Source organism: Tasmannia lanceolata, unplaced genomic scaffold (assembly GCF_043159265.1).
Source record: "Tasmannia lanceolata isolate RefF3 unplaced genomic scaffold, GAP_Taslan_0.1 ptg000018l, whole genome shotgun sequence".
In the NCBI taxonomy this organism is placed as follows: Eukaryota; Viridiplantae; Streptophyta; class Magnoliopsida; order Canellales; family Winteraceae; genus Tasmannia; species Tasmannia lanceolata.
In genome coordinates, this window is record NW_027518695.1 from 27555194 (window position 1) to 27699372 (window position 144179).

Sequence of the window (144179 nt, forward strand, 5' to 3'; positions counted from 1 at the left end):
ATCTTCAAGGATTTCCACTAAGTGAGACCTCCACGATGCTAGGCTCCGAGGCGATTACACTCCTAAGGGGTATTAAATGAGGATGCCCTTGACACCTTTACACCGACTCTCCTTCTTCGCCGAGTTCTAAGCATTACTCCGTAGGGTATTAAAAATATGATGCCCTAGCCACCTTTAAAATGAATAGAAGATGAAGATTGCTTGGCTTCTCTTGAAAGCTTGATGCACAATGAAGTCCCCTTGAGTGCTCTCCACAATAAGTTGCAAATGAAAGCCCTAAATCCAAACTCTAATGATTTGCAAGTGCAAGGCAAGTTTGGTGGAGAAGAAAAACAAAGGCTCAAGCTAAAAGGGGTTTGCAAGTTCTTTGAATGCTTAAGGATGTTTTTCAAATCATTCAAGAGAGGAGATGGTCCTCTTGAATGTGTATTTATAGCCCTTTGAGAAGATATGACCGTTTGGGGGGTGTGAGTATCAAAAGACACTAAAAAACGATTTTTAATTTGAAACCCAACGGCCTTTTTTTGTGCTGTCGCGACGTTCTCGGAGTTCCGAGAACCATTCTCGGAGTTCCGAGAGAATGGCCAGAATTTGGAAAATACTACTGAACCATTTCTCGGAGTTCCGAAAAAAATTCTCGAAGTTCCGAGAAATTGTTCAGAGTATGAAATATACTCCTTGGACACTTTCTCGGAGTTCCGAGCTCCGAGCTCTGAGAAAATCTCAGAGTTCTGAGAAGCCTAAAATCATCAGACTTTTCTATTTTTGTTGCTATTTGACTTTGGACTTTTGGAACTCAAATCTTATGATAATTTGGAATGTTATGAGGGTCCCAACATGTTGGTCCACCACATAACCATTCACTTAACCAATTAATTTTAATACGGGGAGTGTGGTTAGTTTTAAAAAATACATTTGAAAGATTTTGCCTTGACTTAGAAATCAAAGAGAGAGGATGCACAACAAGTCTAAATATGGTTACGCTCCTCTTTGGTCTTGGTCTTCATAGATCTTCTATGGTGTGCTTGCATTGCTTGAGTGTGTTGATGTGAGCTCCACATTGATTGTTCTTCCAAGGTGAGTTGTCTCATGTGGTCTCTAGCTCCTTTGACTCTTGTGTGGTACATCTTCAAACATGACCAACTGATGTGATGGTTCCTTCTATGACCACCCTATCTTATCACAACACTTCAAGGAAAATTGATTAGTATTCAAGAACATAATCAATTATGTTTAGAATCATCAAAACAAGATAGGAGAGTAGACCCTTGGGCTTACAATCTCCCCATTTTTTATGATGACAAACAAAATTGATTATGAGGCGTGTGTGGAGTGACATAATAGGCAAGTGCATGCAGGAACTCCCCCTCATTATATGCACAATGATAAAGGATAACAAGTAAAAGCAGATAGTGCATATAGAACATGAATAGATAATCAATTTTCAAACTTCTCCCCCTTTTGTCATCGACAAAAAAAGGTGAACTTAATCAAGGTTTAAGCGCATACATGAACAAAGTTATATTCAAGAAGTAGTTCATGTTGATTAGCTATAAAACTCCCCTTAAACTTTCAAATAAGGCAAACTACGATGTGTAGCAAATATGAGTGAATGTAGCCTCAAAAACCCCTTTTTTCTTTTTTTCTAAAAAAAATAGAATGAGATAGAGTGTGAAGCTAACATGATGAGCAGGAGTAAATGATGATTGAGTTAGGTACTCCCTCTAAATCAATGCTTATGGTATAAAATATGTAGCCAAGTAATGCACATATACCTGTTCATGATCGAGATGTTGACATACTGCCAAATTATTAGGTATTTTAATTAAGGTGAAGGTACCTCTCCATCTTAGAGAACTAAGAAGGCTAAGAGTACCAATTGAGTGATTTTTAAGATTAAGGTTTGACATCTCATTCATGCAGATACTACCAAACAGGGATGATATATATATACTATATAGATAAGCTGGTGAAAGGCACAAAGTATTTATCTGGTAATTTCTTTGACTTGATCCGCACTCCAAATGTTCAAGGCACTTCGGGTATAACATATTCTATCATCACTAAGGGGTTTTGTAAAGATATAAGCCAATTGTTCCTCAATGTTGATATATTTTAAGCAAATGTTCCTTTTTGTGAGTGATCTCTAATGAAGTGGTGCATAATCTCAATATGTTTGGTTCTAGAGTGTTGTATGGGGTTCTTTGTCAAGTTTATAGCACTAGTATTGTCACACTAGATGGGAATATTTTTTAATTTAATTCCATAGTCCATCAATGTGCTTTTCATCCATAGGACTTGTGCACAGCAAGCTCCAGCCGCCACATATTCTGCTTCTATTGTGGATAGAGCTACTGAATTTTGTTTCTTGCTAAACCATGAAACAAGTGATTTGCCCAAGAATTGACAAGTCCCACTAGTGCTTTTCCTATCCACTCTACATCCAACAAAGTCTGCATCTGAATATCCAGTGAGAGTGAAGGCAGTAGATCTTTCATACCATAGTCCCAGACTTTGGGTTCCTCTTAAGTACTTGAAGATCTTCTTGACTGCAGATAGGTGAGACTCCTTTGGATCCGATTGAAATCGAGCACAGAGACAGACAGTAAACATAATGTCTGGTCTGCTGGTTGTCAAATAGAGTAGGCTACCTATCATACCCCTATACATCTTTTGGTCCACAGATTTGCCAAATTCATCCTTTTCTAACTTAGCAGTTGTACTCATGGAAATTCTTGATGTCTTTCTACTGTCCATACCATACTTCTTTAATAACTCCTTTGTATATTTTCAAATTTCGTTCCATGGTCACTCCTAATGTAAGATATGGCAATATCTTTCTCATTTTGGACTTGATTACATAACTTAAGAAAATTTTCATAGGTTTCATCTTTATATGCTAAAAATATGACCCAAGTAAATAGTGAGTAGTCATCCACAACAACAAACACGTACCTCTTTCCACCTAGGCTACTTGTCTTCATTAGTCCAAAAAGATCCATATGAAGTAGTTGCAAGGGGTAAGTGGTTTCATATTTTTAGGAGTAAATGAGCTCTTCAATTGTTTGCCTAATTGGCAAGTTCTACAAATGTGATCTTTGGTGTACTTGAACTTAGGCAACCCTCTAACAATGTCTTTTGAGGAGATGGTTGAAATGAGATTCATTCCGGCATGACCTAACCTCCTATGCCATAACCAAGAATCTTCACTAATAGCATTAAGACAAGTTACATTTTGGAGTCTAAGATCATCTAGCCAATAGTGTAAATGTTATTGTCTCTAGAACCTATGTATTGCACTTTTTCATCTATCTTATTATTAACAATGCATTTGTCGGGGTTGAAGGCTACTTCAAAACCATTGTCACACAATTGACTAATGCTAATAAGATTATGAGATAAGTCATCAACATAAAGTACATCATGTATGGGAGAGGTAGAGTTACCTATGGTGCCTTCTCCTTTAACTTTTTCTTTCTTATCATCTCCAAAGGTAACATCTACACCATCCTTGAGTGATAGGGATGCAAATTGAGTGAGGTCTCCAGTCATGTGTCTAGAGCATCTACTATCGAGGTACCATGTGTTCTTCTTGTTGTGGCTTTTAAGGCATACCTACATATGAATAGGCAAGTGAGATCCCTTAGGTACCCAAATCTTCCTAATTTTGCTAAGTTCATTTGTTTTTACTTTAGCGTTTAATTTGATTTTATCTTGTTTAGCATACATGCAAGCAACCTTATAATGTCCTTCTATATCACAATAAAAACAAGTTTTAGTACCACTAGAAGAAGCCTTCACAAATTTGTTCTTATAGTTTGACATTGGAGTATCTCATTTATGTCCAAGTCCACTCTTATCATGTGACAATCTTTGAATATTAACAAGCCTATCTAATTTTAGTGAACCATTTTCAAATCTTTCAAAAAGTTTCTTTAACTCATCATATTCATGAGATAGTTTACTATTTTCATGCTTTAGTTTGTTGTTTTCAATAGATAGTTCTTGTCGATTTTCATTTAAAATCTTGATGGTAGCATTTAAATCATGAATTTCAACTTTACATTTTTTATTTTCATCATCTAAAAACTCATGATCTTTCTTTAACCAACCAAATTCTTTTGTCATGCTAGAAAGAGAATTTTCAAGAGATGCATTTTTATCTAGTTCAATTTTAAGTTCATCATGTGCACTTTACAAGGAATCAAGAACTTCTTTTAAAATAATAACATCATTTAAAGTACTTACCTCTTTATTGTCATTTGTTGAAGCCATGAAGCATACATTTTTTTGCTATCAAGCAATCTTCTCCATCATCCGGCTCACCTTCACTTTCATTGTCCTCATCCCATGTGGCGGTCATTCCTTTCTTACCTTCTCTCCTCTTGAAACGATTGTTTGGAGTAGGTTCATTGTTGAGTGAACAATCCGGGCGAATGTATCCAAGTTTCTTGCATCTGTAGCATCGGGGTTGAGATGATCCGTCACTGAGCTATTCTTTCTTCTTTAATGGAGGATTGGCCCTTCTATTTCTCATGCCTCCCATATTCCTTTGCAAGAACTTGATCCTTCTTGTTAGGAGAGCTACCTCATCTTCCATGTCTCCCTTTGCCTCTTCATCATCACCTATATTGCAAGCAAAAGTAACACATTTTCCTTTTTCAATTTTATTTTCAATTTCGGGTGCTTTTGTTTTGAAAATCATCTCATGGGTTATCAAGGACCCTATTAGTTCATCTAGGTTTAATGTGTTCATGTCCTTGGCTTCGGTGATTGCGGAGGTTTTGGATTCCCATGATAAAGGTAGGGATCTAAGGATTTTGGTCACTAAATCTCTATTTGAAAATTATTTTCCAAGTCCCCTTAGTCCATTTACTAGGTTAGTAAATCTAGTGTACATGTCGGTAATGGTTCCATCGGGTGTCATTTGAAAAAGTTCATATTATCTAAATAGATGATTCATTTTAGATTCCTTAACTTGGTTAGTTCCCTCATGGGTAACTTCTAAGGTGTCCCAAATTTCTTTAGCCGAATTCAAGTTTGAAACTCTATTGAATTCTCCAGGTGACAAAGCACAAATTAAAGAATTCATGGCTTTGGCATTGTAGTTTGAGGCTTGTTGTTCGGCTTCGGTCCATTCATTTAGATTTCTAGTGGGCAAGGTATATTCATTATAAATGGCTCTCCACATTTGGTAATCTTGAGTTACAAAGATCTTCATTTTGATTTTCCAAAATCCAAAATTTGTTCAATCAAAATAAGGTGGCCTAGTGTTTGAGTATCCTTTATGGTGTTGAGGGTAGTTTGCCATTTTTAGAATCTTTTCTCTAGACCGGTTAGGGTTTCAAACAAAGTAGAGAAGAGGCTCTGATACCAATTGAAATAAGGGTCTATAGAACCAAGATGAGGTGAATTGGTTTTATCAAAAATTTATACCATTTTAAAATTCAAGTATTAAACCTAATTTGATTTTTTCTTCTCTTGATTAGATTTTGGTTAGTTCAAATAATATCAAATCAAAAGGAAATGCCAAACCAAACAAAAATGAAAGTGCAAGACAAGGAAGGAACACATCGATGTATAGTGGTTCGGGCAAAGCCCTACTCCACTCTTCTTGAGATCGTCCTCAAGGATTTCCACTATGTGAGACCTCCACGATGCCCGGCTCCGAGGCGATTACACTCCCAAGGGGTATTAAATGAGGATGCCCTTAACACCTTTACACCGACTCTCCTTCTTCGCCGAGTTCTATGCGTTACTCCTTAGGGTATTAAAAATATGATGCCCTAGCTACCTTTACAATGAATAGAAGATGAAGATTGCTTGGCTTCTCTTGAAAGCTTGATGCACAATGAAGTCCCCTTGAGTGCTCTCCACAATAGGTTGCAAATGAAAGCTCTAAATCCAAACTCTAATGATTTGCAAATGCAAGGCAAGTTTGGTGGAGAAGAAAAACAAAGGCTCAAGCTAAAAGGAGTTTGCAAGTTTTTTGAATGCTTAAGGATGTTTTTCAAATCATTCAAGAGAGGTAGATGATCCTCTTGAATGTGTATTTATTGCCCTTTGAGAAGATATGACCATTTGGGGGGTGTGAGTATCAAAAGACACTAAAATTAATTTTTAATTTGAAACCCAACGGCTCTTTTTTGTGTTGTCGCGATGTTCTCGGAGTTCCGAGAGAATGGCCAGAAGTTGGAAAATACTACTTGACCATTTCTCGAAGTTCCGAGAAATTATCCAGAGTATGAAATATACTCCCTGGACACTTTCTCGGAGTTCGGAGAAAAATCTCGGAGTTCCGAGAAGCCTAAAATCAGCAGACTTTTCTGTTTTTGTTGCTATTTGACTTTGGACTTTTGGAACTCAAATCTTATGATAATTTGGAATGTTATGAGGGTCCCAACATGTTGGTCCACCACATAACCATTCACTTAACCAATTAATTTTAATACGGGGAGTGTGGTTAGTTTTGAAAAATACATTTGAAAGATTTTGCCTTGACTTAGAAATCAAAGAGAGAGGATGCACAACAAGTCTAAATATGGTTACGCTCCTCTTTGGTCTTGGTCTTCATAGATATTCTATGGTGTGCTTGCATTGCTTGAGTGTGTTGAGGTGAGCTCCACATTGATTGTTCTTCCAAGGTGAGTTGTCTCATATGGTCTCTAGCTCCTTTGACTCTTGTGTGGTACATTTTCAAGCATGACCAAGTGATGTGATGGTTCCTTCTATGATCACCCTATCTTATCACAACACTTCAAGGCAAATTGATTAGTATTCAAGAACATAATCAATTATGTTTAGAATCATCAAAACAAGATAGGAGAGTAGACCCTTGGGCTTATACATATCCCTTTGCTCCCTAGGATCTATGAATCCATGAGCATGGGTTTTCTACTTTGCTACCTAAGGACAAATACGTGTCAATAACAAGTATTATATCACACATATTTAACATTTTGTACCCATTAATTATCATGAAAAGAAACTTTTATTGATTAACATGAGAAATACACTGAGTTTTATGGCACCTACTCTAACAATCTCCCACTTGCCCTCAAAGCCAGCTATGCGTATATCTCATACCCATCCCCTCAACATGCCTGTCAAACACCTTTTGACCAAGGGGTTTGGTAAAATGGTCCGCCATGTTATTCGCTGAAGCAACCTTTGTAATAGCCACATCTCCTCTGTCAATGATTTCCGTATCACATGATACTTTCAAAGTATATGCTTGGACTTCTGATGAGACCTCGGTTCCTTTCCCTGAGCAATCGCTCCGCTGTTATCATAGTACAACGTAATGGGTCTCTCAACAGAGGGCACGACTCCTAGGTCGTCCAAAAACTTTCGCAGCCATACCGCCTCTTTCGATGCTTAACTTGCAGCGATGTACTCAGCCTCAGTCGTGGAATCTACCGTAGTGTCTTGCTTGCAACTTCTCCAAAACAGTGCCCCATTCGGTAAGGTGAACACAAAACCCGATGATGATTTCATGTCATCAATTCAGACTGAAAGTCTATGTCGGTAAAACAGGAAACGACTAGCTCGTCTGCACCGTAAACTAAACAATAATATTTAGTTCTCTTAAGATACTTGAAAATATGTTTAACTGCTGTCCAATGCTCTAAACCTGGGTCCGACTGATATTTGCTTACCACATTTACAGAGTGACAAATATCTGGTCTTATAGATAACATAGCATACATAAGACTTCACACAGCCGAAGCGCAGGGAATGTTGTTCATAACCCGCTTATCCTCAGGTGTCTTGGGAGACATCTTCTTGGATAACGTAATTCCATGCCTGAAAGGAACTAATCCCTTCTTAGAATCTTCCATGTTGTACCTTGCCAATATCTTATCTATGAAAGTTTCTTGTGATAGCCCAAGCTTCTTATTCTTACTGTCCCTAAACAATTTAAGTCCTAAAATGTATGAAGCTTCTCCCAGATCTTTCATAGCAAACGTGCTTGAAAGCCATAACTTTGTACTTGATAATATTCCTACATCATTCCCAATGAGTAGGATGTCATCCACATAAAGAACCAAGAATGTTACCGAGCTCTCATTGACCTTCTTGTAAACACAAGCCTCATCCATGTTTTGAATGAAGCCAAACTCTTTGACTGCTTGATCAAAATGAAGGCTCCAACTACATAAAGAATCACAGCGTCCTTCCATTTCCCGCATCGATGTCTAACATCGCCTCTTTTTAGTTAAGGGGATCTGTATCTTCTGTGTTTGCTTCACCCAAGTAGACAAGTCTATCGGGTTGTCTGACCTCCCTAGTACTACGTCAGAGTGTTGGAATAGGTTTAGTGGGTACTTGCTCAACTTCCTCATATCTCTCCACTGGATTTTGGGGTTGCTCTTCTAAGGCAATCATATCCTTTCCGCTTGCATCTTGAATGAACTCTTCTTTTAAGAATGCGGCATTCCGGCTTACAAAACAGTTTTGTTCGCCATGGTTATAAAACATATAACCCTTCATTTCTTTAGGATATCCAATAAAGAGACACATATTGGTTCGTGCCTCCAACTTTTCAACACCTAGGCTTTTAACATAGGCAGGACAACCCCATATTCTCATATGATTCAATGTGGGTTTTCTGCCCGTCCATATCTCATATGGAGTCCTTGGTAATGATTTAGTTGAGACTCGATTAGGGATGTAGAGCGTCATTTTTATGGCAAATCCCCATAGAAACAGAGGTGCTTGTGCAAAGCTCATCATAGATCGAACCATGCCTAACAGTATTCGATTTCTCCTCTCTGACACACTATTTAACTCTGGTGTTGCAGGTGGAGTCCATTGAGAAACTATTCCATTTCCTTTTAAGTAGTCCTTAAACTCATCTGAGAGAGGTACTCTCCACCCCTGTTGGAGTCAAGTGTCTTAATTTTCTTGTTTAACTGGTTTTCTACTTCACTATTGAACTCTTTGAACTTTTCAAAGGTTTCAGACTTACGTCGCATTAGGTAAAGGTAACCATACCTTGAATGGTCATCCGTGAAAGTCACGAAGTAAACAAACCCTCCTCTAGCAGGATGAGAAAGATGACCACATACATCCGTATGTATCAATTCCAATACACTGTCGCTTCTTCCACTCTTGCCCTTGAAGGGAATTTTAGTCATTTTGGCTTGAAGACACGGCTCACAAGTTGGAAAGGGTTCCACCTGGATTGAATCCAATGGACCATCTTTCACTAACCTTGTGATCCGCTCTAGGCAAATGTGACCTAATCAAAGATGACAAAGGTGTGTTGGAATTACCGTGTCCCTTGCCCTTTTGAGATTTGGAACATCAACACTAGAAATATTCTTAATATTACTTATGTTCTTTAAGGCGTTAATTAAGTATAGGCCATGACTCATTAACCTTCCACAATTAAGGAATTTCCCTCTTTATTAAAAATGAAACTTTTATTAAAACTAGCAGAACATCCATCTTCAAATAATTTTGAAACCGAAATTAAATTCCTCCTTATTGAAGGTACATAGAGACAATCCTTTAATATTAGATAATCGCCAAAGAACGTCAAAACATAATCTTCTACAGCTTGGACCACAAATGTTGCTTCAGCTCCGACCTGTAGGGTGAGCTCGCCCTCAGTCAACCTTTTGATTTTCATGAACCGCTGCAAAGTATTGCAGATGTGTGAGGTCGCACCCGTGTTAACACACCAGGAAAATACAAGACTAATCATATTGGTTTCACCAACAAACGCTTGCAACATGCATGAGGTAGGCTTGTTGCCCTGCTTGGTAGTTAGATAGCTCCCGCAGTTCCGCTTCCAATGTCCAGTCTTTCCACAATGGAAGTAATCGGCACTGCCCTTGGTTGACTTCTTCTTTTTAAAGTTCTTGTTATTTACCACTGCCATGTTCTTCTTAGAGCCATGGCCTTTTGCTCTTTCTTTTTCTTTACCTTTCGGCTTAGGTGCTGAGGTACATTACCCTCTGCTAGGAAGACACTTTTCTTATTTAGCACTATATCCGAGGCCGCTACCATCCTAATATGTTGCTGCTGCAACACATTGGACATAGAGCCAAGGATGTAACACTTTGCCATCTCATTGTCCTCAAGCCACTTAGACTTTCTATCGTGGTCTACTTGAGGTGCATCGGGACCAAGTAGTTCTGGCTCCTCAGGATAAGAACCCAATAAACTTTAATAGATGTGAGCACTAACATTACACTCCTATTCCAATCGAGGTAATTTGGACCAGTTAACTTATTTTCGTCTATGATCTTAGCTAATGGGTTGAATGAAGCCATGGTATCTATCCGTAAATGAAAGAGGCATAATTAGCTAAACTATCATTTTTGTTAATTTCATGACATATCCATCAGATCTGGGATTTTGATCTACGATGGAACCGCTCATTGCGCGTCTCATTCACGGGCCTCTCAACCGTGTGAATGAAGAGAAATTGTATAATTTCTCCAATGGGCATCGGAAACTTATTCAACAACTTTGAATAAATGAGATCCGATTTATGTTCGGCCTCCAAGCATCGCAGTATGTATTTTCTTTAAGCGTCAATACCCTTTGCTTGGTTAAGTTATACCCAATGCCTGGGAAAACTATGCAATCTACAATGGTTTTTGCTTTGGCATGTGACCAACGTATCATGCACATTCTCCTTATCCTAGTAGGAATCTAACAGTTACTCTAATCAAGAAACATGATCAGCTTCTGCTTTGGCATGTGACCGTCCTATTTCCTAGACTAGCCAACGATTAGATGGCTATGGAAGGCCACAAGGTCTTGTCCTTTCGACTTAACCCCATTTATCAACTTAATATTATTAAGAGGGTTATTTAATGTGGGAGTTACAATCATCATTGTGTATGTTTGATTAGACAAACATTGCATAAAAGTAAAACATACATATCAAACAAAGCCATGCCATCCATCACATGAAAAATAAACAAACAAACCATGAAAATAAAAACCATACCATCCATGAAACCCAATTTGGCATCTTGGATCATATGGATTCTCCCACTAACCTTATTTATATAAGGGAATCCCTACAACACCATATTGCCAAATTGAAGGTGAATTATGGGCAATTTTGAGCAACGACATAAGGGAAACTTCGCTGGCCACAAAGCGAATTCCCAAAGGAGTGTAATCTGATTTGCCTCATTATATGAAGCATATTATCTAGGGGTGTCCATTCAGTTTTAACTGAATCGAAATAACCGACCCTAATTCGGTTAGTTAAAATTGTGAACTGAAACCGAAACCGAATTTGCTTCCAACCGAAATAACCGAAATACCCAAAATCGAATAAATATTTCGGTTTTTCCTGTTAGTTCGGTAAAAAATGAATAGTGATTTAGATAAAGGTATCAGGCTATCAGCACTGCTATATTTTTTATGATGGCACTCCTCACTTGAGTCACTTCCTCAATTTATTAAAAAGTACTTTATGGCCCATACCACAGGATGATCCAAGCCGTCCATTAGATGGGCCACAGCCTAAATAGGTTGTGCCCCAAGAATTATTTCCATAGGTTGATCCTAACCCTCTGATCTATAGACGGTTAGGATCAACCCTCTACATTTAGATCGGAGGATTAGGATTAACCTATGGGAATGATTTTTGAGGCACAACCTATTTAGGCTGTGGCCCATCTAATGGACAGTTTGGATCATCCTATGGTACGGTCCATACTGTACTTTTAATAAAGTGAGGAGTGAAACTCATGGCCTCATAAAAAGATAGTAGTGCTGATAAGTGATAACATTTCCCTAGATAAATTTTCAACACAAAGACCCAGTAGTGCCGGAGTCCCTTGTGGTACCACTACCTGCAACACATGCCCAAATGATCTAATACTATTATACTAATCTCCAACAGAAAGCTTAGAAGCAAGAACTACATAACATATTAACATATCATCATTCATGATTCATCCAACCATCAGCCAAGGGGATAACATATCCATGATCTATTTGAACACAAGCAAGGGCAGATAATTCCACATTTCTACGCCATAAACAGATCATACCTAACTTCTTGCATTAATAAATAGAACAAGCAATTTCTTGATCAAGAGCATGAGAGAACAAAAAATTCCCTCTCAAAAAATTTGTCAGGGTCATGGGGGAACTGCAAAAGTGCAAAAGGCAACAGGAAGGTGTTGTTGCTGTAATAACAAACATTAGAGAGGAAAATTCATCAGTCATGCCAACACTTAGATGTGAAACATGCTTGGGACACCAAAAGGATTCACAAAGTGCAATCCAACTCAAAACTTAAAAGAGCCCAATGCCTTAGCAACACAAGTGTTGGATCCACACATGACACATGATATTCATACAGAAATAGAATCACTGAGTCAGTAGAAATTTAAAGCTGCAGAAGTACAATGTCTTGCAAAGATGAATGTCACAATGAATAGAAAGAGAAACATAAAGATGTGGCAATAAATTTTTTAAGACTAATGATGGTTTGAGAACCATAGTTTAATCTTATTGGATTAACAAATGATGGTACGCATCATCATTCTCCTCACTCATGCCCTCCCTGGCTGAGAAAAACAACAGGGAAAACAAAAACTCTTCTCAAAATAGACTTTTTGTTTTCCTTATTTGTCAGACACGCATCATCATTCTCCTCACTCATGCCCTCCCTGGCTCCCTCTCCCTCTCCTACTCTCCCTTCCCCTTTGCATCATCTCTCCATCTCCTCACTCATGCTCTCTTATTTTTCAGACTCCTTTCTCAACACCCTGTAATCTAAGGCACTGTTCGTTTGAGATTATGACAACCAATTGTGAGCACTCAAGCCAATTTTGGTCTCAAAATTACACTAAATTTTGAGTGCGATAATTAGATTGGCCCTCACAATCGGTTATGACAATCTGAAACGAACAGGGGCCTAAATGAGTATGAAGAAACTCAAGAATCTGAAAATAGTATGTCACTGCTACCACTATTCACATAGAATTCAACACCATCATAATAAAGAGTGCTTCCATGTCAATCTTTCACTTTCAGATACATATCAATAACATTATAACAACTAAAAAGAAGCACAGAGTGCAAGACAGCAGCAACTAGAGTACAAGACAGATGCTAGTAATCTAGTAAATATACATTGGATATCAAGAAAAAAAGTAATAAACATAATATAAGACCAAACCTAAAAGTCAAAAACCTTAGGCTTCAAAGATCTTTAGTTGAAGAAACATCCCCAAGGACCCCAACGACCCCAATGTTTGAAAATTCTGCAAATAAGAAACAAATATATATATATATATATATATATATATATATATATATATATAAAGTTCCAAGTCAAAATAAATAAATAAATAGAACACAGTGAAAATTTAGAAATAAAGAAAACAAATTTACCATTTTCAATTGTTTCAAGATCCTCTAAAGCTTCTTCAACATTAACCGAAGATGAAGATGATCGGAGCCAATCTTGACAACATATAAGAGCTTGTACAATCTTAGGAGTCAAAGAACTCCTAAATGTATCAAGAACACGTCCTCCTGTACTAAATGCAGACTCCGAGGCAACAATAGAGATGGGAACCGCCAACACACTTCGAGCTACTTGTGATAAAATAAGAAATCTAGGACTATGAACCTTCCACCACCCTAAAATATCAAAATCATCACTATATTCTTCGGCGCCTTCACTTAAATATCTATCCAACTTTGATTTGTTATCCCCAACACCCCATTCAATCTTGTGCTTCTTATACATTTCTTGCAACATCTTCTTCACACATTGTTGAGATTGTGAGTTTTGAGAATTCTCACTTGAACTTGATTGCCCCAAGTGAAGTTGAGGTGTATTGACGGTGTTGATATTGCCCTTGTTGAAGTCATTAAACAATTCATATATGGCATCAAACATTCCCCCCCCCCCCCAACTCTTTTCCTTTTTCATCTCCATATATTGCAGTAACTGCAAACTTCACAAATTCCAATTTATGTCAGGGGTCAAGAACAACCGCTATATAAATTATCTTATTCATCTAAAGACCTTTTTTTCCTTCCTTATTTCTATTTATAGTTTTGTATAAGTGTGGTGATGGTGACACATGGCAACCTAAAGTGACACTTGTCAATCTCATATGCTGCAACCAAACAAGTAGTTTTGCTAATGTGCCCCGGTTTCCTAGTTAAATTCCAGGTTTAAAAAAAAGTAGTAACATCCTTGGGACTAGATAAATACCTGTTTGGACTGCAAAACAAGCAAAAAAAAAAAAAAAAAAAACAATAAGCCATCGTGCAACCAAACACATGTGACGAGATAAATCACTGTTTGGATGGCAGGAAAAACATTTCCCGAGAAAAAAAAAACTTTCCTAAGAAAATTTTCCTTTTTTCTGATGATGAGGTAAATGATATAATGAGCGAACATCCAGAAGAAAAAAATGGAAAAGCAAACAATGACTCCGGAAAGAAGAAAATCTCTCATCCTCTTCTCCTTCTTCCTCTTCTCTTTCTTCTCTCTAATCGAACCCACAAAATCTTCAAACCCCCACTTTTTCTCCCAATCAGCCCCCCGTTTTCTCGGTCGTTTCGCCCATCAAAAACCCGAAACTCCCTTACCGAAACCGTTACGATATGACACCCGATACTTCACTCAAGTCCTCGACCATTTCAGTTTCTCTGACCTGCCAACTTTCCAACAACGTTATCTTATCAGCCTTGACCACTGGCAAGGACCCATGTCCCCAATCTTCTTCTATTGTGGTAATGAAGGCGATATCGCGTGGTTCTCCGAAAATACCGGTTTCGTTTGGGAGATTGCCCCTCGTTTCGGAGCCATGGTTGTCTTTGCTGAAGTAAGTCACTCTACTCTAATCCCCATTTTTTTTTTCAGAATTTTTTGGGGTTTGTTCTTTGAATTTTGTTACATAGACTATACACATCAGAAAGAGAATTCGTGTAGTACCCAGTCCCACTGGTAAGTGGTGTTACCATAAGAGCTCTACTCTAATTCTGTTACATGATGGTCCCACTTAGGTAGAATGCATTAGTTTACATTTTGGGGTATTTTCTATCTACTTTTTTTTGGTACAGATAAGAGTCTTAGTTGGGTTGGGACTGATCCTTCCCTAAAACTGGGTGAAGAGGCTGATCTTCACTCTAAGAAGATTGATGGCGTCTGAATCCGGGTTTGCGATTGCGCAGTCGGTAGAGGGCCTCCGCGGGGTCTGCAATCACAAACAAAGGGGGTTAGGGGTCCGGGGTGGGTCCCGGACGACCACTTCGACACCCAAGTCAGATCCTTCGACCAATCAATATAAAGAACAGCGAGAGGGCGAAGGGGTTTCGATCAGGGTTACCAGGGGCAGCGTGCGGAATCTTTTCTGGGTGCGTGAGTGAGTGGGTCGGAGGGGACTAGCAGGGAGAGTAGGATTGAGTTCCTAGCCTCCTCTGTTGTTGCCTCGCCTCTTTTCCCGGTGTCTGGAGTGGAGAATGGGTGAAGTCCTTTTTTCAGAGAAAGGGCCCCCCTCTCTTCTTCCTTTTCCTCCATTTTAAAGGGAGTCGCGCGGCCCTTTTCATCATTACGGAGAGAAAACCTTCTTTTGCAGGATGGGGCCGTCCCCCTGCTTCGCCAGCGCGCATGGCTTTGGCGGCCATTTCCTTCCATAATTTGTGATGATGAGGCCTGGGCGGCGAGAGGGTGACACGTGTCATGATTGTGTGGTCTTTGCCGTTTTCCAACGCCCTTCCTCATGATGATTGGGCTCTGCTCGTGCATGGATGACACGTGGCGATATCTGGGAACACAGCCGTATTTGTGTCCCATCAAAGATCAATCACGTTGCGAACTGATTTGGGTTCGTAACAAATCCCCCATTTTTCACTTCAGAATTTCTGGGAGTTGTTCTCGGAATTTTGGTATGTAGACTATACACATCAGGGTGGAGAATATGGTTTTTGGGTTATACTCATGGTTTTAAATTTCGACTGAAACCGAAATTTTCCGAAATTCAAATTTTCGCCATTTACCAAATTTCGGTAATTTCGGTCCTAAATTTCGATTTAATGACATTATTTATTAAAAAAAAAAAGTGTTACAAAATTTCGGCCGAAATTTCGAAATTTGGGTCCGGAATTTGGAACCAAATTTCGGCGAAATCCGAGATTTCGTTTTTTGGTGGGGTCCGAAACGGGTACCGAAACCGAAATTTTAAACCATGGTTATACTGACCAGGGAAGCTGGTATTGCTAACCACTTGTTCTGGCCTTTGCAACCCATCTCTTTCAGGTAGATTTTTTTGGTTTGGACAAGTAACAATGGGTTCCATGTGCCCAACGAAAAAAATTCTAATTAAAAAAATGGGTGGCAAGTACAAAACATTTAATTAGCATCCCAGATTATCTACCAAAAAAAAACTCGTGGGTAGTAATCATACATTCCCATTTCTTTTGTTTTCTGTAGGGTAAATGAGTCATGTGTTTGAAACTGAATTTGATATCAAATGGTAGAACTTTAATGTCTGATAAATTGTTATCGGATGACTGCAGAACTGATATGAATTTATGGGTTTGTTCACAGAATTTCTGTATTTAAACTATGCACAGCAGGGTAGAGTGTAAGATTAATTTATTCCACTGACTATAAGAGCTGGTTTTGCTGCCCACTTGTTCTGTTCTTATCAACCCATCTATTTTATGTACTCTTTTGAGAAGTCACTGTCGGGATCCATGGTAAAAGGCAATTTTTAGGTGCCACAGGGGCTCATTGATCTTGTAGAACATCATGAGCCTACGCACGTGATCTTGGTCCCATCCCAAATCAACATCCCTTGCTTAAGATAAAGGACTAGAAAAATCTACTGTTTACCTTTTCTTGTCGGAACTTAAATTGTTGGCCCAGATTTAATGGATTGATTATGCAGCGTTGTAATGCATTAGAGTAAGGTAAGGGAGCTAGGGAGTTACACGACCAAAGAGGCCCGTGTAGAGCTCCACCAAAAATACAATGAAAAGCAAAATATAAACTTTTATATATCAAAACACTTACAACAAACTTATTGTTCTTCTCCCTTCTAAATCTCTACAACTTCTTATTCTTCTCTCTTCCTTCATCCTTCTTTCGCTAACCTTATAATCTCTGCGAAAATGACTACTCACTTATAGAAAGAAAACACTCCTAAAATAGCTAACCACATTAAAAACATTGTTGTACTCTCCATGATTCTTTTAGGAAGCCTAAGAAACATCATAGAAATTCCCAAGAGACTCTTGGATAATCTAGCCTAAACATAAATGACCCTAGAAAACATATGACTCTTCAATTTTCAATACGTAATAACTACCCTAGAACACCACAATGAATTTTCACAAAACAAGGAACATTGATTTTGATTTATAAATTCCAACGTTGATGGATCAAAGTTCTCAGTAGCATTTGGTTGGAGTTATGCTTGCTGTCAGGATCAACGATTTTATCACATATACATACAAGGCACAAGTGAGCCCAAGTAAGTGTCGTTTGGTAAAGGGCATCACAGTGCCTGTGATTTTGTCATTTCCTTTATTTCATTGGTTTCCACAATTTACACCGAGTTGTATGGACCCACTGGAAAAAAATCTAAATAAAAGAAATGGGTGGCATATTAAAAAACAAGTGGTTAGCAATCACATATTTCCTTTTTTGTTTTCTGTAGAGTTTGAGTTGTGGCTTTAACAAGGAAATTGAAATCGAATGATGGAATCTTAATATGTGATAGATTGTTACTAGATGATTTCAAAACTGATATGAAACCAAATGTGAATTGGGTGTGCATTGAACTGTTTTAGTTTTTCTGATTTAGTGGTCTTGGCTTATATTTGGCAGCATCGCTACTATGGAGAGTCGATGCCGTATGGTAATAAGGAAAATGCATACCAAAATGCTAATTCGTTATCGCATCTCACGACCGAACAAGCACTTGCTGACTTTTCGGTGTTGCTTACTGACCTGAAACGGAATTTATCGGCGCAGGATTGCCCTGTTGTGTTGTTTGGTGGCTCCTATGGTGGAAGTAAGACTGTTCCTGTTCCTATTGTGCTGAGGAATGATACTATGAGAAGCACTTGTTTTAACAAGCAAATGAGAAGCCTATAATCCGTGTGTTCAACCCACATTATGTTAGCATGACCTGGACCCTTTGCTCCTGGGGCCCTGTCATGTATAGATGCCATAGCTTGAAAATCGCTCTGATCGAACATTCCAGATCATTCGTTTGGAGGACTGGAATGCGGGGTTATGGAAAGTTGCTCAATTTCTATGCTCAATTTCTACTGAATCATCATTATTGAAATCGTTAGGACTGTCCAATTAGGGTGACTTTTGGCTATGGCATCTTCTATGAAGCGGGACCCCTCATATGAAGGGTCCTGATTATGCTGACATCATATGTAGGTGAAACTGGTTTATACTTCTCACTCTTCTTTGTTTATTTATTTTTATCATGTTGTCACAATTCCTTGTGCACACTATATCCTCCATTGTTGTGTTATCCTGATAAGCTTAACAATTGACGAGTTCCATTTTTCATTTGAATTGTTTCTTTTGTTTTGAATGCTGAGACAGTGTTGGCTGCATGGATGAGGCTAAAATATCCGCATATTGCCATCGGCGCTCTTGCTTCTTCAGCACCGATTCTGCAATTTGAAAATATTGTTCCATGGCAAACATTTTACAACATCGTCTCCAATGATTTCAGAGTATGTTTTACCTTACCCTACTATCAACTTGGCTATACTATACCCCCTATGTTCTATGTTTTTTGTTTCTTTTTTCTTTTTTGTGATCGTGGTGGTATATTGATGTCCAAACACTGAGCTGACTCATATATTGGCTCTGCAGCGTGAGAGTGTGAGCTGCTTTGAAGCTATTAAAGATTCATGGGATGCAATAGAAACTCAAGGTCTGAGAGACGATGGGTTGACGCTTTTGAGCAAGAAATTTCACCTATGCCAGTAAGAGAAACTGTGCACTGTCAATATGGTGACTTTGCTTTGTTTTATCTCTGTCTCTCTCTAATCTCTTGCTGCGTTCATTTCCATTTTTTGGTTTCTAAAACTGATCTATCATCAATTGCAGGAGTCTGAATAGCACCCAAGAACTTTCAGATTGGTTAGACGATGCTTATAGCTATTTGGCGATGGTGGATTACCCATATCCTTCCAGCTTTATGATGCCTTTGCCAGGAAACCCAATAAAAGAGGTCAGTTGGGGCTTGAGAATGACGTTAGAGCAATGTAAGAAACTGCAATGGCTTAGCAGCTTCTGAGCATGGCTTCTTTATATTTTCTTTCTTTCTTGTTGCTTCAAACAATGGAATTTCTACGTTCCGAGGGATAGAAACTGTTTGGAACGTTCAATGTATCATTCGGTTCATGATTCTTGAGAGAGAAGCATCCTTTTGCTATGCATTGAAACCAGCAGAAAGTTCAACCTATATTTATTCTTTAGACCCCCATTTTGTTCTCTGGACCCCCATTTTGAGGTGTATACATCAAAATCATTTTCGATTCTCATATATCATATATGATTTATTTCATTATTATGGAGTTTCCTGTACATACTTAATCTACTGTTATTATGGAGTGTCCTGTAAATGATGTTTATACATCGAAATCATTTATGATACAATTGAAGCCCATGAATTGTTGGATTCTTTCCTCTTTTCTACAGATTGTGATGACTTTTACAACTTGGACATCAGATCTATGATTGGAATTATGGTAATGATACAAAGTTGATGCAATAAATAGAGAAATTTCATTCATGTGTAACATAGCATGAGAAAGACAAGGCGGGGCTCCGGTTTCACAATGGATACAACCCTTGTCTTGACTATTGAGTAAGCACCCAGTTCCCCGTTGGGTATATCTTCATTGTACTTTCAGACATAAGGTAATATGGCTTGACATGCTTCATAGATTAGGCAACAGAAGAAGGCAAAGTTGGTGTCCATTAAGCTGTCTCTAAAATGAACTATTCTACAATAATACGATGTCAATTTTGACTATCTCATCATCCACCCTCAAACTTCACATCATTTGTGATTTTGAACCCTTGTTTTGCATGTGGGATCCATATTAGGCGGAGCTTCAAAATGGATAAGCGATGGTAATAAGGGAATAAGTTGTGACTTATGATTTCATGGAAAATGAACAAGCTTGAAGTAGGACGGAACAAGAATACAACTATATTTAACTCTAATACCAATTGATGTAGGACAACCAACTGATGAAAAACTTTATCTATGATTGAGCTTAAATCATGGTAATTAGGTCAGATGAGCAGGGATAAAGGAGACAGTCTTGGATATGATTTGATAAAGGAATTTAGAGACTGTTAAAGGCTGCAAAAGTGGACAGTTAAAAGATTGATGCTGGAAAATTACAACAGAAGTTGGCAAGGTTTTATAATAGGGTTGGAATGTTGGTAAGGTTTCGGGAGCTTTTGAAAGCTTATTGTCGACTGATTATGGCTTTCTAGGATGGATTATTGTCAACTGGTTACGGGGTTTATGGGGGAACAGTCCACGAAAGCGAACTGTGATGATATGGTATGGCTGCAGGGACTGAAAATTGGTGCTGTGTTGGAACAAACTTAAGAAAAGAGGGATTTGAGAATATCCTCAGGTCTGTAATATGTCTGGACTATGATTCGGTGTAGATTATTGGGCCTGATCTGGATTCTGGACTGTGTATACAGGTGCAAAGGTTGAGAGATAATGATTTCGGCCTTAATAGTTTGGGAAAATGGTGTTGTTGGGGGGGGGGGGGGGGGGGGGTGGGGGAGTCTGACCGATGGATGCGATATCGTGTTATGACCACATGACTTATTAGATTTTGTTAGAAAACTGAACATAAACACCATTCTTTCACTTTTTGAGATTTTTTCCATTTCCTCTTAGAGGAAGGGTCCCTTGACCAAATTTTGGTAATTGTTACACAAATTGAGGATAAAAAACATGAATAAACAAACCCAAAGTCAAATCAATTAATATTGGGATTTCTGGGGTGGAGATGAATGATGCCCCCCCTCTTCATAGGTAAATAATAGCTTAGCCGAATATTACTTTTCTTGTACATACAGTGGGTTAATTCGTGCATAATCCTATTGTTGATCATTGGAAGTAGTTCAATGTGTTCCGAGGTTTTTAAAAGGAGCATCAGGTAGAGGACTTTCTTCTAGAAGAATAGTCACTTGCGATTGAAGAGTATATTAGAAGAAAATTGGGGGGTCTCCTCCTGATAGACAATCAACAGATATTGTACCCTTCTTCGATGTAATCTAGTCACCTATCGCAATCAGAAGCAAATTGCGGTTGCACGATCTAGTGCAGAAATAGGGTATCATGCAATGAATCACACAATTTTTGAATTAATGTGAGTGAAAACTCGTGTGAAGAGTTAGGTTTTGTGGCTTACAAGTCGATGAAGATATTCTGCGACAATCAAGCAGCCATTTTGATTGTGTGTAATCGTATGTTTCATGAGAGGACCAAGCGTATTGAAATATATTATCACTTTATTCGAGAAAAGATCACTGTCTCCAAAAATTAAATGCTAAGGCAGAAAGAACTCGAATTTTGTTCCCAAATGTAGGTTTTGTGCTAGAATATCATGGGACTTGGAGACCCTACGAAAAAGACCCATGGTAAGGATGTGGTCGTACATGACTAGTCAGATAGTTTTTTTATTCAAAAGACTAAATTTTAGTCCTTCTCTGTGGTTGATAGGAGGAATTTGGGGTATGAGAATCGATTTCAGTGCACTTTTCTTGTCTTGTAAGGCACCTCTGAGGGAATCTTGGTGGCTTGGAGGAGGAACTGATCCGTGTCGGTCAGACTCCGTCTAATATCATATAATTCTTTATGGATTTTTCCTGCTGTGTACAAGACAAATCTTTGGGGTCTTAGATCGACTTTTTGGCAGAGCTTTATCTCATGTGAGCCCCGTGGCAGCATTCTTAGTGCATTGGGGAGGCTTTTAACGTCCTAGATTCTTGGGTGAACGGATAGACAGAGGCTGCACTTTTCAGCTTGATGGAGGATTTCTCCAACTTTGTGGGAAGACAGTCCCCGGTGGATCAACAACTCTCTGATGCCCTTTTCACTTGGGTGGAAGGTCACTGTCACCAGAAATGCAGATTAGATCTGTTTCTGTTGTGTCCTCCGTGGTGTTCGTCTCCACCAGATTCTTTTCAATCCTGCTTAAACCCATATTTGAACATTGACCCATCCTTTTAGACCCTAGGGTGGTATCATGGGGCCCTACTCCTTTTTGTTTAGAGCTTTCTTGATTGAAAAGCAGTAGGTCTGTGAGCTTATCAAAGTTTGGTGGTCGGAAGCTGTGGTTTTGAGTTGGGCGGATATTGCTCAAAAGTTTAGATACGATAACTCTCTAAGTGAAACTAGTGGGTGAGGTCAAAGCTTCGTGTTATTGAGACCTACAAGGTTATGCCGTCGTGTTAAATTCAGGTTTTGGTTTCTTTAAAAGAGATTGCCCCTCTTAGTTTTATGGACTTGGTTGGGAGCGCTTCACTGAAGTTGGAGCTCGATAGATTAGTGTTGCATGAGGAAATCAAGTAGTGACAAGGCTCCAGGTGCAAGTGGTTGAAAGAGGGGTCAGAACACGACCTACTTCAATGGTATATCTAGTGCTAGAAGAAGGTCAAACCGTATTCAGTCTTTGCTAATTGAGGGTGACCAATTCTCTCTAAGATGGTTAGATGTTACCAGTCTCTGTACAACTCCGATGTTAGACAATTGCCTTTTTCGAAAGGAATCGAGTTTGAATCTTTGGACTCTGATGATCTTTCCAGGATTGAGGAGCCTTTTAGGGTAGAAGAGATCAAGAAAATTATGTTTGCTTTGAAGGGTGATCAGGCACCGTGTTTGTATGGCTTCTATTTGACATTTTTCTAGTTTTATTGGAAGGTGGTACGCAGAAACCTGACTTTCTTTAGTAATTTCTATGGTGGTTTTTGAGCTCGAGCAGGATTATTTGGGCTACTCAATCACTCTTTTCCCTAAGAGGGATGGTGCTGAGACTGAGACAGATTTTTGACTAACCGTGTGTCGTGTGTACAAGTTTCTTGTAAATGTGTTAGCTAATTGTTTCTGTTTGGTTTTGAGTTCTCTAATTTCCAAGACTCAGTTCACTTTCATCCTTGGGATGCAGATCCTGAACGGGGCTCTGATTGCTAATATTTTTGGATTACTATTACCGGAGTGGCATCAGTGGCATCCTTTGCAAACTGGACATAGAGAAAGCTTATGATCGTGTTGAGTGGAGATGTCTTGATTACTTCTTTGGGAAGATGGGTTTTGGTATTCAATGGCGTGGTTGGATGCAAACTTGTGTTTCCTCTGTATGGCACTTGTGTTTTGGTGAATGGATCTGCCAGGGGATTTCTTTAAAAGCATTGGAGGATTGAGTCAAGGGTATCCTCTATCCTCATTTCTATTCTCCATTGTTGCTGAGTTGCTTAGTCTGATGATTGGCAAGGCTAGGGGTTTGGGCTTGATAGCCAATTTTAGAGTATGAACCCCGAGAGTCTAGATCTCTCACAAGACGCTAACAATACCTTGCTTGTTAGCATCTTGGGTGATCAGAAGGTAATGGACCTCTTGGCTGTTTTGAGGTCTTATGAGTTGTCTTCAAGGTTTTAAAGTTCGCTTTCGGTGGAAATTTAGGCGGAAATCTTACCATTCAAAGAAAAAAAAAGGAGGAAATCTTGTAACATCGCGGAAACGTATAGAAACATATTCTAATGATACAATTTTAGGTTTAAACTTCAGGAAATGCTACAATAAGCACAAATACACACGTAGAAACCATCACATAAGCAAGAAAGCTATCCATAATAGTTTAACAATGTCAACATCTTGTGATATGCGCTATCGCTCATGTTTGGAACAATAAAGTGAAATATAAACTCAAAGCATGAAAGCCATCCATAATAGTTTTCCAATTGATTAATGTTCTTTTTATAATTTTTTTATTTTTTATATTTTTTAACTAATAAGTCCAACTTCCCTACAAACAAATAAGGTGCACTGGTAAAATTTTTAGAATAATATTTAAAACATTTCTAAAAGTACATTTGCTTGATATTATCTTCTATATGTTTTCTCTCTATATTATTTTTTGAATGGCTAAAATTTCATTCAAAGAGAAGGACCGAGATGGTCAAATACAAGCACTAAAGAAGAAAACAAGAAAGATACACGAAAAGATTAAAATTCATGACAATAAAGGATTGAAAAAACTCAAGGCGGTAAAAAATCAAACTACTCAAGGGCCACCAAACGAACCAATCCCTGGCAAGCCTATCTGCCATCCCATTGGCAGATCTCCTGATAGGGCGGAAGGAGACACTCGAATTACCCAAAATATCTTTGATCTCCTCAAATAGCTCTACAAATCTCCATGAGAAAACATGTGATCTGCTTAGCTAACAGATTACATTGAGCGGGTCCCCTTCTACCACCACTCTATCAAAATCTTTTCCCACTAAAAACTTGGTGCCTTGATGGACCACACCTCCGCCTCACTTGAGTTGGTGATGTAGATATTATGATTTATTTACATGTTATTTAGTTTCTAGGATTTTATTTTCCATGTTATTTTTAGGGCTTTTATTTTCCATGGATTTTTATTACATTGCTTATATATATATATATATATATATATATATATATATATATATATATATATATGAGAAAACGGTTCCTACACATATGTGTAGATAAGTTATCTACACACTAGCTTAAAATACAGTGGGGGCCACATTATTTGGGTGATCCAAACCATTCATTTTTAAGGCCCTCGCATAGATAGGGTGTCCACAAAAAATCAGATCCATAGAATCATCCTAACCATTCGAACTGTGGAGGCAAAAAATGGACTAATTTGTGAAGGTTTAAAGACATCCATTTTACCTCCACAAATCGTAGGGTTGGGATGATCCTATGGATCTGATTTTTTGTAGACACCCTATCTATGTGAGGGCCTTTAAACGGCTTGGATCACCCAAACAATGTGGGCCCCCACTGTATTTTAAGCTAGTGTGTAGAGAACTCTCTACACATATGTGTAGGAACCGTTTTCTCTCTCTCTCTCTCTCTCTATATATATATATATATATATATATATATATATATATATGACTCATTGTATTAGAAATCATAAGTTTGGATAAATAAATATTGATTGGCTTCTCCCTCTACAGGTTTCTTCTCCTTCCTCTAGTTCTCTTCTCTTCTTTCTTCTACTTCTAGTTCTCCTCTAATTCCCTCTCTTCTTCTCGCTCAAGACTTCTTCTCATTCTTTTCTTCCCTTATTCTTTCTCCTCTTTCTCGTCTATTATCTCTCTCCTCTTCTTCCCCTATTCTTCTTCTATTCTTTTCTCTCTTCTCTTTGTCTACTCTTTTTCTCCCCTTTCTCCTATTTATCTTCCTAATCCTACATCAGTTGGCCACTCCAATGGGGCCTGCGATTGCCCACTTCACTGATCCCTCATCATCTCTTAGGACTCCCCCTATGCCAGCCGTACCCGGATTTCCAAGACTACAGCCATCAGAATTAAGCTTCAGGAACGCAGAAGCTGGCGCCTCCCACTCCTGCACAATCAAAGGTCTCTGCTCCGAATTCTCTCTCGAAAATGTTTTCTTGAAATCCAAACTAGTCTTTACCAACTTTGGCTCTGTTTGGATTGAAGGAAAAACTTTTCTAATTAATTTTTTTCCTTTCAAGAGCCTAAATCATGGAAAAAAATGGTTTTCTTACCATCCAAACAGGCCTTAGGAACTTTTTTGGAAAAGTTTTTCAAACTTCTGAAATCCAAATAGGGCCTTTAGAAATATTTTTCCTTTCCAAACTTTCCAGAAAATTCCAACAACCGAAACAAAGAGGCTTTTTTCGTCAAACAGTACCCTTACCAAACATTACTCTTTTTTGCAAAAAAAACCTATCTCATGATGTTTCTGTTTTTTATTAATTAATGGATTTTTTGCCATACTAAAATGTAAAACCTATAAAGTAAAACCTAAAGAGGTGATTAATCAACAAACTTTCCAGAAAAAATTCAGCTTTTTTTTTCGAACAGTACCCTTACGAACACAACACTTTTTTCCAAAAAACCCATTTCATGATGTTTCTGTTCTTAGGGATTTTTGCCATACTATAAAATATAAACCTAAAAAGGTCTTTGATCGACAAACATTACAGAAAAATCCTGCAGCTTTTTCATCAAACAGTACGCTTACCAAACTCCTTTTTTACCAAAAAACCTGTTTCTAAATGCTTCAACTCAACTCAACTCAACTCAACTCAACAAAGCCTTTGTCCCAAAGTAGTTGGGGTCGAGTAAATGAATCCTTTAGAAAAAATTCATGAAGAAGGTAAAAGGAATCTACCCGGCTCTAATCCTGGTTCTAGTTGGGTTCTTCTACGTGGATCATTTTCTTCCATTCTACCCTATCCAAGGTCAAGTTCTCTGTTATGTTCCTAGCTATCAAGTCTTTCCTCAATGTTTCTACCCAAGTTGTTTTTGGTCTGCCTCTACCTCTTTTACTCCATCAATTTGGCACGAGTCGCCTCTTCTAAATGCTTCTCTTTCTTAATTCCTTTGGGCTTTTTTCATCATATAATAGCTACAAAATAAAGAAAAAATAAATGCACATTTAATCGAGTTACCTATGGACTGTTTGGAAGAGGCTAGAATCTCCGAGAACACTCGAAGTTTACTGTTGTTGTGGGAAGACATGAGAACAGACGGATATTGTCGATGTTGGGAAGATGCGAACAGGGCTGAATCTCTGGGAACACGCTAAGCTGTAGTTGAAGCTCCAGGAAGAGGAAATACTTGCCGATTCTCTGAAATACCTGCGACTTTTGGGATTCTTCCGAAGAGGAAGCTGTGGGAAGCTTGCGGCTGAAACTTGCAGCTAGGGCTGCAACTTGGGTCGGGTTTTACCCGACCCGCATCAACCCGACCCAAAAATAATGTTGGTCAGGTTTAGAAATCATGGGCAAGGTTTTAAATTTCGGTGTCGGTGTCAGTTTCGGTCACCGTTTCGGTTTCGGGCTGAAATTTTGGCCGAAATCATGTAAAGAGATGATTATGATTTCGTTTTTTTTTTAAATTTCGACCGAAATGTCTAAAATTTCGGTGTAAATTTCGGCGATTTCAGTGGAAATTTTGGCTATTTTGGTGAATATTTCATAAATTTTGGTGGGAATTATAACATTTTGGTGGAAATTTTGTAAACAAGGCTAAAAACGAAATTGTGGTGAAATTTCGCTGAAATCTTGTAAAGAAACGACTTCATGTAAATTTTGTTTCGGTCGGGTTGAAACCGAAATATTTCGGCCGAAACGTTTAAAACCATGATCATGGGTCTTGGGTAGGGTCGGGTTTTAAATTGGAAAACCCGACTCAATCTTGGGTAGGTCCGGGTTTAAAGAAAAAAATCCGAAACCCGAAACCCATCCCGACTCATATGGGTGTACTGTGACTTTCTTAAATATCTCTTGAATAACATAGCAAATTATTTTCCGATATATTGATACAATTGTTTTCATTGAGGTGATCATGTCTGTTATGTGAAAATATATTGTCCTTAAATTTATACAGTTGATGATATAAATTAAGAGTTTTTTGGGGTGAAGATTTGTTTTTTTCTACAATCTTTAAAATTAGTCACTATCCTACGCTAAAAAATGAAAACCCGACTCGACCCAAGAAATTATCTTGGGTAGGGTCGGGTTTACGAATCTCGGGCTTTCCTGTAAAAAATTAGACCCGACCAGAGATAATTCTCGGGTAGGGTAGGGTTTCGGAAAACCCGACCCGTCCGACCCGAGTTGCACCCCCACTTGTAGCCCATTAGACGATGAAGAATCTGTGAATCTCTGAAAAAGCAGCAACCTCGGGGATTGCTGGATGAAGAAATGAAGATGAAGACAGCTAGCGATGGAAATCACCAGCGAATCCAGGTAAGATTCCCTAAATCTTCCCCCTTTTCACTTTTTTTTGGCGCTTGGATGTCGACATTAACACCGAAATTTTGATGAAATCTTGTGATTTTCCGAATCAATATTGATTTTGCTTCTGTTTGAACCGAAACAGACATATTTTGGCCGAAATGACATATTTCGGCCGAAAATTAAAATTATGGCAGTCTCCTGGGCAACTGGCGAACTATTCCATGTCTCTAGTGATGGGTGTGAGATTGGAAGAGGTTGAGGTTAGAAGGGTAGCGGGAATTTTGGGTTATCGTTTTGGTTCTCTCCCAATTCTTAGTTGAGGTATCCTCTATGTGTTGGGCGGCCTTCCAAAGGTCTTTCGGACCCTGTATTTGAGAGAGTTGAGAAGAAGCTCTCCCCTTGGAAGAAAAGCACGCTTTCCTTTTGTTTTTTGTTTTGGATTGGGGCGGGGGGACCTGCTTATCAAGGCTAGTTTTGGCTATTTCACCTCTTTACTTACATGTCTCTTTTTCAGTCCCCCTTTAGTGTCATTCAGTGCCTTGAACATCTTCAGAAGAGGTTCCTATGGAGTGATTAATATTGGGGTTGAAAATACCACTTGGTCAACTAAGAGTGAGTCTGTTTACAAACCAAAAGCAATTAGCAGATTGGATAGTTGTATTCTCAAGGTTACGAATGGAGTTCTTTTGGCTATGTGGTTGCAAAGATTTGGGGAAGAATTGGATCATCTTCGGAGGGGAGTGTTTGCTAAGAAGTATGGTGCTAGCCTGAGTGGATGGAAGCACTTGGACAGGTACATCATTCAGGGCTCACAATTTGGAGGGATCTCGTTCCCTCCATTGATATCTTCGAAGCTGGTCTAAGATATAGATTCCATTCGGGGCCTCATGTGCCCTTCTGGAAAGACCTCTGATTTGGGGATGGACCTTTGAGATTTGACTGACATGACTTGTTTAGGTTGTAATCAATATAAGGCTAGTGTGTGATTTGTTCCATCGGACTGATGGCAGGGTGGGAGGGACTATTCCTTTTTTGCAGTCCGCTCTTTGAGAGGGAGGTTGTGGACTGGATGTTGTAGCCTTAATTTCTCGATTGGAGTTGGCATCTCTTAGATGCATAAGGTCCGGTTACAGAGTTTGGGTTTGAAATACAAGATGTTGTGTTCACATTTGGATCGTCCCCTTGTCATTATCTCTGGCTAGGTGTGCCTATTCATCCTCTATGTCTCCTAGGGTGTCGCTCCGCCCCCTTGCCATTATCTTCATCCCGGCGCGCCTAATCATCCTCTATGCCTCCTAGGGTGTCTGCTTTTTGCTGGATTCTTTGCCTGGACAAGATTTTGAGAGTGGAACATCTTAGTAATCCGAGTAGGTGTAACGACTCCGTTCCATAACCAAGGTCGATACCGGCAAAAGAATAATAAAAGCCAAAATTCACATAATTTTTTTTTCAAACATATGAGAAAATAAATGAGCACTCTTATTCCTAATTTAAGTGTCCGTTACCAATTTGAAATTTAATTTTAAAATAAAAGAACTACAACTGAAAACAAACCATATTAATAGTCAAAGTCCACTAAACAGAAAATAAACAACTAATGGACATGACATAACCGTCATCCTCAAACAAAAATCCTATGAGTGCTCTCCCCATCCTATGTGCCACCTAGCTCTGTTCATCGATGAAGGTTCCTTCACCTTCCTTACCTACAAAGTCTGAAAAATAGTCTAAGTTAATAGCAAGGTCATTTGACTGGAAAATGTAATAAAAGTACAACACAGATAATTACATTTGAAAGATAAAATTTCTTGGGACTTCCACTTAATGAAGAGTAACTATATAAAGAATAACAACATATGAAGATGCCAAATTTTAGATACGGTAACATGAAGATGTCTCAGGAAAGTATAAGCTACCTAGGGATCTAGAAGTACAATGATAATCATGTCATCTCAGTAAGTCGTATAGGTCCACTAGCTCCTCATAATTTTGTACACGATGGGGAATCCTCAAGTACCTGTCCGTAGATGGCCACACGTAGTTCTATGACCTTCCCGTACTTTAGTACGAGGCCAATATAAAAACATCATGTATATAAATTATGGACTAAAAATAAAAAGTCCTACAACAAGAATTTCTATGGGAATAATTATTGAATTCAATGCTCTAAGTAAAATAAGCATATGCACAAGCTAAGAAGCACGGGTACTCTCCGGAGGCCAACGTACCCGTGTCAGGTGCGTATCGGGTGCGGGTGCTCTTGGGTACTCTTTGGGTGCGTACCGGATACGCACCCGGGTTTGTGTACGTATCGGGTGCGCACCCGGTTCAAATTAAATCGAAAATTACAGATTTACAATAGAGGGGTTGTCCCAATTAACAAAAGGGGGGTTGGATACATCAAAATATCTATAATATATATAGATATATATATATATATATATATATATATATATATATCCCATAAATAAAAACCTAACAACTTAGAAGTAATATTAGATTTTGGTGATGTTATCGTTATTTGATTGTTCTCCAATTAAATTGTTTGAATTTTTTAACAAAATATTTATTTTTATAAATATATAATAAAATATAAAAATATATTATATTCAGCGTACCCCCAACGTACCCGTATCCTTTTTATTTTTATTTTTAAATCACGTATCCAAGTACCCGTATCGTGTCGTACCCGCACCCCGTACCCGTATCCGTGCTTCATTGCACACAAGCAATGGAGGTGAGACATGAAACAATCATAAGAAATAAAATCCTCAAAACAATATCATATTTATAACTAAGATTACAAGTTTCAGTCATCACTTGCCTTGGGTTCATGAATTTGGAGATGTTCAAGTGTCTCAAAGTGAGAATAGGGAGAGATCAACCTGAAAGTGAGACCACATACAAGTATACTAAGTTTCTTACAAAGTTCTATTTTATTCCAAGATTATTCGAGGCGTCGTTAAGTCATAGAAATATCTTATTAGGTTGCCCTGTCTGGTATGCATTAAATTTTCTTTTTCCAATAAATTGGGTTTACATAGCAGCCTCAACACTGATTATTATTACAACCATAATAGTGTTGAAATCAGCAGCTTGCCGCATTTAACAAGAAAAGACAAGCTGAGTTTGTGCAGCGATCAAAGCATTTGAGTGTTAAAATCAATAGCCTTATTACACTAAATAAGAAAAGACTACCTAAGTTGGTGTAGTTATCAAAATTGGGTAGTGCATCATCATTAGCATTTATCTTCCTCTATTCAAGGTGTTTTACTTATTGAATAATATCAACTTAACCATGTTTTGATATCTATGCTAACTCATTCCGTCTCTTATTATTTAAGGAGTTACCAAAGGTTCTTACCATTCTCAAAAGTCCTCTCTCAAACTATTTAATAAAGAAAGATAATCTAGGGCCATGCAATTACAAAAGGAGGAATGATTTCAGCATGAGCATGTTTTGATAGTTGTACTAACTCACTTTGTCTTTTCTTATTTGTGGGAAAAACTGTTGATTTTAGCACAATTATATTTTTTAATAAGTGCACAAAACTTAACTTGTCTTTTCCTTCTTAATGGGCTTGTAAGAGCTTTTCGAGAATGATAATATCCTTTCGACATCACTTAAACGAATAAAAAGTGGGTTGTCGGGTAAAGAATATGATTCGAAAGAGGGTCATCGGCCCTAGCATTTGAGGAAAGGTGGATTGGTAGGTTTCGGGTTCAGAAGCTAAACGGGTAACTCAAGGACTCTGATAAGAGGCAATCAATCGAATGCGTTATTATCGGGAATTGGCCATTCCAGATCGAAGTACTACGGCGTCGTCATCACCTGACACGTGCTAGCCCGCCTTTGGTCTTACTTAAGGCAACGAAGGAGCCCCTACCCATCTTGTCGAGACTAGACGGACCCAGATAATCAATGTACTCATCGTACCCCGCCCCTTGATTTGACTTTGAATGAGCCCCAGACCTCGCTTTGTTTGACCATGAACAAATGATCGATGCCCTGCCCTCAATCTGCAGGGGCCTCTCCGTATGATGAGATGCGGCTGTCACGTCAATATCACAGGCTTTTAGTAAAGCAATGCACCTGGCTCACACTGTTATATTTTTTAATAACTGGACAAAACTTTGCTTGTCTTTTCCTTCTTAATGGGCTTGTAAGAGCTTTTCGAGAATGGTAATATCCTTTCGACAGCACTTAAACTAATAAAAAGACAAAGTTAGTTAATACAACTATCAAAACATGCTCATGTTGAAATCATTCTTCCTTTTGTAATTGCATGGCCCTAGATTATCTTTCTTTATTAAATGGTTTGAGAGAGAGCTTTTGAGAACGGTAAGAACCTTTGGCAGCTTCTTAAATAATAAGAGAAACGGAATGAGTTAGTGTAGATATCAAAACATGGTTAAGTTGATATTACTTAGTAAGTAAAACACTTGAATAGAGGAAGATAAATGCTAATGATGATGCACTACCCAATTTTGATAACTACACCAACTTAGGTTGTCTTTTCTTATTTAGTGTAACAAGGCTATTGATTTTAACACTCCAATGGTTTCATAACTGCACAAACTCAGCTTGTCTTTTCTTGTTAAATGCGGCAAGCTGCTGATTTCAACACTATTATGGTTGTAATAATAATCAGTGTTGAGGTTGTTATATAAACCCAATTTGTTAGAAAAAGAAAATTTAATGCACACCAGACAGGGTAACCTAATAAGATATTTCTGTGAATTAACGACGCCTCGAATAATCTTGGAATAAAATATAATCTTGTAAGAAACTTAGTATACCTGTATGTGGTCTCGCTTTTAGGTTGATCTCTCCCTATTCTCACTTTGAGACACTTGAACTTCTCCAAATTCAAGAACCCAAGGCAAGTGATGACTGAAACTTGTAATCTTAGTTATAAATATGATATTGTTTTGAGGATTTTATTTCTTATGATTGTTTCATGTCTCACCTCTATTGCTTGTGCGTATGCTTATTTTACTTAGACAATTGAATTTAATGATTATTCCCATAGAAATTCTTGTGGTAGGACTTTTTATTTTTAGGCCATAATTTATATACACGATGTTTTTATATTGGCCTCGTACTAAAGTACGGGTAGGTCATAGAAATACGTGTGGCCATCTATGGACTGGTACTTGAGGATTCCCTATCGTGTACATAATTATGAGGAGTTGAGGAGCTAGTGGACCTATATGACTTACTGACATGACATGACATGATTATCATTGTACTTCTAGATCCCTAGGTAGCTTATGCTTTGTTAAGACATCTTTTATTGGACTGTACTTCATGTTATCGTATCTAAAATTTGGCATCTTCATATGTTCTTGTTATTCTTTATTTAGTTACTCTTCATTAAGTGGAAGTCATAAGAAATTTTATCTTTCAATTGCAATTATCTGTGTTGTACTTTTATTACACTTTCCAGTCAAATGACCTTGCTATTAACTTAGACTATTTTTCAGACTTTGTCGGTGAGGAAGGTGAATGAGAGTTCGTCGATGAACAGATCTAGGTGGCACATAGGATGGGGAGAGCACTCATAGAATTTTTGTTTGGGGATGACAGTTATGTCATGTCCATTAGTTGTTTATTTTCTGTTTAATGGACTTTGACTATTAATATGGTTTGTTTTCAGTTGTAGTTTTTTTATTTTAAAGTTAAATTTCAAATTGGTAACAGACAATTAAATTTGGAATAAGAGTGCTCATTTATTTTCTCATATGTTTGAAAAAAAAATTTATGTGAATTTTGGCTTTTCTTATTCTTTTGCTAGTATCGACCTTGGTTATGGAACTGGGTCGTTACAGTAGGTATTGTAGATTTATTAGAGGCCTAATCTTTTGCCCCTTGGCCCACAAAAGTGCAAAGGCTATGGCATCTTGCTCTCCCTGCGGTATTGTGAGTGATCTAGAAGGAAAGGAATTGTAGGATCTATAGGGCTTCTAGCGTGAATGTTGGGCGCATTCAGCAACAGATCATTTCTACCATTATTCAGTGATCTGCAACCAGCTCGAGCTTGCGATAGTCGTTGGATGAGATTAGGCAGAGTGCCTTTCACTCCTCTGATAGACCTCTCCCCCTTGGGATTTGTTGCTGTCGAGATTATTCAAACACAATTTTGACGGTTTAAATTTTGGGAACACTGGCCTTACTGGTACTGGTTGTCTCTTGGGCAATGCTAAGCCCGTGGTGTTGGTGACGTCGTCCTATTCTAGGCCTGCCTGACTCCAATAAGGCGGAAATCTTCGCTTTGCTGCATGCCATTCGTGTTTTGGCCTTCTATTGATTCCTTGGTTGTGGAATGTAATTTTCTCAATGTTATCATGTGGATTAAGGATTGGAAGGGTTACTAGTGGCAGTTCATGGATGGGGGTCACTCCAAATAGTGAGGAAGATACTTTGGCTTGTAGTGGTATTTGGAGATCTGGCCTCTTGGGTTTTGACTTTCCTTGAGGCTGGCAGGCTGCCTTGTATTTGTTTTTTGTCTTTTCCTTTCGGAACCATCTTAGTCTAGAGCTCTGTTTTTTTATCTGGTTTTAATACATTTTCACCATTTAAAAAATAAGGGTTTTGCTAACGAGTGCCTTAAGGGCACCGGTGCACCTGGGAAAGAAAATTTACACATGTTTTTATAAAGAAATCTCAAAACGGGTGTAAAAGTGTGAAAGTAGGTGTAAAATGATTGGAAAATTTCTTTTCCAATGCACCTTAACCGGTGACCTTAGAGCACTCGTATAAGATTAGTCGTTAGCAAACCCCAAAAAAGAAATAGCCTCTCTCTCTCTCTCTACACACACACACACGCATGATTGAGTAGATCACTTATCTACTCCGTCGGCTAGAAACACGGTGGGCCCACATTGTTTGGATGATCCAAAGCACTCATTTCATAGGCCCTCACATAGATAAGGTGTGCCCAAAAAATCAGCTCCTTAGGATCATCCTAACCCCTTTGAACTGTGGAGGTAAAAAATGGACAAATTTGTGAAGGTTTATACCAAGGAAGCAGGATTCTTCCCTGGGAGCCTTCGATTCCCGCTCTGGCAACCTTGGTTTATACCCGTCCATTTTAACCTCCGCAAATCGAAGGGTTAGGATGATCCTATGGAGCTGATTTTTTGGGCACGCCCTATCTATGTGAGGGCCCATCAAATGAATGGTTTGCATCACCCAAACAATGAGGGCCCCCAATGTATTTTAAGCCGACGGAGTAGATAAGTTATCTACTCGATCAAGTAGATACACCTCTCTCTCTCTCTCTATATATATATATATATATATATATATATATATATAGAGAGAGAGAGAGAGAGAGAGAGAGAGAGAGAGAGAGAGAGAGAAAATCTCTTGCTTGCAGCCAATTTGGGAGCATTTCTTTTCAACTTCGGTGTTGATGACTTCTATGCCCCAGCTTAAGGTGGAGTGCTGAGAGTTTAAGTTAAATGAATGTTATTACTTATGTTAATTTGATAGGGCTCATCTTAAATGGCCCTAAGGGCACATATTGTAATTCTGATGAAGTGAAGATAATAAATACATCAGTTCGTTGGGTTGGGGTACATTTTCACCATTTAAAAAAGAAGGGTTTTGCTAACGAGTGCCTTAAGGGCACCAGTTAAGGTGCACTGGGAAAGAAAATTTACACATGTTTTTATAAAGAAATCTCAAAACGGGTGTAAAAGTGTGAAAGTATGTGTAAAATGATTGGAAAATTTATTTTCCAATGCACCTTAACCGGTGACCTTAGAGCACTCGTATAAGGTTAGTCGTTAGCAAACCCCAAAAAAGAAATAGCCTCTCTCTCTCTCTCTCTCTACACACACACACACACACATGATTGAGTAGATAACTTATCTACTCCGTCGGCTAGAAACACAGTGGCCCCACATTGTTTGGATGATCCAAAGCACTCATTTGATAGGCCCTCACATAGATAAGGTGTGCCCAAAAAATCAGCTCCTTAGGATCATCCTAACCCCTTCGAACTGTGAAGGTAAAAAATGACAAATTTGTGAAGGTTTATACCCGTCCATTTTAACCTCCGCAAATCGAAGGGTTAGGATGATCCTATGGAGCTGATCTTTTGAGCACGCCCTATCTATGTGAGGGCCCATCAAATGAATGGTTTGCATCACCCAAACAATGAGGGCCCCCAATGTATTTTAAGCCGACGGAGTAGATAAGTTATCTACTCGATCAAGTAGATACACCTCTCTCTCTCTCTCTCTATATATATATATATATATATATATATATATAGAGAGAGAGAGAGAGAGAGAGAGAGAGAGAGAGAGAGAGAGAGAGAGAGAGAGAGAATCTCTTGCTTGCAGCCAATTTGGAAGCATTTTGTTTCAAGTTCGGTGTTGATGACTTTTATGCCCTAGCTTAAGGTGGAGTGCTGAGAGTTTAAGTTAAACGAATGTTATTACTTATGTTGATTTGACAGGGTTCATCTTAAATGGCCCTAATGGCACATATTGTAATTTTGATTAAGTAAAGATAATAAATACATCAGTTCGTTGGGTTGGGGATTCAACCCACACAAAATTCTTCTTCTCTCGTTTTGCTTTTTCTTCTCTTCTCTATCTTCCTTCAACTCTTCTCCTATTTTCTTTACATGAAGAAGATAGTGATGGCTCTTTACTTCAAAAACTTAATTGCTTTTGTCGAATAATGTATTAGGGTAGTTTAGACATTACTTGTAGTAGTTAGGGGTATTGTCGCCATTGTACATTGTTGCCCTAGTTTAGGCCTATATATACATCATATTCATGAGGAGCTCCCTAGTGGAGACTCTCCATCCTTCACTCCTCTTCGTCTTCCTCTCTTCCAACCCTAACTCCATTTCTAACATGGTATCAAAGCAAGATCCCAGGGAAGGAAAAGAAGAAGAGTTCTCTCCTATCCAAGTTTCCCTTCTCTCTCTCTCTCGTATTTTTCTTTTGCCTTTGGTTTTAATAGCAAAACCCTAAAATATCTCTCGGATTTTTCTTTCTATCTCTCTATCTCGCCTCTGTCTCATATTTCTCTCTCCCCTCTTGTGTGCGCACCTCCTAAAACCCTCGTTTCTCTCTCTCTCTATCTCTCTGTCCAAGAGAGGTGTGGTGCCTTGAAAGTCTTCTTTTGTGGTAATTGGTGTTGTTTATTTTCTTTTGTTGCCTTATGGTTATCTTCTTGTCACCTCTTATCCCTTTATTTCCATTGTCTTCTATGCCTTTCGTGTTGATGTCAAAGGTGCACACTGGGTGTTTGATAAAATGTCTAACAGAGGTGTGGTGCCTTGATTGTCTTCATTTCGTTGCAAGTTGAAGGTATTTGAGGAGGAGTGTTGTCATGTAGTTCTTCTCTTCTGTTGTCTTTTCTTTTGAGGGAGGGTTGTCCTCTTTGTTGTTTTTTCTTGGGGGGAGTGTTGTTAGTGTTGTCTTTATCTTCTTGAGGAAGTGTTGTCTTGTTTTCATGTTTCTTCATGTTGTCTTCGCCTTCATGCCTTCTCTTGGCATAGTTTTACGCATTCATCTTTCTTTCCGGCTTTATGCCTTATCTTCACCGGGCGATGATTTCCCCATCGTTGGTCGGCTATCTTCTTCCTTTTCCTCTTCTTATCTTCAGGCGACGGTTTCCCCATCGACATCTCATTAGGCGACGATGTGCATGCCGTTGACCTTGTCTTCAAACGATGGTTTCCCCATCGTTGGTTGGTTATCTTCTCCCTCCTTTTCCGAGCGATGGCATCCATATCCATCGTTGGCCGACTCTTACAGGTGACGGTCTTTTCCCGTCGGCCTCTTTTTTCTGGGCGATGGCTTGCATATCTATCGTTGGTCGACTCTCTTATAGGCAAAGATCTTTTTCCAACGACCTCTCTTTTTTGGGCGATGGTGTTCCCATCGTTGGTCGGCTCCTTTTCATGCGACATTGTCTCCAGACGATGGTTTCCGCATCGTTGATTGTTTATCTTTTCCCTCATTTTCCAGGCGATGGCTTCTATATCTATTCATTGGTCGGCTCTATTACAGGTGACAATCTTTTCCTGTCGACCTCTCTTTTCCGGGCGATGGTTTCCCCATCGTTGGTCTGCTCTTTTCAGGCGACGATGTCATGCCGTCGACCTAGTCTCCAGACGATGGTGTCCCCATTGTTGGTTGGTTTATCTTTTCCCTCATTTTCTTCTTGTCTTCAGGCGACGATGTTCATGTCGTCGACCTTGTCACCAGACGATGGTTTCCCCATCGTTGGTTGGTTATCTCTCTCTCCTCTCCAGGCGACGGTTTCCCCATCGACCTTGTCTCCGATGGTTTTCCTATCGGTGGTTATGTTCTATTGGCGTGGTGCTGCTTAGCTGGTGTTCCTGCTTGTGGTGTTTTACCGTTGCTCACATGCGCACCTTTGGTGTGCCTTTTTGCTCGATGGATCATTGCTATTCCCTTGCCGAGGTGCACAGTTCGATCCTTCGTAGTTCCAGACTTATATGCAGGGTTCTCGTTCAGGAGGAGACCCGGTTGTGACTGCTCTTGCCGTAGTGATACTTCAGGGGGAGCTGTTCCTTTTTGGTGGTCGCTGATCTTGACGACCGTACTTTCATGGTGGTCGTTATCTTTTGTTATGCTTTCGTTATGTATTCCCCACACCAGCATGAGGAGTGTTATACCAAGCTGGATGTGTGTATGACATTATGTACTTTTTTTTATTTTAGTTGTTTGTTGTAGTTTTCCTTGTACCAAGCTGGAGGTCCATAGCATATCTACTCCAGCTTGAGGGGGAGTGTCGAATAATGTATTAGAGTAGTTTAGACATTACTTGTAGTAGTTAGGGGTATTGCAGTCATTGTACAATGTTGTCCTACTTTGGGCCTATATATACATCATAGTCATGAGAAGCTCCCTAGTGGAGACTCTCCATCCTTCACTCCTCTTCTTCTTCCTCTCTTATAACCCTAACCCCATTCCTAACAGCTTTTATTGTTTCATGCTTTTACATGTTTCTAAGGCTAGATCCACGTGTCTATGTATCTATTTGGTCATTGTTTCTTCATTTTATTCACATTTTGTGCAATCCTTTTTCATTATTTCGTGCTTAATTTGCATTCTTTTTTCAAATAAGTTGATGTTCATCTTTCATATATTTTAGATCCATGCATGCTTCTATGGGTTTATGTACCCATTTTTGCTACACCTTTTTTTCTTTAGAATTTTTTCATATTTTCTTCCATCTCATTTTTTATGACATTCTTTGACCCATGCCTATGTGTGGGGCTTTAAATTTCCACCGAAACTGATACGAACGACCGGCGTGTTTTCATTTCCATCCCCACCGAAATTGAAACGTATACCAAAACTAAAACTGTAAGTTTTTTAATATATATGAATTGCATGTGAGAAATTTGGTATCTATTGAATTGTCAGGCATGTGTGGCAACACATGTCACTGGGTGTCTGTGTCTGATGTTGTTGGACCATTATTGATGTCTATCTTGCCTATGTGATTCATATTCCAGCATTTTCTGAAGTTTCATCCTAAAATTCTACCATTTGCATATATTTCCATGCGTTTCCGTGATTTTACAGAATTTCCACCAAAATTTCCAACTGAAACTGAAACGTTTCCATTTCCATGGCAATCGAAACCAAAATCGAAATTTAAAGCCTTGCCTACGAGTGTATTGTACTTATAATGCTAATTATTAACTTGTTTCTAGACTTCTATTTCTTGTAGTAGATACAGTTGGACAAAAGAGAATAGATGGACATGTAGACAATTGATGTTTTGACTGTTATGATGGGTTCACCAGGACACTAGGACATTATAACTTACATTTAAATGATAAAAATAGATTGGAAATATATAAAGGAATCATTAAAATAAAGGTACATACGAATCTATGCTTGGAAACAGTAAGGGGCCGTTTGGATACTCGGATTTTAGAATCTAGGTTTTAGCTTGAAAACAGTGTAAAAGAGGGTTCATGATCAAGCTGCTGCATGCTGTCCTAACAGCATTTCTTGGATTTTAAGTAAGAAATCCAGGTTTTAGAAATCTCTCCCCTATCCTGAGATTTCTAAAACCTGGAAACATGGGACGATCTCCTGCTCTCTTGCTGTCAGAAAGAAGGGCGAGAAATCAGAAAACGATGGCTGCTCTGTTCTCTCGTCTCCCATCTACAATTTTGAGGAAATCGAAGATTCTAAAATCCGCGTATCCAAACGGACCCTAAATGTCATTTTATTTTCTGGAACATGTGAGTAAAAGATGAAATTCAATCATATCGTTTGGTCTCTGGACGATACTCAATCTTCTAAGGATATGAAACCTGTAGTGGACAGTGACCTTACACGAATACTTGAGTATTCTCATGCTGATTTAGTAGGATTTATTCTGCCTCGTTTATGTATTTGGTGTGAAATTATTTTCATGAATTGAAATTTCGGTTTCGTGGTAAAAAAAAACAAATTTAAGCAATTTACGAAATTTCGGCCGAATTTTTGGAATTTTCAGCTGAAATTTCGGCAAAAATGGAAATTTTGTGAAAAAAGTTAAATTAAATTTGGCCAAAATATCCAAAATTTCGGAAATTTCGGCCGAAATCTTGTCCGACACTGAATTAATGTACTTTCGGTGTCGGCCCTGGTCGAAATTTCGGATTTCGGCCAAAATTTAAAACCTTGATTATTTTAAACTTGTAGAGTGAGTAATATATTAAATAGAATAAGCATATACCTCACTGATTATTTTTTTGTTTGCTTTTTTAGGTCTGCCGAGTCATTGATGGCTATCCTAGTGGGACTAATGTTCTGGACCGTATTTTTGGAGGGGTAAGCATCTACTACAATTATACTGGAGCTGTCGATTGCTTTGACCTGGGTTATGATCCTCATGGACTGAGTGGATGGAATTGGCAGGTATGTTTTGCCATTCAACTTTTGAGTGGTAGCATCCTCGTAAGTCCCATTCAAAGACTTCCTAGGAATGATTTTTGAGAAAATGTCATTCCTAGGAATGATAGTGAAATTGATTTGAATATTTCTTGGTTCTTTTTTTATTTGATAGGCTTGCACTGAGATGGTTATGCCAATGTCCAGTAGTCAAGAGAGTAGTATGTTTCCGGCGTATACTTTTGATTACGCTTCTTATCAAAACCAGTGCATTCAGACCTATGGTGTCAGGCCGAGACCACGATGGATAACCACGGAATTTGGAGGCCATGTAAGACAGATGTGCAATATTTTTGATATAAATTGTCTCATTGAAAGTAACTAACTACATTCTTTGTTTTCATTAATCTTCACGTAGCTGAGATTGGTTCTTCCTGTTTCTGGATTTAGTGGGTGACCTATGTTTCCATCTATAAGTAGTACTTTTACTTCTATGTGAACTTTTAGATAACTTGTTTAACCATGTTTATTATAGCAAATAGAGAATCTTAGAAAGGTGATACTAAAGAGATGCCACATCCAAATCCCTTTTCTATTGATAAACACTGGCTTATCTACTGGTTTTCCTTATTGATAAAAAGCAAGGTTTAAGGTTGCGATTTTGGTATGCGTTTCGGTCATGACGGAAATGGAAATACGTCGATTTTGGATGAAAATTCCTGTGGGAATCCTATAAAATTACAGAAACGCATGAAATATATGCAAATATTTGGCATTTAATACCATTAAAAAAACGTAATGGATATTTAATACGAAACTTCAGGAGGTGCTAGAATAAGCATGAATACATCCTGAAAAGCCATCACACAAGGGGAAAAAAACCCATCCATAATGATTTAACATCGAACACCTAGTTGACATGTGCAGTCATGCATGCCCGATAATTCAGTGTATACCACATTTCACCAGTAATTCATATAAATATTTACCCATAAAACATGTACCTATCACATGCAATTCATATAAATATACCATACCAGTCTCGTATATCACTAATACACTTATTGTAGCGCCCCCACCCGAAAACAATTGCTTTGATGCCAATTGTCGCGGCCTGAGAGCGCTGATCCGGAATAATCACAGAGATACTGTAGAGACAACATGATCACAAAGAAAGATCCTAATATAAATCGAATATCAAGGGGTCCTTAACGAAAAGACATAACTGAAATAATTAAAGTCTTTCTCTGACAAACAAATCACATAATATCTGAACACAACTAAAGACGACTAAAAGCAAAGCATGGTAAATCTTCTAGGAACCAACGATTTTCTAAGACTCTGCTAAGCCGACTATGAACGTCTTGGACTCGAACATCAACCTTATTTAACCTGAAATGTTTAAGGTAAAGGGGTGAGCAACCGTAGTTGAGTAAGTTCATACACATGCACTCCAAGAATCGAAAATAGGCATACCATAAAACAATAACCGGATCAAGGACGGATCTAATATTAGAATACAGATCAATAGTTCTAATTAGACAACAGTAGAAATTTCAGAAGAGAAGTGCGGAAATGAACTGATCAGCCATGGCATGTAAGTCTAAATCAAATATATCAGAATACAGAAGTATCAAATAAATCGGAATATAGAAATATCATATCAATGTGAACACAAAAATAACATGATCACATAAGCGGACTAATGACCCAGATCGAGCACTGCCCGAAGGCTAGATAAATTAGAACAAAAATACTCCGGAGCGAGAAATACCAGCATCTCTCATGGTATAACCCTTAGAAGCAGGAATCTTCCCTCGTGGGTGCCGCTCCCGCCCCGGAACAGCGATTCGGTGTTCCTTAGGAAGGAGCTCCCAGGGAGTGCGACTCTGAAGAGACGGAAACTGTACATGACGCTCCCAACCTGCTCCTATTACTCCATCAGTCCCACCACCAACTTTCTTGCATCAAACTCCACAAAGTACTTCATTGAAGCAAACACAAATGCATCTTTAGAAGGCACAAGGAAAGATGGCACGAAAATGAAGATGGTTAGAACTTACTTCTTTTTTGACGTACTTAAATTTTGAAAGATATATATGAAGATGGTTAGAAATTGCTATTTTTTTTAATTGAATTTTGAAAGATATATAAAGAAAATATTACATACACATTCCCATGGCGCTCTCAAACTTACTCTTTTAGACCCCCACACTTCCTCGCCTCCACCCGCGTACCCACACCCGCTTCGTGCTTCTAAGGTATAACCACTTTTAACCTACCCATGTGGACAAGGCCAGACAATTTAACGCTGCCCTCGTTACGGGTTGTTCATATTTAATGATAATGATATAAAAATCCTAACACTCCCTAATGTGAAAAATACAAACAATAACCAGAAGCTCAGATATATGCATTGAATCAAAGTATTTCCACCCATACGAGACAACAATATTTGTAGGGGTTATAACAAGGTTTTAAATTTCGGTTTCGGTACCGGTTTCGGACCCCACTGAAATTGACGAAATTTCGACCGAAATCCGGCGAAACAAAGAATACACTATTTTATTCTATACAAAATGTCAAAATTTTGGTAAAATATTACAAAGTTTTCAGATTACAACCCACTTTCTTCTTTTATAACTTGATTGTGACATCTGTCAGACCTCAACAGCTACGTGTACAACACTCCTTTCTTTATGAGAATTACAACTCTCTCTTTTATTTTGATAGTGACACCTCAAGACTTAGTCACGTGGAGATGGGTTCTTTATGAGAAATTACAACTCTCTTTTATTTTGATGGTGACACCTCAGGACTTAGGTCACGTGGAGATGGGTAACGTCAGGTGGACTTACATTACGTGAGAAATTACAACTCTCTCTTTGTCTCTAGAAAACGGGCCGGGACAAATAGAGCAAGCCGCCAGAGATGGGAAAAAATGGCCTGAAAAAACGAGATTTCGACCGAAATTCCGAAATTTCGGACTAAATAAAATACCATTTCCGGTTTATGTGATTTCGGTGTCGGTCTCCACCGAAATCCGATGACCGAAATTTAAAACCATGGTTATAACTACTAGAGATTGTTTTCAAATCATTCTGAAATCATTTTTAATAGAAAATAAACCATCTAATGTTTTCAAAATGCACAAGAACGTCAAAATCCGATAAGAAATGAGGGAGATATGATTTTTCGAAGTTGACAGAAAACAGGGTTACAAGGCATACGAGATTCATAAAGGATTTTCACAATACCTAGAGAACTATTTCAAACTACATTTAACAGCAAATATTCTACAAAAAGCTTGAAATCGAAGGGATCAAGAAAACCCTAATACATCCTAACAGATTTCCAAAGCAAAACAGATGAAAGGAAGCCAAAAAAAGGACAAGGGGAAAAATGAGTAATCTCTTAATCTGATTCTTCAGAAATCCATTCGAGCTTTGCTAACCTTCTTCCTCCAAACTTCGGTTTTCATTTGGAACAGCCATAAGAGAAAACCCTAATAATTATCTCACATCTTACATAAAGCTTAATATTTACTGTGACTCACTACAGGGGAAAAATTGTCCAAAACGACCAAAACCGATTTCTCTAGGGCAGACTATTCAGTAAAAATAGTTTCTCTAGGCCCACATTGATTTATTTAAATCCAATTTAATTATAGTAATTCGTGTTAATAAGTTGATAATTAGCTAGAACACAAATCTGCTATGTCTTATTTTAATTTTTACCCCATAAAAGCTTATGTTTAATTTCTCAAAGTTTTATCCATATGGGTAAAAAAATGCGGGGCATTACACTTACGATTTTGGTTTTGCTATATGTTTCGTTTTTTTCATTTGCTTCGGTGGGGATGGACGTTGTGTCGGTTTTAGTGGGAATTTAAAACTATGATAATAGGGAAGTTACCATAAAAAATGATAAAATGGAAGTATTGTGGGTGTAAAAGAACATAAATTTTGGGAAAATATGTAGAAATTAAAATCCCTGAAAACTCTTGAAAATCCCTAAAACTTCTAAAGCAATTTTTATTCCATGTTTTGTGAAAAGATAGATATCTTGCGTTTCTTTATGTAGGCATTTGTGTTCAACCATGATTTAGCTTACACTTTGAATTTATTGCCAATACACTTGTCGTGTCATGTTCGACACGGCACGCATGTCCACATGTGTCAACACTGCTTTCAACACCTTTCAATATACCGCCAGAAGTGTCAGACGTAATGTTGGCGTGTCGACACGTTTTTATCCCATGTGTAGAGTGACATTCTTTTTTATTATTGCATATTGTGTTTACTTCTTTTATTATTAACTCTTCTTTTATTATAAACTCATCTTTTAGTTCTTCTTTAACTAATATTTGTTGTTACATCCCCTCACCTAATCCGAAAACCGTAAACAGACTCCTATTCCAATACTATATTCATTGTATTATATTGGTCTTCCTTTCTCGTTGCATTTTGAGATTAAATTGATGAATGCATCGTTACTTGATTATCTCATTTTTGTTTTAGATTATAAATGATTAATTCTAATATTATTAGTTTATTAAATGAAAGTTGTATGGGTTGTTATGTCAAACGCTTTGTATCAGTGTCTAAACTCAACACACGAATCTCTATCCACAAATCATGATTATATAAACTTTATGTTTTAGCCGTGCCCCCATTTCAAAATTTTGAGGGTTTGCCGTGTTCGACACTCCCTGTCTGTGTCGACATGAGACACTCGTGTCCGTGTCCACAAATCATTGGTGTTCAATCAAGCATTCAATTTCCACTCTTTTTATTTGGGGTTTGTTGTATCTTGGAGTCGAACTTTCCAGAACCCTTTTGCAACCCGGAGCATTGACCCCATAGGGGGCAGATGTTGCCTTAAAGAAAACAACGACCGCAATGAACCTCAAGCATTACTATCCATATTTCCTACCAACCTATTTCAACAGATTTTTGCATTGGAGTTGAATTATCTTTGCTCACATATTTTGAAAGAGGTGAATGAGATTCTTTTGCTTGTGAAGGGTATTGTGTGTTCCCCTTCTGTAGTTTTCTTTCCTTCTGCAAATAAATTTTTGTGATCACGTAAAAAAAAATTGCTGCAATATATTGTTTTGGATTGTCTAATAATTCTCTTTGAAGAAAATTTTCTTGATTAATTTAGTACAGGTATGTGGTGGTTTGCTTGTCTCCATACCACTGACACAAGTTTGAAAACTTCCATCACTTGGTTCATCATCTCCTTTCTTAGGAGTTACTTTGGCAAGACAAGGTATTCAAGTCAAAAATTGTTTCTCAAGCTATCCAGGACACTGCTAATTTTAGAAGTATTGCTACTTGTGATCTCTTTGTGAACAATGTAGAAACGTGTGCTGACTAATCCAGAATTTGCCTTTCCCCCAGGAAAGAATGACCAACCTGATTGTCCATTAGACGATCATTCGCAAGGGATTTGCTAGGGCATCACAGAAGGCATTTCACGGAGCAGCTGTTGCCTGAGAGAACAGCCACATAGGCTCACTTTTTGTCTTATTCATTTAATTGATCCTGGTTGCTCTCATGCAACAGACGCTCCACCAAATGCCTCGTGTGATGGTCCCTAGCAAATCCCCATTCACTATGTAGCGTTGAATCTCTCAAACCAGGCTTCGACCTTTTTAACCAATAGACCAGAATTCCTTGGGCAGGTGGGAAACTCGTTCCCCTAAAACGCGTTTCGGAACGGTGGGAAACTCGTTTCCGAAACGCATGAGAAACATATAAGAAACTTATATGAACCATGTGAGAAACATATGGAAACCTGTAGAAAACCTATGTGAAACGTGTGGGAAATGTGTGAAACTTACGAAAATTATTTAAGAAAGAAACACAAAAAAAAATTATGGAATAGATATTAAAAAGGAAAACAACAGCGTATACCGTAATAAAAACTAAAAGTAAGAAATATCCAAATAGAAATTTGAACTTAGTAAAATTTAAATCTACAAGACCATATATTTTATGTTTTCCTTGTGTTTCACATGCATTTTCATTAACATTTCTGTTGTTTCTAAAACATTTCTAATGTATTTCCTAAGACGTTTCTCATAGAATTTTTTATTGTTTTCCCATTTCTCATTTCTCCTCTTTTTTTTTTCTTGTGTTTGCAATAGACAACCTTCATGTTCCATACATATCCAATTTTGTATTTGTCCTCTTATCCAGATAGTTACTCATACAGTTCCAAAACAGTTATAACTTTTGTTTTTAATGGTTCGAATTTTAAAATATTGAGAATCATCTAGTTTCTTGTTATCTAAATTATAGTTTTAAAACTCCCCCGCATCCGCATCAACTCTCCCGAGTTGACTCCCTTTTACCTTGGCCGTGTTCCGCATTGCACCGCATCCGCATTCCGCATGTTGCCCTACAGGTTAGTAAAAACTCCTTTGACTCTCCCGAATTATGACCACTACTCAGCACCGTCAACCGAGTACTCGACCGCGTCGTGCCGAGTCGACTAAGATTTTCTTCGGCCGCGTTCCGTGCCGCATCCGTATTTTAAAACATTGGCAGTGACCATAGTTTTGTCCCACACATGAAGGGGGATTCCAAGAAACCACACCCAAACCGACCTTGCCCCCAGTTCGGTAAGTTCTGTTCCAGGGTTCCAATCTCTGGAAACATGCCCCTGTCGCTTGTCCTCTTCTGAATTGAACTCGAATAGCGCCTCGTTCTCCCCTAGCCATCTTCGCCCCCCAAAACCACCTCGCCTTATCATGGAGCTCTTCCAGCTTGCACCCTTTCTTCTTTATATACCTCATTTTTTTTGAATGGATTCTTGATATACCTCATTAAACAGGTTTTCAAAATGTTTGCGCTGTCTTCCACTATCACTGCACATTGATTACCCTCCTTTGCGACTGCGGTTTGACCCCCTTCTGGCCCTTGCGATAGGGCATCTCTTACTGTGTTCTTGTCTATTTTCTTGATCTGGACATGGGGGTTAAGCTTGGTCCCGCATCACCTACATTCTTTCCTCCTTTTAAAGTTGTGATATCCACATGCCTTGCACAGCCAGTCTCCCGGCAGGACCTGTAAGTTAGATGTTGGTGGTTTCTGCTTCCTTGTTTTAGGTCGATGATTCTCTTTTCATGCGCTTCTCTCACCATTCTCGAATTTGTTGTCTGAACCTGTCACCCCTCTCTTAGCCTTCTTCCCATCTTCCGTGTGCCCTTCCTCTACTGAAGTTGGGTTTTTTGAACCATTCTTCCTGATATATTGCCCCCTTCCGATCAGGCGATCAGTATTAGGTTCCTTCGGCCGCAATCCTTTTCCGGCTCCAAAGTATCCAGTGCATCTTTCGCGTTATATTTGGCTTGAATCAAATCCAGATAAAAATCCTTTTAAACTTTCAATGGTGTTACCGCAAAAGCAAGTGTCCGGGTCTATCGATTTCCCAACTCCAAGATCTCCACTTTTAATGTGCACTAACCTCGAAGCAAATGTTCTACATCAATTACGCATCTATAACCACTGTAACCATCACATGGACTTCCCCCAGATGTCAAAATGAATAAAAAGAGAAGGGGTTGAGGAAGGATGACTTTTGCTAATATTGTTTGGAAAAATGGTGTTCTATGCTACGATTCTCAGATATGGATACGGACAAGGGAACGGAGTTGTAAATGGAGATACAACTCGGCATTTTCCCAAAGTCTAGGACATGTATACGGAATTATGGATATGAGTATATCATGCTATGAGATAACACATGAGACAAGTGCATATTATTATAGAACTTAACTAGATTTAACTTCACAGATAAATTTCATAATAAATTTAAATTGGCATCCATGAGTATCACATACTCAAAATTATAATTTCAAATACGCAACATTAACAAGCAAAAAGTTTGATAGCTAATTTGAAGAGAGATATATTTTTGAAGCATGATATTTATTCTGACCAATGGAAGTATCCATGAAGCGGAAGCAGGCCGGGATGGTCTCTGGCTGCAAGCCCTGCATGTGGGTCAGTCCACCTTCACAGTCTGGCCCCACATGCACAGCCAAAGGCTGTCCTGGCCTGGCATCCCCCCTGTGGCGTCTGTCAAAGAGATTTCTTTCCCCGTTCACGTACTCTATGGGTAGTCCCAAATGATAGTGATTATTACATGATATAATATAGCCTCTATTGATGCGTAGGATTTCCGGTAATGTCATGTCTCAGTCTTATAATCCCCTCCTTCCTTGCCAAAATTCAGTTTATAATGGTATTAGGAAGATTAAGTTATCGTGCTTTCCTTGTTATCTTTCTACCCAGTGCTTTAATTAGCATATCCAGTAGCCTTTAGACGACGACCTTGAACACATTTGGCAGTAACATCATATTCTCAAATTCAGTTTATAATGGTATTATGAAGATTAAGTTATCGTGCTTTCCTTGTTATCTTTCTACCCAGTGCTTTAATTAGCATATCCAGTAGCCTTTAGACACTAATAACCATCAAGGCATGTGAAGGAAGATATTATCATATGGCTCAATTTGTGTGTGGTGAAGGATTTGTTGACGACCTTGAAGATGTTTGGCAGTAACATCATATTCTCAAATGGTCTGTTGGATCCTTGGAGCGGTGGGAGGTGAGCTATGTTCTAGTTAATTATATTTTGTAGTCTAAGTTTTCAATTCAATCACTCCCAGTAAAATTTATCATTTCATTACTTAGCTATTTGAGTTTGATGGATTTTGCCATTGTCTATTTTAGTGTTCTGCAGAACGTGTCTGAAAGCATTATTGCACTCGTTACAGAAGAAGGTATTGTCCTGGAAATATACCCCCAATTTCTGTCTCCACTAATACATGCTTTTTTTTTTTTCTAAGATGAATCATTATTTGTTCTTGCATTACAAATCTCTTGTTGAAAAACGGGATTTCATAATGATATTTGTCGCAACTAGGGGTGCAACTCGGGCCGGGTTGGGTTAGGTTGAGGCCAAACCTAGCCTAACCTGAGATAGCATTCCCTCAACCCTAACCTGGTCCAACCCGAGCCTCAGGTCGACAATGGTCAACCCTAACCCAACCCGCCTCTAAATCTCTCCGCCAGAACCCTGGTTAGATTTGGGTTAGCCTAGCTCAAAAACAGAAAAGTACAGATAAAAAACCTTAACCATAAGATTTTGAAAACCAGGATAAAATTAGAGGATGGAGGTCAGGTTTGGTTAGGGTCGGGTTCCCCAATGCCTCAGCCCTAATCCAACCCGAAATTAAATCCTGTTGGCTTTTCCCAGCATGAGGAAATGCCAACCTAACGCACGCTCTCGGGTTGAACCCATGGGGTTTGGGTTGAGCTGGACCCAAGTTGCTCTTAGTCATAACCTACACCTTTCCAAATGGTCTCCTCATGCAAGCCCCTTTGCTTAAATCCCATGTTAACCAAATACTACCATTATTGCAATGCCCACATCTGATGCTTGTAATGTTAAAGTGTAAAAGATGCTCTTGTGAAGTAATATGCTGCACCTAGGTAGTGTAGTTCTACCTACATGAATCTTATGGCTGTTGTGGGAGCCCGTGTTTAAAAACTCAGGCTTCGACGAGAACTCGGACAAGGTAAAACTGACTCAACTCGTGTGTCAATGATTGACATGGTTTTTTTTTTTTTCATTAACTTAGACTAGTTGAAAGAGTTTCCAATTGACTCGGTAGGGAAAAACTTGGACGAAGACGAAAGCTCAGTTTAGGTAAAACCGAATTCTAGTTGGCTTTGGGGAGTTTATAAATGGTGGTGGTGGCAGTATGTGTTGGTCATTTTCTTTCTTTTGATACAACTATGTTTAGATGTTGACTCCATTGCCAATTAGTAAACCAAAATTTGGATTTTGTTTTTTTTTTTCAGGCGCACATCACATAGATTTGCGTGCTTCAACTGATGAAGATCCTGATTGGTTAATAGATCAGAGGAACTCAGAAATCAACTTGATCCATGGCTGGATACGCAACTACTACGACGAAAAGAAAGGGTCTTTTGAAATTTAGAGATGGAGATTGTTAAGCCCCACTCTCCGCATTAAAATCTGAACTTTGCTTTTGTTCGAGAAGCAAACAATCATATTATTCCTGGTAAACATCCATCCCAAGTGATCTCCTGTGTGTTGTAAATATAACATGATCATCATTAAAAGGACATTTCATGTTATGCTAGTGATAATAATACTTGGAATCATTTCCTAGTTCTCTTTTTTTCCTTTTTTGTGTGGATAACCCGCACCTGTGATGACATATCATGGAGGATGCACGGTTACGATATAGCCAGCTTGGCGACTCACTGATCTAGCTATGTCCGGTTCTTGAGGGTGTGTTTCCCTCTCTAAGTGTGTTTGTGCGGCCTGGTAGGTCTTGGTAGTTTCTGCATCTTTTTGTTTTTTTGATGTAGTTTTGTTTGCTCTTTGTTCTCTGTTTTTGCTGTGTTATTTGTCCCCTGACCCTACGGATAGGGTTTTGCTTTGTGCTCTTCATGTATTCTCTCCTCTTTTTAATATATCTGGTAGGGGTCCTGCCTAACCCCAGCGTACCCATCAAAAAAAAAAAAAGCCAGTTGGGCTGAACTGAAATCATGAAGCAATTGAAGGTGAAGAAAAAAAATGAAAGAAAATGAAAAGCTTTAAAACCCATATCCTGGTTTTTGCAGTGAATCTAGAGTGTTAATTTGTATCCAGTGGATTCCAATGTGGGATGGTGCATGGCCCTAAAATGATCCAACTTCTCTTTTCAATTTTTGTTTCCACCATATACTTTGATGTGGGCTAGCAGAATTTATTTTATTTATTAGTTATAAGGAACCCCAATGTTTTGTTTACAAGGATATATGACCACGACTCGTCCCCATTTTTTATCATTCTCGTCAAGGCAAAAATGAGAGAAACCTTGCGGAGAATGGTTGCCCACGACGCCCTCAGTTGCCCATTTCATCCATGAATTTGCAAAGGTTGCCAGTTAAATTTTTGTCCCAGGAAGAGTTAGTTAAATTTTGGTCCCTCCCATGTTTGGTTGCCTTTTAGCACTAGGTTTTTTTTAATCTTACTGTAATATTGCTTGTGTGGTGAATTTTTTAATCTCACTTTTGTAATGATTGCCTTTTCATCCCATCCCAAAATAACCCCAGGAACAAAAATAAACTCAGGAACCAAAATTAAGCTTGAGAAGAATTTTTTTCTACCCAACAGTTCAAGCAACCAAACAAAGGTTTTTTTTTTTCCCACCATAATCCGGTCAACCAAACATGGGATTTTTATTTTACCATGATATTTCTAGGACTTTTTTTTTCCCACCTATCTCTCAGGGTATTTTTTTCTCCCACATAACTCCCAGGAACAAAAAAAAACCCGGCAACCAAACAGAGGGATTTTGTGCTAAAGTCCAATATGAGTTCTTGTTCCACAACAATTCCCAAGAAACACAGCAAGAAACAATCAGAAGTGAGGCTGCAAGAAGCAATCAGACAACGAAACAAAATACCTGTTGCTGCAAGAGCCAATTAAAAAGGATAAAATTAGGAGTGCAACTTGGGCCTGGCACAACCCGGACCCGATTTGGGCTCGGGTTGGGTTGCCAGTTCCTCGGATTGGGTCGGGTTAGGGTAGGAGAAGCCCCCCGATGGGTTCGACCTGATCTGGGCTCGGGTTGGGTAGTTGGTTCCTAGGATTGGGTCGAGTCAGGGTTAGTAAAAGCCCGGCCCTCCCCACCCAAATTTTTACTGCAAATTCTTTTTATTTTTTGAAAGGTAACTTCATTAATAAAAGTAGTGCATATACAAAGGCTGGGACAAGATGTCCCCCAAACAAATACAGGAGAGGCCACAAGAGGCCGCACTAGCTGGGAACCTGGGAACCCTTTACAGTGGACCCTTCTCTTGGATGCTGCAACCATGTGCTACCATCCCATGTGGTGAATCTTGGGGTTGATCAAAGCCACTAAGTCCCAAATTTGTACAATTATTTGAGTTCTAAAAGGGAGAGTCCCCTTTTAGTTATGAATTTTTACTCACCTGATCTCCTAGAGTACCACCAGAAGGACTCCCCCTCCACTAAGAAAATTCGAAATATCTAATCTCTCCCTCGCCCTATCTTTAAGTTCTAGTACTAGAATTTTCTTGTTGAAGCAGCTACATTGTTTACCTTGGGATGACTCTTGAGAAGATCAGCCTGTGCAAGGAGCAGATCGAATAGTAAAGGAAGACTTATTTTATTTTTATATTTTTTGGATGATTAAGCGGGGGTTAGGCAGGACCCCAAACCAGATACAAAAGAAAGAAAAAATAAAGAAAAGAAGACAAATTACAAGGAGTAAATCCGTAGGAAGAATTTCACCCCCTTTACAAGGCATGATCTTTTACATAGGTAATCTGCTGGAGCATTTCCTTCTCTCCAGATATGGGTAATCTTCCATGATTCCATGATATCAAGCTTACGTTGAATGTCCTTTACTAGGCTGTAGCTTTTCCAAGGAATGTTTGATTTCTTATTCAAGATGTTTACAGCAAATAGTGAATCTGACTAAAGCTAAACAATTGCTGCTTTGTCCTTCACTGTGAGCTGGACTCCCTGGTGGATGGCCTTTAACTCGAGGTTAAAGATTTCATCCTTTTCTCAGTCCTCAAAAAACATAAGCTATAAACCACTATTACACTCTCGGAACCACTATTTAGTGGTCTGACGTATAAATAGTGGTTCCAAGTGTTTAAATAGTAATTATGAGTGTTTAAACTACTATTGATACAATCATGATCACTTTTAGAACCAATGAAATACTATTAGAATGTATGAACCACTATTTAATCTATCGGAACCACTAAATTGTGATTCCGATGTCTAAATAAAGGTTCCAAGTGTATACATGGATGTGCTGAGTGTTTAAATAGTGCATCTGATTTTTTATAATGTTTACTATTAGAATGTATGAACCACTATTTACACTATTGAAACCATAATTTAGTGGTTCAGAGGTCTAAATAATGGTTCAAACTGTATAAATAGATGTTCTGAATGTTTAAATAATGCCTCTTATTTTTTATATACTCAGAACAACTATGTATACTCTAGGAACCACTATTGATTGGTTTCGAAGAATAAACAGTGGTGCCGTGGTATAAATAGTGGTTCTGAGGTTTAAAAACTAGTTTTGAGCCCTTCTAATCATTGTATAGATAAGAGTTCCATTTGGGTTTTCCTCTAGAGAGACTGAGAGAGGTCAAACGAAACATATAAGCAAAGAAAGAGACCATTGTAAAGAGGATGAAAATAACCATATCATTGTAAACAGAAAACATGCAAAGAACATGTAAAACCTACGCTTAGGTTTATTACCCAAAGCAAAATAAAGAGAAACCATGGAGTTTTTCTCTAATGGCAATGGCAGTGGAGTTTTACCGTGTGGAAATGGTTGGCTTGGTGAAGAAGAAGAAAAAAGGTGGCGGGAAAAGATAGAGAAGGGTAATGACAATGGCAATGGCAATGGCTTGGGGAAGAAGAAGATAAAAAGGTGAAAAGGGTTGGTGAAGTGCACTGGGATCCTTTCCTAAAAGGTGGAGGGAAAAGAAAGAGAAGGGTATTCTTGTCCTAAAACACCTCTGACCATACCTGACACCGCTTTCTCATGATTTTGAGAACTTTGCCCTTGATTCATAATTTCAGCAAATGTTCACATTTTTTTAATAATTTTTCCAACAAATATTTACGGGATAGATATTTAGTCCTATATGATCAAAAATAAGAAAAAAACAAAAAACCTTAAAAATGGGCAAGAATGAGAAAAATTAAAAACAAAAAAATCATAAAATTCATGCAAGAAGAAAAAGAAAAGAGGCAAGAAAAAAAGGAAAAAAATGGTGAATTACGAAAAAGATCCCAAGATTCGAGAACAAAGAAGTAGGAAAAAACCAAATAAAATAGAATAAAAATTACTAAAATTCATGCAAGAAGAAGAAGAAGAAGAAGTAGAAACACAAAAAGACATGCAAAAAAAAAGAAAAAAAGAAAAAAAGAAAGAAAAGAAAATGCCCCAAAATCCGGGCAAGAAGAAGTAGAGGAAGCAAAAGGAAAATGAAAATATGTAAACGGAGATGTTTCCAGTTTAGTTGCAGAGAGGAAGGGGGGTTTAGGATTTTAGACTTTTATTATTTTTAATTTTTTAAGAGTGAACCTTGGCGCAATGGTAATGTTGCTCCAATGTGACCCGGTGGTCACGGGTTCGAGTCACGGAAACAGCCTCTCTGCAAAGCATGGGTAATGCTGCATACATCAGCCCTCCCCATACCTTGCAATGGCAGGAGCCTCGTGCACTGGGCCACCCTTTTTTATTATTTTTAATTCTTTAGAAAGGGGCACTTTATTTTGTTTAAAACAATGAATTTTTAACGACTAAAAATAAGAGATATTTTAGTCTTCATGGTAATGAGGGTTTGTTGATCAAAACCCATGCCATTCTAGTTTCATTCACCAACTTGACACCAAGTGAGGCGGAGATCAGAGCAGTCCATCAAGGAAATAGGATAATTGACCCCAACATTCTTGACCAAGTTATATTGCAGGGTGACTTCATGAATATTATTAGATGGTTGAAGGGAAGTCTCTCCCATAAGTTGATGTTTGATCATTAGATAGATGAGATCTTGGATCGTGGCAGGAATATCCATCTCTTTTCATCATATAAGATCAGCGAATGAGGCTGATAGACTAACTAGGGAGAGAGCCTCTAGGGTGGCCTTGGAAATCTTAGATTTCATGCCCCCTTGACGGGTCTGTCTTTTTACTGTTTTCATTTCCCTTTGTGTGTTGTCGTGTTTTGATCTTCTCAATCGTCAGGCTGCTTCCGTGATCCTTTCTCCTGTTAATTAAATTCTTTACCATTAAAAAAAAAGTGGCCTTTTGACATCAAATTGCAAATAATGGTCTTTCCTATATCCTCAAAGTAGAGGTGGTTATTTATATAATTTATCACTTATGAATACCCCATACTATTGTTAGTCTTTTGTAAAAACATAGGGTCTGTGCCTACCCTGGCAATGGGTGTAGTCTCTGCATTAACTACGTGCATGTGGTCTGTGCCTACATTTTCCACTAAAGTCCTTAGCTTTCCTTTTCCCTAGCAACAAACATAGACTAACAGACACTTCGATTGTGATTGAAGAAACAGTCATCAACACATGTTAGCATACACCGAAATGTTGTGTTTATAGTCTTCTATTGTCTTAAGACTGTCAATGTCATTTATCAAGTGATATTTTAGACTCCTAAGTGTTTTGTGGAGTGTTTGTTGGGTGCATTGAATCCATCTTTTTTCTTCAATTCAAAGTTGGGTTATGTCAAGACCAACAAATGAAAGCCTCGATGAAAGTTTGGTTTTAGCTGTATAAAGTAGAAGATTGTGGAAAATGTACTTTCAAACATGTAGGCCCATGGTGTGGTGGAGAGAGAGAGAGAGAGAGAGAGAGTTGAAAATAACATGGGTGATCGAGATCTGATTGACGAGGCCTACCTAAGAAGACCATTTCCTTCTTTCCGTGTTGAAAACGCCTTGTAACCTTTTTACGTTACAGTTATATATTTAGGTGAAATGATATTGTCTCTCCCTTGTTTTAATAATAATATTCTAAGTCCTCACCTTATTCACTTTCCTAATCAGTTGGTAAAATCTGTTATAATTTTCAATAAATTATCACCATCCAATTAAAGAAGTTTTTAATAAATTCAGAAGTGTCATTATCAAAATAAGGATATGTGAATATCATTTCCCTATATCTATATATAAACACGAGGAATGATAGAATAAAGGGCGCCCTTGCAAAAATCAGCTACAAGTACGCTTCCATTGGTCAGTTTCAGCAAATCACCCTTATCTCTAAAAGTAGATAAAATAAAACCTCCCTCCATCTCTTCCTCTCTCAAGACACTTGTAATAATCCCAATGTGACAGCTGGATTTGCGGCTTCTATCACTCCTGTGTTTTGTATGTGAACAGCAGGAGAGTTTCCACCCATGACCAATGCAACTAGTCTGAAGGGAAGGGTGGAAAGAGATTAAACTTTAGATTTTAAGAATTCAAGAAAATTTAAAACTATTTTACTTTAAACGCGCCTTGTACGTGACAATTGACAATATCCAACTATAGGATAAGATATTAAATTTTGGTCACAGGCAGAGTATTTTATTACCCATTAATAAAGTTTCTAATATGTCGGTTCGGTTGGTTCGGGGTGAAACCCATCTTTGTATCTCATCCGTACAGGAACCACTAGAACAACTAACCACATTAGTTCAGGTTTCAAAACTTTCATGCAAATTGTTCTTATTAGTCTGGGCTTCTTTAATTTATTTCTACTTAATTGTTTAATAAATTCTTAAATGAATCAAATTCATATCAAATCCCTATATACATGTAAGGTGAGAGGTATATTATGGGAGAGGAGGTGGAAAATATGTTCTAGAGCTGAAAATATGGAAGTTGGGGGTCAAAATTAGGTATAGTTCGGCATATCTTTCATGAAGGTTTGTAATTCGCTAGTTCTGGCAACCTACTCACAATAAGATGTGATACTTGAGTGTACTAGGTAACATATGTTTAAATGCTCAGACTCGGATTAAGGTTTAGCCAATTGCTGATTGATGACTGACATGGTCAATATTTAATTAACTCGGGCTAGTAAAAGGAGTTCTAGATTTGGAAGATATTATACGATGAATGGGCGTACAAACACGTACTCATCGACCCATCCTTGATATTTGATCCAACAGCAGCTCACTTTTTGAAAAGCCGCAGTTGGATCAAATATCAGGGTGGTTCTTCCATCGTGTTCATACCACCTTTACATGTTTGTACACCCATTCATAATATAATTTCTCTTTCATTTGGTTCTATATGGCGAAACTCTAGCTCAAACTAAAACCTAGTCCATCAGGGTTTCCATGATTGATTTGGATAGTTTCAGAACAGCTGTTTCGAACAATGATTTAGTTAATAATTGATGGAGTCTATTTTTTTATTAATGAGTCAAAAGTGTTTTTCATTGACTAATTAATGAAGACAACACAGAGTCAGGCAAATTTTGTAGTTACTAATAACTTTTTACTAACGGACCAAAATACCTCTATTGAACAAACAACTACAGCGGTGGAAGTGCTCCTTTGTAGATTGGACGGTCCGGATCGCGTGCATATGTACTCTGGGTCTTTTATTAAATTCCCATTGGCCATTAGGTTTGGCCATTCGGTGATCTAACAAAAAGAAATTGACATTTTCTTCAACATACAGGGTATTTTTTTTTATTTTTTTTTTGAAAGGCAAAGAAATCTATTAAAATAAAATGAGGATGGAAAAGGGCCCTGATCGAGACGATGAAGATAACTTCGACATGAAGGTTTTATTTTTATGGTTTTGAGAGATGGGTTATATGACCAATAGCAGTGCAACTTGGGTCGGGTTCAACCCAAACCCGATGGGTTCAACTTGATTTCGGCTCGTGCTAGGTTGCGTTCGGGTTGGGAAAAGCCAACCAATTTAACTTTGGGTTGGGCTAGGATTGAGTCCTTGGGCAACTGGACCCAAACCAACTCAAAGTGACCTGAGTTGGAAAAAACTGGTTAGATGGGTCGGGTTAGGATCGAGAGATTTAGAGACAGGTTGGGTAATAGGGTTGACCATCCTCAACCCCAAGACTCGGGTTAGGTCTAGTTAGGGTTGAGGGAATTCTGTTGGGCTAGGGTTGGCTTCAACCCCACCCAACACAGCCAGACTTTGCACCCCTAGAAAGCAAGCTGCCTTTCTAGTCACGTTAATGCTTTCGGAATTTGAATTTGAATATATATTTCTAATTAAGAACAAAAGAAAGTGGTGGGTCCACTTGCTGATGGATGCATGAAATGGATACTTATTTAAGAAAGACAAGAAGAAAAACCCGTCTCCTCTTCTGAAATTTCTAAGTCCTTTCATTTTTTTATGCAAGGGATTATCTTTACGCCACACCCATTTTAAATATTTTAGATTTTGATTGTTCGAGGGTCTGTGCATCGCATCTCTCTCTCTCTCTCACTGATACATATAACAAGAATCCCACGGTAGAAAGAGATAGAAAAGCAGCTCAAACCTTGGCAAAGACGCCCAAAAAATCATGGGAAGAGCTCCTTGTTGTGACAAAGCTAACGTTAAGAAAGGACCATGGTCACCTGAAGAAGATGCCACGCTCAAGGGCTATATAGAGGAACATGGTACCGGGGGCAACTGGATCACTCTGCCGCAGAAGATTGGTAGGAAGAATTAACTTATTACAAGCTTTGCCTTCTTTTTTTTCTCATTGTGTCTATTTTCACTAAGTATATATGTGTGTCAATTCAAATAAATTGATGTATGCTACTTATATGGGTCTTTGGGGATTAAGGCCTTAAGCGATGCGGAAAGAGTTGTCGCCTCCGATGGCTAAACTATCTTCGTCCGAATATTAAACATGGTGGATTCTCTGAAGAAGAAGATAACATCATCTGCTGCCTCTATGTAAGCATTGGAAGCAGGTAATTATCGATTCTAAATTTAATTTGATTTTAAAATGAGAAACTGAGGCCATGTTTGGCACCCATGAAATTATTTTTCCATAGAGTATTAGTTTATCACTTTATCCAGTGATCCTCACTGAGAGTGTGTCAAGGAAGGTGGGAGAGGGATAGAATTGAGAGGTCATCCGCGAAGCAAGGGAGAGAAGTGACTGAAAAAACAATTACTCTACTCAAAAGAGTGTTATATATTATTCCTATTTTTGCCACTTTGCAGCATCTACTCACTCCAGCCCTCAGAATTCTGTCCCTCTCCCACCTTTTATACCCACCTCTCACCACTTGACGAACTAATATGAAAAAAATTTCACAGTTGCCAAACAGGGCTTAAGGCTATTAACCATTATTTGCAAATAATCATATTTAACTTCAGAATATTTTCATATAAGATTATATGCATAAAACAATAGAGTTATCCAAAAAAGCCATATATCTACCTGGGATTTTTTAGGTCATGTAGAATTTAGGGGTGCAACTTGGGTGGGCTCAACCCGAACCTGACGGGTTCAACCAGGGAAAAAGTCGGGTAGGGTTGAGTTTGGGTCGGGTTCGAGTTGAGGGCTTGGGCAACCTGACCCTAGTGAACCCGACATTTTTAATATTTTAAAAAAAAATTTAAGCTAAAAATATCGGTTGGGGTCAGGTCGGGTCGGGTTGGCAAAAAGGGTTCCTCGGGTCGGGTTGAACCTTGTCGGGTTGGAACTCGGGTCGGGTTCGGGTTCGGGTTCGGATTGACCAAATGGTTGCTCGGGTCGGGTTTGGGTTGGCCTCAACCCGACCCGAGTTGCACCCCTATGTAGAATGTTTTGATCTTTCATGATTTATGGGCTTCCTCTTTTGCTTTGTATGAATAGGTGGTCTATAATCGCAGCACAATTACCAGGACGAACCGATAACGACATAAAGAACTACTGGAACACTAGATTGAAGAAGAAGCTCTTTGGTAAGCAGCGAAAGGAACAACAAGCAAGGAGAGCTTGTGGTGTAAAGCAAGAGATAAATAAAGGGGATGGAGAGTTCATGGTGGCTGGATATGGGAACCAAAACCCATGCTGGCCCCAGCCACCAATTCCAATTTCAGTACAGCACCCAAACGAAGAACCTCGTCTCAACGATCTCAATTCGATAAGGAAATTGCTAATTAAGCTTGGCGGAAGGTTCTCAAACAATCCTCAGGAACCAAATGATGATGGGCTAAATCTTCAGTTCCCAATTGATATTTCCACTACCCAAAATCTCTATGAACATTCTAGCAATTCAATCACCGCTTCCGCCTCCATCAATTCTTTCACAGAAAATTGTTCATCTTTTCTAGTCAACCAATACAAGGGTTTTCCTGTCAAACTTGATGAGGCTGCCTATTGCGAGACACAGAGATTACAAGGATTGGATTGCTTCTATGGATTGGTAAGGGCTAGTGAAAGCAGTGGTAGTATTTCAGCTGAGACCATAAGTTGGGATGATATGAGCTCACTAGTTTATCCTCCTTTAGTCTCCAACTATGAAGCGTTTCAACAAGGGATGTTCCAAGAATGCATTCTCGAGGAGTCGAGGTACCTTGGATTGCGCTAATTTCACTGTATTCATGGATGTTGTAAATTTGTACCACTAGGTGTTGGATGCTGAGAACGATAATAAATGCACGTCGGAGATTTGTTGGGATTGTTTTTCCATTCTATCTTACTTTATTTCTCTAATTTCGATGTGTTGGATTTATTTATTTCCATTTGGCATCCTTTCTTTCCTTCTTGTTATAAGGGTGCTACTTGGGATGGGTTCGAATCTACCCGGACAAGCTCGACCCGATACTGATGGGTTCAACGCGATTCAGCTCGGGTTGGATTGGTGTTTCCTCGTGTTGGGTTAGGGTTCCCTCTCCCGATTTAATTTCGGGTTGGGTTTTGGTGTTGATGCATTGGGCAACTCGACCCGACCTGAATCCGACCCGATTTCCACTAATTTTATTGTGATTTTCAAAATCTTAGGTTCATGGTTTCTCTTATATATTTTTTCCCTTTTTTACCCCGATCTAGCTCGAACTCAACCATAACCAAACCGTCCCAATTTTGAAAATCAGGTTTGAAAGGTTGGGTTAGGGTTGCGAGATTTAATGTGGATTGGGTTAGGGTGGACCCTCCTCGACCTGAGGGTTGAGGAAGTGCCACCTTGGGTTGGGCTAGGGTTGCACCATCTTGTTATGTACTTGATGTTTTTATTAATTCCCAGTTCAAAATTTCTGGTGTTTGGTGTCACTTTGATTGAGATAAACAAAGGAAGAGGGAAAAAATGTAGTAGCGAATTCTAGAAATTTGAATCCCTAAATGCATTTCCATTTCCTGGCATAGTTGGTCAGGATATTCATGTTTTTTTGGGTGACGATAAATTCGCTCCCTTGTAGGGTAATTCACACCCTTTAACATGAATTGACTCAAAAACGTTAGGAAAAATTTCCATGTGACGTCGGAAAAATAGGAAAATGTTCGATTGAAGTCACCGAATTTGCACATGTCTAATTGGTGTTGAGGCCCAATTCCCACCTGAAAAATGGACCAAAATGCCCCTTGTCAAATCAAAACTTTTTACTTACTTCCCTTGCAAGTAAACCATGTTTTCATTTTCTTCTTTACTCGAAGCCATTTTTACAAGAAGAAAGAAGAAAACCTCAACTGTATAATTACAATGTTTTCATCTTCTTCTTCACTCTAAGCCATTTTTAGAAGAAGAAAGAAGAAAACTTCAACTGTATAATTACCATGTTTTCATCTTCTTCTTCACTCCAAGCCATTTTTACAAGAAGAAAGAAGAAAACCTCAACTGTCTAATCACCATATTTTCATCTTCTTCTTCACTCCAAGCCATTTTTACAAGAAGAAAGAAGAAAACCTCAATTGTATTCTTTCAAATCATGGAGAGTTCGAATTCCTTTTACTCTCTCTCCTCCTAAATAGGTAAGTGGAAGTTTTTTTTCAGTTTTTTTATGTCACTAGTTTTTCCGGCTTACTTTCTGGGGAAGATGTTGGGTTACATTGACAATCCATCGTTTAGGCTTGATACCCCCTATAAATATTGGATAACACCCATTTATATTTGGAAATGTTGTTTTTCTTATGATCTGAAACCTATTTTAAAACTAATAACTGATATTTGAATTTTTTAGTTTCATTTTGTCGGTGTGTTCTGAAGAAGTTGGTATGGTATAAATTGATAACCTCAGTAAAGAATTGGATAACCCTTGTATCTAAATTGATAACCTCAGTAAAAATTGGATAACCTCTGTATAGAATTGGATAACCTCAGTATAGAATAAACCTCAGTATAGAGTTGGATAATCTTAGTATAAATTGAAAACCTTTGTATAATAGGATAACCCTTGTTTATATTTAATAATCAGTTGATAAGCCCTACTTAAAGTTAATTAGCAGATGATAGGCCCTCTTTGAACTTGGCATACCATATGTATAAATTGGCATTCCATATGTTTAACTTGGCATCCCGTATGTATAATTGGATAACCATTGTCTACAATACGATAACCCCTCTGTATGATAGGAAAACCCTTGTTTATACTTAATACCAGATGATAGGCCCTCTTTGAGCTTGGCATACCATATGTATAACTTGGCATCCCATATGTTTAACTTGGCATCCCTTATGTATAATTGGATAACCCTTGTCTATAACAGGATAACCCCTTTGTATGATAGGATAACGCTTGTTTGTAGAATTTAAAATTTTGATATGTGATTCATAAATAGAAGATAGGCCTAGTATCCAATACATAATCCCTATCTATACATTATAATCCTTGCTTACATGTTCAAACTTGACTTGAAATTGTAATATTTTTACATATGTGTTTCAAAACTACCTTGTACACAATTCATAGTTGCTATCTCAATGATATATAGCAGATATACCTTGTATCCAATAGATAACACCTTTGTGTATTTCATAACCCCTTGGTTAGAGCTGCCAATCTGCTTGCAATTGTGATATTTGTAATGTATAGTCTTTATAATTTGTTCTAGACTTGACATAAGGGATCCTTTTTGAAATTGTTAATATTTTAGGCCATGTATGCAATAGGTAAGCCCTATTTGTCCCTTATAACCCCTCTTTATAACTGACAATCCTTTTTGAATTTTTGATCTTTACACATGATTGAAATTGTGTTCATTTCGTGTCATTGCAGGTATTCGTAAATGCCTGAGTTTCTTTTACACTATGATGGTTATTTGAAGGATGAAGTTTCTTGGAAATATGTCGGAGGGAGGAAGTCATTGATTTTGGTGAGCCGTCGGATTAGCTTGCTAGATTTTGAAGATCTTATCCGCAAAACAAAGGGGAGTATAAGTAAGGAGGTGTTACTATCGATACAATATCGATACGTTGTTGATCCGTACATAACCACTTTAGTTGATGTTGGTAATGACGATATCCTTGGGGACCCCGATCCAAGGATGATGAGGAAGTGAGTCCCTACATCCTCTGGATCATCCACATGAAAGAGAGCTCTACCAAGAAACTCTCGAAACGGTGCCACCCTCATAGCATAGCTCGAGTGGCGATATAAAAAGAAAGAGATACCTCTTAATCCGAAGCCAAGGCTCGAAACCAAGACGCACCTAAAATAACTCAAAGTCGCCATCCATGGATAGGCCATGGAACCCCAAAACAAATCCTCTGTGCAATGGATAACCAGAAATATATATATGGGCTCGTGCCTGATTACGAATGGGGAAGGTCCAAAGAGCACCCCCAATTCGTCCGAGTGCAAGCACTTGGTCTCTTATGCCATTTGTCATTAACTTTAAAGAGTTTTGGGTGAAAATCAAGTAAAATGGGAGCAAATATCCCCAAGTGGACGTCTACCTAAACATGCATGGCTCGGGGATGGAATAATAAGCGCACACAAAATAATGAAAGAAGTATCACCTAAGCATAGCTAGGTTACGAGTATCATGCCTAATTGGTGTCTAACTTCTGGTGGACAAAACACATGCATGCTATAGCTAAAGGTATAAGGTCTGTACAGGAAAGTAAGAAAACACAACAAAATATACAACACAACTCGACATTACATATGATACAACACAACAAATCCTAAACTCTAAACGATTTAACCCGAGTCATTGGATGGTCTGATGTTCATCCAAAGAAGCCTACGTATCCCCACCTCCCTAAGAATCAGAGTCACATAGTTCTTCGCACCTATTTTAAACTATGATGCCTAAGACATCTAGACCTATATCCTAGACTTGATCTAAAAGACCGGACTAGTTATTAAAGTTTCTTGTGCAATTATTTAAATTCCAATGGATTGTGGATTTTAGGACACCCTATATGCCCTAACTAAATGCAGGTTAGCCCTAAGCTAATGCAGGTGGTTCCTACAACTTATGTGTAACTAGGCTGTATTTTCTAAGGAAAACAAAGGGTGGACTAACGCATCCTATTCTAGTCATCAGTCGGCGATGTGGATCGCCAACTGACCGGACGGAGGCTTTCCTATAACTCTAGGACAAACCCCTAACTCTAAAACAAGCACACAACAAACAAACAATACATCAAGGACAAACCCCTAACTCTAAAAAAAACTCTCTACCTAGGATAAAGTCCTAACTCCAGAGGAAGATCTTTTCGAAAATAAAGTTTAGAAAATTTTTATGCTTTCAAAAGGTTTGAAAAGCTTTTTATTTACAAACTTTGGCTGGACTTGGGATAAAGATCCCAAGCTGCACTACGTACCTCGTGAAAGAGGATCAAGCCAACGTAGTTCGGAAAGAAACTCTCCTAACTACCACTAAAAGTAAACACTCCAAATGATTTAAGGCTTTTAATGTTTTCAAATGTTTTTGATGTTTTAAATTTTTGATGTTTTTTGAGATTTTAAAATATTCAATTGTTTTTGGGTTTTAAAATATTCAAATATTTTTTATGTTTTAAATTTTTGATGTTTTCACCCTTTTGGTCAAAGACCTAAGGGAATACACAAAGCAACACCCTAGGGCCAAACCCTAGGGCTAATAGGGAAAACTCCTAAACCAGGTAAGCTAATGTCAAAGATAAGGAAATGATTTAAAAACCCAAAAGGCAAAGCTCTAATGAGACCGTGTTAGTCTCTAACAAAGAAGAGTGATGACAACACTAAGGAGAAACTCCTAACTGATAACAGTAAGGAGATGAACAAACAAGTCAAAGATTATCTAATAATACCACCTAAAGGACGAGTGAGTCAAAGACTCTCTAATAAAACCACCAAAAGGACAAACGAGTCAAAAACTCTCTAAGAATACTACAAAAAGGACAAATGAGTCAAAGACTCTCTAATAAACCACTAAAATGACAAATGAGTTAAAGACTCTCTATAAAAAACCACCAACATAGGGGGTTTCTATAAATGAGGCAAGGCATGCCTCCTATGGGTAAACTCTCTACCAAACTAAAGCAAACTCCCAAAGAGGGAGGCTCTAAACGACAAGGCTTGTTTCTAAGGGAATTGTCTTAATAAGACATAGTGTGTCTCGTAATATAAATCCCTAATGAGAACACAATGGTCTCCTAAATGGAGAGTTTTATATGACCCTTTTACTGCCCTTGCAATGAAGGAAAAAATCTATCTAAAGGTATCTAAAAGACTTGGGGAAGTCTCTAAATAAAAGAGGGGAAACTCTACTAGGATTGAGCAAGTCCCCTACAGATGGGCTTGGGCTAGCGCCTTCATCGCCCTTGCAATGCATAAGAAGGGTACACGCGACTAACAGACCAAGTCGGTCTCCAACTAATAGGGAGTACAAGCAACTAAGTGTGAGACTCGAGTAGTCTCCTAGTATAACTTCTAAGGAGACCACAATGGTCTCCTGAATGGGCCTTTCGATGACTCTATGAGAGAAGGATAGACTCCTATGACTCTATGACGGACCCTAAAGAGGAAGAAATCCCTTAACCTGTGAAAACCCTAAGGCAGGAAGGGAATGGTTGGCTCGAGAAACATTCCGTCATAGCCTAAACTAAGAGGACATATTCCTAGATTAATCAATGAGTAGACAAACCTTAATGATAATCCTAGACAACCATAAAGATTGCAAGATTGGAAGAGACTCTAGCACAATAGTTCAACTCGAATCTCGATATCATTCAGATGTCCACATTACAACCTCTAAAGAAAATCCGGAATTGATAATTTGGGAACTGAAAGAATATATGAACTTGTGGAAAGATGCGACATTCTGAGGCAAGGCATTTAGTCCTCATGTACTTGACTAATCTATCATATTTTGAGGTCCGCATTGGGCCATATTCCTCTGCATATTAAAAAAACAGGTATGTAACCCGAATTTTTAAGGTGACCATTTCCACAATCAGCATAGCTTCCTTAACCTTTTGTAAGGGAATCAATGAACTACAAGGAGTCGATCAATTAATTAGAAAATGTTTGACAACCCATCTTGCATCATCCGTAAGTTAACATATTGTTTTAATGCTGACTTTCACTTTTAAAAATTATATTCTGCATGATAGGATCTCTATTTGTTAGAATAGGTTGACATGATTTGAAACAGGTAGATGCTTTTCCAATTTATTCATTTGTTTGTGCGTTGGTTGAGAAAAACCAACACTCAAATTAGTTTAGTAATAGGTTACCGATAATATATCACACCATTTTATTTCTTTCTTTCTTGTGTATGTTGAAATGGAAGCCTATTGTTATCATGGGTTGTTTGAATTTTTCCTTCCTTGAAAATGATAAATTCATTCTATATGTAGAGAAAAGTATGATAAGGGGCAAAATGTCAAGCCCTTTAATAATAAAAGACCATCTGATCTTATATGAGATTTTGAAATGAGAGTCCCTAACATAGTAACAAAGTTCTGACTTGGAATTAATTCGGTTGAGGCAAATTTGTTGAAAAATTTGGTAAATGTGAAGAGTTTGGAATTTTTTTTCTTCGAAAAACATATTTTTTTCTATTTACAACCTTAGGAAATTCATATCTCGCTTGTTTCTTATCCGATTTTGATGATCTTGTGCTCTCCGGAAAGATAAGGAAGGAAGTCTACTTCCTGTTAAAAAAATAACTAGAAAACTAGCTAAGAATTTCTTAGATATATTAACCATAAGATACTGACCTTTGGTCAACCGAACAAGTGCCAAGTTGGTCCATTTTCCATTAAGCTCTCTTTAGCTCATGGGCTTTGCTCCACTTGATTTCTTTCATATATCTAACATGTTTTTGTCTCTTTTAAGTGCCCTTGAAGGCCTCTGAGTGATATCTAATTGAGGGATTAGTTTTTACACTCTAAAGAAAAAGACCTGACTATTGATCTTCAAGTTCAATCTTCTATTTTTCAAGCCTTCTCTTCTTCATGGATCTCAATCTTTTCTTCTTTAGCTATCTCGATCTTCAAGTATGATTCAATTCCTTGATCCATGGCTCCTTGACTTTGAACGTTAGAAAAAAATTTCAACTTAAAATACAACAATTCAATAGTATTACAAAAGAAATCAACTTTTGCTTGGAATCATCAAAACAAGACTAGAAGATTGCCAAGAGTTGAACCATTGGACTTACACCACACATGCCATGCATGGCCATCAAAACATGAGGTGTAAAAAAGTGTCTTGGAAAATAATTTTTCATGGAAAAATATCCGGTGTTTATAATTTTCCTTAATTTCTTTTCTCATTGACGAACTAGGAGCCATTAACTAGGGAGAATTTTCAATAGTGAAAATAATTCCCATATAAAATGATTTTAGAAAATTTATTTCTATAGAAAAAAATTCCAATAAGTTTTTTTCATGAAAAAAATTTTCCACGGAAAAAGTTTTGTATTACAATTTTTCATGAAAAGAATGAATGACAATGAAAAGTTTCAGGTTTGGACTTATATGTGCAAGTAAAACGATGTAATCCAAATGTACTAAGTTAAGGAAGTTGTTTTAATTGGCACAAAGTCATGATGTGTAGAAAAGTAAAAGGAACATTTCTTTCTACATAGATGACGTTTAAGGGAGAAAAGAAGAATATTTACTTGTTTCTCTCATCATTTGATGTTCTAACAGTAATGGTTTTCGTAGTTCGGAAGAACAATGAGAATTTCCTCTTCCTCACCATCATGTCTTGAGAAACTTAGGTAAAAGACAACCTATTTAAAAAAAGACCTAGGTGATCGAACACGGATGATGTATAAAAACACCCACTTGGCCATGACATCAAAACTCCGAACCCTTATCTAAACCAAGAAACATGTATGCAAAACGTTATTATTTACAATGGATTGTGTTGGCACTGACTACAATAGGAAAAGTAGAAAAGTATGGATGCGGGCACATGTTTCGAGGAATTACTGATTTTGGGAACCTTTTAAAACAAGAATGAAACACGGGCGATTTTTCTAAATCAGGTGGTAAAAAGACTCTAATACCCTTCTGACATCGACAGAAATCGCCTTTTTCATTACTGCCCATTAAATTGGCGCGCTTCACCATGCTTGTTTTTGTTCGTCTGAATGTGTATTTGAACCGACAGAACCTTGGGTTCGTTTCTATCTTGGCCGTTGGAAATAGCTAGAGACGGATGGATGCTTTACACGTGTTGGAAAACTTTTTAGAATGCTGGCGCCTTTATATGGAACTGTGGCGTCTTCTAATAATACCACCTCTCTACATGAGATTCCGCCAGCGTACCCATTATTTCTGCTTACACCCTATTTCCGCCGGCGTACGTCTTGATATTCCGGCCGCGTACTTCTTAATCCGGCGGCGTACTGCATACATTTGGGACACATGTTTGAACCCAAAAATTCCGGCAGCGTACTCAATATTCCGGCGGTGTACTCTAGAATCCGCCGGCATACCCATTATTTTCGCCGGCGTACACCCTATTTCCGTTTGCGTACACTATTATTTCCGCCGGCGTACCCCTGAATTTTGCCGGCGTACACCCTAAGCTTACACCCTATTTTTGCCGGCGTACCCCTTAATATTCCGGCGGCATACTCTAGAATCCGGCGGCGTACTCGATACATTTGAAACACATGTTTGAACCCAGAAAAGCTGGCGGCGTGCTCTATATTCCGGTGGCATACTTGATATCTTTGAACGATGGGTGTTTCGCGTACTTGATATTCCGATGGTATTCTCAGCCAAAACAGACGTGAGAAAAAATTAATTATTCAATAACGTCGCCGTTTTAAGCCAAAAGAGACGTATTCAATAATGTTACCGTTATAAACCAAAGAGAAGTGAAAAAATTCTAAGCCAAAGGAGACGTATTCAATAACGTTACCGTTATAAGCCAAAGGAGAAGTGAGGACCAAAAGAGAAGTGAAAAGATTCTAAGCCAAAAGAGACGTATTCAATAATGTTACCGTTCTAAGCCAAAAGAGACGTATTCAATAACGTTACCGTTCTAAGCCAAAAGAGAAGTGAGGACCAAAAGAGAAGTGAAAGGATTCTAAGCCAAAAGAGACATATTCAATAATGTTACCGTTCTAAGCCAAAAGAGAAGTGAGAAAAGATAATGATTGACTTTGGGTTGTCAGCGTTCCAAAAAGTTTTCCAACACGTGTCAAGCATCCATCCGTCTCTAGTTATTTCCGAAAGCCAAGATAGAAACGAACCCAATGTTCTGTCGGTTCAAATACACATTCAAATGAACCAAAAGAAGCCTCGTGAAGTACGCCAATTTAATAGGCAATAATGAAAAAGGATGACTCTGTCGATGTCAGAAGGGTACCAGGGTCTTTTTACCACCCGATTTTGAAGAATCGCCCGTGTTTCATTCTTGTTTTAAAAGGTACCCGAAATCCGTAATTCCTTGAAACATGTGCGCTCATTCCGTACTTTTCTATAGAAAAAGAATAGCAAAATAACTAGTTCTCTCATCTCAACACACCCACAATTAGAAAGAGACAAGAAAAAGTTGGGGCTCTATTATTGATGAATAAGGCTCAATGCAAGATGTCAAAAGTTATACAATTAATAAATCAGAGGCATCCATTATCAATTATTGAATTAACATTCCTCCAAAATAAACTAAAAGCTCATCTCACGGATCAGATTGATCGACTTGTGCATTGACTGAATGATTAGAGACTGTTTCAACTTCCAAACTAGGATCACCATCATAATCATGTTAAAATTTGAAAAAGAAGAAGAAGCACCATTATCTATTATTTAATTGTTAAAGTTCAAAGGATTAAATAGCACCTATAACAAGTTTGGAGTAGTTGGTTGCTTCACATGATGTCAGATCAGCTATTGCCTCATGGCCTAGGAGTAATTGTTTGTTTCACATTAATCTATCAAGAGAAAAGTACGGAATGCGGGCTGATGTTTAGAGAAATTACGAATTGCGGGCACCTTTTAAAATGATAATAAAAAACGGGCTAATCTTCAAAATTGGGTTGGAAAAAGACCCCAATACCCTTCTGACACCATCGGGACCATGATGGAGTCTCGTATGTTGGTCCTTCTAAAATGATGTCAATCATCCTTGTATGTTGGTCCATGGTACTTGGACCATTCTGTTTGCAAATTCATTCTTCTTGTATCTATATTGTGCCGGTGGCGTATCTGCATTATACCGGTGGCGTATATATCTTGTACCGGTGACGTACCTTTTGGAAAGGGCGCCGTCATTATGAGGCACCGTTCCAGGAGGCGGTAAAACCTAACCGTCACCTTACGTCTATTTATTTGTGCCTTGGGTTCATCTCTGGCATCCCATTCGAACCGTCCCCAACTCTCTTCTCTCAACAATGGCGCAAGACCTCGATCTTTCTACACCAGGGCTCTTTAAGGCTTTAATAGTGGACGTGGACTCGTTGCCGGAGGTTGAACTCCCAGTCCTTCCACCTCCGGTGAGCATAAAGAAGCCGGAGAAAGGTTCCTCGAAATCTCTCGCTCCATCCCCGGATACGTGTGAGATGTACTGCAAGAAGCGCCTCAGAGCCTTTGCTGGGAAATTCCAACCATCGGTGAGACGCGCCAAGACTCGGGGTCTGGAGTTCGCCACCGAGTTCCTCCAACTGGAGGATGATGTATGTGACCTCTAGATGAAGATCGCGCTCCTGGAGGAAGAGAACGCGGTTCTGAAGGCCTAGCTCGAAGCCTCATCAGTGGGTGGTGGTCCTTCACAGGCGGAGGTTCCTCCCGAGGCAGACCTTGCCGAGTGATTTCCTTCACTCGGATTCGTCTGACCCGGATCTCGTTAACAAGGAGGCGAGAAGTTCTTCTTTGCAATTCTTCCCTAAGGATCCAGATCTCGTTATCAAGGAGCCGAGAAGTCCTTCTTTGCAACTCTTAAGGATGCGGAAAAACCTTTTTGCCAGTTGTATATAAGTTTCAGTCGCTACACTACCAACCTTCTGTTTTCTGTTTACTTTTATTTTTGTTTAATAGAATTTGGCCTTGAAGCCCCAGTATGTAATTAAGTCCCATTATATATGATTGATTAATTAATACAAATCTTAAATTGTTATGTTCATGTCATCTAGCCCAATCCATCTGATATGAACTTGTGGTTACATTATATCAATACAAATCTTAAATTGTTATGTTCATGTCCACGATTATCCACCGAATAATTATTGGGTAAAAAACCAAACCAGATTCAATACCTGGATACATGTAGATAGATATCAGAAGAAATTGATTAACTGGGTAAATTTAAAAAAACGGTACGCCGCCGGAATTTATGTTACGCCACTGTTATTTATGGTACGCCACCGGAATTTTTGGTGCACCACCTAAACATATGGTACGCCACCGGAATATACTGTACGCCACCGTTATTTATGGTACGCCACCAGAATATACGGTAGAGATGATATGAAAGAGTTCAAATGAATAAAGTGGTGGATAACACTAAAAGACGTGACCGTTCTAATTCGATGTCCAAGTGTCGTGTATCCAACCAGAAATGCATATTGGCGACGGCCAAGATTTCAACGAACCCAAGTGAGTCTGGGTTCAAAGGGAAATTTGAAATGCAAACCAAACCAGCTGTCAAGAAAGGCGCCACCGTTCTATCGGTTCAATCAACAATCAATCAGTTGAACCAAAAGAATCCTCGTGCAGTGCGCCAACGGATGTATTTATGGCGCCCACATAGCGTACCGGTGGCATATATACCTTGTATCGGTAGAGTACCTATGGAGAATTAATGACCTGATTGGAAAGGGCACCATCATTATGATGCGCTGCTCCAGGAGGCGGTAAGCTCGAACCGTCGCCAACTTATTTATGTCTATAGATGTAAGTTGGGTTCTTCTCTCCCATCCCACTCGAACTGTCTGCAACTACTGTAAGCTTGCAACTCCCTTCTCTCAACAATGGATGGAGAACCATCCGAAAGAAATTACCACCTCTCATTCGCGCCAAGATTCCCTTTAGTTAATGTGGAAGCTTTACCAGACAGTAAATACCTCCGGCAGTACTTTGGACCGCTGGTGGCGAAGAGGACATGCCAGTCGAAACCTCTCCTCAAGGAATCCAGTTCCAATCCCCCTCCCCCTCCTCCCCCTCGCCGTTGCCCCCCTCCCCCTCCTCCGATGACCAGGGTCGCCACCCTCGAGGATGGCTCCCAGGTTCATCCCAAGGCGGAGGAGGTTTAGATTGTATATGAACATTTTATAAATATGAACTTTTGTTTGTTTGAATTTTGAATATAAATATGAACTTTTTGGTAAATTATTCCATGTGTGTTGGTATTTCATGTGTGTTGTTTGAATATAAATATGAACTGTTATTCCATGTGTGTTGGTATTTCATGTGTGTTGTTTGAATATAAATATGAACTGTTATTCCATGTGTGTTGGTATGACGATAGAGATGTCTGTCTGGTGAATTATTCCATGAGTGTTAGGATTATAGAAAATGTGTGGGCAAATTCCATAAGTGTTAGTATTGTAGTGAATGTGTGGGTGAATTAAATCAGAATGTGTGTGGGTAAATTCGTGCGGTGTCTAGGGTCGTAATCCTCGGTTGGAATACACCGGCGCTATTTAAAAGACGGCGGTGTTTTATAAATAACGCCGACGTTTTATAAATAATGCCGGTATTTTCAAAATTACATTGACGTTGTCAAAATAACTCCGTCGTCTTTAAATAGCACCAGCCTCTTTTAAATAGCGCCGTGTTTTCAACAGAGCGCCGTTTCATTTGGCCCGCCACGTTAGAAATTAAAAAATGCCGGCGACTTGATAATTTTAATATTTGAATTAATTACGGTGGTGGTAAAATAGGGATTCCAGTCTCATATTTGAATCAAAGGTTGTTCTGTTTTTTCTTCTTTTCATTATATTAACTCTTCACATGCTCGGTTAAGAATTGGTACCGGTTAGTGAACTCCCTTCATGTAATAGCAAAATATTGACTACATTCGACAATGTACGATGAATGATCAGTGGTAGAAATAAGCATGCACATTAACAATGTTGGGTGATCCGTTTCTCTTAATTACAATAGGAGGCGAGAAAATCTCTAGCGGAAGTTGAATACATACAGATAAATCATCCTTGATTCATCATCCTATATCCTACATTTTCCGTAAACCCCGGCCAAAAATTGATTGCATAGGGTGCGTCTTATAGCGGGTATGTCGTCGGCCATGGGGGAAAAGTCACAGTCGTTCAGTAGGCACTCCATGTACTTCATCACAAATACCCCAAAATCAAATCTGCACGCAAAGATGTGGTACGCATAAATAATTTTCAGTAGGGGAGATCATATCATAGAGAGAATCCTTTTAAATACACTCACTGGTTGCTCTACAATGGTTGGTTTGTTGCAATCATAATTGGCCATTCTGCGGGATTTTTTCCGCAGTTTGTCGAGTATACCTTAAAAAAATTTAGCTGTGCCGACATTGATTATATATATACTGTTAGTACGGTTTTTTCCAACTAAAATGATAAGCATATGATTAATCATAGGAAACACTTACAACACTCTCCACAGGTTGGGTGCCTTCTAAGCCTAACAAGTCGAACTTTACGAATGCATTGCATTCCATATCTACCATAAGAAGAACCCAATGTACTCCGTCGCCTATCGGAAGAAGTATTCGTTTGATGTCATTAATGGGAATGCGGTCTAAGCCCCTGAAGTATGGTGCTAGAGATGGCATGGTCGGGAGGTTGGCTTGATTTAACTTTGCCTGCATTTACAAGGTAGTCATTATAATAAGCATGGAATGGATAATCATATAACTAGTTAGAAGGCAATCCATGGTGGCTTTCACCTACCACTAGGCGGCACTGAAGGGTAATGCACCGACTCTTATCCTGTGCTTCGCTTTCATCCATTCGATCAAGGTGCTCACCATAAACATCAATGACCTACACAGAAAATCGGTTAGCATAAGTCAAGGATCAAGCACCACATTGTAAGGAAGGTGTTGAATAATGCTCACCGAATCTATAACAAGCCCGTCTAATTTATAGAGTCATAAGATAGCTCTTCGTTAGAAAATCATTTTCTACATCTACTATTGTTTTCCTATAAAAGTCAAGAAGGCAGCTCAATCGAAGTACATACATTACCAATATCTCATTCAAAGATTAACAACAATAAAATAGAAAAAGACATGGGATTTTTAGTTCATCCTTACGCTTCTCCTAGTGAGAAAAAGGCGTCCAACTTCTCGTCTCGACTGGACTCATGGATCTGCAGACGCTCAACCACTATTGTTCTATCAGATTGATCAATAGCATCTGCTTCCCTTTGTACTCTTTCGACACGGTTAAGTTGGGCTTGCCCCTTCTTAAGCACATTTACTTCTCCGGCTAGCTCACTTAGCTTCCGATCGTATTCCTGATATTTTGACTTGATTGCATGTAGCTCTCCCTTCATCGCCAAAGTCTCTACCTCCACAGTTTTCCTTAGCAACCTCTCATGTAACATCTCTTCGTGAAGGTCATACACACTGTCTGCCGCTGGTTCTATTGGACGAAACTATCATTAAGTTCATCCGTAGTATCGCCGCCTTCATGTGCAACGGAAGCAAGGGTCATAAGATTGTCAGCATTTGTTATAGGGTTCGACTGATTCGCTTCGCCATGGTTATCTTCAAGAACTCGTACGTGGTCTGTCACAACAAGGGATGTGTGTTACAAATCTCGATGTACCGAAGGATGAAATGTATATAATATCGGTGACGATGATACATTACCGGGTCCATGGGAGGCATAAACCTAACCTCATCCGGAGTCGGTGCTAGAACCTTGATGGCCTAGACATTGATTGCAAGCAATTGCTGAGACGAAATAAAACATGCAGATTACATGCACATTAAATTAACTAAGTATTGTGATGCCTCACCTGGGAGTCACCCTACTGCATCTCCTTCACCAATGTAAACATTCGTTTATGCTCAGACCTCCTGCCGTGTACAGTACCTTTCCATTTAAATATTCGTGGGGTCACTCCAGCGTGATTGCAATGCCACATATTAGTATGCTCAAACAACCAAACCTGAAGTAATGCGCATATACATTTTAAGGTTTTCATGTAAGATCGTACAATTGTACTGTTCGATTCGCCATAATGTAATGGCTTACCTGAAGGACAATCGACCATCTGGCGAGATGACCTTTGCCAGTTGCACTTTTATTTATAGATTGAAGAAGGTAGTCGTAGACAGCATATGCCCATGCAAATTTTGATATGTTTTGAAGATTGTCTATAAAAGGGAAAAACAACGCATCCACCTTGTGGTCAGTCTGATTAAAGATAAATGTACTGAACAGTAGCAACAACAAAAGTTTAACAACCAACTCAATATTGTCCTCCTTATCGCTGCCTACTAAACTTTTGATTTTCTCACATATTTTGTCCGCTTTTACAAACGGTTTGGTAAACATCCACCAAGGCACATTTGCACTGCGGCTCCGTCTCATCGGTATTCTTTTGCCACTGATATGTAGGCCTAATACTAATGCAACATCCGATACATGAAACAGAATTAACTGACCACCTAATCTAATCGAATTACTCTGACAATCCCACAAACCTAGCGGCATTGTCAGTATAAATTTATGTAATACAAGGCCTTCGAGATGGAATATATGTCCAAATGGAGTTCTACACAGTGCATCATAGTGAACATCCCTAAGCTCTAATTGTAGACCCTTAAGATGCGAGAGAAAATTCCTTGGAGAGCATCTAGTCATCACGTACTTAACTTTTCCTTTTCCCTGCATTATCAAAGTGGTCCAAGAATGTGTGGATTAGTAAGGTTTCCATGGGATATATATTCCATATACGAAAAGGCACCAAACCACCTGTACTCCTGCCCCGGTGGCTGCATCGTCTGTCTGTTTCCGTTTCATAGCTTCACTCGGTTTTACGAGCAAGATGGTCCTCAGCTCACCCTACCAACAATGAAAGATCAGGGAATAGTATCTTACAGCTTGAAGAACGCAATATTGGCTGTACGAATTCCACTCTTCATACGGTTTGGAAGATAGAACCCACGAACCTTTAAAACCCTAAAGTGGGTTCGTCTCTTAAAGGACGATAGCTTACATTAGGTACACCATCGTTGTCAATTCAAACCCTAATGACAACAATTTCAAATTTACGAAATGGGCACCACCGTTTCAACAGGTACGCCACTGTCACAGTAGACACGCCACCGTTCTACAATTGGTACGCCACCGTTTGTGTATCAGATGAAAATTCCCCTACTGACTGAATAGGTACACCGCCGGCAAAAATAATGCTGCCGGAAGTTGTCATTTCTAATTTCTACATTAGGTACGCCACCGGATAATAATAACGCCACCGTATATAACCTAATGCCGCCGGTTAGAAAAGGTACGCCAGCAGAATTTTCAATTCTTAACGGTACGCCGCTGGAAGTTGTCAGTTTACCGACGCCGTTATCAACTACTCGAACCATCGATAAAGGGTTTAGAACTCGACTTTTACATATTCAAATCCTAATACTCCTCCGAGCCGCAAGAAGCCAGAAACCCTAATACACAGACATTGTTGGAGATCTATGTGTAGAGACGGAGAGAACTCCCTCTTCAGGTGCTCCAACATTGTTTACAAATTTGTAAGGCTTTCCTTTCCTGCTTTTCGTTCTTTGGTTGGTCTGCGGGTTAATGTCAACTTGGATTGGATGGTCTCTTTCAAGTATTCTAGACAAAGAAATGAAGAATGTCATTTGCTGAGGGAAGGAGGAAAAGGTCAACTAAGGTCGATGCATCAATAGATCCTCCGTCCGTAAAGTCACGATGCTCCACCAATAAATTGCAAGATGGGGTAGTGGAGGCAAACCTTGGAGCGCCGGCCCAGGTTGCACTTAACAAAAACCCCTTTGCACACATGTTTACATTTCCTACTCTTCATAGGAGAGTAATGGCTGCTATGCTTTCCTTGTGGGACAAAGAGACTACGGCCTTTAAATTAGGGGAGAGATATGTTCCATTCAGCGCAGAAGATATTAGCGTAATATTAGGGTTGAGTAACGTCGGAGAAGAAGTTTCTTTAGAGACCCAGCTCGTGCAATCTCCACTACATACCCATTTTTTTAGTAAGACTGAACACATAACTAGTGTAGATATATTGAACTCAATAAAGAATACTAGAGACCGTGAGCCAGAAACCGCAGCGAAGTTATTAATTTTATATCTGTTCTCATCGTTCCTATTTCCCGACATAGCCTACGCTGTAAACCACAAATTCGTTAGATATGTTAATGATTTGACTACTTTAGGTAACTATGCATGGGGATCTCGTGCAGTGGAGGATCCAAAAATGAGGTTTACCTCCCTGGCTGCAACTACTGTATGCAGGTAAGAGTGGAAACCATAGGGGTAAAATGCATATCTACTGTTATACCCTCTCTCTCACTTGTTTATTTCTTATTAAAAGGTCTGACTATACGAGCACCTCACGACCTATACCAGTGCTAACAACAAATATCCCAGATTCCTCAGATGAGAAGAGACAAAATCTAAACGCAAAGCAGCCAATCTAGTGGAGATGGTGAGAGGGCTACAGGATGACGAGGTATAATAATCAAACACTGTTATTTATTATCTTATTTCCTTAAGCGGGCTACATAATTTTTAATTCTGAGTAATTGTCTCTCTATTAGGTGCGATTGGAGATAATTCCAGATGATTGTGAGCTCCATCTACTTACAACTCCCGATGAGTAGGTAAGCATAAAATGAAAGATAATGTATGTTGTTCATTCTGTCGTCCTATATTTAAGCAATGAAGACTACATTCTCGATGAAAGGGAAGATGGCCAACAGTCGGTTGAGATGTAGATGGAATTGTCTGAGGGCGGCCAACTTGTGGTTGAGCCGGAAATGAAAATTTTGGAACACGGGGAAGAGGCCGTTCACTTACAAATGGAATCATCGGAAGAGGGGGATGTCAGTACAAAATTTACGATCCAATACAGAACATCGTGGGCGGAGAAGAAATTGACATATGACCTCTCGATCCCCACACTCAGGAGAAAGTTACCTCCGATTACTTCAGCAACGACTTCGAGTATGTAAATTAGAACCATAACATAATTCATTTACTCTGTTCCATAGTGTGTACACTAAATAATTTGATTCTTTCTTCAGTAATACTCTACAAATTACCAGTAGAAGTCACTGCTCAAAGGAGGAGATGAGGACACTGTATCATCCGGAGGGTCTAGTCCACAGCTCGGGAAGTTCCCAAGTCTATATATATATATATATATATATATATATATATATATATATAGCTAATGCATATTTCAAGTAATTTATCTCATTTAGCGTTCCACTATAAATCTCATTCCCTTGAAGGTCATAAATGTGTATGGCAATCTTTCCATGTCCAAGGCAGCGGACAAACAATGCGTATGCCTCGCTACCTATGTCACAGTAGGTTCTGCACCTGAATGCTTTACCATTACCATAGCCTCTGTTTGTATCCCATGCTTATGCGTTGCCCTTCAATTGCCATGGTTCTTAGGAGCTTGTAAAGCATGGTAAGGAAGATGCGACCATCATCAATTCCTTCCGAAGCGATATGAATAGGGTGGACAGAATCCTGGCCCCAATAGGCGATGGGAAACGCTGGATATTATTAATGGTCAGTATGAACGAAGGAAAATATATAATGTATGATTCACTGACAAGAGCTCACAATAGGAAGCTTGCAAGGGGAATGGTAGGTTTCCTGCATAGTGATATTCCATAGTTAAGTATGTTTGGATAGATTTTCAATAATCTCAGCGTGTAGATTACTTTCTTTAGGTGGGCTCTAAAAGATTTCAACCTGTGGCGGATACGTGGGAAGATACCGTCGAAACAAGTAGACCAACACAAGAAAACGCGTGAGTACTCCTCCTGCACTGTTAAGACAATTTACTCTTCATCTATTTCTAGGTGCAGGTTACATAATATCAACTGCTACAATTTGTATTGGTAGGGTCGACTGTGGGGTGTTCGTCATCGAGTTCATAAAAGCTCTATGCCACTACAAACAATTCGAGTTCACAAAGGTACTAATTCTTAGAAGCATATAAAGAAGTTACTCATTAGCAGAGTACTTACAGTTGTATCTTATGACAGGAGGATATACGTCCCCTACGCGTGGAGAGAACATTCGAGATGAATTGGGAATGCAGCCACATGTAGCTTCTCTTCTTCAGTACTGCAGATTCCGCGGGGATTATAAGATGCAGGGAGTAGAGATGTTCATTACAAATGTTTGGAAGGCTGACTGTTAGAAGATGTGTAGTAGTAGATGACTGATTGTCCAAACCCATTTTTCTATAGATAATTGATTAATCATACCATTCTTCCTTCTTCCGTTCATGTCGTCAAGGCCAAATCCATTTGATATTAAGTTTTGCTTACATCACACATCAAGTATATTTCTCTCACCATAACATAATTTACTGGGTAAACTCCACTAAGTACCAAATTGGTTCTCTAGATAATTTAATGGGTAAAAAAACCAAACCAGATTCATTACCTGGATAAAGGCGGATAGAAATCAGAAGATAGTGATTAACTGGGTAAATTTCACCTACGCCACCAAAACAACTGGTAAGGCGGCCTTAAGACTGGGTACGCCACCGTATCATATTTGGTACGCCGGCATGAATTTAGGTAGGCCAGCGTACATAATGGGTACGCCGGCGTTAATATTAGTTACGCCGATGTGAATATTAGTTATGCCGGCGTGAATATTAGATAAGCCGGTATAAAGGCTCTGGACACCTCACCAAAATGTTTTGTTCATCACTATGTAAGGGTTGGGACACAGGGACATAACGGCACCAGAAATTTTAGGCAAGGTTCAACATAGTGGTATTAGTAAAGGATGCCACCGTTCCATGTCGATGTTCATGTGTCGTTGATCCGTCCATCTATGCATATTAGCGACGACCAAGATTTAAACGAACCCAAGGGACTATGGCTTCAAAGGGAAATTTCGATTCCAAACCAAACGAGGTATCAACAAAGGCGCCACCGTTTGAAAAAGTTTATTTACGAAGTGTAAAGCATCCTTCCGTCTGCACTTATTTCCAACGGCCAGGATCCAAACGAACCCAATCTTCTGTCGGTTCAAATATACATTCAAACGAACCCAACGAAACCTCGTGCAGTGCGCCAAACGTAAATGGGGTGAGATTTATTAAATACAGGGGGGTTTCCCTCCGAAGAAGCTAGTAAAATAATGAAAAAGAGAATGATGAGGACCAACATATGAGGACCTCTGATGGTGTCAGAAGGGTATTGGGGTCTTTTTCCAACCCGATTTTGAAGATTAGCCCGTATTTAGTTATTGTTTTAAAAGGTGCCCCCAATCCGTAATTTCTCTAAACATGAGCCCCATTCCGTACTTTTCTCATATATCAAACTTTCTCCGACGAAGAAAAAGGCCTATCTAATAGTTATGATTGATTGACCCGTTCATCAATTGAACGATAGACACTCGCTTTCCGTAAGATCACCCACATTATGTTGCATTAATGTATACATGTAACCACAAAATGTGATTTAGATGTCAGTGGATATAGAAAAATATACCCAATTCTGACATTTGGTGATTAAAATTTTTAAGGGGCTGAGATTGTAAGTAATATCTTAAACTGGGTAGAGAATAACCCCTAACAAGGACATAATCACAGAAAGAGCCTCAAGCAAAGAACCAAAACTCCACATTCTGTCAACTCAATGACGATAATCAGAAAGAGGCCGTGATTGAGGGTGGCCTAAACATGACTTGACAGAAGGAAGCGACGACCATCAAACACCACTTTTTCATCAGGGTATTTTTTATAATCGCACACCCATTTCTTTATTTAATGACATGGACACTCACTACGGTAGGAATTATTTTTATATCAATTGTCTACATTCAACTATATCATTAGTATATCATATTTAAATAATATTGTATTGGTCTTAAACGCAAGTAGGGGTGTAAACGAGCCGGCTAGGCTCGGCTCGGCTCGTTAAGCTCAAAAGCTCGGCTCGGCTCGGTCAGGCTCGGCCAGGCTCGCGAGCCTTATCGAGCTCGAATTATATTAATTTTATACCCCTCATCATCCCTGGACAGCCCTATCTAGTGTTTTTTTACTACTCTTTTTACACTAGGGGGTGGTCCAAGTAACAAATGGGGTTCCAAAAAAGAAGTGACATATTTTGCCTCCCCCTTTCACTCCCTAGACAACCCTTTTAATGTATATATTAATATATAATATATATATTTAAATATATTAAATTCTTAACGAGCCGAGCCGAGCCGAGCCTGGCCTAACTCGGGCTCGGCTCGTTAAGCTTAACGAGCCAGCTCGGCTCGGCTCGTTAAGGATTCAAGCCGAGCTTTTTTCAAGCCGAGCTCGAGCGAGCTTCCGAGCCTGAGCCAAAATTGATACCCTTAAACGCAAGGGAGTCTACAAATGCATTTGTTATTTATTCTTTCCAAGAAGAAGATGTTGTCATACTGTAGTTTAAATTGGGTTGTCAAAAGAAAAAAGCATAAAGGGATTAAGATGATTCATGGAATATCATCTTATTCTCACCATTGTCGTTTGCTTGATGAAATAGATTATTGTTGTTTTAGTTAATTAATTGTAATTTTAATTTCTCGAAGACGGGCACACCCTATCACATCATGACAATCAAGCTTGTATCAATAAAGTAATGGGGGATGACAGGATGATTAATCTTTTCAAGACTTGCATTGTTTTCAAAAGAATAAATGACTTTCGGTTCCTCTTCCTTTTGTCAAACAACCAATTACTCCAAAATCTTATTCTGTTGGAGATGGGGTTAATTATTCAATCTTTTATACTGTTAAGACTCCCCTCACGTGTGGCCCCTCTTTTTTGGGTTAGCCTACACATGGCACATGTGGCCCCTTTTAAGTTGGCCATTGCATGTGGATTTTTAATATAAGGAGTTTTAAATTCAGGAACTTTGCTCTGTTACCATGTGAAACAACTAATTACTATAAAAGCTCATGCTGTTGGAGACAGCTTATTTAATATGTTATACTTTAACACCTTTTGTTGTTGCTTTTTAGGGTTTCACCTCCTTTTGGCCCTTATGGCTGGCGTTTTGCCTTCTTCTATGTAATTTTGCTTGAGATTTTATATGGTGCAAGCCCTTATAGTCCTGTATTTTTCAAGGAGCACAGTACGAACATCATAGGATGATCCAAACCGTCCACAAGATGGAACATAGCGTAAATTGGTTGTTCCCCGAAAATCATTTCCATAGGATGATCCTAGCCCTTCGATCTATAAAGGTTTCCATAATATGATGTTCCTCTATAGATCTGAGGGTTGGGATCATCCTATGGAAATGATTTTCGGGGAACAACGTTGTTTTCCATCTGACGGAAGGTTTGGATCATCCTACAATGTTGTCCCTACAGTACTTTTTGAAAATTATGCGACTATAAGGGCTTACACCATATAAAAACTCATTTTGCTTTATCTTTTAGGCTCTGTTCACTTGCCTTCTTGAGAAAGGGAAGGAGAAGAAAGTAAGCCAAATATTGCCGTGATTGGACATGACTTGACATTTTCCGTTGTTCACTCGTTTCTCTGGAAAGCGGAATTACACAGGTGGAAAATATAAATAATGATGTGGAAAACCAACTTTCTTGCACTTTCCCTCTAAATTTTCTCACAAAAAAGATGAGAAAATCACTTTCTTGAGAAAACCACTTTGCCTGCGTACTTTCTTTTCCTTTCTCGGCCAAGTGAACAACGGAATTTTCTCACAGTTTCTTTTCCTTTCTTTTCAAGTTTTCCATGTCAGATTCTTTTCCTTTTTTTTATTTTCCTGCAGTTAGAAAACAAGTGAACAGAGCCTTATATAAAATTTGTGGTCTGCCCATGGGCCGCATTCTTTTCGGGCTAAAAAAACAATCAATGACTTGCATCGTTTTCAGTCCCTCAACCCAATTGTTGCAAAGTTATGGTGATAGATTCAATCTGTAGTATTAAAACTGAAAAACTTCGAATCAAATCGATAGGGAGTTAGGCTAACTCAACTAAATCACTAAACACTTGATAAGAACTCGGGGTTTTGTTTTTAAATTTCAACAATGAAACATGAACTCAATAAATGATTCGTCGGGTTTTTGAGTTGCAGCTTGCAGTTGAGAGACATTTGGCTTCCCTATACCATAAGAGGGTTAAAGAGAAACCTTCAGATAAATTTTCAGCCAAGTCAATCAAAGAGGTGAATGATCCTTATGGATGAAGGGGTGTGGGAAGTAAATCTAATCCCTATGGATGAAGTAGGGTGCGAGGCATACCAATCCAATATGCTGTGTCAGCTAAGCTCAGGGGAATAACCTATGAAACTGGTCATCTGTTGCAAACCTAATTGGCCGTAACATAAATAAACAATGAAAAGATAGAAAAGATGAGGAAAGAGGTTGATTTGAGGCAACCGGACCTCCTAAGGGTCAATTCAAGAAGAACCACGACTCTCCTAAAGCAAAGTTTCCTTTGTTGCTGTAATATTTTCTCTTCCTTTCCATTTTAATAAAACCATTTAAATACAATGACAAGGTAGCTACACTTCAACCATCAATTTCCCCACTTACAAGACATATCCTTGTAGACACCCTCATTTTGCTACACTTTAACCAACAATACCTAATATATTGATCCGTGGAATTTCACTGGTAAAATATGCATCCTCACATTCCCTGAAAACCAAAATGATAAAGAGATGTACCTAGTAAGATGATTAGATCCGAAAAATTGAAAAAATACCCTGATTTGTGACTTTAGTCTGTTAAATCCATGTGAGAGTCCCTCTATCATGGATTTATATGTTTTAGGTCATTAATATCTTGATCTGACTATACGGATCATCAATTAGGACAAAAGAAGCTAGGGTCACTTCACAACCCGGGCTCTGATTCCATTCCGAGACCTGATTTCCGTAAATCGTTAGATCGAGGGCAGATCTTGACCTGAGTTTATTTCTTTACCAAGAATTTGTGATCATTTAGTCAAATAATATCAATCAACATTAATCTGAAATCCGAGTTAAACATTGGGTTACTTAACTGAGCCAAAAACTAGTGAAAAGTCACGGATCAAGGCAGGATGAATGAAATCCATCGAAATCGTTCTATTAAATAATTGATAACAGAACTTTTTAATATCTCAATTATTGTAAATATCATGGTTTAATGGTTTTAATTGTTGACCCAAAGTTGATCGAATCGGTTGGTTCGTTTGGATCGCCGATTTACTTGATTTTTGAAAAAATGATCTACAGACGGAAATCGGGGGCCCTTACTGGTCGAAAATTTCAAAATCTGTATTTCTATGGAAATATTGGACTTAAATGAAAGAGGAAAAAGCAACGATTCCAACGGCGAAAGAATTATAGAAATAGGATGCCAAAATCTCCCAGAAACGACGTTTTCGTGTTTCCGCAAGGTTACTCTTTCCCCCCACATTCTCTCTCCTCTTCCACATGTTTTTCCCACTTGGAAAAAAGTGTAAATACATGGGGTGAGCGATTTTTGTATGCTAAATATTTGGAAATTTTTTTTTGAAGATTCCGGGATATTTGGAAATCTCATCTCGTCCATTCTTTCGATCTCCTAAAGATTACAGGCAATCTAAGCCATCCAAGTTGTTGCCATTCTTAACAAAGGCAACCAATTTGGACGTTTCTCTTGTCTTGAAATTTGCTTCCAAATCCACAAAGATTCCAAGGATAAATGGCATCATCCTGAACCTTGAATTGATTCAGAATCTTTAGTGCTAGATCCTGGCCGCACAAATGTTTGTCATTTTTTTTACATGGCCATGTCCAAATGAGAAACTGCTAAAAAAGGGAGAGAATATTCTAGAAGGATTCGATCTTGGCCATTCTTTTCCCTTCCTTTTTCCCTCACTCAATCTCTACCCTACACCTCTTGGCCCTAAAGATGGCATCTTAGCCCATCCCTCACCTATAAATACCCCCTCCCCCCTTTCATTCTGGACATTACATTATTTTTCAGCCCTCTCTCCCCTACTTGGCCAATCATTCCCGTCACCAATTTTGCCGAAAGATCAAGCCGCATGGGATCATCACTTGAAGCGAGGATCGACACCAAACAACAGAGAGGTAAGCCAAAACCTATGATCAACCGAATGAACCCAACCTAAATTGCTAGACCATTTTACTGCCATTTAACCCGAACCCGCAACCTTGTCAGGGTCTATCACATAAGGTATTTTACAGTTGGTCCGTTGCATGGGAGTGTAACCATCTTGTGAATAATGACAAAATATGTTGAAACGTCAGCCCATGTGGCTGCTCTCTCTTGAAGCAAATGTTCCATGAAATGCCTTTTTGTGATGAGTCTTAGCAAATCCCTTAAAAAAAAAAAAAAAAGGGGGTAGCAACTGACATTAACACCATCATCCGTTGATGATTCCTCTTTAATAACAAAGGGTTTGCTAGCATCCGTCAAATAAGGCATTTCACAGATGATTGTGTCATGTGTGAGCAGCCATCTCGTAATGAAGACAAAATCTGATGAAAGGTAGGCTTTAGTGGCTGCTATTACTTGCAACAGACCCTCTAGAAATATGCTTGCTGTGATGGACATTAGCAAAACCCTTACGATAAGGATGTCAAAACCCCAAGCAACTAACCCACCCCTGGCCAGACCCAATGCACCCGATTCCCCCTTTCTCACCCCTGAACCCACGCCATTAAACCCTGCACTCAACCCAACCGCCCCTACCCAGCCCCATTTAACTACCCTATACGCATCCAACTCAGCCCAATTACCCCTGACTCACTCCCAACTCACCCAATCCAACTGATTTGACCCAACCCCTACAACACCTAGGATCACCGAGTTAACCTGGGTCTAAGATGGATCTAACCCAACCTATCTAACTCAAACCGGACCCATTCGGTCCAACCCAACTCAACCCACCCCAACCTGAGTCAACTCGACTCAGCCCACACGTAACCCGACCCACCAACTCAACCCATTCCATGACTCGACCCAACTTACAACCGACCCTACCCACTTAATTCTATAGTAGATAACCCATACCACATTAAAACATTCACATCCCACACCCCTACACCTACTTACCCTCACCATATATCCACCATACATACACCATCCCCATACCATTATACTCAATAGGCCCCGCAACTCATGCAACTGCCCAACCCAACCTAACCCACGCCCCTAGCTCGCACCCTAACCCGCGCCCTAAAGCCGCACCCCCAATCCGCGCCCCTAAGCCGCACCCTAAAACCAGTACCCTAAGCCGCACCCTAAAGCTGCACCGCAATCCGTGCCCCTAGGCCGCACCCCAATCCGCGCCCTAAAGTTGCGCCCTAAGCCGCACCCTAAAGCCGCACCCCAATCTGCGCCCCTAAGCCGTGCCCTAAAGCCACACCCTAACCCGACCCCGAGCCGAAACCCTTGACTCAACCCGGTCTAACCCAACGTTACTTGACCCGGTCTAACCCGAAGCCAACACAACTCAAACCCGAACCAACTCGCGTCCAACCCGACCCTACCTGACTCAACCCGAGTCAAGCCCGATTCAACCCAATTCAATGTGACTCGCTTCCAACCAACTCGGCTTAACCCAACCCGTCTCAACCAACCCGACCCAACCCAACCCAACTCGGGTTGCACCACCCTGCTGCTCCCTTTGGTACCCTCCAACTCGCACCAACTCAGCCCAACCCAAACCCATGCACTGTACATGAATAAGAGTAGATTCTCAAATCATGTGAATCATGTATGTTACGCATTGCAAATTATCCAACTACCAAGTGAATTTTGTGCACTGTACATACATGAGAGAAAATAAATTCTCAAAACATGTGAATCATGTATGTTGTGCATGCATGCAAGTCATCTAATTCTAAATTTGTATGCCGAGCCATTCCTATACAAGTGGACCCACCCGGTCCAATCTGCATACATCCAATCCAAACCCAATCTGACCTGTCCCTACTTAACTTGACCTTAATCCAAGCCACACCTAACAGGGTCCTACCCGGACCCGGTTCAACCCATACCTCACATCGGTTCAGCCCCACCCAACCGAAGTCACTCTACTTGACCCAATCGGTTCACCCTCACCTACCCATGACCCATCATCACACTTTAGTCAGATTCATTGACCACATGCCCATCCCCATAGCTTATACTCACCCATCTATCAATAATTAATCCAAACAACACTCAGGAACTATTTTCAGCAACCCAAACAATACTCGGAAGCCATTCCCTACAACCAAACAGCAATCCGAAACTCTTTCCCTGCATCCAAAAGACATCCATAACCCCACATTCCCTATTTGGAACTACGACGGCTTGATCCCCACCACTGGGGTAGGTAGGCAACTTGGCACCACCAAGTGCAGCCATATCCTCCCCATCTTTCCCTTTCCCTCACACTCTCCCATCTTCCCCATTCCCCCCATTCTTCTAATCTTTTCACCATTCGTCTTACAAATTGCCAGTTTACATGTTTAGTTTTTGCATTGCATGATTGTTTGCTTTGTCCCTTTTGTTTAGGTCATTGCTTACTTATAATTTGCTTGTTTAGTGATGTTTGATGAACTTGGAATGCAACAATGGAAATTTGAAAGGGAAATCCTAATCTCTAAAAGCTTTAGGTTTCAAAATCTCAGGATAGGAGAACTTAGAAAGCACTCTAGGTTCCCAAAGTAGCAAACACATTGAAAATGCAAATAGGGCAAATAGGGCCTCCGCATTAGTCTTAGGTTCATGCAGTGTAGGCCACACCACTCCCAAATCAAATAATGTAAGCCCAAGGGTTCCCCAAGGGTTCCCCATGGGTTCATTCAATGACCTTGTTTTGATGATTAACAAACACAAATTGATTAGTCGTTTATGGACTGATCAGTTGCCTTGAGTGTTGTGTCTTAGACAGGAACTTGACATGTCATATCGCCATTACACAATGCAACACAACACATGCTTGAGGATCAACATGCAAAGGAGCTTGAACACATTGGTGGCATCATCCTTGGAAGATGTTAAAGCAAGGAGCTCAAGTGAAGATCCCACAAGCAATCCAAGAACCACATTGAAGATCAAATGAAGATTGGCTCAAGAGTTCATTCAAGAGAGTGTTCAAAAGGGTAGTATGTATCACCTTTCTCTCTTGTGTTTTCTCTTGATCAAGGCACATCTTAAAACCCCTAAAATATATTTTTCAAAGAGACTAACACACCCTTTAAGGACTTAAATGGATAAGTGAATGGCCATGGTGGTGTACCAACATGTTGGGACCCATATGGCATTCAACACAAGAATGAACAAAACAGAGTTCCGAAGCAACAACCTGGACCAGCAACTAAATCCTATCAAAACTTATTTAAAACATTTTCAAATATTTTTGAAAATATTTTTAACAGATAGCTCTCATTTTTCTCATATCCGTAGAGTATAGGAACGTCAAAATCCGACGAGAAATGAGGGAGATATGAATTTTACAAGTTCAACACTGTTTGCTGGAAACCAGTCTCGGAACTCCGAGAATTATTCTCGGAGCTCCGAGCTCGGAACTCCGAGAAAATTCTCGGAGCTCCGAGAAATGCACCAGGTTCTTAAACTTAAATCTCTGTTTGGTTTCTCGGAACTCCGAGAAACCCTCGGAGCTCCGAGCTCGGAACTCCGAGAAAACTCTCGGAACTCCGAGAAGTGTATTTTCTCAAAAAATTATAGCCGTTGGAGGCCCAACGGCTAGTTGATTTTTTGACCCAGTTTTGACTGTTTTACCCCCCAAACGGTCACATGGAGTTGGGACTTTATATATACCCATTCAAGGGTTTAAAACACAACATGAACATGTTCCAACCTTAACAAACCCTCAAAAATAATTTGCAAATGAAAGCCTAAACCAATCTCAAATGATTTTCCCAAAATCAAGGCACAATGGATTGGTGAGAAAAATTAACCCAAAAATGGTTGCAAATAAGTTTCTAGGGTTTGTTAAGGTTGGAACATGTTCATGTTGTGTTTTAAACCCTTGAATAGGTATATATAAAGTCCCAACTCCATGTGACCGTTTGGGGGGTAAAACAGTCAAAACTGGGTCAAAAAATCAACTAGCCGTTGGGCCTCCAACGGCTATAATTTTTTGAGAAAATACACTTCTCGGAGTTCCGAGCTCGGAGCTCCGAGGGTTTCTCGGAGTTCCGAGAAACCAAACAGAGATTTAAGTTTAAGAACCTGGTGCATTTCTCGGAGCTCCGAGAATTTTCTCGGAGTTCCGAGCTCGGAGCTCCGAGAATAATTCTCGGAGTTCCGAGACTGGTTTCCAGCAAACAGTGTTGAACTTGTAAAATTCATATCTCCCTCATTTCTCGTCGGATTTTGACGTTCCTATACTCTACGGATATGAGAAAAATGAGAGCTATCTGTTAAAAATATTTTCAAAAATATTTGAAAATGTTTTAAATAAGTTTTGATAGGATTTAGTTGCTGGTCCAGGTTGTTGCTTCGGAACTCTGTTTTGTTCATTCTTGTGTTGAATGCCATATGGGTCCCAACATGTTGGTACACCACCATGGCCATTCACTTATCCATTTAAGTCCTTAAAGGGTGTGTTAGTCTCTTTGAAAAACATATTTTAGGGGTTTTAAGATGTGCCTTGATCAAGAGAAAACACAAGAGAGAAAGGTGATACATACTACCCTTTTGAACACTCTCTTGAATGAACTCTTGAGCCAATCTTCATTTGATCTTCAATGTGGTTCTTGGATTGCTTGTGGGATCTTCACTTGAGCTCCTTGCTTTAACATCTTCCAAGGATGATGCCACCAATGTGTTCAAGCTCCTTTGCATGTTGATCCTCAAGCATGTGTTGTGTTGCATTGTGTAATGGCGATATGACATGTCAAGTTCCTGTCTAAGACACAACACTCAAGGCAACTGATCAGTCCATAAACGACTAATCAATTTGTGTTTGTTAATCATCAAAACAAGGTCATTGAATGAACCCATGGGGAACCCTTGAGGAACCCTTGGGCTTACAATCTCCCCCTTTTTGATGATGACAAACCAAATTGATTAGATAGGTGGGAGGAACCTCTTATGAGGATTAGATGGACAATTTAATCATGACTACTCCCCCTCAACATATGCATGAGATATATTCAACAAAGTATAATACAAGAATGCATATGATAATGGATCTAATCAATTATACAAATTCTCCCCCTTTTGGCATAAGCAAAAAGGAAGAATTAAGCACTTAAGCACAATACATAAAGCATCAAGATATACAATGAGAATATGATGCTCCCCCTAGTTTCTTGTCATGATTTACCAATTAAATTAATGTATATATGGCATGATAAGAGATAATCAACATAGGAAAGGAATGACACAAAACAAATCAAGCCTATGTTGGAAAAACAAAGAGACATTCCAAATTTAGCACAACTTTTTAGGGTATATCTTAGTATATATATAATTCCAATATAAATCTACCCTATGACCCATAATATAGTAATAGATTAGCAAGTTAAAGCTTATATTTTACTTATCATGAAAGAAATTAAGCAAGTCTTAGACTTAGCATGATAAGCCCCCTTTTGTTTTTAAAATTCCTATTAGAATCTTATCATGAGGTGATGTGTAAGTATAGACTCATCATGATAAGCAAGAATATATATATTTCAAGTTAAAAATATATTCTTAAATTGTCATGCATAGAAATGGACATTTGATCCTAATATGGCTAACTATTAGGATATATGGCATGACAGTGAAACTTATCATGAAAATACAAATTTTCAAGTGAAAGTACACATGATAAGCAATCAAATTCATAGAGATTAAGATTACAAAGTATAATTTTCTCCTATGAATGGGAAACAAGAAAGATATTCAAGATTGAGCACAAAATTCAAAAAGATGAACATTTAAGCCTTTTTTTTTTGTTTTTTTTTTTTTTTTTGTTAAAGTATGAACATATAAGCACATATAGGTGGGGAATGAAAAAATGAACTATATAAGCAAGTCATTATAGTCATTTTAAACATGAATATAGCAAAGGTAATCTCTCCCCTTTGTATTTGTCATTTGCCTTATATAAAAACAAGGTATGACATTACACAATAGGCCAAAGATATGACAATTGAATGCTTGGCCATCAAAACTTATTCTTGGAATAGATGATACCAATCTAGATCATCCAAGATAAGTCTAAAAGCCTAAAAGATATGACTTTAAGTCCTAGGCTATGGGCTTTTTGTCTTAAAACAGTCACATGCTAGATGATACCAATTTAGGAGCATAAGACAAGCCCGAACTAACCACATATGGAGCAATCATGGCTCCTAATGGGTGTACTTATCATAATCCAAATGATATATACATTGAGTATCATATGATAAGCCACTAAGGATAAATCTTGACCTTTAAGCTCCCCCTTTGAAAGAGAGTCATGCAATGCATGAATCCAAAGGGTAGTCCTAACATAGACTCTAAGGATCTTCAAATGAATGATTTTAGATCAACCATTGGGCTACGAAGACACTTTACTCTCCAAGTGTCGGTTTATCATGATAAAATGATAGTCATAGTCTAGCTCATCATGATAAACAAGCATAGCACAAAAGATGTTCAATCTTTGGCTCATGCTCCCCCTAAATGTGATATAATATTTTTCAAATTTAAGTTTTACTTCCCTAAGTATGCAACATATATAACTAGCCAGGGAGATCACATGTAAATGTATACCTATTCATGTTTGAGAGGTAGGCACAATGCCAATTTGTTAAATATTTTAATTACGGTGAGTGTACCATCTCCCTCTTAGAATCTAAGAAGGCTAAGGGCACCAATTGAGTGACTTTTAAGTTAAAGTTTGACATCTCATACATGTAGATATAATCAACCAAGGGGTGATATCTATAGAATATATATATATAAGAATTCCAATTTGACTTGATTCTATAGAACTTAGACATAGAAGAATGGACATTAAAGAACCATGTCTAAGAGAGACATCCATGGCTCATGAGTGAGAGTATACCACTATGGGTAATCATGAGGAAGATATGATCTATATCAAAGCTTCCATGGATAGTCTACCATGTTTGGACACAATGATCATGATACATAAGGTACATGGTCCAAACATCTTCTTCCTACATTCACATACCACAAATGTAAAGATAAGGCATTAAGCACATAGTGCATAAGCCCATTGAAAACCAAGATGTGTGGGAGATATACGTTCCCATCATAATCTAGTGTACACAATCACCATAGTGAATTTTAATTTTACTCAAGTGAGTAAATGCCCAAATAAGATTCTAGATTCCTATGATATTTTCATTTCAAGTGATACATTGAATCTAGGCATATTTTCAACTTCCTTACAAATTATATCCTTTTATGAATTTTGGGAAGAGACCAAGGATTTTAAAACCATTTAGGTTCAAGTCTTAAACCTATGGGTTTCCTTTGGTTTTGCTAGAAAGATGTGATCATTTAATGTAATTACTAGCAACTACCAATATGGGTTCAAATGCTAAGGATATACTTGTAGATTTAATTTGAACACATGGGCAAGTGATGTGGTTGTATATTCTATTAGGATCAAATTATGGTTTTCACATTAAATTCTATAGTGGCATGAATGTGGATGAATACTAAGTGCAATAAGATCTAAATCATAGTGTGTGCACTTAGAGTAGAACGTATAGATACATGAGAATCAAACAAGAATAAGTACATGGTATCTACACAAACAAATCTATCAAAAGATATTTCATTTTAAGCTCATTACCCCTAAATCTACTAATCATATGATGTGATTCAAGTAGGGGATTTTGGAACCCAAACCATCTTGGTTCCAAGCAAGTTTGCTCTAGGTGATAAGTCCTTTTTAACCCAAACAAACTTACTGCTTTTTACAAATCTAAACATACATTTAGATTTGTAATGTCCAAATCTACCACAAAAATCACAAGACATATATGAGTAGGTAGATGGACGGGATGAACATGATGATCTACAAGAATGGTCATGATGGCAATTATGTTTTACACTTTCTTGTAGTTTGTAATTTTCCAACTCAAGTTTCTCATTCTTGATTTTCAAATCATTGATTTCCATTTTGAAGTTATTTGTTTCAAGAGATGAGGAATTCTTGATTTTATCTTCTTCTTCTTTAAGGAGTTCATTTTCTTCTCTTAGTGATTTAATGGTTTCACTTAGTTCGATAAAATTATTTTCAAACATTTCATTCTCTTCACTAAGATGTGCATGGTCTATTTCTAGTGACCTAAACTCCTTGTGAATACTAGCTAAATTATTTTTCAAGTTTGAATTCTTAGTTAGTTGATCCTCAAGTTTCTTATTCAAATCTTGAAAAGCACAATGTAGTTCTTCAAATGTGAAATCAATATTTTCCAAAGCATTTTCATTAGATTTCTCAATTATTCCACTTAAGCATAGGATTTCACTTTGACAAGATTTTTCAAGTTTGTTTAAAATCTCTTTAGCATTAGTACATGAGGATACCTTCTCATAAATGTGTGGTGGTAATGCACAACATGTTGCAATTAGGGCTTTTGTATTTAATAAAGATAATTTTTTATTATATTCATTTAATCCTTTAGATTTAGCATTTAAAATAAATCTATTTTCAATTATCTTTACCATATCTTTATCTAGACCTTTTAAGTATGTCTTCATATGGATCAACCATGATCCATAATCCGAACCATCCAAAATAGGTAGTCTAGATCCCATCTTTTAAGTTGCCAAAAAAAAAACTAGATCGTTCAACTCTTAACCGGTTAGGGTCTTAATCAAGAGCCCAAGCTCTGATACCAATTGAAATCCAAGTAGTGACTTGGTTTGGCAACCTAGAGGGGGGGTGAATAGGATGTTTATAAAACTTTTACCTTTTAAAAACTTTTACTAAAATTTCACCCAAGACTTATCCCTTGTTTAATTAAGTTTGAAATAGTTGAACTTAAACAATATTACAAATTAATATAAGTTCAAAAACCCTTGTTGATTAGGAAACTTAATTAGGTGATTTATAGCCTAGTTAGCAAGGTACCAATATTCAATCAAAACCAAAATGCTAACTACTCACTTAATTCCAAATATGTAAGAATACAAGCACAAATAAATAAGAAAGTGAGAGGGAGAGAAAGATAGAGAAATACCAACACAAGTGACACAAAGATTTATAGTGGTTCGGCAAACGGCCTACTCCACTCTACTCAAGGTCGCACTTGAGGATTTCCACTATTGAGACCTCCACGACGCCCGGCTCCGAGGCTTTTACACTCCAAGGGAATTAGATAAGGATGCCCTTCCACCTTTACAATGACTCTCCTTCGCCGAGTTCTAAGCGCTTTCTCCCAAGGGAATTAAACACGGATGCCCTTGCCACCGATCGAATAAAGAAGAAGAAGAAGTATTAGCCTCTTACTAGGCTTGATTACAAGTTGTAGCTCACACACTTTCTCTCAAAAATAATTTGCAAATGAAAGCCTAAACCAATCTCAAATGATTTTCCCAAAATCAAGGCACAATGGATTGGTGAGAAAAATTAACCCAAAAATGGTTGCAAATAAGTTTCTAGGGTTTGTTAAGGTTGGAACATGTTCATGTTGTGTTTTAAACCCTTGAATGGGTATATATAAAGTCCCAACTCCATGTGACCGTTTGGGGGGTAAAACAGTCAAAACTGGGTCAAAAAATCAACTAGCCGTTGGGCCTCCAACGGCTATAATTTTTTGAGAAAATACACTTCTCGGAGTTCCGAGAGTTTTCTCGGAGTTCCGAGCTCGGAGCTCCGAGGGTTTCTCGGAGTTCCGAGAAACCAAACAGAGATTTAAGTTTAAGAACCTGGTGCATTTCTCGGAGCTCCGAGAATTTTCTCGGAGTTCCGAGCTCGGAGCTCCGAGAATAATTCTCGGAGTTCCGAGACTGGTTTCCAGCAAACAGTGTTGAACTTGTAAAATTCATATCTCCCTCATTTCTCGTCGGATTTTGACGTTCCTATACTCTACGGATATGAGAAAAATGAGAGCTATCTGTTAAAAATATTTTCAAAAATATTTGAAAATGTTTTAAATAAATTTTAAATCTAAAATCCTAATCTCTAAAAGCTTTAGGTTTCAAAATCTCAGGATAGGAGAACTTAGAAAGCACTCTAGGTTCCCAAAGTAGCAAACACATTGAAAATGCAAATAGGGCAAATAGGGCCTCCGCATTAGTCTTAGGTTCATGCAGTGTAGGCCACACCACTCCCAAATCAAATAATCCAACTCAAACTTAATCTTATCCTCTTATAATACATTCAAAACACTCACCTAGGCTCTTAGGCATCCTAACTAGGCATTTAGGGAAAAAAAAAGCCACTCCTGGCCCGCATGACTCTAAACTGTGAACGGCTAAACAATAAGAATGCATTTAGGTTAATAAAATTCACATTCACCCCCAGTTAAACCTAAACAATTGAAGCTTTTAAAAGTGGAAGTCTAACTTTCGTCACGCAAGATCGATGATGTATACTTCGTGCGGTATACCTTCCGATCTCGTAACCAGGTAACTTACCTAGGATTTAAATCGTAGACTAAAATTAACAGAGTTAATTCTGGGTCCTAGATCCCTAATCTAGGTGGCGACTCTGGTCACGGCTTCTCTCATAAATTAGGATTTTCATCACAAATTTACGAGAAAAGCAATCATATTCAAAATCAATGAACAAAGACACTATCGCAATACACACCCTCGTGGACCACCCTCCGAGTGGGATCCACAATCATCAACAACTAAAACCCACTACCCTAAACACATAACGCATAACCTGTGGACCCCGATCCTGAGGAGGTGGCGAGGAACAAGTCCTTCATCGGTCCTTTGGATATCCACATGAATGAAAGCTCTACCAAGGAACTCTCGAAACAAAACGTCTTATGGTGATATAAGAGATACCTCTTGATCCAGAGACAAAAGCCTCAAAACCAAGATGTACCTAAAACTATGACAAACAGTCGTCATCCATGGATAGGCCATGGAACCAAAGCAAATGCTCTGCTTGCAACGGATAACCAGAGAAGAAAGGGTCCATGCCTGATTACAAGTTGGGAAGGTGTTAGGCATCCAACTCGCCCGAGCGCACTCGGTCTCTTATGCCATTTTTTAATTAACTTTGAAGAGTTTTGGGAGAAAATCATGTGAAATGGGAACAATCATCCCTAAGAAAATGTCTACATAAGCATGCATGACCCTGAGATGGGCAAAAGAAAAAAAATAAACAAGTCCTAACTCATCACATTTACTCCTAACTCATCACATCTAATAAAACGGTAAACAAACGCATGCACAGATATAGCTAAGCAGATAATGGCAATGACAATGAGCAGATAATGGCAATGATAATGAGCAGATATGATAGGCGAGAATAAGCAGGAAAGCAATATAAGAACTACAGCTAAGCATGTGATTAGAGAATGATAACGAATAAGCAATAAAGAGCTATAACTACACATGTAAAGAAGTAATAAGAAAAGCAGTAATGAACTATAGCTAACATGTTAGATAACTATAAGAACAAGAAGTAAATGGCTACAACTAAACATGTCAAGTTGAAACTATAAATAAAACATGAGAGTAGCAAATCGCAAACAATCCAATCAAAGAAAGAAAACACATTAACATGATCCTATGCAAGGAACAATGCAGAATAACAGACTCAAATTCCAAAATGCTAACAACAAACCCTAAAACTCTAAGTGTTTTCGCCCGAATCTTAGACGGCCTTACATCCATCCAAGCCGCTTACGTATCCCCGCCTCTACAGGAATCAAGGCCACATAGTTCTTGCGCGCCAATTCTAAACTTTGATGCCTAACACATCTAGAACCGCTATCCTAGACTCGATCAACTAGACTTAACTAGCTATTAAAGTTTCTTGTGCGATTACTTAAGTTCAAATGGATTGTAGATTTTAAGACATCCTATATGTCCTAACTAAATGCAAGCTTTTAGCCCTAAACTAACGCAGGTGTGCCCTATATCCTATGTGCAACTAGACTGTGTGTCCTAACAAAAATAATGGGATCACTAACGCATCCTATTCTAGTCATCAGTCGGCGATGTAGATCGGCGACTGACCGAACAGAGGTGAAGACAAACTCCTAGCTAGGACAGACTCCTAACTCTAACACAAATACAAAACATCCAAAACACTCAACACATCTAGGACAAAATCCTAACTCTAGAGGAAGATCTTTTCAAAAAACGTGAAATTTGTTTTGTTTAGAAGATTTTTGTGCTTTTAAAAGATTTAAATGATTTGTTTTTGAAGGTTTGACTAGACTTGGGATAAAGATCCGAAGCTGTAAGCCCAAGGGTTTCCATGGGTCCAAACATTCACCTTACCTTATTGTTTTGATGTAGCAAACTAAATTGATTAGCATTTATGGACTAATGTGTTGCTTTAAGATGTTGTGTTATATACAGGAATTTCATATCATAATCGCCATTACACAACTCATCTCAACACATGACTTGTGGATTCGCAGACATGATGATCAAGCGCTTGCACTCACAGTGAAGACATCACCATTTGGAGGATGTTCAAAGTTAAGAAGCTCAAGTTCAAGATCCCACAAGTTCCCTATTGAAATCCCAGGTGTGATGGCAACCCAAAAGGGGGGGTGAATTGGGTTTTAAAAACTTTTGCCAAAAATCAATGCGGAAGCAAAAAACAAAGGCAAATGAAAACCTTAAGCACACAAGAAGTAAAAATCAAAATGCACACCACAAAATAAAGAGCAAGGGTAAAGAGAGAGTGCACCGTGATTTTTAAGTGGTTCGGTGCCAACCTTGGACCTACTCCACTCCACCAACACAATCCGTTGATGTCTTCACTATGGATTCCCTTAATGGCAGGGAATCAACCCAATTATAACTTGGTTTGGCTATGCCTCGTAAAACTCGCCACGAACCGGAGAAAGCTCTGCGTCTCCAACACTCGCTCTTGGGATGGCTACGCGTCCCTTCGCACTCGCCAAATATACAATGATCTTGAAAAGAAAGAAAACTAAAATTCCTTCAAGAGGGTTACAAAGGATGGATAAAAGATGCATAAATATAAGCCTAATCCACTTCCTTGTTTAGAGATGAGAGAGGCACTCAAATAAGTTTGATTTTCTCTTTTGTATCTTCAAAATAATGCAAAGAGATGTTTTAGAAAGGTTTGGATAGTGTATATATAGCCCATTTGAAAATATGACCGTTTGGGGGTAAAACTGTAATAATCTGGGTTGAAAAAGTCAAGCCTCGCAGTCCCCAACGGCTCTTTTGCCAGACCGGCGCGGTCGAATTGGCCACAACGGTCGCCTGCCTCTATCGGGCAAACCTTTTTAATTTCAATTTTCAAACCGTCGCGGTCGACCACCAATGGCGGTCGCCCGGCGAGGACTACCAGTTTGATTAAAAAAATTAAGCTCAAAAAACCTTTTCGCGGTTGACCGGACCTATGGAGGTCGACCGGCCAGACGATGCTGAAGCATTTCTGGATGGATTTCCATAAACACCTCCGCGGTGGCCTGGAAATTCCCGGCCGACCGGCCCGTTATTTTTCGACAAGTGCTGGATTTTGAGCTGCCTTGCCGCGGTCGCCCGGAGAACCCCGGTCGATCGGCCCTGTGTTAAATTCTATTTTAACATATAAAGTTTAGGGGCTTTGGGCTTAAGTCCTATGTTTTCAAATATATTTTCAAGTTAGTTTTAAAACATGGTTAAGTGCCTTTGATATCTCTAAAAGCAAAGGAGAGGAGAATACATTCTAAAAGACTTGAGAAGCACTTTAATCTTCTCTTGAACTTCAAGGCTTCAAGTCAACATGAATCATCTCTTCCATTCTTTTGGCTTCACAAGGTCTTCATTAAATGCTCCAAGCCCTAATCTTCTTTTGACTTCAAATGATCTTCTCCATTTGATTCATGCCACGATCCATGCAATGTCCTTGACTTTTATCTGTGATTACTTGAATCTCCAACACATGCCTTCAAGATCAATCACATTAGAAATACAACACAAAACTTGTGTTTGCAATCATCAAAACATAGAATATTGCCAAGGTGGGTACCATTTGGCTTACACCTATCAAGTATCAAGAAGAAGCTTGGAGTTGAACATGCCATGGTGACACCTCATGTACCTTTCAACTTGCATTGAAGATTGGGGGAGAAGTCACAAGAGCCAAATCGGTTAAAGAAGTTCACTCACAAGCTGAAGAAGTCCAAGAAAGTGCAAAGGAGCCGATACATTCCAAGAAGACTCAATGATATTCATTTTTAGAATGTATTTAGAGTCCTCTTGATTTTATGTAGAATACACTTTCAATAGGTTTTCAAATGATTTTCATATTTAAGTTTTTATATCTTTGAAAACAATACACACACCCAAAAATGTGTTTGAAAATCTAGGACTTAAGCCCAAAGACCATGGCCCAAACGCCCCTGAACTTTTAAAGTAAAAATGGAACTTTATACAGGGCCAGTCACCGGTGTGTCCCGGGCGACCGCGGCAACGTAGCTGGAAATCCAACATTTGCCGGATATTAGCGGGCCGGTCGACCGGGGTGATCCGGGCGAACGAGGAGGTGTTCCTGGAACGCCAGGAATAATTCGTCATGGGTTTGGGTGGGCGACCGCCAAGGGCCGGTCGACCGCGATAGGTTTTTGCGTTTAAATGTTGAACAGACAGGTAGCCCTCGCCGGGCGACTGCCATGGGGTCGGTTGACCGCGACGGTAAGAAATTTGAAAATATAAAAGTGCACCCGATAAGGGCGGGCGACCGCGGTGGCTCGGTCGACCGCGACGGTCAGGCAAACTAGTCGTTGGGGCTTGCGCATGTTGACTTTTTCAACCCTGGTTTTTAAAGTTTTACCCTCAAACGGTCATATTTTCAAATTAGCTATATATACATCATTAAAACCTATCTAAACAGGCTTTTGAACCATTTTTTGAAAGATCAAATCCTATCTTTTTTAGCTTAAACTTTTCTATCAAAAGCTAAACCTCTTTGAGCTTGTATTTTCACATCTTATAAAGAAGAACTCTTGGCTTTACATTTGTATATTTTTTTGGAGTGATTGTGAGCTATCAAAGTTGTAATCCGCCTATCAAGAGGTATTGAGAGTTTTTCTTTTTATTGTATTCTTCAAAGAGGGTCTTCGATTCGGCCCGGTAAGAAAAGTGAAGCTAGAAGAGGGTCTTTGATTCGGCTCGATAAGAAAGGTGAATCATTATAAGAGGGTGTGTCCCCTCATAAGGCTTCATGCAGAAAGGGTTTGTCCCCTTTGGAGATGGAGAAGGTGGTTGTAAAGTTTTGAGATTAGGCTTGAAATCTCATTTTTAGTGGAGTACCGAAGGAGCTAAACTTGGAAGAGTGGAGTAGGTCTTGTGATAGACCGAACCACTATAAAAATCTTGTGTTCCTTGTGGATGACTCTTCTTCTTCCCTTGCACGTGTGGTGATTGGTAAACCCTAACCCTAACTTGTTTATATGCTTAATTGAACAAGGGTTAGTAAATGTGCTAGATTAGTTTGTCCAAACCCTAGATTTCACTAACATGCCTTTTTGAACAAGGGTTAGACTAATTAGTGTTTAATTAAGTGGATTAATTTTTAATCTTCCACCTAATCAAGCCTAAAAATTTTAATTGACTAATTCACCCCCCCTCTTGGGTTGTCACACTTGGATTTCATTTGGTATCAGAGCTTAGGCTCTTAAAGAGATTTTTAAATTAAAAAATCTACAAGAGAAAAGATCTGTGACAATCCAATGGTTTTTTAGACAGACCAATCCGCTTTAATTCCTCCATTCTTTGATGGAATGATTTTTAGAGCTTGGAAAGCAAAAATGTTAGTCTATCTCAAATCCATAGATTTTGACATTTTTAGATGTCATTGAAGAGAGATTTTCTTTATCAATGAAATGTACTAAAAATGATATAAAATTATTTTCCTTGAACTCAAAGGCAATTATTTTATTGTGTTGTGGTTTAACTCCAAACTTTTTTGTGAAAATTTCTATTTGCATCAATGCAAAAGATATTTGGACAACATTAGAAAATATTTTTGAGAAATGATATTTGTCTCTTTTCAAATGATAAAATTTTTGGACAAAAAGAGCTTCACAAAAATCTTTTGTAAAAGATAATTCTCTCAAACATTCAATCCCCGATTTGAAGATTCAAATTGAAAATTTGAAATCGGAAATAACTAAATGTTTGAAATGAAATGAAAAATTAGGTCAATTGAGCATAATTTTGATAATAAAAATAATGACTTAATTCAAAGATGCAATGCCTTTGAGAAAGAAAATAAAAGCCTTGCAAACACAAACATTGATTTAAATGAAAAACATAAATATGTTTGTGAAAATGAAGAACAATTAAAAGCTAATATATCTCATAAAAGAGAATGTTTTGAAAATCAATTGAATGAGGTTAAATTAGAAAAATGAGAACTCTCAATTAAGAATCAAAGACTATAAGAAGAAAAAGATAATCATATTTGCTTGATTTCAAAGTCTTGTGATTCTATTTGCTCTTTATCTACCAATCATTACTCATGTACTTATTTTGGTAGATTTGGACATCACAAATCTAGGTGTAAACTCAGATTTGTGAAATCTAACAAGTTTGTTTGGATAAGAAAAGATACACTCCCACAAACAAACTTGGGTGGAACCAAAGGGATTTGGGTTCCAAAGTACCCCATCAAACTACTAATTGAAAATATTGATATATGGGGTTGTGCTTCAATGTAATATCATATGATTTAACTTCTAGATACTATATTTAAATATTTCAATTCTTTGTATCTAGATTATATGAGCTTAATTGTCATATCCTTTTATCCATGAATATAGATACTCATATGTATGAAGCTTCAACTTGAATGCATCTATATTCATAACAGCTTAATGATCACATGATTTATTTGTCATAGTCTAAAAGCAAATTAATGTTATATTTCTTCTTTAGACTATATTTTGTGCTAAAATTGAATATCATTTGATAAATATGTTTGTATAGATACCATGTGCTTACTTTTGTTTGATTCCATGTATCTATGCATAATTGTGCTTAAATGATAAATCTCTTTCTAGTATTCAAAGTTTGTATCCCTAAACTTGATTATAATAAGACTTTGATATGTAGAGCTTTTTTTGAAGATCATTATAAAATTTAGTTTAAGTGCACACATTGTGTTTTAAGTTTTCTTGCACTTAGTATTCATCCACAAAAAGAAAACCACATTAGAGAATTCAATGTGAAAACCATATCTGTGTTTAGTTGAAAATCAACCACTCCATTAGCCCATGAGTTCAACTTAAACTAACAAGTACATTTCTCTCATTTATGAACTCTATCTTGAACAAATTTGACATTTGCTAGATCTTAGAGTATCTAACTTGTTTAGAATATCACTTTTAGCAAAATTAAGGAGTTAAAAGCTATGTCTAAGAAATCAACTCAAATTCTTCCTTAGACATCTCGTGTGCCCTAGGTGAGTAAATATGCCTATTACTCTTCACTTAGTTGTCCTTCAACCCATTCTTGTGTGCTTAATGGTTATCATTGAATGTATAAGAAATCTTAATGGGTTAAAGTAGATGTGTTCCAAAAGCTTAAAATAGATATCCTCTCATGACTAAAATGAAAGATGAAATTAGTCATGGTTGTTCATTTTGGAATGCATGTATCCAAGGTGTTATCACTTAAAGAATATTCTCTAAGTCCTTGGATCCTTCCCTAAAATTCATATAAGAATATATTTTATAGAGAAGTTGAACATGTGTCTAGATTCAATGTATGAAACTCATTTGAGTAAAATTGAAAATGTCATAGGAATCTAGAATCATTTTTGGGCATTTACCTATTATGGTGGTTGACATGCATTACATTTTAATAGCAACATGTGTCTCCCACACATCTTGGTTTTTTACGGGCTTATGCACTTGGTGTTTATTGCCTTATCCTTGTTCTTGGTGGTTTGTGGATGTAGGAATAGATGTCTGGACCATGTACCTCATGTTGGTCATGACCTTTATATCCAAACATAGTAGATTATCCATGGATGTTGTGATAGGGATAACCTTTCATCCATGTGATCTACATAGTGTTCACATAGAATGCTTTAAAATTTGAAAAATGCATATGTATGTGAACTCATCATTAAAGAGAGTGAATTAATAACAATATTCATTAAATCTCTTTAATTAAAGGCATTTGGATCTAATTGTTATATTATTTGCCTATTATATGTGATCTATCCATATCATAGTAAAAGATTCTCAAGCTAGATCACTATAAGTTTGAGTTATTTAAATATCCATCACGTACTCAAACTTGTATCTCATGAATTTTTTTGATTGTGAACATCTTTAAAATCATGAGATTGTGCCTATGAAGCCAAAAATATGCTCAAAATTGAGATATATATATATATATATATATATATATATAATTGGCTTTAAAGAGTAAAATAAAAATGAAATGTTTTTTGACAGTCACACTTAATCATTTAATTAGACTTAATTCTTCAAAACACATCTAACAAGCTTATAGGGAATAGGAAAAGGAAAATAAAAACAAAAATGAACATGAACATTCCCTAAAATATAACAACTAGCTTGTTTCTATAAGAAAATTTAAAAAATCTAGTTGTCCTCACATTATGATAGAGTTGCTTGTCCTAGGATAGATTCTTAAACACTTGTCATCTTTAGCTATCCATGGTGTTTGTATAATGGTCTATGTATATAGCACTCTATATATATTGTAGTTCACCCCTTGTATGGTATTAGCTAAATGGTAAAGATGTTGAACCTTAAAGTTAAAAGCTACTCATTTGGTGCTCTTAGTCTTCTTACCTAGTAAGATGGAGAGTGCACCCTCACCTTTAATTAAGACATTTAATTACTTTGGATTCTTGCCAGCATCTTAACCATGATAAACTATATGTGCCTTAAATTGATATTTATATATATATATATATATATATATATATATATATATATATAATATACGCACATAGTTAGGAGGAGCATTGTCTGCTAGGTTATCACCTCATTTGGTATCATTTGCTTACCCCTAGCAAACATGCAATTATAGCCCAATGGTCGTTTTTTAATTATTCACGTCTCAAACCCTCGGTGACTCTATTGGACATCCCTTTGGATTCATCCTTTGTATGAGTCTCTAACAAAGGGGGAGCCACATATATGTAAAATGTCTGTCCATCTATCTTATCATATGTTGATTAATATGTATATCATATTACATATGATAAGTGCACTCATTTGGAGCCCCATTTCTCCATTTGTAGTGTAGTTGGGTCTTGTCCTATGCCTTCTTGTTTTAGATCATCTCTCATGTATGGCAAGTACCATTTGCCTGAGCATCAGTGTCAAATCCTCATAGGCTTTATACTTATCTTGGATATACTCATATGGTTTCATCTCTTCCAATGATAAGTATCTTCTTCTAGAGTTTGAAAACTCTCTATAAAACTCTCATTCATAGGATAGTGCTTGAGTTGCTCATCTCATTGCCTATGAAGTTGTCTCTTATCATGTGCTTTTGAAGTTAAATACATTACTTTTCATGATAAGATCCTTTGGCTAAATCCTCATTGTCATATCTATAGCCATTTTAATTTGCCATGAATATGCCATCCACTTTTATATTCTTGTATCCATGTGCATTTGTATATCAGACTAAATTCATTTCATTTCTATGTCTTTTGTCTGATATTGTTCTATTCACATTCTAAAATGTAAAATTCTTTTGAATGAATCATTTATGAATGGTTAAAGGTATAAAAAGGCAAATCAAATGCCCTATGTGCTCGAACTATTACATTTAGTCTATAAGCACATAGTCAGGGGAGCTTTAATTTTAAATCTCTAGGGTAAGCACTTTGGACTCAAAAGTTATATTATAGTTCAGAGCATATCCATGCTCTGGAATAGACTTGCCTGCTTATTGCCCAAGAGTTATAGTTCAAACCCATCACCTTTTCCATCATAATTCATTGTCATGCCCTATCCCATAGGTTTCACCTACGACAAATGACAAATTCATAGGGGGAGAGCTAAATGGTCATATATTCATGTTTATATAGATCATTATGATATGCTTAAATGATCTATTACCCCCATAGTTATGCTTAACTGGCAAATCTTTAAAAAAAAGGGGGTTTATCATTTCACTTTTGCTTTATTCTTTGATAAGCATTCTATGAGTTTCAATGGTATATCATATACTACCTACATAGCTTAGATAAGCTATCATTCACCTTGACACTCAATTTGCACCCTGTTTTTTACAGTTTTACCTCTAAATACTCATATTTTCAAATTAGCTATATATACATAATTAAAACCTATCTAAACAGGCTTTTGAACCATATTTTGAAATATCAAATCCTATCTTTTTGAGCTTAAACTTTTCTATCAAAAGATAAACCTCTTTGAGCTTCTATTTTCACATCTTATCAAGAGGAACTCCATAGGCTTTACATTTGTATCTTTCTTTGGAGTGATTGTGAGTTATCAAAGTTGTAATCCGCCTATCAAAAGGCATTGAGAGTTTTTCTTTTTATTTTGTTCTTCAAAGAGGGTCTCCGATTCGGCCCAGTAAGAAAAGTGAATCTAAAAGAGGGTCTCCGATTCGGCCCGATAAGAAGGTGAATCGTTGTAAGAGGGTGTGTCCCCTCGTAAGGCTTCATGCAGAAAGGGTTTGTCCCCTTTGGAGATAGAGAAGGTGGTTGTAAAGCTTCGAGATTAGGCTTGAAATCTCATTTTTAGTGGAGTACCCAATGAGCTAAACTTGAAAGTGTGGAGTTGGTCTTATGATAGACCAAACCACTATAAAAATCTTGTATTCCTTGTGGATGGCTCTTCTTCTCCTTCCCTTGCACGTGTGGTGAATGGTGAACTCTAACCCTAACTTGTATTTATATGCATAATTGAACAAGAGTTAGTAAATGTGCTAGATTAGTTTGTCCAAACCCTAGATTTCACTAACATGCCTATTTGAACAAGGGTTAGACTAATTAGTGCTTAATTAAGTGGATTAATTTTTAATCTTCCACTTAATCAAGCCTAAAAATTTTAATTGACTAATTCACCCCCGTCTTGGGTAGTCACACTTGGATTTCACAAGCTGCCTACGTACCTCGTGGTAGAAGATTAAGCTAACGTAGTTCGGAAATAAACTTTCCTAACTACACTCGTAAAAACTTTACAACTTTTAAAATGTTTTTGAATTTTCAAATGTTTTTGAATTTTTTTAAAATGTTTAAGTGTTTTTAGATTTTTTTTTTAAATGTTTTCACCCTTTTGGTCAAAAGCCAAAGGGAATACACAAAGCAACACCCTAGGGCTAGAGGGAAACCCTAAACAAGTAAACTAGTGTCCCAAGAACAATGAAAATGATCTAAGATCCTAAGCAGGTAAATCTCTAATAAGACTGAGTGTAAGCCCAAGGGTTCCCATGGGTTAATCATTCACCTCATCTTCTTGTTTTGATGATAGCAAACCAAATTGATTAGCATTTATGGACTAATGTGTTGCTTTGAGGTGTTGTGTTGTATACATGAATTTCACGTCATAATCGCCATTACACAACTCTTCACAACACATGGCTTGTGGATCAAGGAGCAAAGGAACTAAGAGCTTGCACCTACAGTGATAACATCCTCATTTTAAGATCTTCAAATCAAGAAGCTCATCATGAAGATTTTACAAGTTCCCAACAAGTGTCAAGAATGAGCTTGAAGTTGAACCAACCATTAGTGACACCTCATGTACCATTCAATATGTATTGAAGAGGTCAAGAAGTTCACTTACAAGTTGAAGAAGTCCAAGAAAGTGGAAAGGAACCTATACATTCCAAGAAGACTTAAGGTTTACATCTTTTAGATTGTATTGGGAGTCCTCTTGATTTTATGTTTAAATGCACTTTCAAAAGGTTTCCAAGTGGTTTTTATACTTAACATTGTACATCTTTCAAAACCATCAACACATCCAAAAATGTGTTTTGAAAAACTACGACTTAAGGCCAAAGACCGTGGCCCAAAAGCCCTTGAGCTTTAAAGTAAAAATGAAAATTTACCCAGGGCTGGTCGACCAGAGTGGTCTCTGGCGACCGCAGCAAGGTAGCTGGAAATCCAGTACTTGCAGAAATTTATCGGGCCGATCGACCGGGTTGAGCCGGGCGACTGCGGAAATAGTTCTGTTGAAACAGAAACAATCTGTCATGGGTTTGGGCGGGCGACCATCGTGGGTCGGTCGACCGAGATAGTTTTTGTGAGCCAAATTTTTTTAGCAAACAAGTAGCCCTCGCTGGGCGACCGCAATGGGGCCGGTCGACCGCTACGGTAAGAAATTTGAAAATATAAAAGGGCGCCTGATAGGGGCGGGTGACCGCGGTGGCTTGGTGGACCGCGACGGTCGGGCAAACTAGCCTTTGGGGCTTTCGCAGGCTGACTTTTTCAACCCTGTTTTTTACAGTTTTACCCCCAAACGGTCATATTTTCAAATACCCTATATACACTATCAAAACCTATCTAATCAACCTTTTGAACATTTGAGAAAGATAAAATTCCATTTCTCTTTGAGCTTTATCTTTGAAAATCAAAAGCAAAAACCTCTTTGAGCTTATATTTCTACACCTTATCAAGAGGCACTCCATGGGGCTTTTATTTGCTTACTTCTTTGGAGTGATTGTGAGCTTAAACTTTGTAACCCACCTATTAAGAGGCATTGAGAGTTTTTCTTTTCTTTTGTTCTTCATTGAGGGTCTCCTCTTCGGCTTGTTAAGAAAAATTGAAGATGAGAGTCTCCGATTCGGCCCGTTAACAAAGGTGAATCATGTAAGAGGGGTGTCCCTCACAAGGCTTCGTGCAGAAAGGGTGTGTACCCTTTGGAGTTGAAGAAGTTGGGTGTACGGCTTTGAGATTCGTCCATTGAAGAATCTCACCATTAGTGGAGCATCCAAGGATGAAAACTTGAAAGAGTGGAGTAGGTCTTGTGATAGACCGACCCACTATAAAAATTGTGTGTTCCATTGTGGCGTGGCTTTCCTTCTCTCTCTCTCTCTCTTTTGCACGTATGGTGATTGGTAATCTCTAAACCTAAATTGTGTTTCTGGTCTTAATTAAACAAGGGTATTTAAATGTGCTTAATTAGTTTGTCTAAACCCTAGATTTCACTAATGCCTATTAGAACAAGGGTTAGACTAATTAATGCTTAATTAAGGGATTAACTTTTAATCTCTCACCTAATTAAGCCTAAGAATTTTTAATTGACCAAAACACCCCCATTGGGTTATCACACTTGGATTTCACTTGGTATCAGAGCTAAGGCTCTTAAAGAGACTTTTAACTTTAAAAATCTACAAGATAAAAGATATGTGACAATTCAAATTGATTTTGAGAAAGGCTGATCTACCCTAATTCCTTCATTCTTTGATGGAATGAATTATGAGCTTGGAAAGCACTAATAGAAGCCTATCTCAAATCCATAGATCATGACATTTTAGATGTCATTAAAGAGGAAATTTCTTTTTCAAGGAAATGCACTGAAGGTGATATGAAATTATTTTTCTTGAACTCAAAGACAATGATTTTATTGTGTTGTGGTATAACTCCAAACATTTTTGACAATATTTCAAATTGCATGAATGCAAAAGATATTTGGACTTCATTAGAAAACACTTTTTAGAAAAATGTGTCTCTTTTCAAATGATAAATTTTCTTTTCAAAATGGGATTTTACAAAAATCTTTTGCATATGAAAATTCTTTCAAACATTCTAATTTTGATTTGAAAATCTAAATTAAAAATCTGAAATTGAAAATAAATGAATGTTTAAAAAGAAATGAGAAATTAAGTCAATTTGGCATATTTTTTATAAATAAAAATGTTGACTTATTTTAAAGATGCAATGCCTTTAAGAAAGAAATTAAAAGCCTTGGAAACACAAACATGGAATTAATTAAAAACTATAAGCATCTTTGTGAAAATCAAGAACAATTGAAAATTAATTTATCTCATCAAAATGAAAATCAATTTAATGAGATTAAATTAGGAAAAGAAAAACTCTTAATTCTAAGTCATGTGATTCTATTTGTTCCACATCTACCAATTCATACTATACTCATTGTTGTAGATCTGGACATTACAAATTTGAGTGTAAACTTAGATTTGTAAAATCTAACAAGTTTGTTTGGATAAGAACATATACATTCCCAGAAACAAACTTGGGTGGAACCGAAGGGATTTGGGTTTCAAAGAATCCCATTTAAACTAATTAGTGAATGAGTTAGTCTAGGGATTGTACTAAAATGTTTAAATCATCCACATTCATTCTAGATACCTCAATTCATTGATTCATCTTTTGTATCTAGAATATATGAGCTTAATTGATATATCTTGTTATCCATGAATATAGATATTCATATGTGTGATATTTTTAACTTGAAAGATATATTCATATGAGCTTAATGATCTCATCTTTTACCTGCTTTAGTATAAATGTAATTCAATGCTATATTTGTGTTTACACTATATTTTGTGCATATTGGATATTTTTTTTAAAAATCCATCTAAGTGCAAAATTACATCACATTTGTACTTAGCATCCACAATTAGGAAGCCTTGCTTGTCAACTTTACTAGACATAGATTAGACACATGTCATAAGAATCTAGCATCATTATTGGGCATCTACCCATTATGATAGTTGACATGCAATACATTGTGATGGGTTACATTTTGGCTTTCTATAGATTCATTCACCTTTGTTACTTTATAGGTGATTTGTGGATGAAAACATAGTTGTTTGGACCATAAACTCTATGGGTCATGTCATTTTGGTCCAAACTTTGTACACTATCCATGGAGGCTTAAAAATATCATATCTTACTCATGTTTACCCATAAGTGATATATTATCACTTGCATGAGCCACGTATGTATCTCTCAGACATGTTCTCTACAGACTATTCATCTTTTGTCTGAGCTCTATAGATTTGTGCTTAATAGACATATGTATATATAATCTATAGTTATTTCCCCTTGAATGGTATTAGCTCATGGTAAAGATGGTAAACCTTAAAGTTAAAAGCTACTCAATTGGTGCTTTTAGCCTTCTTACTACTTAAGAGGGAGATTGTACCATCATCTTAATTAAAATATCTAATTACTTTGGTTTCTAGCCAACATCTTAACCATGATAAGCCATATGTGCCTTGTGTGTTATACATATATATTATATGAACATATTTAGGGGGAGCATGGTTTTCTAGGTTGTCATCTCTTTTGGTACCATATGACCTATAGAATCATGCATTTGCGGCCCAAGGGTGGTTTGTCAATCATTCAACTTTAAATCCCTTGGTGCTTTTTGTGTTTGGACAACCCTTTGGATTCATACCATGTATGAGTCTCTAACAAAGGAGGAGCTTTACCTGCATTGTCTGTCCTTTCCATCTTATCATATGTGGAATGATATGGGTATCACACTACGTATGATGAGTTCACTCATATGGAGCTTTATTGCTTCATATGTGTGATAGTTGGGTTTTGCCCTGTACTTTAATTCTGAGACTATGTCTCTCTATTGGCAAGTACCCTTAGCCTGTGTCGTAATGATATATCATTTTAGGCTTCATACTTATCTTGGATTGACTCATATGATATCATCATCTCCAATGATAAGTATCTTGTTCTAGAGTATGAAAAATCTCTAGAACTCTTCCTCATAGGATCATACTTTAGTTGATCATCCTGTTTCCTATAAGTTATCTCTTATCATGTGTTTTGAAGAAGAACATATTTCATCATGATAAGATCCAATGGCTATACATTTATAGACATATCTATAGTCATTGTGTATTGTCATGCCTTACACTATAGATTTTATCTAAGAGCAATGACAATTGTTTGAGGGAGAGATGATTCTTTGGGCTGGCAAAGTATCTTCTTTAATCTCCTTGGGCTTGTCATGTCCCATTGCTCATCATCTTGCTTCTCTGCGAAAAGAAAGACCAATTCAGATAATTGGTTCTTCGCAGCTTGACTAAGGTACTTGTCTCTCTCCATCGTGCCAGATGTAATAATATGGTTGATGTACACAATTTTCCTCTGTCCAATCCTATCCCTTTCCACAGTAAAGGATGAACAAAGACTAAGAAAATTGATGATTCATGACTAAAGGCTGGCATATGCATTTCTTGAATCCTCTTAGGGCCCGTTTTGGATACCCTTGGAATTTGGATTTGGATTTGGAGGTGAATTTGGATTTTTAAATCCAAATTCGGCGTTTAAAAAGCCTTTATGACATCTGGATTCGGATTTGAGTGAAATCCACATGATTTACAAATTCCTCATGTTACTGTAATTTTTTGGATTTATAAATCCTTTTTGCGAGAGGTATTTATAAATCGAAATTTGACCCGTAAGGGGTTAAAACGACCAAAATATACAAAAAAAGTGTTAAATGACTTAATTACCCACATGACATTAAAAACTGATCAAAATACATCGTATTAGGTAAAATGACTAGAAAACCCCAAGTCAGGCAAAATGACCGAAATACCCCTATACCAGGTAAAAATGACAAAATACCCCCGAGTCGTGTAAAATGCCCTATGACATAAAAATGATCAAAATAACCTCATAGAGTGTAAAATGATTAGAATACCCCAATATCATGAAAAATTACTAAAATACCCCTGATCAAGTAAAAATAACCCATGGTGTATAAAAATGACTAAAAATACCATCATGAGATAAAAATGATAAAAATACGCCATATTAGGTAAAATGACTAGAAATACCCCTATACCAGGTAAAAATGACAAAATACTCCCGAGTCGTGCAAAATGACTAAAATACCCTTATGACATAAAAATGATCAAAATAACCTTATATAGGGTAAAATGATTAAAATATCCCAAGATCATGGAAAATTATCGAAATGCCCCTATATCAAGTAAAAATAACCTATGGCTCATGAAAAATGACTAAAATGACTAAAAATACCCTCATGAGATAAAAATGATAAAAATACGCCATATTAGGTAAAATGACTACAATACCCCCGGGTCATGCAAAATGACCGGCATATACCTATACCTGGTGAAAATGACCAAATACCCTGAATCATGAAAAATTACTAAAACACTCGATCATGCGTGATCTCGCTAAATCATTCGATCATAATCTCACTAAATCATTCGATCATAAATTATGGTTTCTCTCCATATGGTCTAGCCATACCTATACCCGTGTCCTCCCTCATCTCTTCCTGTTCAATCCCATCATTTTAAAATTCCCTCTTATTCAATTCCATAATTCTCAAATTCTATAAATTCCTTCTTTCATTTAGACATGTCATTCCCTATCAATGTGTTCTACCCTTCTTAATCTTAGGCAATCCCAATTTGTCTAATATCATTAGCCTTGGCTAGGATGATTCATTTCTTGGGATATCTAGTCTTCCTCGTGGACCGTTACCTGAATGTCATCCATCCAGTCTTTATCTTCTAGACCTTATTCTATGTGTGATTTAATTCTCCTTTTTCTATCATTATAGGTCATGCATCCAGTGTCTTAGAGTTTCCCTAAACCATTTCAGTCACTTAGGATAGGGTTTCCCTTCTCGGTCGCTCAGCTTATGTTATCATTCTCTTGGATTCATTGCATCCCTAGTTTAAGGACAATTCCTTCTTATCCTAGGGGCAACTCTGTTCAAGATCATCTGTTAGCCCCTTCAGGGCATTCTCCTGCACAGCTCTGTCATCATTGCTATGTCTTGGTCTTTTAGGATTCATCCTATCGTCTCCATTATATCTTTACTCCATAATCGTTTTCAGTCATTGAGAAGAAACACTCCATGAATGTCAAACTCATATACCTCGTGTTCATTATTTTCATGACAGGAAGTTTGTACCATAGATAAGTCTCAAGCTTCTTGAGTTCGAGTTTTTTCACGATTAGAAAGGAGGCCTGCCTCTCCACCACCCTCTGTGATCATTCCAGCATCTTCTCCTTCTCTCCCGTCCACACCAATGACGAAAAACGCAGATAATCCTCAGCCTACCGTCGTTGCTGATACTTTGGCCATAGTTCTTAAGCAACTTCAAGAGATCAAAGAAGAGAACCGGGTCATCAAAGCTCAGTTTTTTGAGAGGTTTGGTCCATCACCTTCCAAAGATAAGGGACCTATGCACCATGTTACTACTTGAGAAGCGCCTATCCAGCCTGTGTTTGTTTATATTCCTGATAAGACTGAGGAAGACTTTGACAAATAATAATATAGCGAGGACAACAACAAACATTCTCAAACAATGGTTGATAAAACGGTTATGGAAAAATTAGACAGTCGTGCCAAGAAGGTTCAAGACATTCAGCTTCAAGATCGAGGGAGTTTCAATCTAAGTGATCTTACACTCTTTCGTGAAATTCGTCTCCCAGCCAACTTCTAGATGCTAGATTTTGACAAATACGATGGTGTGAGATGTCTCATCACACAGTTACAGATGTTTACAATCATGTGTCAGCCACAAGGTTTATCTCTTGAGCAAAGTACTCCGATTTCGCTCACCAAAGTTGCTAGAAGATGGTTCATGGTCCTAGACAAAACCCGTTACAGAACGTGGAAAGACATAGGGGAACAGTTTATCAAACAGTTCAAGTATGATGATGGAACGGAGATCACTAGAAAAGATTTGGAAAGAACCAAGCAAGACACTAAGGAATCTTTACTGACATTTGTGAAAAGATGGGGAAAACTAGCCACGCAAATGATGGAGCGCCCTTCTGAGGAAGAACAGGTCCAGATAATTATGAAGAACATTTCTCCTCAACTCCAGTATCATATGTCTCTCCAATATTATCTGGACTTCAAATAATTTATTGTAGCAGGCACACAAATTGAGGAAGCTATGGCTCAAGGGGTGTTTAAGAGAAGTAACCCGAATAATAGAGAATTCAAGAAATCTCTATCAGCCCAAGTCGGTAACGTTTTCCGTTCCAATGCTCAGTCATCAAGATCCCAAAATCCCGTGGTGATGGATTATACCCAACCCGCTGCCACACCTCGACCACAGGTCCAGAAAGAATTTATCCCTCTCCCTCTTCCACCATCTGAGATACTCAAGGAGTGTCTAGCCTCGGGTCGCATAACCCTACCCGACATTAGGGGTCCTTCTAATCCTTTGCCAGCAAATTGGCAAGCAGACCAATACTGTGAATACCATAGAAGTCCCGGCAATCTCACCGACAATTGCATTGCCCTAAAATTCAGAATCCGAAGGTTGCTCAACAATAAAGGCCTTGTATTTCAGCCAAGACCCAATATTACCCATAACTCATTACCTGGTCATGCAAATCCTTCTCCTGCTATTAATGCTATAACCATAAGAAACCCAGATTTTGACCCTCCCACTCTTATCTATGCCTTAGAACCTACCTCTGAACCTCCAGAAATTGCAAAGGTCAGATTTTTTTGAAGAAGAAAGAAGATACAGATAGTGAACATGTTCTAGTAGCTGCTATTCAGAGTAATTTTACCTCTCCCGAGCCCCCAAATCCAGACGGTTGAAGCAGTCAAAATTTTAGCCCTTTACTTTTTTATTGAGTCAAGTAATTATGGTCAGTCTAGTTATTAAGTCAAGTCTTACAGTTCTACAGTTCAAGGTCAATGCCTAGTCCAGGCAAGTTATCTTCCGCTTTTCTTCTCAGTTGTGAATCCTGAGCATGTTCAAGGTAGGTCATTTGATGTACTGGCTTTTCTTTGAATAAAATTTCAATTCCAATAACTCCTTTGTGTTTGTTTCTCAAGTACGCATCTGATCTTAATAAAAATAAAAATAAGACTCCCTCCTCAAATGAGGAAGAGATCGACGAAACTCCACTTGATTCACAGCAATTGCTTGAACAAAGGAGGAGCGGTGATCCTAACCTTTCAAAGAGCAAATTAAAATGATAAACATTGGCACGAAAATTTTAATCCAGTAAATGCCAATTGGAAATGCATTACCCTCGAAAAGAGTGCGAAGAATTCATAAACTCATTTCGAGGATAAGAGGATTGTCTAGAAGTGCTATAACCGATACCAGGGGCAAGACATAGATAGAAAGCTAAAGAGAATGAAGGAAGTAAGCTATACATGTTATACAAGGGGCATGGATTGGAAACATCTTTCATGTCTCCAGTCGATGACCTTGGTTCCCAAATTCATCAGGTGATAATGTGAAGCAAAAAAATTCAAGATATGAAAGTGCAGAAGCAAATATCACAAAGTAATTGTTAATGTCAAGAGTTGTCAGGCAAAATCCTCAGAATGAAGTTCAAGTTCAAATATCACATTCAAGGATATTAAAGGCTAGTCTATACCCTCAATAACAAAACACATATCAGAATCTTGAAAGAAGAAGACCCATTATCTATTACTTGGAAATGCCGTCAAACTTTGTGAAAAAAAAACAATAATAAAGAGAATTTATTAACCTAGATCGATTCCAAACCTGAACATTGGAAGGCCTCCTTTGGCCGAACAAATCCCAAATTCATGACCCAGTGTAAAAAAGAATACCGTTTGCAAACCCTTTGAGACTGAAAAAAAATTCCTTTGAAAACCAATCAAACTAGGGGCATCTGCCCCGAACTATGCGAGACCTGATCCCTACACAAGGGTACGTAGGCAGCTCGGTCAAACCGAGTTCGGTCGTTTCAAAAGAAAAAATTGTATCGTTTCAAGAGAAAAAGAAGTCAATCATTACAAGAAAAAAAGAGAGTCAATCAATCAGAGAAAAAGAGAGTCAGTCAATGAGAGAAAAAGAAGAAAAATCAATTTATCTTCAAACTAGGGGCATTCGCCCTAAACTACGCACGACCTGGTTCCTACCCTGAGATACGTAGGCAACCTGTTCACAGGTTCAGTCGAAATTTTTGTTGAACCTTAAACCATTCTTTGAGAACTCCTATCCAACCTATAAAGTCCTTCCGGTGTTCAGAATCAAGGATCTAAGCCTTAAAAAATGAAAAAGAAAAAAGAATGGAGTTTGAAGATCTGCTAGACTGATAACCTGAAAGGGCGGTTTAGGCAAAATTTAAGATCAATCCCCTGCAAAGTTGAAAACCCGAAAGGGCGGCTTAGGCAAAAGCTAAGGGGATAGCCTGCTAGATCGAAAACCTAAAAAGGCAGTTCAGGCAAAAGTTAAGGCTAACACGGTCTGCCGAGTTAAAAATCCTGAAGAGGTGACTTGGTCATGGTAAGATAATCGTTGTAAGAAGGCTATACCTGCTATTAAGATTGAAGAAGCGAAAAGAAGTTCAAGCAAGTTCAAGTGTCATCCTAGAAATTGGGGGCATTGAAACCAAGCAATCCTAGGACTGGTAACCAAATCCTTGAGGCCTTACTGTGTTAAAGAAGAAGTCCGGTGTTTATCAATTGAGAAACTACTCTTTGAAAATGTAGACTTACCAAACAAAATATTAATTAAGTCAGAAGCATCACTGTGTTTGTCAGTGTAGTCACTCAATCTTTGTCATTCTAAGTTCACTCTTTCAGAGTTCCTCAATCCTTTGAATAGTGTCTTTTACCAAAATTTTCTCTTTAAGAAGAGTCAACTGCCGTCCTTGTGTCCAAATGATGTAATTGTCTCGGCGAAAGAGACGCGGTGTCGTCAGTTCCCTGCGATGGTACCTGGGCCAAGTTAATCCTGAATGACAGACTTCGAGAATTTAGTCAGGGAGCTTCATTCCAAAGAAGATTTGCTCAGAAGCATTCAGAAGTAGAAACGTTGGAAAGTGCAGTTTTTATAAGAAAACCATGCCCCAGAAAGGCACCTAAAAACTTACAAGAGCCTTGGATGCAATGGTTGTTGAGCCAAATTCTCAGAAAGATGAACCACTAAAATTATGAACTTCCTTCCAGACAGTTGAATACTATCATGGTCAAGAAATGTTAATCTAAACACTTCTCAGAGGAAAATCCCATTTTCCAATTTCAGCATCCAAATGGGCCGTCTTTCTAGATTACCAGTTTCAAGTATTCAGATCAAGGTTTCAGTTATCAAAATTCCCAGCCAAACCAACAGTCTCTTTGCAAAAAAAATCTTGTTGAAGCTTCCTGAAAACATTCCTGGACCGTTCTCGATAGTCCTGCTTCATCATTCGTAATGTTAATTTTCTCGTCATTCGTCAAAGTCCTAGCGTCAATGTTGTCTCTGATTTCACCCTTCATTGATTTCAAGAAACTAAAGTTCATCAAATTCAACTTCACATCAAATTCTAAGTTCATGAAAAATCTCTAAATTCTTCATTGTCGAATTCATCAATCCATCTCAACCGAAGTTGTCTCATCTCTTTGAGCCCGTTTGGTAACGGTGCCTCATTTTCTGAGTCCATTTGGGAATGGTCTCTTACCTTCTTTGAGCCTGTTTGGGAACGGTGTCTCATTTTCTAAGTCCATTTGAGAATGGTCTCTTACCTTCCTTGCGCCCGTTTGGGAACAGTGTCTCATTTTTTGAGTCCATTTGGGAATGGTCTCTTATTCTTCTTTTGTGCCCATTTGGGAACGATGTCTCATTTTCTGAGTCCATTTGGGAATGGTTTCTTATCCTCTTTTGAGATAGTTTTGGAACGGTGCCTCATTTTCTGAGTTCATTTGGGAATGGTCCCTTACATTCCTTGAGCCCGTTTGGGAACGGTGCCTTATTTTTTTCGTCCAGTTGGGAATGGTCTCTTATTCTTCTTTTAAGCTCGTTTGGGAACGGTGCCTCAATTTCTGAGTCCATTTGGAAATGGTCTCTTATCCTCTTTTGAGCCCGTTTGGGATCAGTGCCTCATTTTCTGAGTCCATTTGAGAATAGTCTCTTACCTTGTTTGAGCCTGTTTGGGAACGGTGCCTCATTTTCCGAGTCCATTTGGGAATGGTTCTCTTATCTTCTTTTGAGCCTGTCTAGGAACGGTATCTTATTTTCTGAGTCCATTTGGGAATGGTCACTTATCCGCTTTTGAGACCGTTTGGGAATAGTGCCTCATTTTCGGAGTCCATTTGGGAATGATCTCTTACCTTCTTTGACCCTGTTTGCGAACGGTGTCTCATTTTCTGAGTCCATTTGGGATGGTCTCTTACCTTCTTTGAGCCCGTTGGGGAACGGTGCCTCATTTTCCGAGTCCATTTGGGAATGGTCTCTCATCCTCTTTGGAGCCTGTTTGGGAACGGTGTCTCATTTGCTGAGTCCATTTCGGAATGGTCTCTTACCTTCTTTGAGCCCATTTGGGAACGGTGTCTCATTTTCTGAGTTCATTTGGGAAATGGTCTCTTATCCTCTTTTGAGCCCGTTTGGGAACGATGCTTCATTTTCTGAGTCCATTTGGGAATGGCCTCTTACCTTCCTTGAGCCCGTTTGCGAACGGATTCTAATATTTTGAGTCTATTTTGGAATAGTCTCTTATTCTTCTTTTAAGCCCGTTTGGGAACGGTGTCTCATTTTCTGAGTCCATTTGGGAATGGTCTCTTATCCTCTTTTGAGCCCATTTGGGAACTGTGCCTCATTTTCTGAGTCCATTTGGGAATGGTATCTTACCTTCTTTGAGCCCGTTTGGGAACGGTGCCTTATTTTCCTAGTCCATTTGGGAATGATCTCTTATCTTCTTTTGAGCCCATTTGGGAACGGTGTCTCATTTTCTGAGTCCATTTAGGAATGGTCTCTTTTTCTCTTTTGAGCCCGTTTGGGAACGGTCTCATTTTCTGAGTCCATTTGGGAATGGTCTCTTACCTTCCTTGAGCCCGTTTGGGAACGGTGTCTCATTTTCTGAGTTCATTTGGGAATTGTCTCTTACCTTCTTTGAGCCCGTTTGGGAACGGTGCCTCATTTTCCGAGTCCATTTGGGGAATGGTCTCTTTTCTTCTTTTGAGCCCGTTGAGAACAGTGTCTCATTTTCGGAGTCCATTTGGGGAATGGTCTCTTATCCTCTTTTGACTGCGTTTGGGAACGGTGTCTCATTTTCTGAGTCCATTCGGGAATGGTCTCTTATCCTCTTTTGAGCCTGTTTGGGAACGGTGTCTCGTTTTTCGTGTTCATTTGGGAATGGTCTCTTGTTCTCTTCGAAGCGAAAAGTGATGTCTCGTTTTCTCCAAGAATCTATTTATAATCTTCCGTTTGAAAACGATATCTCAGTCTTCCCAAATCCATTTAAGAATGGTATCCTATCCTTTGAGCCTGTTTCATTATGGTGCCTCATCTATTTTAAACTCCGTTTGAGAACGATGTTTTTCCTTACTCTTCTGAATCCACTTAAAGGTGGTGTGTCATTCCCTCATTGCCCGTTTAAGAACGGCGCTGCATAATGATTATCTTTCATTCTAAGTTGCGTGATTTCCGCTCTTAGATTGAATTATGTTCTCCATTATTCTGAACTACCAGCTCATGTTATTAAGAATAAATAATTTTTTATTCCATTCCAATTCTAGGACTTCGTTTAAGGTCTTGTATTAGGTAGTATATGTTTGCATTTAGGCTGCATTATGTGTAGTGAATCTTTTGTTGATTAAAGCTACGCAAAATGGCTTTTTCATTTTGCATTGGTATTCGATGACTACGTCATCTCTACCAAAGAGGGGCATATGTAGAGTAGACACTCCCATTTTGCTATGCTTTAAAAAGAGAAAGGTTTGTTTAGTCTGTGTCAGTCATCTGCATTAGGTTAGGCATTATTGCATTTTAAGGTAAATTTCACCTCATTTTAGGTGTTTTAAAACTGATTCGCAATCTCGAATATCTCTAGGGGGTTCCATTGATCACCAGAAAATGAGAATTCAAGTTTCCAATCAAGTGAGAAAACCTGTTATTTTTGGAGATTCTCAAGATTTCCTCTATTTTTGCACCTCAGGGGTATTTTGGTCATTTCCCATGTGTCTGAGATTATCTCGAAGGTATGTCTAAGAAATTTTGAATGGTTTCAAGTGTTTTAAGAAACCTGTTATTTTTGGAATTTCTCAGGTTTTCCCTAATTTTATCAATTTTCACACCCCAGGGGTAATTTGGTCATTTCCAATGTACCTCTTTTGATCTCTGGGTTTTGTCTGATAAATCTTAAGTAATTTCATGAATTTTGAAAAACCTGCTAAATTTAGAATTTCTCAGGGGTCTTACTTGTTTTAAAAATTTTGTGTGTAGAGGGCATTTTGGGCATTTCCAAGAGATTCCAAGTGATCCTGTTTGATATCACTCAACAAAAGAAGCGAACAGAAAAACTTTCTAATTTTGAAGATTTCCCTTGAAAACTTTTCATTTTTAACTTTCCCCTTTGAGGGCGGTCCGATTTAAGGGCATTTTGGTCACTTTTGGATGTATTGATCAAATAGGGGCCTTTTGGTCCGAAAAATTGTTCTCCTAAAGAGAGTGGTTCGGCCATGTGCATGGGACCGACCTTGGATGTCATATGGGTTGGGCCCAATAATGAAAATTCAAATTTGAATGGAAAGATGGTTGATTCTTTTGAAAAAGTCCATAAAATACACCCTGAAAAGCCCATGAACCAAAAAGATCATGAACTAAAGCCCATATGGGAACCACATATGTGGTTCGATCACATGGGTTGGGCGTCCAAAATTTGGAGGAGATTTGATTGGATTTGGTTGCTAAAAATAGAAGAAATGGATAATATGGTCAGGTTAGTAAAACGGCCATAACTTTTTATATACTTGTCTAAAGAATTTTCTATAGTTGGAAAGATCTCAAAAAGATCTACAACTTTCTAGTTTATGACTTTTCCTGATTCTGCCCCTAAACAGGTCAGAAATGAGCTCCAACGTTAGGCAGTCCTCTTTGAACGGGAATCTTTAATTAAAAGGTTTGTTTCCAATAATGAGTGAGCTTCTAGAATAATTTCTCTCGTGTTGGCTTGCAAAAAATCAATTTTAGAAGTAAATCCAATTTAGAAACTAAGAAAAAAGCAAGCCATAGGTGAGAATTGGAAACAAGCCAAAGGAAAGAGCTCTCACATTGGAAACTTCCAATTCCAATTCAACTCTAACTTTTCTTATAAAACCAACTCCACACAACCTTTGGGGACTCTAGGGAAAAACGTCCCATCTTGCCTTCTTGCCTAAGAAAACGTCCCACTTTGTGTGGTGATTTGATCCATCTTCCATATTATGTTCTTCACCAAATAGCCATTGGATTTCTTCTTCTCCTCTTCTACATACATCATATTAGAGATTATTCGATCGATCTTTGGGATTTTCTATTGCGTTTATAAGGGTGTGTCAAAGCGTATATCTCGGATATACACACCCTAAAGACAAGGAGAGCGATCAACGGTTAGTATTCATCATCTTTATAATATAGAATCTAGGAAAGCATGTTAGGTTAGAATTTTGAATTTTTTTTCATACATGATGCATATGGATGTATTTTTTATTGAAATTTTGATATGATGAAGTATGAACCACATTATTCTTAAATCCATATTTTTTTGGAAAATTAATTTTCTATAATTAAAAATCAATTTTCTTTCAAATCTCTTTCGATGTGGGTTTAAACTCGATTTTGGTTTAAACTCGATTTTTAAAGCAAGTAGTTTGAATCATGGGGTTTTTCTAAATCTGATTTTTTTATATTTAAATACATTAAAAAACCATCACGAAATCCAAAATTCCAGTCAAGTTTGATTTGTTTTGACATCGATTTCGTTCTTCGAACGGTAACCTAGAAACGGGTATTTTTCGAAGAATAAAATCCAATATATAGCAAAACAAGTCAAAATTGGATAAAATTTGGTTTCCAATTGTTTTTTCATATTTCCAGATCATCCAAGAAATTTCATGATTTTTTGAATTAATTTAACCCTATTCTTAATTATTTTAAAATTGATTGAACCTTCATAAATATCAAACGAGTTCAAAGAGTCACGAAACTTTCCAGATCAATAGTTTAAATGTATTTAAAATTTTCTGTGGAATAAAACTTTAAAAGAACAGTTTCCTATATGGTTTTATAATCGAAGTATCGTTTTGCATGCGGTAAAGGTTTTTATATTAAAACTAATATTTTTCAAAAACAATTCTCTTCAAACCAGTTACATATGTCACTGGTATGTTTGAGAAAAAATTTCTTGGATTTTCAAAAAGTTTTGATATGAATTTCGAATATTTTGTAATAAAACGGCCTTGAAATTTCAAAGAAACCGTTAATTTTCAATAAAAATTGAGTTTCTGGAGATATACTAATTTTCGAGTGCTGAAATTTGGAAGTAAAATAATATGGCTCATATTTGATCTACTCTGATTTTTTTCATGATTTTAGGATTATAGTAGATATGCTTTATGATCTTTTCTTTTCGAAATAGCCAGTTATTAATAGGTTTGGAATACGTAGTAATTTTTTTAAGGGAGAAAAGCTGGATGAAAATCAAAGAGTCCCTAAAAGGTTGATTTGATCTCCTTTTGTAAAGAAAGTTAGGGTAAAAAACAAGAATGGCAATTTCCCATGTGAGAGTTGCCAGTCTAGCTTTTTTCTAATTTTCTCTATTGGCTTGCTTTTCCTTTTGTTTCCTAATTGTGATTGTTTCCAAATTTCATACAAAATGCTATCTTAATGACCAAGGTATTCTATTTTGCATTTCAAGATATTGTAGTTTCCAAAATAAAATAAAAACAAAGCAAGATATCATGATGATTCCCGTCCAAAAAGCATTGGCCAACTTTAAAACTCATTTTTGACCTATCTAGTGGAAGAATCACAAAAAGTTGTAAACTACAAAGTTGTAACCATTTGAAAGATATTTCCAACGCATATTTACGCTTTAAATTTGGCCAATTTGTTAAAGAGTTATGACAATTTTAGTGGGTTGGAATTTCCGTCCAAATGACAGTGCCTGATTTTAAAGCCCGTTTTTTACTTATTTCGTGGAAGAATTATGAAAAGTGGTAAACTAGAAAATCATAACCCTTCTCGAGATGTTTCCAACAAGTACTAATACTAATTTTTTGACAACTGCTTAAAATGTTATGGTTGTTTTAGTGATCTGATCATTTTTGCCCCTTCTCTTTCTCATATTTTATGAAATCCAACCCATTTCAAATAATAATTCAAAATTTATAATTGTGGGTCCTACACACATGGCCTAACCTCATTCACCCCTTGGAAAAATCATTTTTGCCCAAAAGGACCTCGTTTGATCAACACATATCAAAAAGTGACCAAAATTCCCTCGAACCGGAATACCTCTTTAAGTGTGAAGTTAAAAAATAGCAAGAATGCGAGGAAAACATTAAAAATAATAAAGTTCACTTAAGATGATGGATGACATCAAGCAGGACCATTTAGAATTCCCTGGAAATGCCCAAAATGCCCCCAAAAACATAAAATTTCCAAGAAAGATAGAAACCCTAAGAAATTCTAAAAATAGCAGGTTTTCCAAAATACTCGAAATCATTCATGATTTCTCAGACAATCTTTCGGGATAATCTCAGACACATTGGGAATGACCAAAATACCCCTAAGATGCAGAGAATGATAAAAATAGGTAAAACCCTGAGAAATTCTAAAAATAGCAGGTTTTCCAAAATACTCGAAATCCTTCATGATTTCTCAAACAATCTTTCGGGATAATATCTGACACTTTGGGAATGACCGAAATACCCCTAAGATGCGGAGAATGATAAAAATGGGGAAAACCTTGAGAAATTTTAAAAATAGCCGGTTCTCACACTCGATTGGAAACATAAGATATCATCATCTGGAGACTAATGTAACCCCCTAGAGAGCTTCGGGATTGCGAACCAACATTAAAACACTTAAAATGAGATGAAATTCATCCTAAAATACAAGAATGCTTAACCTAATGCAGAAGACTTGACTTGGGATTTTACAATCCAACTAAACATTTTCGCTTTCTAAAGCTTAGCAAAATGGGGGGTGTCTACACCCCCTGGGTTTGAAAACTTCAAATATCCTGATCATGTTTAAAAATTGGATAAAGCATTGTATGGTTTAAAGCAAGCTCCTAGAGCTTGGTATGAAAGATTAACATTTTTTTTGCTAAACAAAGGTTTTGAAACTGAAAAAGTCAATAAACTCTTTTTATCAAAAGAAAGAAAGATGATATCTTGATTGTACAAATTTATGTTAATGACACTATTTTTTGTGCCACAAATGAAAGTATGTATGATGAGTTTTCCCAATGTATGAAAAATGAATTTGAAATGAGCATGATGGGTGAGCTTAAATTCTTTCTGTCTTCAAATACATCAATTGAATAATGATATTTTCATTAACCAAGAGAAATACACACATGAACTTTTGAAAAGATTTGGTATGGATACATGTCCTGTGAAACCTACTCCCATGAGCACCTCTTCAAAACTATCTAAAGAAGATAGTAGTCCAAACGTTGACCAAAAGAAATTTAGAGGTATGATTGGTAGCCTCTTGGGAGATCACTAATCTCCTGGTTTAGCAAGAAACAAAACTTTGTTACCCTGTCTACTACTGAGGCCGAATACATTGCTGCTGGAGCATGTTGTGCTCAAGTTCTTTGGATGAAAAACACACTATTGGATTATGGTTTGAACATCAAATGTGTACCTATTTATTATGATAACACTAGTGCTATTAATCTCACCAAAAATCCAATTCAACATTCAAGAACTAAACACATTGAGATTATACATCACTTTTTGAGAGATCAATCTAAAAAAGGAGACATATCAATTGAATACATTCACTCAAATGATCGACTAGCGGATATTCTCACAAAGCCTATAAATGAAGATCATTTTTGTGATATCCGTAGTGGTTTGAACATTTGGAGCATGTCTCAAGTGTTGGAATTTGATATTCATCATTAAAATATTTCTCATGACTAAAGATGCCTAAACCATTAATTAAAATTCAATCAATTGGTGCTCTTGCCCACTTGTGGGAACGGCACTATCACAATAGAATCAAAACTCTAAGCTTTTTGACCCTTGGGCCGGCATCTTTATATGAAAATATGAAATGTATAACATGTTGGGCAAGTCTCCTTGGCTATTGTGTGTGATAATTTTGTGTATATGTGTCTTACTTGTATGAATTACTCATTTCACACACCACTAGAAGTCATGGGGTATCCAAAAGGTGCAAACATTAGCTCAAATTGGAACAAATTATTTAAATCAACATTTTCTAGGTGGACGGACAGATGTCATCTCCCGGACGTTCCAGAAAAAGCGCGACCAGCGGACGAAAGGGTTAAAAACCCTTTTTCACTTATCACTTTTTACTTTTCTCTCTTTTCCCTCTCCATTTTCTACTTCATCCGGCGAGTTGCTTCCTCCGGCAATCTGATTCCTCTGGCGATCCTTCCCTCCGGCGACGTCACTTCTTCCACCGTACCCTCTTCATCATTTTCCTCATATTTTTCTTTCCTATTCACTCTATTTTCAACCTCACAATGTCGAAATCTCACACTGCTCAAGGCGAGGGTTCTTCACGAGGAAGAAACAAAGGGAAGCGCGTTGGTGACCAAGATCGATCACCTACACCTCCCCCGCGCCCACCTTAAATGTATTCACAACTCATGATTCAACAAATCCCCAAGCAGAAGATTCTAAGTGGATGTCGAGTTGACACGTTACCCTTCTAGCGATTTTCTCTTGTCAGCCTTGGTTGGGAAGCTATTCTCACCTACGAAGGTCCATGGTGCGTATACCCCTCTCTCGTTTATGAATTTTATACGAATCTTCGTGTTTCTCTTGAAAACAAAACCCTCACCACCAAAGTTCGTCACAAAAAGGTTACATTTACCCTTAACGAGTATGCCATTGTTTTTGAACTTTCAAATGATGGATCTCAAGTGTATTTTTGGCCCAATGATGATATCGACTCTACCGGTATTTCATCTCTCACCGTTTACTCTGGCATTTGCAAAGCCTATGATCCCTCCATTCCCGTCAAAACTCACCATCTTTCCGAGATTGCCCGCATTTATCATTTGATCATTTACAGTAATATCACCCCTCGGGCCGGGTGTAAGGATGCGGTACGCCCTCTCGAGGCGTTTCTTTCGTTTGCACTCCTTACTAACACCCCCGTCAGTCTCGCCTATGTCTGAAATTCCACATAGCAACCCAATAGGTGAGCTAACTCCAAAAACCCGTCCTCAGTTCGGATTGCAGGCTGCAACTCGCCTGCATGAAGCCGGAATCGCTAGTAATCGCCGATCAGCCATACGGCGGCGAATTCGTTCCCGGGCCTTGTACACACCGCCCGTCACACTAACGCCTCCCGATCAGTGCAATGGGATGTGTCTATTTATCTATCTCTTGGCTCAAAATGGGAGCAGGTTTGAAAAAGGATCTTAGAGTGTCTAGGATTGGGCCAAGAGGGTCTCTTAACGCCTTCTTTTTCTTCCATCGGAGTTATTTCACAAAGACTTGCCATGGTAAGGAGTAAGGAAGAAGGGGGGAACAAGCACACTTGGAGAGCGAAGTACAATGGAGAGTTGTATGCTGCGTTCGGGGGTGAATTGGGTTTCTTATCAAATTTTAAGGATTTAAAAACTTTGGTTTGCACTAGTTTTAGTTTGTTTAGAAAATTAAAATTAAGATTCAAATAAAAGAGTAAAAGCTTACCACAAGAGAAGAGGAGAAGGGACAAGATGGTAGACACAAGCATTTTTATAGTGGTTCGATCTTAACCCAAGACCTACTCCACTCTTTTCAAGTTGCTCTCCTTGAGGATTCCACTATCTTCTCCAAGAAACTTAAATACGGCGTTCCTTCTGCCTGGTACAAACTGAGCTTTGCGCTCCAAGGGTCTTCTACGGTGCCCTTTGTTGTCAAATACAAAGAACAGTTGAAGGTGTAGCTTGCTTGCCTCTAGATAGGCTGATTAGATGTAAAGCACACTCACTCTGACAAGAAAAAGATGAACAAATAAAAAGCATAAGGTCTCTCAAGAATAATCTAAGGTCAAAGCACAAGAGAGAGAGAGAGAGAGGGAGAGTGAAAATCTTGAGGAAAATGAGTATTAATGCCTTTGAATGCTCTTAGAATATTAGGTTGACTCATTAAGTTCTTTCCCAAAGGCCCCAAGGTTCATTTATATAGAGAGAGTCAAGGTATGGCCTTTTTAGATTCTCCAACGGTCTTCTCGGAGTCCGCGCTCGGAGCTCCGAGTGGACCGTTGCAGGTTTATGTTTTTGAACCTAGAACCTTTCTCGGAGCTCCGAGAATTATTCTCGGAGTTCCGAGAAGCCTATAACCAACAAGATTTCCTGTTTTCAGTGCTGATTTTCTTTGGGCTTTTGGAACTCAATCTAAGCATGTTAAATGGAATATCATGTTGGTCCAAATATGTGAGGACACCACCATGATCATTCTCTAGACATTTAAGTTTGATTTTAGGTTGGTTTTAACTCCCTTTTGTGCGTTTGACCTAGACTATACATAATACACCATATACATTCTAAAATTGCTTGGTCTTCAATCTTGTTGGCACTTTGTAGAAGTTTTGACTTGTCTTCAATCAACTCCTTTGATGCTTGAGCCTAGCTTGAGCCTTTGAGTTGATTTCTATCCTTGTTTGGCTTGAATTCAACCTTATTCTTGAATGACCTTGTATTGCCTTTGTATTGGTCTCCTCTTGCTTTGATTTGTCATTGTGTTGATGATGCCTTCTCCATGTCTTTGATCTCATCTTGAGCTTGAATGATTTGACCGTTTGTTGTGCAATCTTAAAGGTACTAATGCTATGAACACAATCACTTAGCCAATGGAAATCATTAGTACATAGAACCTTTTTATAACAAATTGAGTTTGTTAATCATCAAAACATGTCAATGGGAGTACTTTTTGAACCCTTGGGCTAACAATGTCCCCCTTTTTTATGATGACAAACACAATTTGCCTTAGGGTAGGAGCTCCCCCTTGAGGGATGAATAGAACAATTAATGCTCCCCCTAAGAGATTGATTTAATTGACCATTTAAAGGATTAATTACAATGATTGAAATTGATTGCAAAATAATAAGCATGGAGCTTTGCTCCCCCTCAATAGATGCATATTATTATGACTTGGGAGCTCAAATATTCTCCCCCTTTTGTCATCACCAAAAAGAAAGAGGGTATGTGAGAACTAAGGAGACAATTACAATGCAATGCAATAGAGATAATGTAAAGCTAGTACAACACAAGACATCAATGAATTGAAGAAGATAGAACAGTGAACTCAAGTGTAGAGCAAACCATAGTATATATAGATAAAGTGAAATGGATACATAGAGAGGTAATCCCAAGTACATCCAAAGTACATCAAGTACTATCGAAAAATCATCCAGATACACACCAGTCAACAGTCAAATACACACCAACAATATCTACATAGATATGAGCCTAAGATCTAAAACCATCATATGCCCAAATACAAACATTCAACCAAAAAGATCCATACAATCATCCAAAAAGATCCTAAAGATCCAAACCAACAGAGAAAGAAGCCTAATACATCCAAAGTGATCTAAAGAGTCTGCTCAAGAAGATGTCCATCATCATCAGAGAACTGAAGCCATCTACTGCTCTGGAGGAGGCGATGGCTGATAAGAGGAACTGCCCAACTGCTGACCCCACTGTCCACCGGAGATGTACTAGTAATAGGCGGTCCACTGGTCATCCATATGGGTGGTGAGAGTGTGGAAGCGAGTAGATATCTTAGTGTCCACATGTGTCGTCAGCCTCTCGAACTGCGACGACATAGATCGCTCAATGGCCTTCTGCATGTGGGTCAGATCCTGTCGAGTGCAAAGCTGAGAAACATCCTGCTGTGCCACTGGTGCCTGTGCACCGTGGCCCTCCACTTCCTCTTCTTCTTCATCGTCGGAGTCGACTTCATCAGAAATAATTTCAACCTTTGCCTGATCAAGTGCCATGTGTTTAAATGTGTGATCATCAAATGGAGCGGTGGGAGTGATGGTCAGCTCACCATCCAGGGTATGACCAAAATGGTGAAACACGTGGGTGAGGATCATGCCATATGGCAAGGAAGCACGGTAGCAGCCATGAGTATGAAACATGAACCAAAAAATGAGGTATGGTTGACAGATTTGGCGACGCTTTAAGATACAATAGATGAGATAGGCCTCCAAGGGCCTTAGACCACCAGTCATCCCACCACGAGGGCTAAAATTGTTGTACATGATATTGTAAAGCATCTGCCCAACCGGAATAAGGTTTGAAGCTTTCACAGGCATATTTGGTCGGTAGCGCTTGGTAATTCTTCCATAGATAATGTAATGATCAAGATCTGGAAGGGAATTGGTCCCATCTTCCGGCCAAAAATAGTGTGGAAGACCCTCATGGCTAATCCCAAGAATCTCAGCAATTATTGGTATGTGAGTTTAATGGGTGTTTTCTTTACTCGAGATTCAATTTTGAAGAACAAAGGGGAAATGATGAGATTGGCGTAGAAGAGACGCACCAATCGAGGGTAAACAGGTTTGTGTATGTGAAGAAAATGTGTCCATTTCAGGGTATCAAAATGGTCTTTAAGTTCAAAATGGACAAGGACTTCAGGGTCAATGTATCTACCTGTGAGAATTCCCCTGTGCCGATATCCGCCCATAATTTCTTGGCCTTATCCCTAGTAAAGAAGGAGTTTGGCACAACCTCCGCTGCCACAGCCGGAGCCTTGGCCTTTGCCTTTTTCCGTGAAGGTCCTTCTTCCTCGGGGTCGTGCTCGTGTTCTCCACCATGGGTAGAGCCTCCAATGTTAAATTTTTGGTTTAGGAGTCATGGATGGAGAACAAGGGTTTAGGATTAGTGAAGAAATGAAGAGAAACAACCCTAAATTGAAGAAAACTAAGAGAGAAGTGAAGAGAATGGAAGATAGGAGAAGGAAAAAGAAGAAGAATGGGTGAGAAAGATGGGGTTTTGACTAAAGAGATAAATTTCTAGGTTTTGGATGGAAAAATCAAGATTTTCACGCAGAAAAGTGGGTTTTGGAGTGAGAATGAGATGGCGAAGTGTGGACCCCGATCCCGAGAGCGGTGAGGGACGAGCCCCCAACCAACCTCCAAGATCTCCACATGTGAAGGAGAGCTCTACCAAGGAACTCTTGAAAGAGTGCCCCTCACAGCATGAGTGGTGATATATAAGATACCTCTTGATACGGGGACTAGCCCGGAACCAAGACGTACCTAAAATAAGAAAGAGTAGCCATCCAAGGAAGTCAGCCCTGGAACCCATACAATACTCCGTCGCAACGGATAACCAGAGATACAAAAGGTCTGTGCCTGGTGACAAATGAGGAAGGTCCGAAGAGCACCCCATCCCGCCCGAGTGCAAGCAGTCAGTCTGTTATGCCATTTTTATTAACTTCGAAGAATTTTGGGCAAAAATATGTGAAATGAGAACAAGCATCCCCGAGAAAATGTCTACATAAGCATGCATGACCCGGGGATGGGCAAATAAAGCAAACAAATCCTAACTCATCACATCTAATCCTAATTCAACACATCCACAGCTACAACTAAGCAGATAATGACATATATGATGAGATAAGCAAGAAAACCAGTAAAGAGCTACATTCTAAGCAGATAATCAAGATAAGATGAATGAATAAATGCTATTGCTAAGCATGGGAATGAGTATGTGAAACTATGCAAGAGGTGATGCTAAGAAAATAGTAGCTAATCACATGCTAGGAAAGAAATGAAGCTAAAAGTAACACATAAGACACCAAAGACAATCACACAACGAGCTAAAAGATGCAAGGGAAGAAAAGAATCGGAAAATCATCGGTATGCGAGGACCAGAAATGCCAGGGAAAAGAAAATGGGACATACGATAGGATCAGAGAGCGATTCTAAAAGAATCAAGCCCAGCGATCCTGATCCGCTAAAGATCGGACAAATCTAAGTCTCGCGGTCATCATAGCCTATCGTTGGGCTCAGCAAGGACAATCCTACTGAAGGGGTCATGCTATGTCATCACCCATCCCAAAACCCGATAAAACATCGGAAAACCGATGAAAACCGAAAAACCACGATCAAAATTAGAAATGGAATGAAAAGATGGCTCCGAGTGACCTGACAATCACCATCCTTGCCCATTTTTTAGTTTTTGTATTTTTTAGTTTTTTGTTCTAAAAAGTTTGAAAAGGTTTTATTTAAAAGGTTTGAAATTTTTTATTTACAAGGTTTGACTGGACTTGGGAGGACCCAAGCTACCTACGTACCCCGTGGAAGGGGATCAAGCCAACGTAGTTCGGAACAGCCTTTCGAAAAACATTTTTGTTATTTTTACTTAAAAGAAAATGAGTTGTTGACTCAAGAGGACGGATTCCTAGACTAATGAACAGAATCCTATAGCTCTGCGAAGATAGGACAGAATCCTATGACTCTATGGTGGTAAGACAAACTCTTAAAACACTATGGAGGTAGGACAGACTCGTAAACTCTATGAAAGACCATAAGAAAGGAAGAAATCCCTCAACCTGTGAAAACTCTAATAAAGGATGGGAATAGGTTGGCTCAAGAAACATTCAGTCATAACCTAAACCCAAGGGAAGATTTTCTAAAATTGATAGGCAAACCTTCCTGAAAGTTTATCAATATCCCAAAGAATCGAAGAAAACCCCGAATAATGATGGAAACTCCAAACATCAAACGTCCCAAAGAAGCGAAGATCCGAATATCGAAGTAGAACTCTAGAGGGGACAAAGGAGAAAAAGAAAAGGGGTGGGCTCCGAGTAGCCTCATCATAGCCCCAAAACATTGATATTTTTCTCATGAGGGCAACCCATTTCAGAATTTTACTCCCTGCCCAAGCGATTTTCAAAGGGTATAATGGATTATGCTGTAGGATATATTGACATGGGTATAGTAGAGTAACAACATACAGATGAAATAGTATGTGAAACTACTCTAACTTTACTTCATAACACCCCATCCAAACTGCAAAACATCACCTCTAATTTTATCATTCAATGCCTAGTAAAACACTAAATTATAATGAAATTTACACTTCTACAGATGCGATCTCTGGGATTCAACATATGACAAATAGTGAAGGCAATCCAAACATCATCATTCAATCTCACATCTGTCAGACACTTGCGAGCTTATCAAAGCATTCTTTCATTTCTTATACTTCAAGAGTTGATTGAGACTAAGAATCAAGTATAGTTATATAATCAATAAACTCACAACGAAAATATCAAAATGATGTGACATGAGACATGGTCTGGGCAATTTCCTATTTGATTTTTGGTATTACAACATCTCTTTTTGTTATATGATATGAAAGGAGTTATGACTGAAGAGAAACAGAGCAACAAAGCTAAGCTTGCATTCTTGAATGATTAAATCATGCATGTTCTATAGAAAATCTTAACAGTGCTTCAGAAGAATTTCATCATAAACATCAGAAATGAAGGTTAAAACACATTCAGTTAAAATTATGGTTGAATGTCCTAGGGAAATGACACCTTCACAGGAATGAGAAACATTAAATTCCTCAAAATGATGTGACATGAGACATGGTCTGGGCAATTTCCTATTTGATTTTTGGTATTACAACATCTCTTTTTGTTATATGATATGAAAGGAGTTATGACTGAAGAGAAACAGAGCAACAAAGCTAAGCTTGCATTCTTGAATGATTAAATCATGCATGTTCTATAGAAAATCTTAACAGTGCTTCAGAAGAATTTCATCATAAACATCAGAAATGAAGGTTAAAACACATTCAGTTAAAATTATGGTTGAATGTCCTAGGGAAATGACACCTTCACAGGAATGAGACACATTAAATTCCTCATATTCTGCATGTATTGTCAGTATATTATCACCAACTTGACAAGATTTTTGTAACCCATTACAAGAGATGTATACAGATAAGTCATGCCCCCTATACCCTCGACAAGAGGTAATAGAGAACCACCTAATTCCCATTACTTGCTTAGCATGCATCATTTTTCAATCAGAGGATGATGACGACCAATTAACTCAACAGAGAAACAACCATCTGATATACAACAGAGTCAAGCCTACGAGAGTATCAACATGAAATTCAATGAATCATCTATTTATACCCACGACATGGGGCCTCCTGTGAAATCAGATGATTCTCATACCCACAACATGAAGTAAGGTAATCATCTGATTTCCTACATCAATTAAGCATGCATAACTCCACAATCCCCCTGTGAAATCAGATGATACTCGTACCCACGACATGGAGTAGAGTAATCATCTAATTTCCTACACCAATTAAGCATACATAACTCCTCAATCCATTCATCACAGAAAATTAAACATCATATTACATTCAAGGATCAAATTAACAACAAACCCATGAATTAATACCATATTTTCAGATAAACAAGGCAAAGAAACTTGCATGTTTTAGCAATATAAAAGGGTAGAAATGTTACGTGCTACTGATGATTGATAATCCAAAGAAGTGCTTCGATTTTGAGATGAATGGTGGTACCCACAGATGGCGAGGCGCTCGGATTTCCACAAAATCCTATCGGAGATGGGGATTCTCGCCGGAATTGCAAATGATGATGAAGGTTATGGTGGCTGCAATAGAAGAAGTGAAAGATGGGGCCAGATCTGTTATGGTTTTGGATCATAACAAGAAGGGTTTGGGGAAGGAGATAAGGGTTATGCTAGTGGAGGTGGTGATGGATGAAAAGGGTATAAAAAAATGGAAGAGGGTTTCATGGTCTTTAGGGTTTAACATTTGTGGACTTAATAGGTGTTATAAGAAGTGGGCATGTTTGGAACTGGAAGTCTGTGTCTGTGGCATTAAAACTGTTGGTATCTTAGTGTCTTTTCTATATATTGATTATGTTGAGTACTTTAATGCGTCAGAACCTTAGTAAGTGACAGAATAGATCCGCATAGTTCTAGACTGTGCATCATTGAATGACGAGCCCACTAAACCCACATCCGAAAGATGCTTATGAATAGTGGGAGTGTAATGCCAATATCAGTCAAGTGCTCATGAATGAGCTTTTTTATTACAATCCGAGAGGCTTTACAGACTTAGAATGCAAAGAAGATCAAAGGTGTAAAGTGTAAAGAGACTTCATATGTAGCATGGAGAGATTTAAAGTAAAATTAAGTGCAAAAGGCTTCACTCGGAAAGAAACCAGAAGAAAACTTTCTCTCATGTTTTAAGAAAGATTCTTTTGGGGATGGTAATGGAGTTTGTGGGGTCGTTGTGATCTATAGTTACAATAAATGGATAAAAATTTGACTTTCTTAAAATGTGACTCATTTGGGGTTATCTGTAGCCTGAAGGTTTTGGGGCTAAGGAAAGATACACATAGTCTATAGACTTCATAAGGTTTAAGATAGGCATGTCAACAATAGCACATAAAGTTTCATCAAGTACTCTCTTGGTGTTGAATTTTAAGAAAATTGTCATAGATTAATGAATATATCCAAAAGTTAGTGGGAGTAATATAATCTTAGTTGTGTTATGTATTGATAATGCACTACTTGCTAGTAGTACTTTGACCATGTTTGGTGATATTCCTACAAAGGAATTTAGGTGAAGCATCCTATATGGTAGGAGTTTAGGTTCACCTAGTTGGGACTCGAAGACTACTGAAATCGCAGAAAGCCTATATTGGTAAAGTGCTTTAAGTATTCAATGTGGATAAATTACTCTACTGATAGTGTTCCTATAGTTAAGGGTGATATATTCAGTCAGTTCAAAGGTCCAAGGATCGATTTAAAATAGGGGCAGATAAAGAGGTTCCCTAATAGTTTCGCAATTGGGGCTCTTTTAAATGTTTAAATTTGCACCTGTCTGGGTATAACCTATATGGTGGGCAAATTTAGAAACTACCAATGTTATTTATGTATGGATCATTAGCAATTTTCCAAAAGGTTATGCATTGTTTGTAAGGGGCTAAACGTTTTATGCTCACATACAATTGATGAGATAACTCTAGTGGAATTGGTTAATCTGATTACGGATTTTAATTGTTATTGAGATACCTAGAGTTCTGCTTTGAGATATTTGTGCATAAAGTCCTAAATCATAGAAGAACGTCAAATTAACACTATCTATTTCTTCCACCTTAGGTTCGAAGTTTATTTTTTATTTTAAGGCCTTATATTATTATGCCTTATAGTTGCAGAATTTTGTCTCGGGATTTTATCTTGTTGATAGTCAACAAGTCACTGAGAATGTGTTGTGATAATTCCGTTGAAATTTTTATTTTTTCAAGAACGATAAATTAAGTGAGGGGTCAATGTATTGACATATTGTCGTGAGGAAGAAGTTCATAATTATTGTGTATGTATGGAGTACATAAGCACCACACTTATGTTGGCAGATCCTTTGACTAAGGGCTTGTCACCAAAGCTCTTCAAAGAGCATGTAGCATGCATGGGGTTGGTTAACACTTTCGGTAGCCTATGACAATGGGAGTCTGCATTAGGTATTGAGATACACTGTTGTGATCACATTGTATTTTTCTTATTCTGATATATATTATGGTTATTTTCTACGGCTCCATTTTGTGTACATTATATGAATTGTTGGTAAGAGGTAGAATGTCTGGAGATTGTTTTTGCACCATATTTGCATCTTTTGTATGTCTGTGTTACAGTCATGCTGGTCAAAATTATTAATGATATAACATGGGGTAGGCTATGGGGTAGAGTTGGTGGCCCAATGCTTACACGATTTATTGTTGGTGGTTTTTGTTGAACAGAATGCTATGTTTGTTACTCAACTAGCTTAAAGATATGATCCTTATGTTTGGCACAAAGTTCTTCCTGGCCAAGTGAGAGAATGTTAGGAATTAATCCTAACGGTGGATGTGGCCTTTGCAAGATCAATGGCCAAATTATTTTTGTTAGTTAGTTGTTTTTATGAAAAGACACTAAGTGAAAAGCCATAAATTGAAAAGGTGTGAAGTGTAAAGAGACGTTTCGAGAGAGGGACCAACATGATGAGGAGTTGCATCCCTTCCCACAAACATCTATAAATTCTCTTACAATCCCTGCTTGCACACATCATCTGTTACATCCTATTAATTTTCAAACCACGACAGAAAGAGAGAAGAGTCAGTCTCCATCACCGTCTATTGTGGAGCTAGGAGATATCGAAGAGGAATCCCTTACAGCGTGTAGAAAAACAGTACTACTCGTGGCTTCCTCTATGCTTCTTCCTGTTTCAATTCAAAACCATAGAGTTAACCACATTTTCTCAAAGTTAAATCGCCAAAGACCCAAGCCCGCCCTCCTATGGTACTGAGCGCCAACACCAAATTGCCTACAAATAACATCAAGATTAGTGTTAGAGATTGTGCAAAGAACACATAAAAGCAGAAGAGTCAAAAATGAAAAAGTCTCCAATTCAAAAAAAAATAACTGTGAACAAGCCCTTGTTCTACTAGAGAGAATAAAAGAATGATTCCAGATCCTTCATATGAATCAAACTTTCAATCCCATGACAGAGAATACAGAAAAAAAATACACCTTCCATAAAGAAAAGGCAAAAGAAAAGAGTGTTTGCTCCATGTAAATGGTACTTAAAAGCATTTTCTTGCATGACATTTCTAAATATGTAGACAGTAAAAACACTGAGGTGCCAAGACCTATAAGCTTTATTTGGAATGGGAAAATCAAAAGAGTATGTTAATTGAAGATTGATATAGGATACCAATTAAATAGATTAAATTTTGGGAGATTGAACATATTTTCTGTATGGAACTAAATGTATCCCTCTTTTAAATTTTGTATGGAACTAAAAAGAGTACACTAATTGAAGCCTGATATAGGATACTAATTAGTATAGAGACACGAATTGGAAGGATGAAACATGCAATAAAAAGTATGCTGCAAATAAAATTTTGGAAGATTGAACATAATTTTTGTTGTTGATTCGGCAATGCCTACAAAAGAAAAGAACTCATGATGAAATCAAGCAACTGATAATAGGATATAAAGTCAAGTAAAATTTGTGGATAAACGTCAATGCATGGATGTAACCAATGATGTTTAATTCTGTGGGAATAACCAAGTAAAATTGGTGGTTACAAAACCAAGCTTGATTTCATGGAAATCTAAAGACATGATTTGAATAGCAACGTGAAGAGGATACTTTATGTTCATTTCTTTATATGCTCTTTCCTCCCCACATATGGATATTATTGTGTATATAAAAAATACTATACATGGTCATATCTACTTCTTCCCTTAAGGATTCTTCCAATTTTGCAACATTTCTCGAAAATATGTGGGGCTCACTGTTTCTACTCAAGTAAAAACATATGCTTTTTAGGAAATAATAAATAAGAGATCTCTGAATGAGGTTTGTCTGTGATCTTTCTATATAACTTTACGCACAAGGATTGTAACACATTTATTTAAAGAAAATTTTATTAAAGAACACATATTTGTTTAAAGAGAAACAACAAAAAAGAAAGATTTCGAGAAACTTAGGTGGGGAAAATTACATAAGCAGAGAGATTAAAGTGCATGGCTGAAAAGGAAAAAATAAACCAAATGCAAAACACACACACACACAGAGACTGTGCATCTTGCAGTTGTTGTTAATATATTACCAGAAAACTCCACTGATTAATGACGATAATGTAAATTTTTTCTGGTAGGCAAGCTGGAATTGAACCTCTGACCTCATGGTTTAGGAACATTATCTTTATTAATGAGCTAGAGGCTCAACCCCATGATAATGTGTTGAGTTGGCTGTCTTGAATTCAAAACCCGTTTAGGGTCCAAAATATTGTGTGTGACCCGGATTAGGCCCGTTTATTTGGAAATGTGTGGGCTTTGCCCACCATTGCCTGGGGTCGGGGGCGAAGCCCCAACCACTTGGCCCGACCCATTTATGTGTTTTTTCGGCTCGTTAAGAGCAAGTTTGGGCCGGCCTTATAAAAGGAGGTTTTAGGGCTTATTTTGGGATTCTTGTCTTTTGAAAGAGGGTTGAGAGCAGAAAAGGGTAAAAAAGGGGCGTGCTAGGGTTTCAGTGGGTTTGATGAGATTTTCTGATCTTCTCCTATAATCTCTTGATATTACAGTGGATTTTCTCGTTGCCTCTACCATGGACATAGGCTTTGCCGAACCACGTAAATCTTGTCTTTGTGTGATTGCTTGTGTTTCTTCTTACATTTTGATTTGCCATTGAAATCACATATCGCTACTACAGAAGGGTTTTCATAACAAACTGGTATCAGTGCTTTGGTTGTTCCGCTTTTGCCTGGGCTGCATTTCGATTAATCTCTGGTGTGTGGTTTGTTGTTTGGTTTTCTTCCATGGCGAGAGGTGCAAAGCTTGATGTCGAAAAGTTCAACGGAAAGGGTAGCTTTAGTATCTGGAGGATGAAGATGCGTGCCCTATTGGTAACACAGGGGTTGTTAAAGACGCTAAAGGGTAAAGAGGCGTATCGAAGAAATTATCAGATGAAGAGAAAGATGATTTGATGGATAAGGATTTTGCATATATCCATTTGTGTTTATCAGATGGGGTCTTGCGAGAAGTTTCAGAAGTGGATATAGTTGTTGGATTGTGGAACCAGCTGGAGACTCTGTAGAGGCGCAAGTCTCCTATCAATCGGCTATATCCGAAGAAAAAACTCTACGCATTGCGTATGAAGGAAGGTACACCTATTTTCAAACACCTTGATGAGTTCAATAAAATCATTATAGACCTCAAGAATATGGATGTTAAATTGAAGATGAGGATCAAGCTCTTATCTTATTGTGTTCTTTACCCCCTTTATATGAGCATCTTGTTGATACAATACTATATGGAAAAGATACAATTTCAATGGAGGATATTAAGGCAGCCTTGAACTCTAAGGAGTTGCAGAGAAAGGTGTCTAGTAATGGAGAAGAGAGCTCAGGTGAGGGATTGGTTGTAAGAGGTAGAAGTGAGAAAAAGGGTTTTCGTAAAAGAGGCAAGTCTAGATCGAAATCTAAGGGTAGAAAGTTGAAGTGTTTCGAGTGTCACTAAGAGGGCATTTTAGAAAGGATTATCCGGAGAGAAAAGGTAAGGAAAAGAAGAAGGAGGATAACTCTTCTGGTGCTGTAGATGCGGCTATAGCAGAGAGTTTTTATGACGGTGATAATGTTCTTTCAGTCAAAGTTGGCCCTTCGAGGAATGAATGGCTGCTTGATTCGGCTTGCTCCTTCCACATATGTCCAAGACGGGATTGGTATTCATCTTACCGATCTGTGGATGGTGGTAATTTGTTGATGGGAAACAACATTGCTTGTAAAATTGTGGGGATTGGAACAATTCAAATTAAGATTCATGATGGTGTGGTGAGAACATTGACTGATGTAAGGCATACTCAAGATTTGAAGAAAAATCTGATCTCTTTGGGTACCTTAGACTCTAGTGGGTACAAGTTCTCAGCTGAAGGTGGAGTCTTGAAGGTTTCTAAAGGTGCCTTGATTGTGATGAAGGAAAAGCTGCTACATGGTCTCTATCATCTTCAAGGAAGTACAGTTATAGGTGTTGTTTCAGTAACATCAAGGGAAGATACAGGCGGAGATACTAACTAGTTGTGGCACATGTGTTTGGGTCACATGAGTCAGAGGGGTATGACAGTGTTGAGCAAATAGGGGCTGCTGTGTGGGCAGAGTACTGGGAAGCTGGACTTTTGTGAGCACTGTGTGTTTGGAAAACAGTGTGGCGTGAAGTTTAGTAAAGCTTTTCATAGAACCAAGGGTACATTGGATTACATTCATTCAGATCTTTGGGGTCCTTCTCCTGTGCAGTCAAAGAGTGGCTATCGGTATCTTCTCACATTTATTGATGACTATTCTAGGAAGGTCTGGATGTATTTTTTGAAGCACAAGAATGATGTATTTATCACTTTCAAACAGTGGAAAGCTTTGATTGAGAAGCAAAGAGGCAAGAAGATAAAGACGTTCAGAACTAATAATGGCCTGGAGTTTTGTGAAGGTGACTTTAATGAGTTCTGTAAGAATGAAGGCATTGTGAGGCATCGCACAATAGTGAAAACACCTCGGCAGAATGGGGTTGCAGAACGAATGAAGAAAACTCTCTTGGAAAGGGCTCGTTGCATGCTGTCTAATTTTGGGATGTTTAAAGACTTTTGGGCTTCAGCAGTTAACACAGCTTGCTACTTGGTGAATAGGTTTTCGTCCACAACAATTGACTGCAAAACTCTACAAGAGGTATGGTCTGGTACTCCTTCAGATTATTCTGATTTAAAAATATTTGGTTGTCCTGCATATGCTCATGTTAATGATGGTAAGCTTGACCCGAGGGCAAAGAAATGTTTATTTCTTGGTTATGGCTCAGGGGTGAAGGGATACAGATTATGGTGTATCGATTCCTCTAAGTTCATTCATAGTAGAGATGTTAGATTTGATGAGTCTGTAGACACCCCATTTTGACCAGGCCCTAAACCCTCAATGTTTGAGCGAAACCTCATCAAATCAGTGAGGTAGGATCCCAAACTCCACCCTAGGCTATCTTAGGGTCTCACCAAGGTCCGTTCAAAATTTCGTCGAAATCCGAGCGTGTTTGCCTAGCGAACGAGCTGAAGCAAGGTCATAGTGTAAATATGCAGAAGGGGGGTGGATTATCCTAGATGGGGCTGTCCAAGGTAATAGAGAGGGTGCGAATTTGGCATCTCCTTATATAAAACCCATCTTCGTTACAAACAGGGATTGATTTTTTTTTTCAATTGAAAATTCGCAGAGAGAGAGAGAGAGAGCTAGGGTTTCATCTCCTCCTTCTTCTCCGGCAAGGCTCCGATCCTCTTCTCCGGTAAGTCCTTGCCGGATTCCGGTTAAATTCCGACCAATCTTTATTCATAATAAGCTTTTCTCCTTCCTCCTCTGTTAGATCTGTGTTCTTTTGAACCTAATTCATTCAAAATCCTAAATCCTCTGCAATTATTCTTCTCCGGTGAATCCACCGGCGGATTCAAGCTCCGGCTGATCTCCTCCCTAATCTCTTCTTCTCTGAAAAATCTCTGATCATCTTGTACTCATCTACACTCCTCGAATATCGAAATCTTGAAGATGACAAGCAGATCTTGGAGATTTTTCCCAAATTTTAAACCCTAAATCTCAGATCCATCACTTTTTCCCAAATTCTAACCCTAGCCATTACCCTTCTTCTCCGATCTACCTCTGGCATACCTCCGGCAAGATTCCAGACACATTACCACAACGAATTCTTAACAAGATTTGGATTTTGTTCTTCTTCATCGAAAGATCTTATCAATATTGCTTGGATCTTAGAATCAACAAAGGAGTATTTAGTCATTGCTTGATAATCGCTAGTCAGAGAAGATTCATCTTCCATGCCTTCCCTTCAGTTATTGCAGTTGACTGAGCATGGTCGAAGTTTATTGGCTTCTAGGAGGAGAACCTTGGCAGTAGCGACAAGCGTGTTAGTAGCTGGTGGAACGGCTGCATTCATTCAGTCACGATTCCGAAACAGATTTATTAGGCCTGATGGTTTTGAGAATCATGTTGTACTTGCTAATAATAAAGAAAAATCAAGAACCAGGACAAAAAAGGGAGGGTTGAAATCTTTACAGATTCTAGCTGCAATCCTACTCTCACGGATGGACCAAATAGGCACAAGGAATTTTTTAGCTTTAGTGGCTATAGCGGTGTTGCGAACAACTTTGGATTATTTTGAGAATATGGCATACTACAAAATTTCACTTGTTGATGGCCGAATTACCAATCCAGAGCAACGAATTGCAAGTGATATACCGAGGTTCTGTGAAGAACTGAGCGACCTTGTACAGGAGGATCTGACAGCTGTTACAGACAGTCTGCTTTATACTTGACGCCTGTGTTCTTATGCGAGTCCAAAATATGTACTTTGGATATTGGCTTATGTAACAGGTGCAGGGGCTGTGATTAAAAACTTCTCTCCTGCATTTGGAAAACTGATGTGTGAGGAGCAACAGTTGGAAGGGGAATGTAGACAGCTTCATTCACGGTTTGGAGCCGGGCCTTCTTTTCACACTATTACGGATAGTAAAATAATGGAAAAATTGGATTCAATTGTCAACTGCTCCTATCGGAAATAGGATTGACTACGGATTCGAGCCATAGCACATGGTTTCATAAAATCCGTACGATTTTCCCGATCTAAATCGAGCAGGTTTTACAGGAAGAAGATTTTGTTCAGCATGTTCTATTTGATACTGGTAGGATAGGTGAAAGGCATCTCCTTCGGGAGCATCTACGTGTCCAGGGAGACCGAATTCTGCCACAGGACCCACGCCAAAAGTGTGGCATTTTATGGTGGGGAGAATAGAGAGGCATCTCATATCCAGCAGCAGTTCAAGACTCTTGTTAGACATATGAATCTTGTTCTGCATAACCATTGGTGGTTTGGGATGATTCAAGACTTTCTGTTGAAGTACCTTGATGCTACAGTCGGAGTTATCCTAATTATTGAGCCCTTTTTTGCTGGCAATCTGAGATCTGATACTTCGACTCTAGAACAACGGGCAGATATGTTAAGTGATCTAAGATATCATACAAGTGTGATCATATCTTTGTTTCAGTCGCTGGGCACTCTTTCTATCAGTTCAAGACGACTAAATCGTCTCAGGGGTTATGCCAACCGCATCCATGAATTATTGCTCATGTCAAGAGAGCTAAGTGGTGTTCCTGAAAAATATTCTATTCAATCTGACGCATGTAGGAATTATGTTAGCGAAGCTGACTTTATTGAGTTTTCCGGTGTCAAGGTAGTTACACCTGTAACAGGTAATGTGTTGGTGAGAGATTTGACCCTTAAGGTTGAGCCAGGATCTAATCTGTTGATTACTGGTCCTAATGGAAGTGGCAAAAGCTCCCTCTTCCGAGTTCTTGGAGGCCTCTGGCCACTAGTATCTGGCTACATTGTAAAACCTGGGATTGGTTCTGATCTCAATAAGGAGATTTTCTATGTTCCACAAAGACCATACACGGCTGTTGGAACACTTCGTGACCAATTAATTTATCCTCTTACAACAAACGATGAGATAGAGCCACTTACACATAGTGGAATGGTGGAGCTCTTGAAAAATTTTGACCTCGAGTACTTGTTGGAGCGTTATCCACTTGACAAGGAAATAAACT

General features: G+C 38.3%; 2 protein-coding genes and 1 pseudogene across 3 annotated transcripts; all 3 read left to right on the forward strand.

Moving 5' to 3' along the window:
* Positions 1-14394: 14394 nt before the first annotated feature.
* Positions 14395-51326, forward strand: LOC143849684 (Serine carboxypeptidase S28 family protein). 2 transcript variants are annotated; one of them, XM_077358823.1, is made up of 10 exons: positions 14397-14831; positions 17840-18026; positions 18578-18711; positions 18854-18966; positions 19091-19214; positions 40771-40920; positions 41069-41224; positions 49437-49516; positions 49642-49691; positions 50776-51326. In XM_077358823.1, exons 1-10 carry the CDS (start codon positions 14418-14420, stop codon positions 50913-50915), a joined length of 1548 nt encoding a protein of 515 aa, XP_077214938.1. In that variant the 5' UTR covers positions 14397-14417; the 3' UTR covers positions 50916-51326. The 2 variants fall into 2 exon arrangements, with proteins under 2 accessions (XP_077214939.1, XP_077214938.1); XM_077358824.1 differs by lacking the exons at positions 49437-49516; positions 49642-49691; positions 50776-51326 and adding an exon at positions 46060-49430 and having other exon boundaries at positions 14395-14831.
* A 7524-nt stretch (positions 51327-58850) lies between these two features.
* LOC143850996 (uncharacterized) lies at positions 58851-61149 on the forward strand. Its single transcript, XM_077360308.1, has 3 exons — positions 58851-59176; positions 59308-59437; positions 60331-61149. The coding sequence occupies exons 1-3, from the start codon at positions 59041-59043 to the stop codon at positions 61046-61048; spliced, it is 984 nt and encodes a 327-aa protein (XP_077216423.1). The 5' UTR covers positions 58851-59040; the 3' UTR covers positions 61049-61149.
* Positions 61150-142334: 81185 nt separating this feature from the next.
* Positions 142335-144179, forward strand: part of LOC143850244 (ABC transporter D family member 1 pseudogene) — a 1922-nt pseudogene continuing 77 nt past the window's right edge.

What these genes read in the sequence shown, in the direction of transcription:
- LOC143849684 (XM_077358823.1), top strand. Translation starts at nt 14,418, where the DNA reads ATGGAAAAGCAAACAATGACTCCGGAAAGAAGAAAATCTCTCATCCTC. An exon ending in TCGTCTCCAATGATTTCAGA is followed by an intron (nt 18,712 to 18,853) that starts GTATGTTTTACC and finishes TTGGCTCTGCAG; the next exon opens with CGTGAGAGTGTGAGCTGCTT. An exon ending in CAGGAAACCCAATAAAAGAG is followed by an intron (nt 19,215 to 40,770) that starts GTCAGTTGGGGC and finishes TTGCTTTTTTAG; the next exon opens with GTCTGCCGAGTCATTGATGG.
- LOC143850996 (XM_077360308.1), top strand. Translation starts at nt 59,041, where the DNA reads ATGGGAAGAGCTCCTTGTTGTGACAAAGCTAACGTTAAGAAAGGACCA. An exon ending in CACTCTGCCGCAGAAGATTG is followed by an intron (nt 59,177 to 59,307) that starts GTAGGAAGAATT and finishes TTGGGGATTAAG; the next exon opens with GCCTTAAGCGATGCGGAAAG. An exon ending in TATGTAAGCATTGGAAGCAG is followed by an intron (nt 59,438 to 60,330) that starts GTAATTATCGAT and finishes TTGTATGAATAG; the next exon opens with GTGGTCTATAATCGCAGCAC.